Source organism: Misgurnus anguillicaudatus, chromosome 18 (genome assembly GCF_027580225.2).
Source record: "Misgurnus anguillicaudatus chromosome 18, ASM2758022v2, whole genome shotgun sequence".
NCBI lineage: Eukaryota > Metazoa > Chordata > Actinopteri > Cypriniformes > Cobitidae > Misgurnus > Misgurnus anguillicaudatus.
In genome coordinates, this window is record NC_073354.2 from 1,819,794 (window position 1) to 1,941,689 (window position 121,896).

Sequence of the window (121,896 nt, forward strand, 5' to 3'; positions counted from 1 at the left end):
AGTGTATCTAACATAGTGTATCTTAATTGTAAATTCAGGGGCACTTCTGAAATATTTTGGAGCTAGAGCACCCACTGGCCAAAATGAGGAGTCAGATACTTCAACAGCAGCAACAGACATGGTTGTGGAGTCTGATGAGGAGCCATTTACCTCTGCAGCCACACAGGGCTCTTCAGGAATGGTCCTGGAGCCATCTACCTCCTCAGCCACATGATCCTTGCAGGATTTCTCAGGTGTGTGTCTGTGCGCGCATGTGTGTGTGTGCGCATGTGTGTGTGAGCGTGTGTGTGCATGAGTGGATGTTATACTGTATTACATGTTTTTCTCTGTTCTTGTAACCTTTTTGTATTTAAGATTATATATAATAAAATAATACATGTTGGTGGCGGGGTTTGGGGGTAATTCTTTTTTTTCTGGGGGCGGCCAAGGGATGGTTCTCCCAGGGCGTAAATCTAGCCAGGACCGCCTCTGTGGCACGTTCATTTTTGTAACATAACCAAATGTAACATCACTATACTAAAGTCTTTAACCTGATCTCTTTATCACCATCCTCGTCATCATTGTGGACCTTCATACTTTCCTTATATTCCTATATTGCTGGATCCCTGTGTACCGTTACTTACCAACAATCATCCATCAAGTTTATAATGTATACACCCTGTTGCATTATTCACCTTTACCCAGCCATGTTTCAATAAATCCATCTATTGTGATAAACTCATGTGTTCTCCCTATCTCCTAACGTTACAGGTAGCTTGTGTAAAAAGATAATTTTTAGGAAACGTGTTGATTGGCTAAATAATGCATGAAAACAACATGAATTGTGTTAATGTAGTCACAACAGACGGATGTTGAGCTAATTGTGTTTAGAGTTTTGAAAATGTGACTGGTATATTAGCAATTGAAAAAAAATTGCAATTCATAGGACTAAGTAGGATACTTGCATATCTTATATTCCCGGATCGCGTAGCACTGGGTAGCCTCAAGGTATTGTTTTGGCACTGTTTTATTTTACTTTTTATAGACAGTTTCAGCAGTAACAACATAAACAAGCGGCTTTCGTGGTCAACATGTAATTTCCGGTAAACTCCGCTAAGAATAAATAACAACAAAGTCCTTTTAAAGTAGTTTGTAGTAAGTAAAGTTCTGACCAGCCACATAATCGCGTCACTGGACGTGCATCCGATGAAACGTCTATAGATCTGATTTTCAATGAAATTCAAAGAATTGGCATCTTCAAAAATTCTTTGATTCTGTAATTGTTGGCTGTATAAAAGATAATGAGTGTGAATATAGGGAACCCCTTAAAAGCTTTGTGGAGTGGTGAGAGAAATTATCTTAGGCTAAATCAGTGTTTCTTAAACTTTCTCTGCCATTCCCCGACAAAATGGTAATCAACTAGGATTTATGTACTTTCAATAGAGAAAGTAAGCATGCAAATGTATTATCACTTGAATTAAATAAGACTTTGTTCAAAAGTAAATAATAATAACACAATTGCGTTTGCATTTTCTCTGACAAAAGTCATCATACTTTTTTTGGCTGGCTTTTTGGTTGATAAGGTCCTCTGTCTGCCTTGGTTTTCTCTGCTGGTGCCGAATCTCCAGTTTTCTTTTCATTCTGCATCACAATCTTTTCTATTGTTAACTTTTATACCTGTTACCGCCTCTCCACATTAGTTTTTGTTTCGCTTGAATTAACATTCTGATGTTAATTCATTCTTGTAGGCTATGATTCTGTGTGACATTTTCTCCACAGTCTGATGTAGTTTTAAAGACACACTATGCAGTTATTTTACCTTAATTTATTACACGGCTCTCTGGAATGCTTGATTCTGATTGGTTTGTTGAGACATTTGCAGGTTCGTTCTTTTCAAATAATAACCGCTCCAAATTAATAACGCATAGCCGGACTACTTGCACGAGTAAAATCGCTCCGCGCCAATAAAGATCAATAAAGATTAGCCTACTGTCTGTTTGGCGCCATCTTGTGACAAACACTGGACAATCACGACAAGACACAGACAGCTTACCGAGACTGAACTTGACAAAATAGAGCACGACAGCTACGAAGCCATCACACACAAAAATACAGAATGGGGATTAAAACTGCTCAAAGACTGGCTAAAAGAGAAAAATGGAGACAGACAAGTATGAAGCAGCGGATCTTAATAAGGTATTACGATCATTTTATGCATCTGTGCAAAGTTTCGCGGAAGGATAAAAATGTTAATTTAAAACAAATATGCCAATAAAATGTTTAAAATTCATATTCATGTCCAGTTTTTTTTTTCCTATGTGGCAAGTAGCCGTGTAATAAGCGTGATAGTGTGGAGGCAGCCAGTAGTTATTGGGAAATAAGCCCCTTCAGTGTGATACAAGACCCTCCGCTTCGCGTCGGGTCCTGATCACACTGTCGGGGCTTATTTCCCAATAAGTACCGGCTGCCTCTACATTATCCCTTACATAACAGCTTCAAAGTTATTTCGGTGGTAAACAAAGTCATAGTAGGGCGAATCATCCTCCTGTTGAAGCTCGGGGAGGACGCCGCTAGCAAAACCAGCAATGCAAGCTTGAGAGAAGCGCCCCTGACCAATCTCGCGAGAATCACGACTTGCTTTACGGCAACGACATCACACACGTTAGGCTTGTTCGACTTCGTGTGGCGCTGCAAGAACCGACCGCCAGATGACGTCAAAGAACCGCGAGAATGATCCGAGACAGCACTTTGACGTCATCCGGCTGTCGGTTCTTGCAGCGCCGCATGAAGTCAATCAAGCCTAAAACAACAACTGCACGCGCGAATTTGAGACGTGAGGCTAAACGATTTAAAAGTTAAGAAAGCGCGTTCGGAAGAGAGTAGAAAAAGGAAAAGAGAATCTGACCGCGTTAGGAACCGGACAAGAGTCCCACCCGGTCAGGCTTTTACTCGTTGGCTTAGCACTGGATGGGATGCTGATCTGGCGATCTTGTTGATGGACTAGTAAGTGAATCTCTTATTTGTAAACTTGTTTGCGGTCTATGTTGTATGTTGTTGCGCTTGCTTGTAGTATGTCATGCGATTATCATGACAACAGTTGTCAATATCTCACATAATTACCAGGACATAAATAAGCCTAGAGGTTGTACATAGTGTAACGCAAACATGCACAGTTTGCAAACTATAATGATAAATAGCAATAATCATGTATAGTGACATTATAACGACCAATGTTATAAAATAATGCAACGTACACAATTAACTTTGTCATGGCATTTTGTAATGTTTACATTACAATAAAAGAACACAAATGAAATGATACAGTAGACATAGACTATAGACTGTTTACTTGTGATTTAGCTGCAATCATGTAAAAACGTTATAAGCCAGCAAACGCGGTACTTTATTATTATATGCACTCTCCACTTTTAATAAACTTCTTATTATCCTATTACCATCATCAGTAGTTTAGTAGACTATGCAGTAGCCTAATATTTGTATGAAATTGTGAAACATTACCTTCGGAGGTGTACAGAGTGGGAAATTACGACAGTTGCAAGAATTCTCCAGCAACTCTAGGGGTCGCTGTTTGACAAAAACGCCGAAAATGCATAGAGCGGCTTTAAGTTTGGTTTATATTTAAATGTGTCGTTTTGAGTGTATGGTGAATAAATAAAGAAATTTATAGAGATTACAAAAATGACCAAATTTCCTCCCATTTGTAACACCCCACTTGCAATGTTCCTATTCCCAAACAGTGGAGCCCACCTTGAAAAACGCTGGGCTAAATAATAGTAAGACCAAGGAAATGATGGTTGATTTTGGAAGACATCCTTATCATGTTATGCCAGTGAATTTATATGAGTCAGATATTGAGATTGTCAGATCATATAAGTACTTGGGTGTATATTTGAACAATAAGCTTGATTGGTCTGACAACACGACACAAATTCATAAAAAGGGTGCGTTGTATTCATTTATATGAATAGGAGATTCTTTGGTGTATGTCAAGAAGGGATGCTCCGATCAGGATTTTTGCAGCCGATACAGAGTACCAATTGTCTTTCTGATCAGCCGGCCCGTTACCAATACTCGATACCGATTCTTCAAGCAGATATGCAGGCTCTTTGATAACTGTAACTGTTAATATTCTTTTTCTAGATAAAGTAATACCACAGATGTTCCCTTTATTATTTGTAATAAGGTAGCTCATATTATTGTTTTAGAGAATCAAATAAATAAGCACAGCAAATTTTTATTTTTCAAAGAGAAATTTAATATGCCTTTAAAAAAGCTTATGTCTGTTAAAAGCAATGGAAAAAACACTTCAGTTTTTACTGTATGAATGAATAAACACACATTTGTATAAAGTACAACAGTTCTTCAGTCAAGAGCAGAGACTGATTTTATTTAGAGATGAATTGGGTTACTGTGGTTTTAAGATGTGAGAGAGATCGCTCTGTACACGTGCACTGATGACAGGCTGCTGTGTGTGCGCACATCGGGTGTACGCGGACAAGAGCAGCTATGCAGAAAATTAAAGTTTATACTGTCAAAACTTTAAAACGCATGCAAATAATGTACTTTCGGCATGAAGATGCAATGTCTGCAAAAGTGTACACTGTTTGATGGGTATGTGAAGACGCCTCACGCTGTTAGGACCAGAGCGCATCCTCATAAAAAATACACATATCTCTGTAAAGGCAAAGAGAGAAATTTGTAGATCGCACTGAAGCAAGGGGTTGTAAAATTGCTCTCACTGCGTAAAATGGTCTCTGATTGCAGCCACATTCAGGAGCCATATGATGACATAAATAAATAGGGATGTCCCGATCAGGTTTTTTGCCCTCGAGTCCGAGTCATTTGATTTTGAGTATATGCCGATACCGAGTCCCGATCCAATACTTCTATAATACATAAAAAAGAATAAAAAAGAGCGAAAAAAACAGAACCAGGATGTTCCTTATGTCATGCCGCACGCATTGCTGTTTCTGTGTGGAGTCAAAAGAGTCTAACTCTGTGCCAGCACATAACTATAGATGTGTTAAAAAATAATGAGAATATATATAGTATATATGTACAGGGGTTAAATTGGGATTTGTTTTGTGGGGAGGCTCTGTTGGGAGGGAGGGTTCGAGGGGTAAAATGTTTAATCCTGATGACAGCAAAGCCACTGGTGTGTTTCAATGACATTTTGGACCTCTGATAGGATTGTATAAGTTTCAGTTTTAAAGCTGTGCCACATGTTGACCCAAACTTTAAAACCTGAACTTTAAATTATGCAAATCTATGAGTCTGACACCTATATGCATTTGTTGCACATGTCATTATGCACAATTGATCAAACTTTGAAGGAAGTTATAAGAATCAACCTCCTTCTATTCTAGGCATAAGATAGGCTACCAAAAAAGACTCAATTAACAAGAAAAACAACATACTGATTCAGCAATATGTCTTATAAATTAGCGATAGAGATTCCCTAAGCTGGTCAGCAGTTAGTTATAAAATACCTATAGTTAGGTCGTAATTAATCTGTATAATCAAAATACATTATTTTATTAAACTATACAATCAGTTGTATCCAGTTATCTAGTTAACATATTGTAATAAGATGAGTGACATGGCTAGACATACTTTAATACTTTGTTTCTAGATTTCTATTAAGTTTTCTCGACGTGGGCACCATTCTTACCTCTCTCTCTATCTCTCATCTCTACAGTATCCTGCGCGAATGCGCGTTCTTGAGGTTCTGAGTGAGGCGCGGAGCTGCGTCTGAGCACATGGTGACAAAAACGATCAACGCGTCGTTTAAATGAGCGGTAAAAACTCGGTTTTGTCGTGGGTTCCTTGCACGCACGAGTGTGAAGCCTATGAATGAATTTGAAAGCACGTCAATAGGCTTGTTTGACTTCATGCGGCGCCGCAACAATCGACAGCCGGGTGACGTCAAACTACCGCGAGAGTGATCCGCGAAATCATACGGAGGAGTTTGCTTTTAAATCACTCTCGCGGAACTTAGACGTTATTCGGCTGCCGGTTGTTGCGGTGCTGCATTAAGTCGAACAAGCCTCTTCTCATCAGTTCACACGCACCAGCGCAGCGCGTACACTGGCGCGGAGCAGAGCGAGACCTTAATGGATTTTAAACCCTGCATAGGCTATGTATCCGAGTCCTGATCGGGAGGTAGGCCTAAAGTCTGAAACCACGTGATCGGGGCCGATTTCCGATCACGTGATCGGATCGGGACATCCCTATAAATAAATATAAAAATTGGTTCATGAGATCGGCAAATTTAGTGAGTACCGATCGAGTCATTTAGTGCCATTATCGGCCAATACCGATCTGCGGCCGATCGATCGGAGCATCCCTAATGTCAAGCATTGTTAACTTTCTGTGACTCTGTCATCTGTGGTTTTGTATGGTGTTACTTGCTGGGGAGGATGACTGTTGAAAAGGGAGAAAAACAAACTTAAAGGCGGGGTGCATGATCTCTCAAAAAGCCAATGTTGACATTTGAAATCACCTAAACAAACACGCCCCTACCCCAATAGAATCTGGACCTTCAATTTAGACACGCCCATTACTGCTGATTGGCTACAACTTAGTGTGTTTTGGTACTCGGCCCGACTCCCTTTTCCAAAGTGTTTTTCAAAAATCATGCACCCTGCCTTTAGTAAGCTAATAAAAAAGCAGTTCTGTTGTGGGGTGTGTTTCCCAGTATAGATGACATAGCCCAGGTTAGAATGACAGACAAACTGATCAACATGATAAATGTCATCCTCTTTATGAATTGGTATATGCTTGCGGGAGTTCTTTTAGCTCAAGATTCATACAACCGATATGTTATCAGAAACGTTAGAACATTTTTTTATTAACAGTCATTAGACTTTACAACCAACGTTGTACAAAAAGATTGTTGTAGTAATCTGATTGTGTACTGATAAAAGAATTGTGGAATATGTTCCTCATGCTTCATGCTCAAGACTAAACTAATGTGGTGCTGTGTGAAATGTAGTCCTCAAAATATCTTTCTTTGTGTTCAGCAGAACAAATTAATTTATACAGGTTTGTAACAACATGAGGGTGAGTTAGTAATGACAGAATTTTCTTTTTTTGGGTTTCTGAATAGAGTCTGATAAATGTTAAGAGAAGTTAAGCATGGTCAAATGTGCTGATGTGACTACTAATTTCTTATAATTAATGTTACCTTTAAGATATGATTTAAAAAAGATTTTGTATGTGTAATGTAAATGCAGTAATTTAATTGAGATCAAAAGATAAGGCTGTTATATGTTTATAAGAGGAGTCACACATTATTATCTGCTGTCCTGTACTGACCTCTGGTGGTCAGCATGCATGTTTTCTTTCTGGGTTGCACTTTATGTAAACTATATGATAAAGATGACACATGTTACATCACTTTATACCACGGGTCTGTTGAATGCTGCATTCTAATTTTTCAAATGTCTTAAAAATAGGCACCAGAGCAATGTTTGTGGTAACCGTGGTATAAGTGGAATGATTGACTCCGGTCCTTTGAGTTATTTGAAAATAATGCACACCTGCGGTGTAACGGCATTACCACCTTGGTGTGCATTATTTTCTTATAATTCAATGGCCCGTCGTCAATTATTCCTTACTTCACTTACATGACATCAATATTCTGTATTATGTTTCTGGGAAAATGGAACCTTTAACCCTCTGGGGTCTTGGCTGAATTGAAATCTTTGAGCAGTTTTGACCAGCACTGACATTTGTGCTTTTCCAGTTGCTTAAAAACATAATAATGGCAAAAGTCTCATAACAGTTTGTTCAGCACAAACTGGGCTACCATATTATGTGAGCAACATGTATCTAAATGTTTATATTTTTTGTATATTTTTTACCCAAATCTTTGGAGGGAACTCACACTTCCGTGTTTCTCAGCGACAGGCCAGAAACCTGACTGATCTAGAAAAGATCTGTGTGGAGGAGTGGGCCAAAATCAGTTTTTTTATTATTATGTCTCTCACGGATGACAATTTCAGACTCCTCCATGATTTCTAAGTGGGAGAACTTGCAAAATAGCAGGGGTTTCAAATACTTATTTTCCTGTATATATATTCTATTTAAATATACTACAGAACATTTTTGGCTACAAATATGATAAGTTTAGTAAGGGATATAGTGTATTAAGTTGTTATTGAACTCTGATAAAAATACTGTTTGGCATTGTAAAAATGATCACATGGTTAGTGTTTGATTGGCCAGAGAGTTTTTATTTGAGCAGTAAAAAGCACAAATGAAGAACTGCCCATCGTTGTTTGGACTCTTATTTGTGTTTTCTAATCATTATAGTACAAACACAACAAGGGATGAGTGTGGTCAACTTATCAATACTTAGTGTTTGTTTACAGACGCCATTACTACGTCATGTGTTGTTGGAAAGCAGCACAAAGGAATGGTAGGCCAGGCGTGTGATCGAATAAACTTGATGTGCAGAGATATGCGTGAGTAAAAAAGGATTTAGATGTCTCGTTTATAATCACATTATTTACAGTATAAGATACCACAAAGCACATCAAATGTGATGCCTCATGTGTTTGTGTATGTGTTTGGCCGTCGCATCACACTGTCTGATGGAAGCGTTCCAAGCTTTTTTTATACATTTATCTTTTCTTGTATGACAAGTGTTTGTTAAGTTACAGTTAAGTTTGTAAAACATGTCTGAAAGGACTTCACTGAGGGAGACATAACATGGTTATTTTCTTAATTTTGTGAAAGCACAATACTCTTTTAAGTTTTAATTGGGAGTGGACACAAAACAACAAGACACTTTGTATAAATCATATCTGTTATGTCCAAAATCAGCAGAGAAATCTCTTTGCACAGTGATTGAGTTGACCCCTGAGTCTTCTAGAAATGCAATTAGCATAAACATGCCAAAACAAAAAACATGACAGAATACACTAAGTGGATTATTGAAGCCATCAGATGTCATTACCCCTCCAAACAGGCCATACACGGTTCAAATGACCTTATCCGGCAAATTGACCAGGTAATTGCTGTGCCTTAAGGGAATTCAGAAAAAGGAAATGCTGGCCATATGCATGCTAACGAAGAAATTGTTGCCTTTACATGAATTTTATATGCAGTTCTGTCTGAGTATAAATGGAAACAAAATAGTTTCCTGACCTGTTCTGCTTGAAATTACACTAGGTAATTTGAATCGCCACAAAAAATCCTACTGAATCAGTGACAACATGGGCAGCTTCCCAGGACAGGTTTTTTATGTTCACTCTTCAAAAGCAGAGCTTAAATTCTCTTAACAAATTAAAAACATATACATTTGTATTTGTATAATAAAGCAATGAGCCCCAAGAAGCAGTGGGTTACCAGTGCATAGCAGACAGTGCCCCCTCTGATTTAGAAGAAAGAAATGATGATCTGATTAGAAAAATGTTTTGATAAAAAAATCTCCGCTTAGATTAAATTTTTTATTTATTTTGCAGAAAGGTTTATTTGGGCAACCCAAGCTCTACAATAAAAACACTCAAATAGTCGTTGAAATACAGCTTTTTAATTTCATTACTTTATTATTTACTTTATTTCTTAATGGTGTAATTGAAAAATATACATAAAATGTATAAATGTATGAGTCGTTGAACAGCTTTACACTAATCCTTTGGGGATCTCTGAGAAATGGGGTAATATTAAATTTATATTTTGAGAAAATGACAGTGTTTTTGACCTTGGATGCATTTAAACCTGTTGTCCGAGACTTATAAACAGTGATAGGATGCTTAAAATTTGCATCTTACTGGCTCTTTAAAAACAAAACAGAATTTTTACAAATCAAACAATACAGTACAGTACAGTACAGTATATATGTAAATATAGATCACATATAATTATTTATCAGTCTTTTTATTAAAATACAACCAGAAAATACCAGGAAATGTGTATGTAGTAATGATAACAGTATAAAAGTATAAAGGATCAAGTATTTAGGGTAAAGTGTCAAGTATTTAGGGTAATAAATATGGATGGAAAAGTTGAGAAAAGCTAAAATAACATAAAATGTGCCTCTGTTCCAATTTTTATGAAGCTCATTGTATATTACAAAACATTTTACTTAGTAAACATATTACATATCTCGTCTTTGTGTCTATGTGTATGTACGCACGCACGCACACAAGTAATATAATGAAATCTTTACAAGCAAATGTTTTGTAATACATTACTAAGAAAATATTCAACAGTATTGATTGATTGGGTGACATGTGATGAAATGTATGGAGTGTTTGAACAAACTGAGCTCAGGCCAGCGATGTTATTCTATGTGTTAATCCTTTGGAACTCTCACTGCATTTTCCAATTACAGTAACATGTGTGAGCACAGACGAGCTGTTCCTCCATCTAGGACACAGAAGACTCTTAAAAACTCGGCTAGCTCTCTTCCTAAAGTGGCTTCCTACAATAACATACAAGAAAGGGTTTATTGAGCTATTGCTATACCCCAAATAAGCAGCGAGTTGAATGCTGATTTCCATAGTGTACTTCCACAGGCACCCAGGTAGGAGCTGGAAGTAATCCAAAGTGTCCAGAAAACGGACCAGCTGAAATGGCATCCAGCAGAAGAGAAATACAGCAAGAACGGTAAGCACCAGCTGGGTGGCTTTCTTTTCATGAACCCTCGGCTGGATCCTTACACTATCTTTCAGTGCCATTACCGTGTGATAGGTGCAAAATGAAATGACGGGCAGTGGAAACAGGAAGCCAAGCACAATTGTTGTAAAGTTCCATTGAAGTATCCAGCCTTTGTGAGGGTAATTAAGGTAGCAGGCTTCCACCTTTAGTTCTGGAAAAAAACGGACTCTGCGGAATATGAGAGCTGGAAGGCTAAGCAAAAAGCCCACTGCCCAAATCACCAAGCAGATACGTTTGGCCCAGGCAGGGCGTCTTAGCTTGCAGGGCTTCATGGGTTTGACCAGAGCAAGGTAGCGGTCCACACTGACCAGCACCAGAAAGAGAATGCTGCACATGTAGTTCATAGAGATGGCAGTGTTGACCAGCTTGCAAAGCAGTTGACCAAAGTTCCATTGATAATCTTGGGCAATTGTAATCGTCCAGAAGGGCAAGCAGACCACCATGACAAGGTCTGCAGCTGCCAGATTGCCTAGATACATATCAGCTACACTGCAAGGCTTCCGCTGGAGGCAAAACACACAGAGGACCAGACTGTTGCCTACCACTCCCAGGATGCTAACAAGAGCCAGAAATGGAGGCTGGAGAGAAGACAACCACATCCAGGCAACTGTGTTGTTGCAGTTGAGGGAATTCGATGAATTTAGCTCCATTGGGACACTGTAATTTTAAATTACATGACATGTTTAAATATGCTTTAACATGTCTTGTGATGTGATATTTCTTAATATTTTATTCATTCATATTTTAAAGAAACATGTGCTTATAATTAAAAGAAAATTATGCATTTTATTCATAGCGTGTTGACATTTTAAATATGCTGTGAAAATAATATACCCTAATTCACTTAATGCCTTTCTTTATTATTGATCAGTGGTACTAGCCGAATACTACTATCAGTTGCCAGCAAATTCAATACATTTATATACATTTATTATTTATATAAATTAATAAATAAATTATTTAGTCTGCTTCATAGGTTTAATAAAATAAAACTTTAACATGAACAAAAACTATTTACAATTAAGCCTGTGAAAAGTTTTCATTGTATTTATTTATATAAAGTTTTCTATTCTTACTTTCATATTTTTTATTATTATTATTATTTTCATTTGATTTTGATAGCAAACAGATTTAAACATTGTGATCAGTTATTTTACATAAAGACGCATAGGTAGCACATAAGCAATCTTTCTAATTCATTTAGTTTTAGTTTTATGTGTTTGCGCAAAGGTAGTGGGCCGGGGCTGGATGAAGTCCAGAGACGATTTTTTTCCACTCCAGCCCTGGCCACATCTAAATAATAGCTATTTAAAGAATGTGAGGGAGTCAGTAACAGTTCTAGAAAATCCTCTGCTAAGAAACATGATAAATACAGTAACATGTTAAATACACACCTATAGAAAAGGAAGCAAGTAACTTAATCACTTAATATTTAAATTATTCAATAACATGTCAACAAAGTCATTTATATACAGTACTGTGCAAAAGTCTTAGGCTACCATCGCCAGCTTTGTTGTTTCAATTAGCAAAGTTTTAATTTTAATGTCCATCCATATTTATTTTTCACTCTTTTTTAAGATACAAACAGAAAATACAAGAAATATGTACACAAAATAAAAAAAATAACAAATTTCAGTACTAAATGTCTTCTTCAGGCATCAGTCAGTATTTAGTGTGACCTGTCTTGTCACGAAACACATCTTGAGATTTTTTGTGGAGACTGAAGTCTTGAAGTCATTCGATTAAAATTAGAAATCAGGATTTAATTTCATTAAGGTTTATTTTAAATTATATTATTATATTATATTATTTCCTGTATTTTCTGGTTCTACTCCAATAAAAAGACTGAGAAATAATTATATATAATCACTATACAATTGCTAATGGTAAAATCTAATGGTAGCATGGTGCGTGCGTGTGTGTGTGTGTGTGAGTATGGTATCTCAATGCCCAGTATTTGAATGCATTGCCTACCTTTCATGGTAAAGTGACAGCTCCAGAATTTAGAGCCAGAATCACAAGCTGGTGTGTTTTCTGGGTGAATCTCCTCCAACTGGATGGTGGTCGGATCAGACAGGCCCTCTTATAAACGAATAACGATGTTGACGTCACTGAGAGCCTGAATCTGTTCTCACTTTCCGTTTGTCATGATCTGGCTGTGTAAGTAAAGCACTTGCAAACATAGTTATGAAGCATCTTTTAAAGAATAGAGATCTGTTCATGACTCAAGTGTGATGCTGCTTCCTTGAAAATGAGTCAAAAATTTGTGGGTGGAAAAGTGATATATTAAGTTGGTATTCCAGAATAATTTTACCGTCTGTCTGTATCTTACTGAATAAAATAAACACAAATGTGAAAGGAATAGTTCACCCAAATCCTTCACTCACTCTCATGTTGTTCTAAACCTGTATGAGTTGTTCCTTAAAACTTTTTTAAACACAATGAAGATATTTTCCTAAATGATGTTAAACACAGTTAACTGTGTGGTTACAATCATCTATTAAAATATCTTTATTCATGTCTTTAACCGAATAAAGAAACTCATACAGGCATACAGGTTTAGAACAACATTTCATTTTTGAGTGAACTATCCCTTTAAATTGCCTGTGATGTTATCATGTAAAACCAGACACAAGGCCAAATAATAATGTACTTGTTGTAGACCCACATGCTGATAAGTTTTTAGAGATATTGAGAATACATCTGCTCCTGTCTGTACTCTCTTGATGTCCACTGTAAAATAAAAAGGTTTAATACAAACTTTCTGTTTGTCTGTTAGCAGTGTAATATCTGGTAAAATTTTAAAATTCAGGCCGTAAGGAGGTTATGGTGGTCAGGACTTTCATCTGACTGTCGAGATCAGGTACAGATCCCTCCTGGTGACAAGAGACTTCGGCTGTGTTCCAGTTCATTTTTTATGACCTTCACCCCCTAACTTCCCTCAGTCTTGTTCATTCGGATGTACGTCAACTTCATTGCTTACGTTGTACGAGTGCCCACTACTGGCGGAACACTTGAAGTGGGTTTAAATGGGACGCCCTAACTTAGGCTGTGTTCAAATACCAACACTTGGCCACTTGAGAGCACGTGCACGCGACAGGAAGTAAGTGCGCAAGTGCAGTGCCCTTAACGGCCACTGAACCCACACTTTCTCTAATACCGCTTAGAAGCAGTATTCAAGGCTAAGCGTATCCCGTCATGCATCATGTTCAAGATGTAAATCATGAGACTTTTGCCCAAATCTCATGAGATGTTGTGGTAAATTTTAATTGTAAGTTAATAAATGGATTTGACATATTTTGGTAGTAAAACGGAAAGTGTTCCACATTTCATCTGTGCAAACATTGTTATGTATTTTGTAAAATATCTGTAACTGCTTTTATAACATCAAAACAACATTAATGGTGTGGTTTATTCAGGGACTACTACAAAAACAATAAACTTTAATAAAGCTACATGCACAAAATTAAGAGTCAGGTGCAAAGAATTTTGCGTCTGAAAGTTTCAGATAAGTGTAGATAATATTCTTTAAATGTTCGTTTATTTATTCATTTGTTTATGTGTTCATTTTATTTAAAGGAAACCTTAAAAATATCTATTTTAAGTAGCCTAAAAAAAATTAATATGTTTTGGTGCAAATTGCTGCCACTACCTGGATTGACATTTTAACACTTGCTAAGTGTGTCCCATCGGGTGAAAAATTTTTAGGCAAGGCAAGGCAGGTTTATTTGTATAGCACATTTCATACACAGAGGTCATTCAAAGTGCTTTACATAGAAATGAGAAAACAATGTATTAAAGAGAAAAAAAGAAAATGTAAAATCACAATAAAAACAAAGATACATGAGAATTTAAAATAACAATTAAAGAAAATAAACGTGATTTTAATAAAAACATATTAAAATGTTAAAAAGAATAAAACAGATGTAAAAGTGACTTGAGTTAAAAGTGCAGTCAGTGTGAAGCAGCACAGTGCTCATTCAGTAAATGCAGAGTTAAACAGATGGGTTTTTAATCCAGATTTAAAGTGTTTACTGTTGAAGCACATCTGATCTCATCTGGAAGCTGATTCCAGCTAGAGGTGGCATAATAACTAAATGCTGACGCACCTTGTTTTGAGTTAACTCTTGGCATTTCTAACTGACCGGATCCTAATGATCTGAGCAGTGCCGGATTAAGCCTTTGTGAGGCCCTGGGCTAACGCTGGTTTGAGGCCCCCCCAATATACACTGAAAAAAATAAAGGCTGGATTTACTAAGTGCCCCATTGCTTAATTTTTTTTAGTGAAACTTACTTAAAAAAGGGGATGCAAAAACGATGCACTGTCTATATTTTTTAGTAAATCCAGTGTTTTTACAGTGCATGTGCAACATTAAATGGCTAAAATTATTTAAATAAATTAAACAATATTATCAAATAATTTTACAATCAGAAATAGCCCAGAAAATAACATTTATTTAATAAAACTTACAACAAAAAGTGCTTCTTTCTGCTCTTCTTTAAAGAGAATTCTTCAATTAAATCATTAAAATCAAGTTGACGCAAAAGTAGGCTGAAATTATTTAAATAAATTAAACAATATTATCAAGTAATAATTTTACAATCAGAAACAGCCCAGAAAATAACATTTATTAAATGCAACTCACAACTAAAAGTGCTTCTGTCTGTTCTTCTTTAAATATAATTCCTCAATTAAATTATTAAAATCAAGTGGACGCAAAAGTAGTAGAGCCCAGAATTCTCAGCCCGAGTCTGAACTTTTTAATTCTCCCCATTAGGAATCTGTTTCCGCAGATATAGTTACTGCATCGCGTATGTTTGTGAGTAAAAGTCTGTGCTTTCTGCAGTGAGGTTTTTATGAGAGCAGCACAAACGTTTTAATAGTCTATTTAATATGTAAAACTTGAATTTGAAATAAAACTTACTGCGGAGAAGTTAATGAGATCTCTGTCGTCTCTCTTGCTACGTGACTCGACAATTATTTATTATTTCAAATCCGTTTACAAGATAAATATATATACATTGTGTTGTTAAACTGATGAAATTATCTTGCTATATACGCTACATTCATTATGAGAAGCCTTTTCTTTTTACTGTTACACTAGACAGTAATATATGTATATTATATAAAACTCTATGGTCCTGAAAGCACATTATCCATTATCTGTTGGTTCGTGTTGGTCTAGTTTAATTCAGGGTAATCCTTTAATAAAATGTATACTATAGTTATAAAATATTTTATTTTTTTGTAATATTCACAGCGCACATTCTCTCGGATCGTTTTAAAACATTTTAAATCATTCTGCAAAATTCCGCATAGATTTTGCAAAAGAAATCCGCAGAAATAGCAAAAAATAACTGCTTACACAGCTTGTACAGCTGTACTCTTGCAGCAATTAAAGCAGTTCAGTTTTGTTTTAAATTGCAAAATAGTTATATTTCTTTTTTATTTACATTTTAGAGCAGTTTTTGTTTGTTAAAGTTTTTTATGATAACTAGTGGTTAGCAGCCGACAGCAACTTGACAACATAATGAATTGAGCCTCTCAAATCAACACTTCACTTGCCTATAAAAACAACTATTTAAAATAAATATTTTCAGCATATCACAATGTTAGTTTAAACGTTTATTATTATAAATACTATTTTTAAAAAGCGAAGGCAGGTTGCTCTGCTGCTCGCAGTTGCAACGGATGCAGAAATAAAAAAATAAAAAGGGCTATACAAAACGAAACGAAATAAACATGAAACAGAATAAACATGCATGTTGCCTTATCTTACAACTTCACTTTTGCATATACATTTTTTTAATGTAAGGACTTACCACAGAAGATGGCTATTCATGTATCCATCCAACAGTTAAACTAAGAAAAAAGTCGATCACAAACAAGAAATAAAGACGCAGCCTTCTTACACGAAATTAATACAGGAAGAAGTCTTTAAAAGATTATGTCTTGGATGCTGTCTGCATAGATTATGTACAGTATCCAAGGTTTTAATCTAGTACTCCATTTATATTTTTTCCTGGTGGCCTGATTAAGGTCCTGCTGTTAAATACGCAACAGCTGCATTGTAAATGTGTGGCTGTGCGTAGCGGACTCATGCGATAGGTTAAACGTCTTCCTATGTTTGTTTTGCAATCATCAATGTCTGTCAAAAGGTTCTTTAATTAAATTGAAAAATATAAAAAGATGGAGAAGCCTAAATAAGCCCGAGGTCCGGCCCGCGTATCTGCTGTGACGTTAAAATTGGCCCGACACCCGAAGGGCGTAAATAGGTCGAGCCCCGTCGGGCTCGGGCTGAAATGTAGGGCTCTAAAAAGTAGGCTAAAATTATTTAAACAAATTAAACAATATTATCAAGTAATAATTTTACAATCAGAACAGCACAGAAAATAACATTTATTAAGCAACTTAAAGTGCTTGTTTCTGCTCTTCTTTAAAGAGAATTCCTCGACTAAATCATCAAAATCAAGTTAAATCATATTTTGGCGGATTATTTTACTTTCATTGGTTCACGAGATTCCCTGCCTATTTAGTGATAATAATTAACAGTAAACGAACTTGGCTTGCTGTTTTTGAAGGCAGCTCGAACTTAGGTCGCGTTCGAGCCCCAAGTTTAAGTGAAGGAGGAGATAATGAGGAGAGATGCCAGAAGAATTGCGGCCGCTAGGAGCCACAGAGACTCCCGTTTACGATATGATTTTAATGATGATTGACACAGGACTGTTTAGGTTCCTAAACCTACGTTAAAAGTGTACCCGTTAAAATATTATTACTGCAGTTAAAGAGTTTATTTTGATCATGCTTTGATCTGGATAATTCTGAAATTACTTTTCAGTCATTTGCGATGTTACAAGGTTGAACGTCTTCTTCACGTATACATGATTTGCGAGGTACATTCATAAATAATACCTCTGTATTTTAGAAGTACTGTATACTCAAACTCTAAAGACAGCAATGTGATTGCCGATGCGCTGAGAGAGAGAGAGAGAGAGAGAGAGAGAGACCGCGGCGATGTGATCGATGTTATTTGAAGTCGGCTCTTAAAGGACAAAATATCCCATAAGCTATTACGTAGTATACAATTTTTTCAGAACATTCTTGCGACCCAGTGGTTGGGGGCCTCTGCTCTAGGTAGCACTTACGCATAATTACGTCAATCAAAATGTTTTTTAAAACTCAAAATAGAATTGTCTCGGAGGCCCCCTAGTGTTCGGGGCCCTGGGCTGCAGCCCATGTTGCCCATTAGGATAACGCGGCCTTGGATCTGAGTAATCTTTTAGGTTTATATTCAGTTAGCTTATCTGTAATGTATTTGGGTTCCAAGCCATGAAGTGATTTATAAACGAGTAACAATACTCTAAAATCTATTCTAAATGTAACATGAAGTCAGTGTAAGGACCTGAGGATTGGAGTAATGTGCTCAGATTTTTTGGTTCTGGTCAGAATTCTGGCAGCAGTGTTTTGTATAAGCTGCAGCTGTCTAATGGTCTTTTTGGGGATCCCAGTAAGAAGTCCATTGCAGTAATCCACCCTGCTGGTGATGAAAGCATGAACAAGTTTCTCTAAGTCCTGTCTTGAGACAAAACAGCTAATTCTGGCAATATTTCTGAGATGGTAGTAAGCTGATTTGTTATCGCTTTCACGTGACTACTGAAATTAAGGTCAGACTCTAAAATTACACCAAGATTTCTGACTTTATTTTGTGTCTTTAGACCCCTAGAGTCAAGGTATGTGTTAACCTTCATCTTTCATCTTTATTTCCAAATACAATGACTTCAGTTTTGTCTTTGTTTAACTGGAGGAAGTTTTGACGCATCCAACAGTTAATTTCATCAATGCATTTACATAGAGAGTCAATGGGGCTGTAGTCATTGGGTGACAGGGCTAAGTATATCTGGGTGTCATCTGCATAGCTGTGGTAAGCAATTTGGTTCTTTTTCATTATTTGACCAAGTGGGAGCATATACAAATTAAACAGAAGCGGTGCAAGAATTGAACCCTGCGGGACTCCACATGTCATGGGTGTCCACTCAGATTTATGGTTACCTATGTTCACATAGTAACCTCTTCCTTGTAGGTATGATTTAAACCATTTGAGGACCATCCCAGACAGCCCTACCCAGTTTTCCAGTCTATGTAAGAGTATGGTGTGATCTACTGTGTTAAAGGCAGCACTAAGATCTAGTAGCACCAGCACTGATATTTTACCTGAATCAGAGTTTAAGGGAATATCATTTATTATCTTTATGAGCACTGTCTCTGTGCTGTGATGCTGACGGAAACCAGATTGAAAATTGTCCAGATAGACATTTGAGTTTAAGAATTTGTTCAGCTGATTGAAAACAACCTTTTCAATGATCTTGCCTTTAAACGGAATATTTGAGATTGGTCTGTAGTTGCTAAGTATGGTTTTGTCTAGGTTACTCTTTTTTAGGAGAGGCTTAACAACTGCTGTTTTTAATGACTCTGGAAAAGTGCCTGTGATCAGAGAGGTATTTACTATTTTTAAGAGGTCAGTTTCTAAGCAGTTAAGTACCTTTTTGAGAAAAGATGTGGGGAGAGTGTCAAGGCTGCAAGTTGATACTTTAAGATGTTGTACTGTTTCTTCCAAGGTTTTTATATCAATTTATATCAAATGTCAAATTCTGAGAGAATGACTAATTTCTGATGTTGTTGCAATGATATATGATTGACCACGGTACAATATGAGGCCGTATTGATCGTCATTCTGATATTACTGATCTTCTCAAAGAAAAAGGTTGTAAACTCATTGCATTTGTTGTCAGAGAGCATTTCACTAGGAACTTGATTTGGGGGGTTTGTTAGTCTCTCTACAGTAGCAAAAAGAGTGCGAGTGTTGTTTATGTTGTTATTTCTAATGTTTGAAAAGGTCTGTCTAGCTGTGCCTAGTTCTACATTGAAAGCACGAAGACTGTCCTTATAGATGCTATAATGTACTTCAAGTTTTGTTTTCCGCCACATACGTTCAGCTTTTCTGCGTGTTCTTTTCATGTGCTGTACTGCTGTTGTGTTTCTCCAGGGTGCTTTACGTCTGCCAGTGATCTCCCTGACCTTTACTGGAGCTATACCATCAATGGCATCTTTAACTTTTATGTTAACATAGACAGGTCTAGCATCAGTGACAGGACAGATCAATAAATCAAAGTAAACACAGAAATGGTCAGATAGCGCTTCATCCTTGATTACAGTGAATGAAATGTTTAGACCCTTGCTAATGAGCAGATCAAGAGTGTGTCCCCTATTGTGTGTAGGACCTTGCACGTGCTGGGTCAGATCAAAAGTGTTTAAAACATTTAACAGTTCAATTGCAGTATTGTTTTCTGCAATGTCTATATGAATATTAAAATCTCCAGCAATAACAAAATAATCAAATTCAGAGGAAATTGTTGATAAAAGTTCTGTGAATTCATCAACAAATGCTGAGGTGTATTTGGGAGGTTTATAAATAATTGTAAACAGAATGCGTGGTGCACCTTTTAGAGCAATACACAAATATTCAAAAGACTGGTAATCACCAAGTAACACTTGCTTGCATTGAAAGGCATCTTTGAATAAAGCAGCTATTCCTTCACCCCTTCTAACAGCTCTACAGACACTTATAAAAGTAAAGTTGGGTGGGGCTGATTCATTGAGGACTGTAGCACTGCAGCTGTCATCTAACCAGGTTTCATTTAGAAACATAAAGTCCAGGGCTGCGTTTCCCAATAACGTTCTCTCTTAGCGCGCTACGAAGACTCTTAAGTTAAACCTTAACTACAGGTTTACCTTTTCTAGGCGTGTTTCCCGAACTGTACGTTAGCGGGTTTCTTAAGGTATACTTTCTTACGTACGACGTTACCAGGTGCTGTCCATGGCGATGGTGCTGAATGGGTTGATATCGATTGCTCGACAATCAATTGTTCACTTTATGTAATAGGTACTTTGCTGCGTTATGAGAGAGCGGTGTTATTTATTAAAGAAACATTTCATAAATAGTTGAACTTACATTTATTAGGAATATCTGGTAAAAATATTTCAAATTGCAAACAACTAAATATAAACCTTGTATATTTTATTTTATATCAAACCCATGCAAAACTCGCAACTTCATGTCCAAAAGTATAATGCATAAACTGCTCCAATGCATCCATTATTCATAACCTACTTTAAAGGATCATTTATATTAGGGGTTCCCAATAAATGCGTTGCACAGGGGAATAAGGTGGGTCGTGCAAGTTACCTGGTTTGGCATTACACTTAAAATATATAAAAACAAATTGTTGTTCATTAGTTCACGCGTTTATGTGCTTGGACACTGCGCAAGCAGCGCGTTTACAATGCGGATAACGCTTAATGGACGCATTTCTGGAGCCGCACCTGTCTGTTTACCTTAAATATAACATAAAAATATATATTATATGATATATAAATATATATTATGATTGTTTTAGGTTTTAGCTTTGATTAGTTTTAATGTGGAAAATTTGTTGACCTTATACAAGCAATAATCAAGTGGAGCATTTTCTTTTGAGTGTTTATAAAGAATATGGCATGCAGCTGCCTCAAAGTTAGAAAACATTAAAAAACTTCGATGCAAAGTCAACTTAACTGGTCTGCGATTTTACTTGATTTGTTTTATTGCAGCTAAAATAGCCGGTAAACTAAAGATTTAACGGATTTGAAATGCACAAATGAACTAGTAAGATTCGCTGTGTAGCTGCCTGCCATAGTTTCACCAACTCCTCCACCCAAACTCTTTTTTAATAGTTTCTTAAGCCTGTAATAATAGTTGGAAGCTGATGTTCCTTTGGACAAAAAAATATGAAAGATCTAACAACCATCAGTGTAATAATGTCTAGTTATGTGAATATTTTATTCTTTAAATTTAAAAAAAATTGCCTAATTTAACACTGAGGTTTTTTTACAGATATTTAGTTATATAGACTGCAATCTACACAAGCTTTTATCATAGTGATGGCCCCTAGCGGAGTCAAGTGGGATAAGGTATAGCAAAGAGTGCTCCAGACCAACCTTCCGAACGAACGACTTACAGAAGTGATATGTAACTAAGAACGTTTCGGGAAACACGTATTAACCATAAGGTACAGCTTAAGGTACAACTTTAGAACGACGTAGAGCTAAGAAGGTTTCGGGGAACGCAGCCCAGGTTGTTAGTGGTGATAAGATCATTAACTAAAAAGGATTTGTTCTTTAGTGAACGGATGTTCAGAAGTGCTAACTTAACAGTAACTGGTTTTGCCACTGTATCAATCTCAGAATGACGTATTACAGGCAGTAGATTAGATAAAATTGCTGTGCGGCTGGATAAGGCCTTCGTCTTTCTATCACATGTCAGGACAGAGATAGGGAAAGCTAAAGGGACATTGGGCGCCTGCTTGTTCTTAAAATATTTATGATTGTTACTGCTGACGTAGCGGGAACCCAACACACATCAGTTACCAGTGCTGTTTGCAGATGAGGGCTGGTGTGATCCCTGACGTGGAGGGCGGGCTGGGCCCGAAGGCTTTGGTGGTTGAGGAGCCCGCTGTTTCTTGGTTGATATTTGGGGACTCGCAGCAATAGAGTGGGAGAGCTTTGTTCCAGCAAATACCAGTTTTTCCATTTTCTCTGAAAAGCCCAGAAGTGGTGATGTTGGAGAGAGGTAGAGAGAGTGTGGTGACATCAGCTGTGATTCTGGTGTTCCTGAAGGCTGGGAGGGAGTGTTGTCATTCCTTCTCTGATCGTGGTTATTAACAGAAACGTCCTTGGGTGTTGATTCACAATCCAGCTGTAGCGAGGTCTGTGGGCAGGGCTCAGCCTGAGCTGTGTCTGTGAACAGTAGTTGTTGTGACTGCAGAGTTTTATCCTTGTCATTTGAATGTCCATCCAGGTGCTGGTGTAAAATCCTGTGGTCATTTCCGCTGTTCAGTAGTGGACTGGCACACTCAGCTGATGGATGATGATGCATGGAGAAAAAGATATTGTCTTTAAGCAACCTAGCACCTAGTTTGTTTGGGTGGATACCATCTGTGTTAAAAAGTTCCCTTTGGCTCCAGAAGATATTGAAATTGTCAATGTAATTAAGTCCTCTCATTGTGCAGGTTTTTTGCAGCCATGAATTTAAACTTAGTAGCCGAGAAAACATATTTGTTCCTCGGGCTGGGAGAGGTCCACTGATGAAAGATTGAACTTTCAGTCTTGCAAGTGCTTCAAAAATTCATTGAAATCCACCTTAAGGAGCTCAGACTGCTCTTTCCGAATATCATTCTTTCCCACATGTATGACAATCCGACTGACAGACTTATGTTTCATCAGAATGTTGCAAAGTTCCGTTGCCCGAGGAAAACAGTTTGTAGGGGTAGCGTTGCTTTCAATGTTTCTGATAATAGTGTCACCCACAATCTGCGTGGTTGGCTCGGGTGCTGTCTGTGCGGAGCGCCGCTGCCTATATGTTTTTGAGCGTGTGTTAGCTCTGTTAGATACTGGTTGATGTGATCTGTGTCTATTAACATTTGGGGATTCTTCACCCAAACTCATTAGTGCTTCAAATCTATTTTCAAGCCGTACAGGGCCTGATGGCCACACAGTCATTTAGGTTGTGTATCTGCCCTCGTCAAACTGTATCAACCACTGTAAACAAATCACCACAGTGAGACAGCGCTATCCTTCTCCAGTACTGCTCCATGAGAGGGGCCCCTCAAACTATTGGGATTCCCTCTATGCAACGACAAACACTATGAGTGTCCTAATCAATGTAATGTTGAAGTGACATCCACCGTCACACACACACCCCCCATCAGGTCCCCCACGAGCTATCAGTGGAGAGAAACTCTCGTTCCCACACTCAGCGCTACACGGGAGTTTACTTCAAATTTAAAAATATCATGATGAAGCACTCATACCCTTCAGGATTTTACAAAAGACAGAGAAAAAAAAAGAAGAGTAAAAACGCAAGACACAGTGGTACGTAAACCATTATTATGTTCAAATACAACTGTCTGTTTGGCCATTGTAAAAATGAACACAGGGTTAGTGTTTGGTTGGCCAGAGAGAGTTTTACTTTTGCGCAGTAAAAAGCACAAAAAAAGAACTGCCCATCATTGTCTCGACTCTTATTTGTGTTTTTGTAATCATTATAATACAAACAAAACAAGGGATGAGTGTCGTCAACTTATCAATACTTCGTGTTTGTGCGGCTTTTTTAACACGTGATGGAGTAATGGCGTCTGTAATCAAAGGAATGCTGGCCAGGCCTGTGATCGAATAAACTTGCTGTGCAGAGATAGATGCTTGTAAATAAGGATTTAGATGTCCTGTTTAAAAAGGCGTTATTTACATTATAAGATACCACAAAGCATGATGCCTTGTGCATTTGTGTGTGTGTTTGTCCGTCGCATCACAATGTCTATCGGAAGCACAAATAAATTAATTGCGTATAGAGAGAACTTATAGTGAGGAGAGACAGGCGTGAGTAAATAAGGATATAGATGTCATCTTTGGTGCACTCAGATTAAACAACTCAACACATCACTGAATGAGGAGATCAGGGATTTAGGGTCCATTGACTGCAGGAGGCGAGAGCAATGCATATGGATAGTCCATATGTTCTTTCACTTCAGTGACGCGGGATGTGGTGATCTCAGTTCATTACAGGTAATGAGGTAAAAGAAGAAAGACGGTACCTCTCCTCCTTCTCATACAGTTTACACCAAATGAGAATATTTGTTTTTGATTTTACTTACATTATTTAAAAGTACAGCAGTCATCCGTCAGAACACCCGTATTAAAGGAATTCAATCTTTGAATATGCTTTACAAAATTCTATATGCTGATGATGTATTAATATATCTGCAAGATCCAAACTTATCATTACAAGAAACAATCAAACTCATTGATTCATTTTCAAACATTTCAGAGTATTCAATCAACTGGTGCAAATCTTCAATCCTACCACCAGGGTTTAAATTGGGCCGGGGCCGTCCGGGGCTAAGCTCCGGCACATAGGCTGAAGGTCTTGCTCTGCTCGTGCCAGTGTACCCGCTGCGCTTGTGCGTGTGTACTCGCTGCGCTGGTGCGTGTGCACTGACGCGAAGGGAATAATGTGTTTCCATTCATTATGGGGCATATTCACCAACGCAAGTTCAACGATTTGCACGAGTAGATTACATACAAAGTTATGCAACTCGAGAGAAAAAACTCAGGCTCTTCAAGACCGCGCTTTCACACAGTATCATTTGTCATTGTAGAGACAAGAGAGAGAGAGAGAGAGAGAGAGAGAGAGAGAGAGAGAGAGAGAGAGAGAGAGAGAGAGAGAGAGGTAATAATGGTGCCCACGTCGAGGAAACTTAATAGAAGACTAGAAACGTGTTAAGGACTAAAGTATGTATGTCACTCATCTAATTACAGTATGTTAACTGGATAACACTGCATATAACTCGTTGTATAGTTTAATACATTTATGTATTTTACACAAATCAAACCTTACGATTGTTTTAGCTGCTGACCAGCATAGGGAATCTCCATTGCTAATTTATTAGACATGTTGATGATACAGTACTGTGTGTTGTACCTTTTCTTGTTAATTTAATCTTTTTGGGTAGCCTATCTTATGCATATAGAATTATTCAAGGATGTTGATTCCTTTTACTTCATTTAAAGTTTGATCAATTGTGCATAATGACATGTGCAACAAATGGATATAGGGTGTCAAACTCATAGATTTGCATCATTTAAAATTCAGACACTCTTAATAAAATATTTGTGGTCAATGTCTGGCACAGATTTAAAGTTGAAACTTATCAAATCCTATCAGAGGTCCAGAATGTCATTAAAACACACCAGTGGCTTTGCTGTCATCAGTATTAAACATGTTACCCCTTAAAGTACCCTCCCCGCAGAGCCCCCCCACATAACAAATCCCAATTTAACCCCTGCCTACCACTACACCCCAACAGCTTAGATGTGACATCCCGGACACTACCTATTCCTCTATGCACTGGCCACATCACATACAGTCTTGTTCAAAATAATAGCAGTACAATGTGACTAACCAGAATAATCAAGGTTTTTAGTGTATTTTTTGTTGCTGCGTGGCAAACAAGTTACCAGTAGGTTCAGTAGATTCTCAGAAAACAAACAAGACCCAGCATTCATGATATGCACGCTCTTAAGGCTGTGCAATTGGGCAATTAGTTGAAAGGGGTGTGTTCAAAAAAATAGCAGTGTCTACCTTTGACTGTACAAACTCAAAACTATTTTGTACAAAAAAAAATTTTCTGGGATTTAGCAATCCTGTGAATCACTAAACTAATATTTAGTTGTATGACCACAGTTTTTTAAAACTGCTTGACATCTGTGTGGCATGGAGTCAACCAACTTGTGGCACCTCTCAGCTGTTATTCCACTCCATGATTCTTTAACAACATTCCACAATTCATTCACATTTCTTGGTTTTACAGCATTTTTGATATCACCCCACAAGTTCTCAATTGGATTAAGGTCTGGAGATTGGGCTGGCCACTCCATAACATTCATTTTGTTGGTTTGGAACCAAGACTTTGCCCGTTTACTAGTGTGTTTTGGGCCATTGTCTTGTTGAAACAACCATTTCAAGGGCATGTCCTCTTCAGCATAGGGCAGCATGACCTCTTCAAGTATTTTACCATATGCAAACTGATCCATGATCCCTGGTATGTGATAAATAGACCCAACACCATAGTAGGAGAAACATGCCCATATCATGATGCTTGCACCTCCATGCTTCACTGTCTTCACTGTGTACTGTGGCTTGAATTCAGAGTTTGGGGGTGCGTCTCACAAACTGCCTGTGGCCCTTGGACCCAAAAAGAACAATTTTACTCTCATCAGTCCACAAAATGTTCCTCCATTTCTCTTTAGGCCAGTTGATGTGTTCTTTGGCAAATTGTAACCTCTTCTGCACATGCCTTTTTTTTAACAGAGGGACTTTGCGGGGGATTCTTGAAAATAGAATAGCTTCACACAGACGTCTTCTAACTGTCACAGTACTTACAGGTAACTCCAGACTGTCTTTGATCATCCTGGAGGTGATCATTGGCTGAGCCTTTGCCATTCTGGTTGTTCTTCTATCCATTTTGATGGTTGTCTTCCGTTTTCTTCCACGTCTCTCTGGTTTTGCTCTCCATTTTAAGGCATTGGAGATCATTTTAGCTGAACAGCCTATCATTTTTTGCACCTCTTTATAGGTTTTCCCCTCTCCAATCAACTTTTTAATCAAAGTACGCTGTTCTTCTGAACAATGTCTTGAACGACCCATTTTCCTCAGCTTTCAAATGCATGTTCAACAAGTGTTGGCTTCATCCTTAAATAGGGGCCACCTGATTCACACCTGTTTCTTCACAAAATTGATGACCTCAGTGATTGAATGCCACACTGCTATTTTTTTGAACACACCCCTTTTAACTAATTGCCCAATTGCACAGCCTTAAGAGCGTGCATATCATGAATGCTGGGTCTTGTTTGTTTTCTGAGAATCTACTGAACCTACTGGTAACTTGTTTGCCACGTAGCAATAAAAAATATACTAAAAACCTTGATTATTCTGGTTAGTCACATTGTACTGCTATTATTTTGAACAATACTGTATTTGGGTATTAAAGTTTCCCCCAGTTTGTCAGAGCTGTTTGGTCTTATTTTTACCCCATTACTCAAAACAATAAATGATGATCTTCAACGCTGGATGAATCTACCATTATCAATTATGGGCAGAATATCATTAATAAAATTACAATACTCCTTACATTAAATTATTTATTTTCAATGATTCCAGGACAACCCACCTCTGCCTGGTTTAAATCATTAGACTCACTAATCATCAAATTTTACTGGAAAAAGAAGACACCAAGAATCAAATTGACCACCCTACAGAAATCCAAAATACAAGGAGGATTAGAAGCTCCACATTTCTACCACTATTCTCTGGCCAGCCAGCTTCAAAATGTATATAAATCGATTCATCCTAACTCATCAGAAAACATATGGTAAGATATTAAACAAACAATCTGTACTGATATCCAAATCTCAAATTTACCGTTCTATAGTCAAGCAATCAAAAAACATCCATGCTTTAGAGCACCAACAATAGCAGCAGCTCTGACAGCCTGGTGGAAATTTCATCAAATCACAAATTCCTGTCTTGCACCATCTAAATACACTCCCATTTGGAATAACCCAGATTTCACTATTAACAAGAAGCCACTTACCTTCCACACATGGGCAGAAAAGGGCATCACACAACTACAGCATATCTTACTAAATAATAATTTTGCCTTGTTTTCCCACTTGGTCCAGAAATACGGCATCAGGAGTAATTATTTTTTAGAATACTTACAAATCAAGTCTTCTATCCCGTCAAAAATTAACATTCAAGACATTCCTACAGATCTCTCACCATTAATTGCAGAATTAATTAATATCCGTCCCTAAGAAATTACTCTCCAAAATATACAGAATAATATTAAAATCAGACAATACATTAAGCTTACCTAATACTAGATAGGAATCAGATTTATCCATTATTCCTCATCCTGATTTCTGGACTCAAATATGCAAAAATATTTACTGGATGACAACAAAAATGCCAACCTGCAACTCATACAGTACAAAGTACTCCATAGATCGCACATACATAACTGGATGGAAATTGTTCAAAATGGGCTTCACCTCGGAAATCTGCACATATTGCACACAAAATTGACACATATGTTCACGCACTTTGGTATTGCACTCCAATTAAACCGTCTTGGGAAAGTGTCACTAAATAATTTTCCGTCATTTTGGGATGTCACATCCCAATGGATCCATCCCTTTGTCTACTCTGAGAATTATTAGCAACAAACTTTAACAATGCAAATAGCTAACCATCGCAAAGAAAACAATCCTCATGAACTGGAAAACAAGAAACCAAATTCATAATGCATCATGGAAAAACCTGCTAGTAGACTACATCTCAATGCATTACCTGTCCAAATCTATTAATAATAACACACTAGAACCACATCCCTCTTGGACAACTCTTATTACCTTACAACATTCACAATTCAGCTTATCTTCTATGTCTGAGACCAGCCAAAATAATACTCCCCCACACACAGTTACAGGCAGAGACGGACTGGGGCTAAAAACAGCCCTGGACTTTCTCCCAAATAGGCCCATCATCCGGCCATTCGCCACTAGCAGTGCACAACACACACGAGGATGTCCTGATACTATGCCACAATACTGTCAGACAAGGTTATTTAATATTTTGTCAATGTCATATTACAATTTGATGTATAATAATGCTGTGATATAATGAAAATGGCTAGGCCCTATTCATTTTGTCTGTAAAGCTTTCACAAACAACCACCAGGTCTTTGCCAATTCCACAATACTAAACAAATATGAAAGACGAGGAAAAACTGCACTCTGATGGAAGACAGACAGAAAGTGCAAGCTAGGATTAAACTGCTTAAACTAATATTTGGTCAATTATTTAGCCCCCTTTCTTGTATATTAGCACGTTTAGAGTGGTAGCAATGCATATGTCACAGGCCGGAGCGGACCACAGACTGTGTGCATCACGCTCCTCCCAAAATTCCACCTCGAGGAGGTCCCAAATGCACCCCAATGACCAAACAACAAGAGATAAGTATAGTATAAAAACAGTAATTTTATTTAAATTAATTAAAGATCAGAGGGAATGGGGAAAGGAATTTAAAATGTCACTTCTGTCCCTCAGGGGGAACTACGGGGCAGGGGGATGTTGGAGGGGAGAAGTCTGATCCGTGGGGCCAAGGGATAGCAGGACAAGGGCCGGGCGGAGCTCCTTCGTCCTCGGCCCACCTCCTGCGTTGGAAGACTCCTCGCGGCACTCCTCGTTGCTCCTGAGGGCAGAGTAAATACAGGGTAAGTATTGCGTTGGACTAAAATCAAATAAATTTCTTCTTCCTAGGTTCCTGGGTCGTCCGGAGTGGATTGGGCGTGGACTCGGGACAAGGTGCATAACTCTTTCTCCACAGGTTTTTCCTAGATCTCTGAAGCGGGCCGAGTGAATTTAACTTTGGTTTGTAACACAGGTAAGTAATTCTTCCCCTACAGGTTTCCTAGGTTTCCGGATCGTACTGGGTAAGTTTAGCTTTAGCTCGAGACACGGTGCGTATCTTCCTCTCTACAGGCTTTCTGGGGTTACGAGTCGTTGCTGGGTAAGTTTAGCTTTAGCTCAAGACAAAGTGAGTATCTTCCTCTCTACAGGCTTTTTGGGGTTACGAGTCGTTGCTGGGTAAGTTTAGCTTTAGCTCGAGACAAAGTGAGTATCTTCCTCTCTACAGACTTTCTGGGGTTACGAGTCGTTGCTGGGTAAGTTTAGCTTTAGCTTGAAACAAGGTGAGTATCTTCTTCTTTACAGGCTTTCGGAGATTACAAAGTAAGTATGTCATCAACTAGGCACCGGAATTCAACAGAACTGAAACCATACGTCACCACCACTATCCGACGTAGCAGGGAGCGGGGGGGGGCCTTTTCTGGCACTCAGCTGTGGCCGACGCGGGAACGTCTCGTTGAGTGGTAGTTCAGAATGCAGGGGTGTGATTCTTCCGGATAAATCCCGAATTCCGGCTTTTCCGACCTGAAAATGAGGCTTTCGTGAATCATGCAAATCCATTTTTTGTGTGTGTGTGTGGGGGGGGGGGGGGTTGCAAGGCAACATTATAAATAACCGCATATCACTCCGCATAAGTCTATTTATTTGTCGCGATGGAACTTCATTCAAAGCAGAGCTCACCAAAGAGCTTGCAGTCGGGTGGGGTCTCCGGCATGTGGTGTTGGCTGCGAATTAAAAAAAATCATGCGTTCGCCTACAAATAGTATGAAATAAGCACATCTTTCACTCTCAACCAAACTAACAAACTAGCCAATCAGAAGTAGAATAGGTGGGGTCTTTGAGATGTCGCTGAGATATAGCTTCCGATGCCGCGCGGCCGCGGAGAAATCATAACAAGTTAACGTTGTCAGCAGGATGAAGAATAAGTTTATGAAGCCTATGTAAGACGACTTAATTGATAAAGGACTTAAATCAGTGGCGCTGGGCATGGATCGAAGGAATAGGCAGAGACAAACAGCATTTTAGTAGTAAGAAATTAAGAGAACCTGCCAGGTGTTTGCTGTTTGACAAAACTGTCCGTTTCAAATCAGACCTGCCAGTAATGTAAATATCAGATTTCTCGTCGAGGTGAAATGCGGTCTCGCGATATCAATATAAAGTTGCGTTTTTGTCAAAAACTTTGCTTGCATTATATTATACTGTAATCACATACGTTAACGCACGTATCCACGCAAATCAAACGTCATCTTGACGAACACACGCATTTGCTCCTCTTAATGGTTTGTGAATCTGGCAGTAACGCTTGCGATTACAGAATAATATAATGACAAACACACACATTCGTGGATCTGGTTTGTGAAACGCGTAGCTCTACTGTTACAGTAAGTTAGATGCTTTGCCAAAAGAACTATTCAAAAGACAAATGCACTTGACTGCCTTTCCAGAAAGTCACAACATTTGAATTAAGTAACAAATGTTGTAATCAATAATTAATCTGTATTAAATGCCCCCACTAATATTCTTTAAACATTAAACATGCTTTGACCAATAGCGAATCTCATTTATCAAGTTGTGTATGTGGCTTGTGTGCCTTAATATTATTACAATATGCAACCAAAGATTTTACTAAAAGGGCACAAATTTGTTTACAAAAACATAAAAATCCTCATAGATCTATTCACTTATTTTTACTCTTACATGGATGTATTTACCTTTAAATGCACAAAATGATTTTGTTCAGTCTGATGCAGTGGCAAGGCTACATAATGATCAGGGTGGCACCTGCCCACGCAGATTGACGATTGGCCACTCAGATCGATCAACTTTGAGCCCAAATTATATTTCAACTGTATTTTATTTTATGTGTGTGTGTGTGTGTGTGTGTGTGTGTGTGTGTGTGCGTGCGTGCGTGCGTGCGTATATATGTCGCCACGTCATGGTAGGTGTGCAGTATATTTTCCTGCTTTTTTGTCCTTTGCCAATCACACCTATGAGAATGACAGTGACCACACGTCCTCTTCCCTTTCTCCTAGGGCAGGCGAAGATCTAGACGAGAAGGCAGTATTTAACATGCACTTGTCACACACCGGTATATACAGGCGCCCGGACCCTCTATCACCCTTCACCACTCCTCTGCCTGCTAGGTGGTCGAACAAGACTACTGTATTCCTCACAGTACCTCCCTTAGTAGCTCCGTCTGACTCCTGCTGGACACAGTCACGTGGCGTAATTGATTTGGCTGGGCGTGCATCGTCGTGGCAGCTCCCAATAGTCTCCACAGAGGTCTGATCCTTCTTGAGGTGAGTACAAACGACAAGGACACGGCACAACACTACAAAAGCTTTGGTGTACTCACGTCAAATAGATCACTCACACGTTGCACAGCACCCACTCCAGTATATAGTTTAAGGTCCGTACCCCTCTCCGGGCGGGACCAGCTCTGGGTAAGGGAGAGAGATTTGAATCGCACGTCTTCTGGCTCCCCACTTATCACACACACCTGGTGGGGCCGCTCATAAACAGATTACACTCTCCTTTACCTATGTAAGTATCTCTCATACACAAATGATTGCTGTTACTCACGACTGGAATGTCTCTAATCGATCTCTCTTCTCACTTCCTCCTCCTCCTGGGCGTCCTCCAATGCAAACAGCTACTTTGATGCGACTCGCCCAGACTTTCATGCAGACACAACAGTAACAGGAATATCAATGCGTTCATACAAATCCGGTGCTCACCCTTATTTGACTTTGGACTGTTTTCTCTTTTCACAGATCCCAGAGCGTTCTATCGATGCTGTATTCCTGTACTCAAAGTCTCATCCCAGCAGATACTCACAGCGCCTGTCCAACGCAACCGAACACTAAACTGTCTCTTCTGGTTTCCCTTTTTATATCCCTCTCCCCAGCGTGACTCACCCAATCATCGTTCGCCACGTCGTCTACGCAGCTGTGCCTCATTCCAGGTGATTACGGGGATTCCCGGGAACCCGGAAGTGCCGGTGTTTGTACAAACCGGCCCGGGCGGAATCTCTCCCCTCTTACTTTGGTTCCGCCCCGTCGAGTCACTCTGTGACACATACCTGATATTTTCCCGTTTAATTCAATACCTAAGTCTTCATTGTAGCAGAAAATGTGAGCTCACTACAACCTCTCATAAATAATAAAGTCAGTGAAAGAAATGAAAACCAATGCAATACGATGAATGTCTACCCACAGACTGTTTTTAGGGTTGGGTAAATATTTTTTTCTTTGGTGTTTATGTGTGTGTGATTTTGGTTAGATGACAGTTAGGTTACAGTTTAACAAGAGTTTACAGTTTGAAAAAGCACAATGTTTTTTTTTTCATTGCGACTGTACACAAATATAAGCAAAGACTTTGCAATTTGAATTATGCCCCATATGAACAAAATGACGGAGTATGTATTGTTTTTACATTTCCACTGTTCAATCGCGCCTGCGCCTCTCTCTCTCTCTCCCTCTCACACACACACACATGCGCACACACACTCACATCACATCTCTCTCTGACAGTAGTTGCGCATAACATTAATTTTCACGCGAGTTTTATTTTTATATTGTGTATATTATATTATAATGTCATGTGTCCTGCTATTACTGGCACTTACAGGACCTCTTGCTGATGTGAAGTTAACTCTGTCTGTTCCTCATCATGACCAGGCATGTAGCAGCATATAAGTGATCGTATTAGTGCCCCTGCTGTTGGCTGTTCATATTGTGTTATTAGACTTTTTTGCCGATGGCCGGGCGACGGCCCTCCGTTGAATGGCCGTTCTGACTTTTCCAGAACGCATAGATCCGTCCCTGGTTACAGGATGAGAGATTGACATTGTTATCATTTTCTATTAATATCAATCGTTATTATGAATATTTTTAAACAGAAATATAATTAATTTTATCCTTGGTTTAAAAAACAGAAAACAAACGAGAAAACAATAAATAAAACGACACGAAATGATTCGCCATATAAGTGAATGGGAAGGACTGGCGTATCATATGCACGCAAAATCGGAATTTGGTGTATATATAGCACGTTTTTCACACTGCGTGTCATTTATACGCTTTTTGGTGAGAATGGACAAACGTCTCGGTTACGGATGTAACCCTCGTTCCCTGAAGGAGGGAACGGAGACGTCACGTCGTGACCGACGAATTGAAAACTCGCTTAGAGAGACCAATCTGCTTCGAGAACTACTAAAACGCCAATGAACTTGGCATTGAGATATTTGCATAATGCTGGCGCCGCCCCGCCAGGTGCGTATATAAGCAGCAGGTGCAAATATGGAAATTAGCTTCTTTTCGCTGAGAAAGCTGGGAGAATGTGACCGGCCGACAGCAGGGAGCAGCACCTGTGGCGACAGGACGTGACGTCTCCGTTCCCTCTTTCAGGGAACGAGGGTTACATCCTTAACCGAGACGTTCCCTTTCAGTCAGTCACTACGACGTCACGTCGTGACCGACGAATTGAGAATCCCTACCAAAACGCCACTAGGGGCTGACCTCTTCCAGTGTCTGCAAAAACCCGATTCCACTTAAGGATATGGAGAAATAGGATTAAGGCAGAAGGCCGGGCACTAGATGTTCCTTTAACCCACAGAAGTGCCAGCGACTGGGAAGTGCCCTACCTGAGCGCGATAGGAATGCTGCAGAAGCCACCGCCCCTCTTAAGGGCTAATGGTGGACGGAAAAAATCTTAGTAGATAAAGGACAGCCGTGGCTGTGTAAGCAAAGCAGTGCTCTGCTAAAGGAAACATGGGCTGGTAGGATTAACCCCACGGAAAAATACTCACAAAGGAACCCGGTGGGACACAATGTGGAGCCCGAGCCAGACACATAGATTCGTGAGGATACAGCTAGTGAAAGGCTGACAGCCAATGCTCCGCAACATAGGCTGCCAAGGCAGCGGAGGAAGAACAATTCAAACCATTACGCATTTTTGTTCGGAAGGCCTTCCATACTGACACTGCTATGGAGCATCAGTCGGAGGCTGCAAGCCGACTTGCGAGTCGGCTCTCCATGCCCTCCTGGAGAGGAAAGAACACGAGAGGATACAGGCTCGATACGAACACTGTAAAATCTAATGAACGTATTAGGTGTCGCCCAACCAGCAGCTTTGCAGATGTCTGTTAGCGAGGAACCACGAGCTAGAGCCCAAGATGAGGCAACACTCCGTGTGGAGTGCGCTCTCAAATTAAAGGGGCAAGGAATACCCTGCAGATTATAAGCCAGGGCGATAGTATCAACTATACAATGAGACATCCTCTGCTTAGTGACAGTTTTCCCACCTGATCTCTGAAGGGAGTCATGGGAACTTTGGGCATGTTGATATCGCCGCTATTTCTGCTCATCACTCACTTATCAACGGCAGATCCGTTGGCCAGCATGATTTCGTTATTACGATTCGTGCCTTCAGTTTGGTCCTGCTGTCTCGAGACAGCAGGACCAAACTGAAGGCACGAATTGTCAACAGAGAATGCATGTAAATCCCCTACTCTCTTCACAGAGGCCAATGCTTGCAGGGTCAGAGTTTTCAAAAAACTTCAGACTCACAGACTGCAAAGGCTCAAACGGGGGTCCCTGCAGGGCTTTCATCACCATGGACAGGTCCCAGGGAGGAATAGAAGTAGGGCGCGGGGGGTTTAGCCTACGAGCGCCTCTTAAAAACCTAATAACTAAATCGTGCTGGCCAGCAGATCTGCCGTTGATAAGTGAGTGATGAGCAGAAATAGCGGCGATATCAACTTTAATGGTGGAGGGTGACAGCCTACCATCTAACCGGTGTTGAAAATATAAAAGCACAATTTTAATGGGGCATTCTCGGGGGTCCTCGCATTGCGAAGAGCATCAGGTGATGTAAAGGTTCCATTTAAGCATGTTAGCCCGTCTTGTGGACGGTGCTCGTGCCGCGTCGATGGTGTTAAATCACCTAAACCTTGCGCGCGCTCAACGACCATGCATGGAGATCCCACAGGTTAGGGCGCGGTTGCCATAATGTGCCCCCTCCTTGAGAAAGAAGGTCCTTCCTCAGGGGAATCCGCCAGGGAGGGGCTGTCGCGAGGAGCATTAACTCTGGAAACCAATTCCTGGCCGTCCAGTAAGGCGCGACCAGTAAAAGGCTCTCCTCGTCCTGCCTGACTTTGCACAGTGTCTGTGCGATTAAGCTCACTGGCGGAAATGCATATTTGCACATCCCCCGCGGCCAGCTGTGTGCCAACACATCCACGCCGAGGCTGCCCTCGGTTAGTGAGTAAAATAGGCGACAGTGGGTATCGTCCGCCGACGCAAACAGATCTATCTGCGCACGACCGAACTTCTTCCAAGTTAGCTGAACCGTCTGGGGGTGGAGTAGCCATTCGCCGGCGCGCGCAGCTTGGGAAAGCGCGCCTGCCGCTGTATTGAGCGAACCCGGGATGTAAATGGCACAAAGGAACCTCAGATGCTTCTGACTCCAAAGGAGGAGATGACAAGCGAGATGCGACAGGTGACGAGAGCGCAAACCGCCTTGATGTTTGATATACGCAACGGTCGCAGGGTTGTCGGAGCGTACTAGTACATCCTTCCCTCGCAGCTCCGTAGCGAAGCGTACAAGTCCCAGATATACAGGCCACAGCAATTGATGTGCCAATGCAAGCCCGTTGTATGTGGCTCCCCAGCCTGTGTCGGACGCATCTGTGTGAACAACAGCATGCCGGGAGACCTGTCTCATGGACACACCGGCCCTGAGAAATGCGGGGTCTGACCATGGGGGGGAATGTTAGGCGACACGCAGGTGTAATGGTTACACGATGGATGCCGGCGCGCCACGCTCTCCTCGGGACTTGATCGTGAAGCCAACGCTGAAGCGGTCTCATATGGAGCAGCCCGAGCGATGTCACAGCCGCAGCTGCTGCCATATGCCCCAGGAGCTTTTGAAATTGTTTCAGCGGGACCGCATTCTTCCCTCGAAATGAACCAGGGCAAGTCAGAATTGACTGGACGCGCTCTTCTGTCAAATGCGCCGATAAATCGATCAAGTCCAGTTCCATCCCGAGAAAAGAGATCCTCTGCGTGGGGCAGAGTTTGCTCTTTTCCCAGTTTACCCGAAGACCCAAACGGGCAAGATGCCAAAGCGTTAAATCTCTGTGCTCGCAAAGCGTCCGCCGAGAATGCACTATTATAAGCCAATCGTCGAGGTAAGCCAATATGCGAACACCTCTCTCTCTGAGGGGCTTTAACGCCGCCTCCACAACTTTCGTGAACACACGGGGAGAGAGAGACAACCCGAACGGTAAAACTTTGTACTGATATGCCCGACCCTCGAATGCAAAACAGAGAAACGGTCTGTGACAAGGGAGAATGGACACATGAAAGTACGCGTTTTTCAGGTCTATTGCTGCAAACCAATCTTGGGGGCGAATTGAATTGAATATTTGCTTCGGTGTTATCATTCTGAAAGACCTCTTCTGAAGAGATTTGTTCAGAACGTGCAAATCCAAGATCGGTCGTAACCCACCGCCTTTCTTGGGTACTATGAAATACGGGCTGTAAAAGCCTGATCTCATCTCGGTTGGAGGGACCGGCTAGATCGCGTCCTTCGCCAGCAGGACTTTGACTTCTGCACGCAGTACATGTGCATCGGATGCTTTCACCGTGGTGAAACGAATGCCCGAGAATTTGGGTGTGTGCCGGTTGAATTGTATTTCGTAGCCGAGGCGGACCGTGCGTAAAACCCAACGAGACGGGCTGGAAAGCTGAAGCCAAGCCCCCAGGGACCGCACGAGGGGAATTAATGGCACTACCGGTGTACCCGCGGTGGGGCTGCGAGGCGAGACAGGTGGTACTGCCGGTGTGTCTGCTGTGACAGCATAAACATATACAGTATGTGTGTGTGTGACACTGACCTGAGCCCGCTGAGGGTGATGGTCGTCTGGTCTCCTCTGCGGAAAACGCAGACTCCGATGAGGGTGCTGGTGGTCAGGTCTCCTCAGCGGAGAGCTCGGACTCCTTAGGACACCCGCTGGCGAAAGAGGAGAGGGAGGATGAGCATGTGAATGCCCGCTCATGTCTCTCTCGATCCTCTGGAGAAGGAATAGGAATGCACTCTTTTTGTGGTTTTGTGGGTGCCGGCTGAGAAGCCGGTGGAACAGAAACAAAACGAAACCAAAGATTCTCCACCTGGCCCTCCTCCGGGGGAAGGAGCGGTGCGTTTACCGTCTCCCGTAAAGTGATCCTATCCAAATCCAGGTCGCCGGTCTCAGGGCAGCTTCGTCTTCCATTTGCCACGGGAAGCGGGTGGGGCGGGCGGGGCGGGTTGGCGATGGCTGTTCCCCCTCCGATGCCTGGATGACGTCCTAGCGGGGGGGGGCAGGGGCAGCCTCGGCGAGGAGCAGACGGGGCAGCCGGCGCTGAGGGACGAGATGCTGGTCGCTTGCGCCGGGGCATGACCTGAGCGATCGCCTCTGTCTGCTTCTGGGCGGCGGAGAACTGCTGGGCAAAAGACTCCACCGACTCACCGAAGAGGCCAGTCTGGGACACTGGAGCGTCCAAGAACTTGTTCTTCTCCGCATCCGACATGTCCGCCAGACATAACCATAAGTGGCGTTCCTGGACCACCAGCATGGACATGGCACGACCAATCGCCTGCGCTGTCACCTTCGTAGCGCAGAGAGCCAAGTCAGTGGCAGCCCGGAGCTCCGAGAGGACAGGCGAGTCGTGTCCTCCCTTGTGCAGATCCCTCAAGGCCTTTGTATGCCGTTTAATCAGACCCAAAAAGTCGTGAATTTTGAGTCTGATTAAACCCCATACCTTTGCTTGGTGAACCTGCATCAACGCCATTGCGTGCAGGGCTGAAACCGCCTCTCCACATGCCTGGTGGGCAGTGCCCGTTAAACCGGACGACTGTCTGCAAGCACGGGAGGGGAGGGTTGGGCATTCCTTCCAGGAGGGAGCGGTGGCCGGACACAGCTGCATCGTGACCCCCCGCTCCACGGGAGGGATCCCCTTATAACCCTTAGCGGCTCCGCTGGTGAGGGAGGTGAGGGCTGAAACAGCCACAATCTGGTCGAAACGGCGACTTCCAAGTTCTAGTCAGCTCCTCGTGCACCTCGGGGAAGAATGGCACTAGAGGAGAGGGCTGTGAAGCCCGGGCAGCTTTGAAGAACCAATCATCCAGACGGGACAGTTCGGGCTGAGGGGGGTTAACCCACTCTAACCCTACGGTCTCCGCCGCTCGACGAGCATGGCCACCATCTCTGGATCGAACTCCGGCGTCACAACCCGACCAGAGGGAGGAAGGGCGTCGGGATCCACGTCAGAGGGAGGGGGCCCACCATCGGATGTTGCGGTTTCTGTGGACCCAGAGGGAGGCACAACAGATTCTACTGACATCGTAGAACACGACGCTGCAGTCTCCATTGGAACCTCGACCGGCTGTGGACAAGGAGTCTGAGAGCCGGAGGACGAATCCCCCGACTGGTTAAGCACAGTGATGCGGAGGTCATCCTTTGAGAGCCTCACAGCGCACCGTGGCGACGCTCAGCACTCACAGGACGCGGGTTGCATTTTTCCCAGGGGAAAGACAACCGTCTCCGCAAATCCACAAGGGACATGTTCTCGCAGTGAGAACACTTACCCTCAGCAAACACTGCCTCCGCGTGCTCGATGCCCAAGCACGAAACAAAACGCTCATGACCCTCCTTCGGACCCATGTATTTGCCGCACCCAAGATCGCATGAATGAAAAGCCATCCTGAAAAGGACGCTGATCTCCGGATATACGAGAGAGTAGCTGCCTTTAACAAGGCACAAAGCTCTCCGTATCACTCTTTTAGGGAAATTCACTCAGATGCTCATTTGATGATGCGCACAGGGAAAGGCAACGCACACACTAAACTCAAAACAAAAAAGATGCAAAGCCGTGGAATACTGCGAAGCGTCTGCTGTGGTACTGCTAGTCCAACCAACTTCAGCAATCGATCCCAACAGAGTAGAGTAGCTTCTCAGTAGCAGATACTGCCGGCTTTCTAAGCGAAAAAGGTAATTTCCATATTTGCACCTGCTGCTTATATACGCACCTGGCGGGGCGGCGCCAGCACCATGCAACCATCTCAATGCCAAGCTCACCGGCATTTCAGCAGCACTCGAAGCAGATTGGTCTCTCTATGCGAGTTCCCAATTCGTCGGTCACGACGTGACATCGTAGTGACCGACTGAAAGGGAACTACATCCTTACCCTGTCAGGTCTCAAACATTAGAGGCAAAATCTCAGGAAAACTTCTTGTCAAGTCTATAGAATTGCATTGTTGCTGAGAAAATCAACAGATGTATGTGTTTTACTGTTCTGTATTTTCAGATATGAAATTAATATTTAATTTACTAATATTTAACTCTAGGACACTAACTTGCATAACAGTTAGCAGTATCTATGACTGAGATTATTTAGTATAGCAGTCATAAAATGACTGGTTTCTTAAAATATTATTGTACAAATATTCTTGTAAAAATTAATTATTAATCATTGCTATCATTGTATAATGTAGAAAATATTTCTCTGCTGTCATTATTTCCAAGCATGTTATGCCATAACATGTTAATAATGTAAGGTATGATGAAGATTACACTTGTATATATGTATCTTTCGCAGTAACTGTTGCAATCCCTTACGAAAAAGAAGTATACTTCAAGTTCATTATATTAAGTTTACTTAAGTAATGTTGGAGTATAGTTTTAAGTATACTTTATGTAGTAAGTGTACTAACATTTATGTTCTAGTAGTAAACCTGTAAGTGTACTGCTTGAATACCGCTTGGGACTAAATTGGCCCACTTTTAGTATATAAAAGTATACTTCTAAGTGTACTATAAGTGTAAGAGTAGTCAACTTTAAGTGTACAACTAGTGCACAATTAGTACTTCATTTGTACTGCAAGTGAACTCATGAGTATGCTAGTAGTTTTCTAGACTTATACTTCAAGTGTACATGCAAATGTTCTGTTAGATTACTATTAGTAAACTAGTAGGTTACTAATTTTGTGCTGCAGGTATACTTCCAAGTGTTCTTTTTATAAACTTTTTGTTAACTAGTAGTTTACTAGTCATATACTGAAAGTGTACATGCAAGTGTTTTGTTAGTGTACTCTTAGTAAACTAGTAGGTTACTTATTGTGTGCTGCAGGTATACTTCCAAGTGTTCTTTTTATATACTTTTAGTTAACTAGTAGTTTACTAGTCATATACTGAAAGTGTACATGCAAGTGTTTTGTTAGTGTACTCTTAGTAAACTAGTAGGTTACTTATTGTATACTGCTTGTGTAACAAAGCACTTTGACACTGAGGATCCATCTGCAGGTTTTTATTAAACACACTCATATTCCAACAGGCAAGGTCAAACAACAGCAAACACAGCAATGTAGGGCAGGCAAATCGCGTACTCATGAAACAGGCAAACGGGTCAGCAATGACAGCCGCCGGTACAAATCAAGACTTTGCACTGACTGAATGTTTCCAGAGAGTTTATATAGGCTGTCCAATGAGTTTCAGGTGGCAGACTAATCAGCCCAGGCATGCGGGATTATGGGAAATGGAGTCCAGAACAAAAGTTAATATTCAGGGGGTTCAGCCATATATATAGATATATATATATACAACCTCAAATCAGAAAAAGTTGGGACACTGTAGAAATTGTGAGTAAAAAAAGGAATGGAATAATTTACAAATCTCATAAACTTATATTTTATTCACAATAGAATATAAATAACATATCAAATGTTGAAAGTGAGACATTTTGAAATGTCATGCCAAATATTGGCTCAATTTGGGTTTTATGAGAGCTACACATTCCCAAAAAGTTGGGACATGTAGCAATAAGAGTATAAAAGTTAAATGTACATATAAGGAACAACTAAAGGACCAATTTGCAACTTAATTGGCAACATGATTGGGTATGAAAAGTGTGGCAGTGTCTCTCAGAAGTCAAGATGGGCAGAGATAGTCTATATTCTATTGTGAATAAAATATACGTTTATGAGATTTGTAAATTATTCCATTCCTTTTTTACAATTTCTTCAGTGTCCCACTGTAGTGTCCCATTATATATATATATATATATATATATATATATATATATATATATATATAATTTTTGTATTTATTATTTTTGTTTGATTAGCTCACTGATAGCATACGAAAGATTTAGCTTCAAGTACAAGTACAATTAAAAGGTACAAGTAAAAAAATTAATACACATTGTATTGTACTTTAAGTGCAATATATTAATATTTATAGTATGATGTTAAGTTCACTTAAAGTAAAGTTGAGTAGTAAACTACTAGTTAACTAAAAGTATAGTAAAAGAAAACTTGCAAGTATACCTGCAGCACACAATTAGTAACTTACTAGTTTACTAAGAGTACACTAACAGAACACTTGCATGTACACTTTCAGTAGGAGTACACTAGTTAACTAAAATTATAGTAAAAGAATACTTGCAAGTATACCTGCAGCACAAAATTAATAACTTACTAGTTTACTAACACTAATGATTCTCCATAAAGATAATATACATTTGTACACTACATATACTTTCAAAATTTAAATAAAATATACTGTTTCTAAAGGATGCTAAATAATGTATTTTATACATATGCTGTCAGTGCATTATTATAATGATAACTTTAACAGATAAAGTAAACCTAAAATAAACTTAAAATAAGTTCAAATTAGTATAATTTAAAAATTGCACAGAACTTTAACTCCAAGTATATTTTTTAAAGTATACTTTTAGAAAATATACTAAATTATAATTATTTTGAAATATGTTAAAAGTTTAATTGTAAGCAAATATGTTGTAAGCATAGTACTTTCAATATATTCAAATATGGTACATTTCTTTCTAAGTATATTTGTAATGTACTATTGCAAAGTTAAATATAGTTGAAATACAATAAAGTATATTTATTTTTCACCAGGGCTATTCATATGGCTTTTCTGCAGCTTTCTTGATGTAGCTTTCGTTGTTGCATTTTTACTTTATACTTTTAAGTATATGTCAGTAAACAAGTATAGGCCAAATATACTTAGACATTTTTGTCAGTATAGGTCAAGTATACTTTAGTACAATTTAAGTATATTTCTAAGAAGTACCTAAAGTACATTTTAGAGAAGTACATAAAAAGTAAACTGAAAGTATACTTTCTTATTTTAAGTTTAAAAGAAGAATACTTATAGCACACTTCAATAAACTTCTTTTTCGTAAGGGATGTAGAATAGTGGGTTAAGCAAAGGACCCTGTATAAAAGTGTTGCACACTACTTGCACACAGCAGGCTATCAAGAAAAAAGTCAGCAAAAAATGGGGGGCCTGTGCCCCAGTAGAGCTTTATGTCTAGCAACGCCCCTGCTGCCGACGACTACAACAAACAATAAAAAAAGAGAATAAATTTATAATTAATGAAAGTAATTATACCAGTCCAAACCACATGTAAACAGTACGGCAGTATATAAGATGTATGCTAGGGATGTCTCGATCAGGGTTTTTTGCCCTCGAGTCGAGTCATTTGATTTTGAGTATCTGCCGATACAGAGTCCCGACAGATCCAGGATGTTCCTTATGTCATGCCGCACACATTGCTGTTTCTGTGTGGAGTCAAAAGAGTCTAACTCTGTGCCAGCGCATAACTATAGATGTGTTAAAAAATAATGAGAATATATATATGTTCAGGGCTTAAATTAGGGTCTGTTTTTTGGGGATGCTCTGTTAGGAGGGAGGGTTCGAGGGGTAACATGTTTTATCCTGATGACAGCAAAGCCACTGATGTGTTTCATGGACATTTTGTACCTCTGATAAGATTTTATAAGTTTCAGCTTTAAAGCTGTGCCACAGGTTGACCTAAACTTTAAAACTTAAACTTTAAATTATGCAAATCTATGAGTCTGACACCCTATATGCATTTGTTACATGTCATTATGCACAATTGATCAAACTTTGAAGGAAGTTATAAGACTAAACCTCCTTGACTAATTCTAGGCATAAGATAGACTACCCAAAAAGACTCAATTAACAAGAAAAACAACATACTGATTAGCAATAGGCTATGTCTTATAAATTAGCCATAGAGATTCCCTAAGCTGGTCAGCAGTTAGTTAAACAATCACTATAGTTAGGTCGTAATGATTTGTATAATCAAAACACATTACTTTATTAAACTATACAATAAGTTGTATCCAGTTATCTAGTTAACATATTGTAATAAGGTGATTGACATGGCTATATATACTTTAACACTTTGTTTCTAGACTTCTATTAAGTTTTTTCGACGTGCGCACCATTCTTACCTCTCTCTCTATCTCTCATCTCTACAATGTGTAATGTGATCCTCCTGCGCAAATGCACGTTCTTGAGGTTCTGAATGAGACACGTGACGGAGCTGCGTACTGATGTAGATTAACTGAGCACATAGTGACAAAAACGATCGACGCGTCGTTTAAATGAGCGTGGGTGCACAGCATGCACGAGTGTGTGAAGCCTATGAATGAAAACGCGTCATTATTTGCGTCAGTTCACACGCACCAGCGCAGCGCGTACACTGGCGCGGAGCAGAGCGAGACCTTCAGTATGTGTGCCAGGGCTCAGCCCCGGACTGTCCTGGCCCAATTTAAACCCTGCATATGCTTTTCGAGTCCTGATCGGAAGGTAATGTCCGATTCCGATCGAGTCTAAAACCGGATTGGATCGGGACATCCCTAATGTATAGAGTTAACAATGAATCAGTCACAATTATGGGCAGAGCACAGTTCTCAGAAACCACACATAATATTAATACTAAGTCACAGCCTCACTTGAACGTTATAAATTGCTGTACACTTACCGAACAGTGGTCACCCCAGATGAATTAACATTTTACAGGCATATGTTAACCAACATAAGGTCAACCTATAGCCAACTAAGGGTAAACAGTCATGTAAACCACTATACCAGTACAACGAGGGCACCAGCATGTTGGACAAACGACACACTATAACGAATACAAACCTTCGTTTTAAATGACATACACAGATTAAAACTACTAACCATGGCATGTTAGCAAAACTCACTTGACGCATTCCGAGCAGGCAATCACCGCTTAAAAGGGGACTGCCACTCCCTGATAGGTGATATTGGGAACAAGGGTTACAAATGTGACATTCCCTTTCAGTCATTATTGGCAATACCTACCAAACCGCCACAGAAGCTGCTCCTTCCATTGCCTGTGTAAACCTTCCGTCTCTAGATTTGAAGAGGCGGAACCTGGGCTTACTGCAGAAGGCCGGTCAATACTTGTTCCTTAACCCACAGAAAGAAGGTCCTTCCTCAGGGAAATCAGCCTGAGGGTGCTGTACCAAGGAGCATGCGTCCTGGGAACCATGTCCTGGATGGGCCAGTAAGGAGCCACCAGTAAAATGTGCTCCTCGTCCTCCCTGACTTTGCACAGTGTTTGTGCAAGAAGGCTCACTTGGGGAAATGCATATTTGCGCAGGCCCTGAGGCCAGCTGTGTAAATTTAAACAAAACAGGTTTCCACTCCAGTTGCATTTATTGCAAAAATAATACTTCTGAGTCTGTCCAGCAACTGACATCCCTTGTTGTTGGCTGCCTTTGCAAATAAACCTTCCACTATTAGTACAACCCTTTAATTAAATATGGTTTCCCCTACCAAATATGGTACCTACAAAAAGATTTTTGCATCTGTGCTATGTGAGCAAGTAAAGCTGTGTAGCTTGTTCCCTCAATGTTTTATCCAGTAAACACGGAGCTAATGTTATGCTTCCCTCAATGTCTCACCTCTCTCTACTCTATATTATGGGAGCCCAAATGTTTAAAGCAGGCAAAGCAGAGAAAGGCGTGGTAACTTCGTTCCTTCTGACGACACAATGAGGCATATTCCTGAACAGCTCATTTGAGCTGACTTTTTTTCAAAGGCAGAGCAGAAACATAAACAGGCTGGGGGAACTCATATTAATGTTAAAAAAACTCAAAAAGTGACATTTTCATGTAATGTGCCCTTTAACAAAAATCTATTTTCACACCTAATTTTTGTGCTCCTGCACATTTCTACATACTGGACTTAACACCGTCACCCGATAGCAGTTGTCGGGGAGGCACCTTGAGTGAGTTTCGCTGCAATTGTTGAGTGGGTGCTGGTCTCCTGTCCATCGGCTTTCAACATTGAGGACATCACCAGCCCCACTCCTGACCCAGAACCCAGGCAGCCTCCCTGTTGTGCGGAGCTGCTAGAGCCCACCGCAGACTGAGGGCCAGAGCCTGCCGCAACAGAAAAGCCAGTGCCAAAGAGAGCGACTGAACCCAACATCGCCCCGGAGCCCGAGCCATCAACGTCTGACCAGGTGCATGAACTGTGGGAGTACTTGTGGAGTTTGAGGGCTACGAGTAGGGTTGCCAACTTTCTGAAACGGAAATAAGGAATGGTAGGGGGATTTGCCTGGGTCCGGTGACATGCCCCCACGGAAGAAAATTTTGAAAAAAAAACCCTGAAATGAAGACTTCTGGTGAAAATAGTGGAAACTAATTAATAAATTTAGATAAATATATTTCATACAACTTCTTAGGCCTAAATATTTAATGAATAGCAAAGTATGCCTAATAAGTATACAAGACTGAACCACATAGATATATATAAAGGCTATCATGATCATTTTGCCAACAATGAACCATGGTTTTGTTAAGTTTGTAATACGCCCTCTTCAAAGACCCCACCCATTTTTAAACCTTGAGCTATCTAAATCCATAATTATTTAATAAGAAACCCATCAGAAATGTTTGACACATTATGAGACGGGAGGGAGCGGAACACAGGAACAGAGGGAGAGCACTGGAGAGATATATATGTGGATTGTTACATTAAACCTGTACTCTCTCTTTTAATATAATCACTTTCTTATCAACTATATTTGAGTTTTAAAAATCCACATAATTACATACCATATGAGCCTCTGGAGACGACTGACGGACAATGAACCTTGACATTGCTCCATCCTGTGCTCGTAGCCTCTCGCTCCTCTTGTGATTATCTCCTCATGCGTGCTGCTTAATATCACACACTCCGCCGTGACAAACAGAAAAAACTCGACAGCATATGGTACAATTGGCCTTGTATTCATTGTCCCTCACGCATTCCAGCCACATGTCGTCATTTTCCCATTTAATTCTATATTTTTGTGCTCGTTTCTTTTTCACCAGCTGCTCGGAATCAGTCATTTCTACATTTCCCGCTGTTGTCACTTGTCGTCATCGTTGCTATGATAAGTGACATCACAATGACTGAAACAACCAATTAAAAGGGCATTCCCTGATGGGGCTGCAAGATGTTAAAAACGCTACGCTGATCATAGACAAACAGAGGGAGAAATTACTGCACCGTCAAGGTTTTCTTATACAAATGACGTGGTCTTCGTTAATGGCTGACATATTATAAGCTGTGTGTCTGTCATGTATTTGCACTGAATTAATTTTCATAAAATACGGAACAAACTGCGTTCCGTATCAGTTCAATACGGAGCAAGAATTTTATGTCAAATACGGGACAATTCCGTATTATACGGGACAATTCCGTATTATACGGAACGGTTGGCAACCCTAGCTACGAGTGAAGCCCCACCCACACCACCACTACTGAGGGCAAGCTAACGCTTACACTAACAGCTCACCCTCGTTTCCACCCATAATCTTCTTGTTGCTGTTTTGAGATTCATAGCATAATTGAAGACACGCCCCCTTGATTTCTATCTGTTACATCCCGACCACGATCCATTGTTTCCCATGTAAACAATATGTGTGAGATTGATGGATCTGACATGCTACAAGATTTGCGGTCCCAGATTTAATCAATGAGAATGTTTGCAAGTAAGTCACAAACACATTTTGGTGAAAGACATCAATGTTAATTTTCCTTTAAAAATAGGAATCAGTTCTTGTGTTGTAGATAGATTTGTGGTCACAACCAAACATAATGCTCAGCAAAACACTAACTGCATGCTTTACTTAAATTACCGTCATCATAATGAGGCTGCCATAGCAACAGTTTCCAGCAGTAATGACTTGCAACTGATCACATTTGCAGGCTATCCACATGTTCTTTACAAGACATACAGTTATCACAGACAAAGCTGTTTCTCTTGAAACAAATAATCATAATTCTGTTTAGTGCAAAATGTTCACATTCAAGATTGAATGCTGTGATAACTTGTTACCTTTGTCTGACCCCAAGAGTAGAAGAGATATCTCATCCTAAATCTCATAACATTGCAACAATAATCACAGTTTAACTGGATATGCAAGCCTTCAGCAACTTTACTGGAACATTAAGAAAACAACTATATGTATTACAGCAATCTAAGACAGAGAAAAGTGCTGGTTGTTGAAAAAGGCAACACAAGGGCTTTTCACGAGGCTCTTCATCTAAATGTATTTTATATATATCTAAATCCAATCATGAGTTTTGACACCACAAATATAAACACACGTTGCTTTGATGAAAAAGCATGTGACTCTCCAGATGTCTCATCCTTTACCAACATTTTTTACCAACATTACTTTCCTGTTTTTCTGTGATTGTATTTGGGACAGTTCATATAGGAAAATGTGAATTCAATATTAATTATTTACTCACCTTTTTATTTGAGTGAATGTATACTGTGGGTTTGGTGAAAAAACAAACCTTAAAGGGCCCCTAACCTATAGGTGTTTTCAACAATATTAAGATTAGATTTAGATTTTATTTTATTTAAGGGTCATGCACTCATAGGTGCCCAGCCCGCATGGGCTTATAAGACACTATCCAGTTATTAGGAAAGATGACCATCAAACAAGAAAAACAGACAATATAAAACACCACAACATCCTGACATACTCACAACAACTAAATCACTTTATCCCAGGATCTTTTGTCTCATTATCCATACCTTCTCAACAAAGGTTGCCACACAAAAAATGTCATTTTCAAATAACCAAGACATAATTTCACCTTCAGGCATCCAAAACAAATCCGGGTTTTTCTGTTGCATCATAGTATACAAATCAATTCTTAAATTATTATACATATACATATTAAAATTGTCTCTGGTATCCCCAGAATATGTCTGTAAAGTTTCAGCTCAAAATACACCACAGATGTTTTATTATACGATGTTAAACTACACTGTTTTCTACTGGCTTGCTATTGAAAAGAAAGTCTCGGACCGGACATCACATCAGTTACTTCCGCGTTTCAAGAAACAGGTGGATATTTCTGAAGTTAAATGGTAAATTTGAATGCATTATTTTAATGACTATACACACATAAAAAAGTCCTCGTGATGAAACCTGCTTGGCGCACCTGCTGTCTGATATGCAAGGATCTGGTAAAGCAATATCATAATGTATTACAACTTATGGTTTTGTAGTCCTTTAAAATAAGTAGCTGAGACACAAAAGAAAGCCTGCTGTCCATAACAACTCAGCGGGAACAAACGTGCAGATGCAGATCTTTCAGGCGACGGTCACATACCCTCAAAATTAAGTCCAAATGTCCATTGGCGTATATAAATGTGTATAAAAAGGTTATGTGTAAAGTGCAAATGTTAGGAAAAAGTGGTTTAGGACGTATGAATCCAATACTTTAAGCTTTTAAAGATGCAATTTGTATTATCTGTGCCGCTAGATGGTGCCAGATCAAATCAATAACAATGATGTTGTTTAATGACGCTCTGAAGCAGCGTGGAATTATGGGATTTGTAGTCTTTAACTCAACCGCTGATGGCCATCAATCAGACGCAAACGAGAAATCACGTTGACGGATAAGGTAATCAAGTCTTATAAATGTTGCGTTTGATGACATCGTTTATTTCATTATGTAAGTTTATATGTGATGTTCAAAACGAAATTGTTAGTCATAGATGTTACAGTAGTCCAAATTCGATGGTTAACACAGCACAGAATTAAGTTTTCAACTTACAAAATACAATGATTTTTCACATAATATATTGACAGTAAAATCTTATTTTGAAGTGTCTTAAAATGACCATTTATATTGCTGTACAATACCTCTTGATGTGCATATCGTCCGCGGGAAGACGCGCTGATTACAGTCTATACACTAATGTTGTGATCAATATAATAGCATACGTTTTTTGAAGGGTTACGAGGATCAGAATCTCGGTCTAGTTAAATGTTGTCGCAAAAGTCTCTCCATCCAGATAATGCAACACCAAATTGATCCTCATTCTTTCTCTGGTTTTGTTCCAAACTCTTCTTGGGTCGTTTGGTTGGCCCGTCCGTTTACGGGAGCTGTCTTTGCTGACACAACCAGTGGCAGACGGTAAAGAGTAACCTTAGTCCATAAACAAACACTTAGCCCGACAGGCGCTATCGCATAGTTCCGCATTTGTCCACGACACTGTCTGCGTCCGAAAACTCAAGGCAGTGACTTGTTGCCTCGCTGCCTCATGAGGAAATGACATCGGCAGCATGAAGGCAGTTCAGAGAAAGGCTTTCGGACGCACTTCAAAGGCAGCGTGTTTGAAATATAAACAGAGAGCGCTTTTGTGATAACTAATCACATATTTGAAAACTACAATACTAATTTCTTGCTAGAAATGCAATTAAAAAATGTGTAAAAAGTGAAAATATACATTTATTTTCACTAAATTTGTGCTCCAGCCGCCATTTTATTTTTTCGAACTCGACCACTGTTGTCATGTGGTTTTTACGCCAGTAAAGGCGGTGACAAAGGGTCACATGGATATTAATGTCATTGACAGGAGACTGCACTGCCCCGTGTCAATAGCTGTGTCCCAATTCAAGGGCTGCGACCTTATAAGCATGGGACCTTAAAGATGAGCACTCGGTCTTTCAAGGTGGCAGCCTCAGAAGTTCTCGAAGAGAACTGAAAGGAGACAGTCTAACCTTCGGACGACCCATAATTGGCGTCACCTGCTGCGCCTGTCAGCAGGACATAGCGGAAATATGAAATCAGAAAAATATTAATTTAGTTTAGAAAATATGACACGTTGATGTAGATTAAACTATTCAACAGTATATTCAATTAAATTAATCAACCTTAGAAATATATGCATAAAATATGTCCTTAGAAGGTCGCAGCCCCTGAATTGGGACACAGCTAATGTTTTGAATGGAAATGTTCTCACGATTTACAAGTAGTTGAAAACATTTCAGATATTGATAGTAATCAGCTGGACAAAATATATAACACTGGCCTAGTGGTTTTTGTACATTTTACTGCAAATATCTTACAAATTGCACCTTTAAAGTGAAAGCTGTATATGTTAATCATTCTGTTCTTATATCATCACTTACTGTATACTTGATTATTGAATTACTTGAGAACTTTTTACTATTCATTTAATATTTGGCCAGCATTTAAGTTATCCTTGGTCACTTCTGATTGAAGGCAATTCTTTATTCTTATTATTTTTCTTAGATTTTTTTTTTTGAATAAGATCGAAAATCATAGGCCAGGTATTGATAAAATTCAGAAAAATTCGGATTCTGAAAACACTCAGTCTATGCTACCTTCATGCTCCTCAGTCTGTCATGAATTTAATACTATTTCTATTTCATATTTACAAGATATTATTACCCACCTCAGGCCAACAACTTGTTCACTAGATATTATCCCACCTCGTAATTAAGTACAACTTTTTGACACATTAGGACCAAGCTTACTTACCATTATCAATAAATCACTTAGTTTAGGGATTTTCCCAGCTGATCTCAAAAATGCTTTGGTACTTCCATCAATCAAAAAAACAGACCTTGACCCTGCTGTTTTGAATAACTATAGGCCTATTTCAAATTTGCCTTTTATCTCAAAAATTTTAGAAAAAGTATCAAATCAATTACACTCTTATTTAAATTTACATTCTATATATGAGAAGTTTCAATCCGGCTTTCGGCCACTTCACAGTACCGAATCAGCACTACTGAAGGTTCTTAATGATATCTATCTGACAATAGATGCTGGAGATTCCATAATCTTAATGCTCTTGGATCTTAGTTCTGCCTTTGATATGGTGGACCATGAAATCCTTCTGTCCAGACTAGAATATGATGTGGGGCTGAAAGTAACTGTACTAAATTGGTTTCGCTCATATTTGACCGATCGAAAATTCTCTGTCCGTTTTGGCTCCTCTATGTCCTCCGTTGCTCCCCTTAGGTGGGCGGTCCCTCAGGGCTCAATTCTGGCTCCGATGCTCTTTTCCCTTTATATGCTCCCTTTGGGATCCATATTTAAAAAATTTGATGTGTCATTTCATTGCTATGCAGATGACATTCAGATTTATGTGCCAATAAAACGGACAGGAAAAAATTAACCTGAGCACTTGTTGATGTGCTTAGATGAAATAAAGAATTGGATGTCTGCTAACTTCCTAAAATTAAAAGAAAATAAAATGGAACTTATTCTTTTCGGTCCTACTAAAAGTAGTTTAAACCAGCTTCCCGATGCATATACACTTTCTTTGCCAGTAAATATTTGTGTGAAAAATCTTGGCGTTTCACTGGATAGTTCTCTGAATCTGGATAAGCAAGTAAATTCTGTTGTCAGATCTTGCTTTTTTCATTTACATATGCTGACAAAAGTGAAGCCTTTTTTATGCCCCCAAGCTTTTGAATGGGTGATACACGCATTCCTATCATCTAGACTGGACTATTGCGATTCCTTATATTATGGAATAAACTCAACAACTCTTACACGTCTTCAAATAGTCCAAAATGCAGCAGCGCGACTTTTAACAGGCACTCTCAAACGTGATCATATTACTCCGATTTTAGCACCCCTTCACTGGTTGCCGGTCCGTTTTAGAGTTGATTTTAAAGTTCTTTTATTTGTTTATAATTGTCTAAATAACTTAGCCCCCCTTTATCTATCTGAGCTTTTAGAGCAGTACAATCCTCCAAGAAATCTTAGGTCAGATACTATACCACGGTACAGACTAAAACATAGAGGTCACCGTGCCTTTGCCATTGCGGGCCCGACATTATGGAATAGTCTGCCTAACCACGTACGTTCTGCATCTTCCCTGTCAGTTTTTAAATCACGCTTGAAAACATATTTTTACTCAGTTGCTTTTAATAATTTGCAACCTGTTTCTTAATTTTCCTTGGTTAATTTATTGTGTGATATTTTATTGTTTTGTAAAGCACATTGGTCAGCTTGCCTGTATAAATGGTGCTATATAAATACATTTTGACTTGACTTGACTTTATTCTGCCGATCTAACTCCTTTGGAATAGAAAACAATTGTAGTTCGGGGTTCCTCTGACAACTGTTGTTACAGCCAACATTACAACATATCCCGGGTAAATTGTAATCTTGTTGTGAACCTCCTGGGAGTGTTTCATGGATCTTTATCTGGTAGTTGTGGCTACTGTGACCATAGACTAAAGTAGAGCGCGCAGCTGTGACGGCGACGACACACAGTGAGTCAACTTTAATGTACACAGTTTTCATTTAGGTTTTCTTTACCTCAGTATTCCATGCGTTTTTCACATGCCAAAATCACACTTGACTTTTTCGTCCCTTTAACTTCATAAGCAAGCGAATGTGTCAGACTGGGAACACAAGCTCGTGCAACAATATTTCTCAGGTCGCTACATACCAAAGTTCAAGTCTGACCTGCTAATTCGTATCAAGTGGAGCGTTGTGACCAGTACAAAACAGTTATGTCACCGCGTGACCTTTCTCCCTACTGAAAAGCACAAATGGACGAAGCCAATGATCATACTGATGAGCTGCTCTTAAATATTGGTATTCTCAAAGTCTAAAGTGACCGCGACTAAAGATTATATTGACTATATTATCTATTGCTGGGACGCTTTAAAAAAATTGGGACCAAAATTAAGAGTATACCCACTTCTCCAGGCCCCACTACATCCCCGGCTTTCATATATTGGAATGAAAATGTAGTCAGGGCTCTTTAGAAAACTGCTTTGTTACTTTCATCCTGCTGTGCTTACTGCTGACCCCGCTAGTGCTTACTGTTTTCTCAGTTTAGCCTACAGTAAGAGAAATAAGCACCCTCAGACCGGATGAGGAGTTTTTTATCATCACACATCTGTTGTTCATTGACTATTTGAATACAAAACAGAACATGTAGCAGTGCAAGATTCAGGTAAACACACTGTTGTCCCTTTGCTCTATATCACTAAATATCAGGCCTTTAAACATCAACATACAGCATTTTACTAAGAAAAACAACAAATACATTGTATCTTACTTTGCAGTGTACTTCTAAATGAAGGTTTAGACAAATTTTTTTTAATAAATGGTGGTTTGAGCTGGTAAAAAAACAACAACAACAGTAAGTCTAGGAGGACCAAGAGTATATTAACACAGTTAGTATAGTCTTCCCTGTTTTAAACAGAAAATGCTACCTGACTAGTTCTAGCACCTTTTGTACCTTTTCATAAAAACCCTTATCGACTGTTGATGATGTACTATGGTCGAAACAAATGTTGACTGATATACTGTATGTTCTCTTGGTAAACAGGAATTCAAATTAAAGCTCTAGAATTGATTCATTGATTTTTGATACACATTTCGTTCCTTGCTAAACTGTCCCCAACAAATTGCAAATCAACCTGAACCAGCATGCCTTTTATTTTGGTCAATTTGGTCTTCAGCAGGAATTGTTGGTCCATTTTATTTGTAGTTTAAGGCTTTGAAGCGCAATATATCATTAGTAGGATCTTCATAGAAAAAGTGTATGAAATAAATGTAATGTTTGGACAGTTGCTTTGTACCAGCAGGCAGTTAATATACAGTAGATACTGTATGTGCAGATGTTTGATTGTGAGATAAGGACCTGCAGGCTCTTTCTTCCAGAGAGGATGAAACAGTCACCATGGCAACCACCACATTGTCAGCTGAGCTCATTAAGAGCAAAACTTTGACCTCTACTAAACATAAGCTGCACTTGCCATCCTCAAGTATGTGGACAGAATGATTTACTAGTTTAATCACATACTGCTATGGATATTTTAATTAAAAGCTTGATAGGGTGTATTTCTTAAATGTCATAAACTGAAATTTGTGTTTTGTGAGTTGAGATAAGAGATTGTCTATAACTGAAGTATCCTGGGGCACTAAAATATCCACAAAACTCCCTTTATAAAGTGTACCGTTAGTGCTATTACAGGATTATATGACTTGGTTGCTCCACAAGTTTAAGTTTAAACACTTTATATATATAAAGCTTTCAGTTCATGTTCTGGACATAACAGTGTATATAAAGCTCTCCCTGTTTTCATATCATTTCATAAATAGTTACCCAAATCGGAATGTGTAGTTTATACATTCAATTTTCTAATCAAAGCTTTTAAAAGTAGATGGATAACTGTACGAAAATAGCGTTTGCCCTCTAAACATTTACAGCGTATATTATTATTAGGCTACTTACTAAAAGCAAATACATTTACAAATTATTTGGCAGTAGTCTGGCAGTATTAGTCAATCAGCAAAATTAAATCACTTCACACTGTTTGTTATTAAACAATCTAGTTAAAACGTTCATTGTGAAAACTATAAAGATTAAAAAATAATTTCTGGTGGTTGTCAATACAATTCAGCATAAAAAACAAACAAACAACTAACATGTGTAAATTTTCCGTGTTTGATGTGGGCCCAGGTCCCTTTATTTCAGGGATAAAATGTTTCCAAAGTACAGTTGGTCCAATTCTGAAGGTCAGAACGTGAAGGCATATACCACACCCACAACAACAATATTCCCGATGGTGGCGGTAATGGCGATCCACAGCCAGATGGCATCTCGGGACATAGGCTGTTCCTCTTCCTGGTTATGAGCAGCCAAAACGGCAGTGTGGACACTGGCTGAAGAGTTGAACAGAGATTGATCTGTGCTGTAGTCATCATGAGGCGATGAGTCCATAAAAGCTCCTGTCATTACAGGAATCTGAGGATGAGAAAGAAAAGGTCAGTCCAAAGTTAAAATCGAAAAAGAAAAGAAATAGTTCTCTCAGAATTTACTTGCCCTCATGCCCAGATTTATAAGACTTCCTTTCTTCAGCTGAACACTTTTATAAAAAATATCTTGCCATGTTATGTCATTTTACAGCATTTAACATGTTGACACTCCAGAAAGCACATCAAACTATAATTAAAGTAATCCAAGCAAAATTGAAATTAACAAACACATATTACAATGTTCTGATGCATAGATATAGGAGTTGCTAAACGATTGCTAGGGTACTCTGTTTGGTTGCTAGTAAGTGAATTAGCATTCACCAATGATTATACTCCAAGACACGTATTGGTCTATTCAAAAACTTTTAATAACTTTTTTCTGGTGTTCTCTAGATCAGTTGTTCTCAACGTTATATGCTCTGCATATTTTGTATGTCTCCCTTACTAAACACACCTGATTCAAATCATCAGCTCATTAGTAGAGATCTCTATGAACTGAATTGATTGTGTCAGATGAGAGGAACATACAAAATGTGTTTTTCAAAATGATAGTGAGGTAGACTGGAGCTGAAACAGCGGGCTTTCATGACGCTTTAGGCATTTTCCAAAACAAGTGCATTGCAGTGTGAAATGTTTTTTAAGTAAAACGTTTGTGTTTAGAGTTTTGCAAAAAGAGTGCATGAATTTGCAAACAGTGTCTAACTACCAAAACCTGTTTAAGGTTTTTCCAAAAGTTAATTATTTGACAAATGGGTTTAGGCTACTGGAAATTTGGTTCAGAGAACGAGCTTTAGTGTTTTAGCAATTAGTGTTTCATTTAGGCATAGTTGTTACTATCCCAGGGCCGGATTAGATAGGATTGGGCTCTGGGGCACCAGGCAATAGGGAGGCAGCAAGGGTTTCCGACTGCGACCAAATTTTTTTTTTACAAGTACTAACGCATCTGCGGGCACTCGTGACAAAAATACAGAATGTGCGATCAGGTTTTAACCTCCTATTTGCATGACGGGTCAATTGCTAAATGTCACCATGCGCTCAGTTTAGGGCTGAAACGAACGGCACCACAGTGCAATCATATATGAGCAACTTGTAATCTGACATATTTTGTTCAATAATAATAATCTTTGTCTTATTGGAGTTTAGCATAAGGAAGTTATTCTCTCTCACGCGAGTCAGACCGAGTGCGCAATGCATCACATATGCTTAAACTTTTATGTAGCCACGCAACAATAATTTCAGCATGCATTCACTGTATACAGCGGGACGTGATGTTGTGATTTTTCGAACGGATTCTTGACCTAAAATGCACCGCAATGCAAGTGATGCAAACCAAATGCAGCGTTCTATTGAAAATGAATATATGTATTTCTGCCGTACCAATATGCAATGAAGCAACTGAACGTCTGACTGGGGTGTCACTCTTCCTCACGCGCAGAACGCGTGCACACACACATACAAACACAGGTGCACGTGCGCGCATACACACAGGTTGTTACCATAGCAAATAGGCTCACCCCAAAAATGATTTATTATATGTTAGTAGCCTAATGGTAAATGCTGCAGGTGTAGAAATGTACATAAACCAGATATTTACTTTGATGTCAGGGCTAGATTACAGCATGAAACCTGTTGTGCATATTAATAAATTAAAGTGTTTAATTGTCGGCACTGGCACTTATAAACACTAAATGGGTAAAAATTGAAATAAATAGGCTTATTTTTTGGAGCCAAATACCTCTGTTTTTTTAGAAATAAAAGCAAAACGCTTGAACATTTTACAGCCACATCATTTTCGTTATGCATTATTTGGTTTTGGTTGTTTAAAAACACATACAAAATTTTTATGCGATTACTCGATTAATTGTTCGATTTAGTGCTAGATTAATCGATTACAAAAAGAATCCATAGCTGCAGCCCTAGCTCAGTTGAATCTACCGATGGATCTACGCAGCCGGGTAAAGTCAACACATCTCAGAACCGCGAGAAGACGCACACACGCAGGTTTAAAATTAGACATTGCTGAGATGAGAGACAAAGAGAGTGGGGGAACTTTTAGCCTACATTAACACCAAAAACATTATAGATGAGAATAAAGGTTTTAGACATTAGTGTCCAGTGAAGGAAAACTGGATAGAAGATGAGAAACATTTCCTAATCTGAAAGTTTCATCAATTGTGCATAATGACATGTGCTGCAACTGCATAAAGTCTATTTAGTATTTTTCAGTAATGCAGTTATTTTGGGAAAATGTGAATAATTGCATTGCAGGCTGATTCAAGGTGTGCCCTAAATTCTCTGCAGGTGCTCCTAAAATTTTCAGTCAGGGGGTACAATATTCCTAACAACAAAAAAGTTAGTCTGGAGCCCTGAATGAGTTTTAAATGGGTTATATATTTATAACCCTTTTTTTTGGGGGGGGGGGTGGGGCTTCAAATGTGGTCACCCTGTGGCACTACACTGTATTAATATATACTATCCAAGTGCTATGTCTGATTGGCTTGTGTGTAGAGTTTTGACATAATGAGCCAAATTCTGCAAAAAGTGTGTACGCAATAGGCAAAAACTGTAAAAGGAATGTTATTGGAAAGATAATGTTACTGCGGTATTGGTGTAGTCTAAGTTAAATACTAAAAAAAGGAAACTCAAATCGTAAACGGTCCAAATGTTCTCAAAAAATCCTGTTTCAATTGTTTGCCAAATTGCTCAGCCCTACATAAATCATATTGAATCATATGACCGATATATAGACCCCTTCAAGGTTTGGATTGTTTTGTCAGATACGGAGCGAGTGAAACCAAAACTAAAACTAAATGTGCACTCACACATACTATGGAGTTTTAACCTTTTAAGCGTCACCCCACCCTATTGAGTTAAATCTACACTCTTGGAGCTTTCAAACAATATACAGTTTGTCATGATAAGATAAGAATTCATATGCAAACATTAAAGTAAATGTAGTCGTCCTGCTGGTGGGACAGTGACATTTAGCAGAAAATAATTTTTTTGATGCACACTCTCTTCATAAATGAATCAGTTACTTTCCCTACATAGTCTATTTTATAAAACACTGTTGAAATGTCTATTCTGGAGGCTTAGACCTTTCCAACGATCTATAGTTTGTAGTGATAGATTAAAATTTACATCAACAATATTAATCCAAACTTAGGTGTCCCGTATTCGGGACGGCGACGCTTAATTAACACGGGTTTACAGCCCAGGGTGCATATTTTACTGGAAACAACAATTGCAGATCGTTCTCTTCCATGAAGCTGATGTAAACATCTAAGAATATATTAACATTTCTCAGATTTATTACTTTTGTGGACTACAAATGCAAGTTGATGTCATACTCGGATTGCTTGGCAAAGATAATTTACAAACATGAGACTGGATGGATTATGACTCACACACAATTTTTAAACAAAGGTATGTTGTCCCGTTTAGATTTTTCATGTTCATTCTATACGCAGTGTCGGCAGTGATAAAGTTTAATGATTCATTGCACCGCCCACCATGGTCCTGCGACGTAAGATCAGAAATGTCTTGTCTGCAAGTGTTCATTTTTTTACAAAATAGAGTAACGCGAGTAAGGAACTAATTTAAATTTCAATAATTGTAACTGCGTTACTTGATTAAAAAAAATACTTTGTTACATGCTCGTTACTCTTGTTATTGTTTACTTTGGGGTTTGTACCTTTTGCATATCGTTAGCATGTACTAATACACACTTACACACCAAAGGAAATGTAAAATCGTGAATCAGACGATAGTTGCTCTTTAAAACACTAAAAATATGTTGCTTGTAAAAAGTGTATTTTCAGGATAGCACCACCTCCACCTCATTTTGAGTCAGGAAAAACCCTGCAAGCTCCACTATTGTTATCATGCATACTTATTATGTTTACTTGACATCAAAGTATGTTCATAATTATTATTAAATAATTATTATTATACACAGTTCACACACACTTATTCTTGCAAATGATTAATCGCGATTAATTATTATGCAGCCTACTACCTGGAACTTTCTACTCCTGGGGTGCGCTTAATATGGTTTCTCGTTTCCCCGCTCCTAGATCCTATGACCCGGAAGCATCTGTCAATGTCAGATAACAGCTCATGAAATATTAGCGGGGCAGTTGGGAGAAAACCTCCTCATGTTAACATTTATGTGTATGTGTGAGGAGGATTCCTCTGGCTACAACAAATGAATCAGAGCATTAAATGAAGCAATGTGCAGTGAACTCTAAAAAGTAGTATTCCTTCTGAAGTACCTTGTCGGTACACAGTGCTGAACAGGCTTGTGGCCCCACCATGGGTGCATATTTATCCTTTCAACCATCAATGTCTTCAACTTGGCGGTTGAGGACACTCAAGTCTTTGAGGAGGCATGACATTGGTGACTAGTGGTCAGCTGATAATTACCAGCATCAGCTAACAAGTAATTCCATTGAACTTTGTTTCTTAAGATAAGCCACTCAGATGGAAAGCCAGCATCTGCCAGACAGTCCATTTTAAACATGACATAAAGCTGTGTTACCTAAAACACTTAGGTGTGCAGCACAGTCTTCCTTAATGATACATGGTTTTATTCTAGTTAAAACCAAAGAAAACTCATTTTCTGTATGTCTTTCACATAGCTGTTTCATCAGACAAACACGGTAACGCATCTGGCCCAAAGTTAACCTCCAGTCTTTGCTTGTTTATCTGTCTGACTAGTGACTAAACTAACCTCTGGATCAAATGCCGTTTGGAAAATAAAAAAGTTTAGCATGGATCACCATCGTGCGGATTTGGCAGCCAAGCAAGAATTTAAGTATCTGTACACTGTAAAAAATTTGCTATAATTATGCAGCTGGTTGCCAGTAACTTACTGTAGAAGATCAAGACTGAAATGTTTCATGTTCATTTAAATTTGAACAAACTGTTGCTAGTAAATAACATAAATGTCAAATCTACAGTAAGTTACTGGCAGCTGGTTGCCAGTAATACCCATTAAAGCAACACTAAAGAGTTTTTTTACCTTAAAAAAACGTTTCCAATAAAGTTTAAGTCGTTCTTCCACTCGAAACAGGGTGAACGGCAGTTTTACATTCGCTTTGCAGCCCTCTATTGACCAAAACCGTAAGTTTCCAACCGTCGGGTCGCGGTCCTGTAGTTTGAGTGAAAACTACAAAAACTTGCTTTACGGCAGACATACAATCCAATCAGAGCCAGCTTTGCTGCAGAAGGCTAAATTATTTACGACAGTGGTAATGGACAATTCCGCTTCCAACCTGTAGGTGGGGCAAAGAGCAAAAACTCTTTAGTGTTGCTTTAATACTGTAATTTTTACAAAAAAAATGTTGTATACAATAATTTTACACAGTAATGTTAGCTCAGTAGTGATGTTACATTTGAAACAAAGCTTTGGAGCTTGTGTCAAGCAAAAATGGGTGTGCCCAGATGAAGCCTCGATTTGAAGCTTGCGTTGGTAACGTAGAAATCACATGACCAATGACAGACGAAGCTATTCTTTCTGCTCAGTCACATGTGCGCTTCGCTTTGCATGTCAGAACGTTCAAACGTTAACTTCTGTAACTCTGCTGCTTTTCCACGAGATGGGAACAACTGGAGGAGGCAAAGGGTCTGAAAGTGTTGCAGTGTTTCTTTTGGAAAATTAGGTATGCAGTATGATTCTATTTAGATGGACTCAAGATATAATTATTTTGATGAAACATTGTCTTGCTTATGTAGTTTGTGTACCTTTACAAATTGGCGTAAGTAAGCAATAAGGTACGAGATGCTGTGCTGTACGCGAAGCAAAGTGTCTGCAACCCCTTCAGCTGTTACTTATTCACGATACAGCACTTGCCTTGAGTACCTTAATTGCTTTTAGAATACGGTTACCACACAATATTAAAGTAAAAAAAATGTATTAGTGCAACTTTCATGAAGTTAAATCAATAAACGCATTCCTTCCACTAGAAAGAAATAGTCCCTGACTGTGAACAACAACATTCCAATGTGTAATATGCATGAAAGCTCAAATAAAAACAAACCGATATGTGGTTGCTAAAGGTTTTGCTAAGGGCACAGTGATAAATAGAACCGTTGGGTGAAGCGGTCAAAGCAGTGTTTTATCTATTTTATTTATAAAGCACAACTATTGACTAATCAGAATCAAGGATTGGAACTAACCGTTTTATAACAATATTTATGTTTTTTTTTTTTTGTGATCAACTTTTTATTAATTTTTTTTTTTTTTTTTTTACACACAGAATGTACACATCCTTTTGTGCCTGCCAGGTAGCACATATGGGTAGTCAAGGACATAGAGCAGGCATCATATTGAAAATTTAAATAAAACACAAAAACAAAAAAACAACAAAAAAAAAAACAACTATATACATTTGCCAAAGCCTTGAAACTAAATAAATTAGTAAATAGGTAAATAAGATAAATATAAATGAAATAAGGATCTTTAAGACCCAACTTAATTATGTGCTAAATTCAGGGAAAAACAGGTGGTTTCAGAAGCGCAACAATAACCTTGTCCCAAACATCGAGAGTTGTACATCGTGCTTTGTGGATGACAGCCAGTGATCTCTCTATAATAACAATGTCTCTAAAATAGTTATACCATTCTTTTATGGAGGGTGGTCCAGGAGAAAACCAGGAATGAATGATAGTTTTTTTTGCAGCAGTTAAACCAGCAAATATTACTTTCTTAGAAGCTAAATTCGTGCAGATATTAAAAGAAGAATCATCATTAAATAAAAATAAAGTTAAACATTTAGGGACTGGGAAGCCCAAAATATCCTCAAGAAATATTGCAACCTTAGACCAAAGATTAGAGACATCTGGGCAGTCCCAGAAAATGTGTAAGTAAGTACCAATCGTATTCAGATTACATTTTGTACAATTTGGGGTATCCGTAAGCTTCATTTTAAAACGTCTGTATGGGGAAAAGTAGAACTTCTGAATAAACTTGAAGTGAATCAACTGGTGTGCAGGATTCTTTGATGAAAAACTCACATTATTCCATACATTCCCCCAGTCCAGTTCTATATCTCTCTCCTTAAGATCACGATTCCATGATTCAATCACTCCCAGAGGTTTATCACATTTTGAGATTAGTTGTGTATATATTCTAGACACCAGTCCAGTGCATGATGTTCCAGAATTAATCCATGGACTCAAAGGGTGCACAGACAATGGCGAATCCCAGGGAACTCCATGAGCTTTTATGGCTGATCTCAGTTGCAGGTACAGAAACCAGGAAGATCCAGGAAGAGAATAATCTACTTTGAGGTCCTGAAATGATTTTAAGCCATTTTGTCCATACAAATTCTTCAGAATGTAAACTCCCTTAGACGCCCAGCTTGCATTAAAATATGGGCCAGAGTTTTGCAATAGATTGTAGTTATACCATATGGGGGAGCGATCACAAAGTTTAGTAGTGCAACCCATATGATTCTGAACCGTTGACCAAACCTGCAGGCAGTTGCCTATAATTGGGCCAAAAACCTTGTGTGCTGATTTAGGTTTAAGTCCAGCAAATAGCAGATCCTCAATTCTATGAGGTTTTACAATTTCTTGTTCTATATTTCGCCAGGGAAGTACAGAGTCTGTGTCACACCAAGTTGTGAATGATTTCACTTGAAAGGACCAATAATACAATTTGAGGTTAGGCAGTGCTAGACCACCAGATAGTTTCATTCGTTGAAGAGTACTTAGACGAATACGGGGTTTTTTACCATCCCAAATAAAATCAGAAATCCGAGATTGCAGTTCCTCAAAATAATTTACAGGTGGAGGTAGAGGTATCATTGAAAAAAGAAAGTTCAACCTGCCAAGAATATTCATTTTTACTATTGAAATTCTACCTTGCAGTGACATTTTGAGATTAGACCATCTCTGTATATCTGCAAAGATTTCAAGTTTAAGTTTGTCATAGTTTATACGTGATATATTAGAAAAATCTGTTATTTTTAAACCTAAATAAGTAAACGCTGTGACATGCCATTGAATATGCGGAATATTTGGTAATGTGAGACACTTAGCTGCGACATTCAAGGGTACAAGAAGGGATTTGTCCCAGTTTATTTTATAACCTGAAAATTGTCTAAATTTGGTAAATGTTTTTATTATTTGGGTTATGGAGATATGTATATTAGTAAAATATAATAATATATCGTCAGCATAGAGAGAAATTTTATGTTGTGTTCCTTTTATGACTATAGGGGCTATTAGAGAATCCAATCGAATTGACTGTGCTAACGGTTCAACCGACAGTGCAAAAAGTAAGGGGGAAAGAGGGCAGCCCTGGCGAGTACCACGATGCAGAGGAAATGACTTTGATAGAATGTTACCCGTTAATACAACTGCATAAGGATTAGTATAAAGTGTTTTGACCATAGATATGAAGGCTTTCCCGAAGCCCAATTCTTCCAAAACTATCCAGAGATATTCCCAGCTCACCCGATCAAAGGCCTTTTGCGCATCTAAAGTGAAAACGGCTGCTGGTAAAGTATCCTTTTCAACTGCATGGATGATATGCAAAAGACGTCTAACATTATCAGATGCAAGTCTTCCCCTTAAGAATCCAGACTGATCAAAATGTATTAGTTTGCTTACAGATGCTTCAAGCCTTTTAACTAAAAGTTTAGCAAAAATCTTTAACTCTGTTGTAATCAAAGATATTGGCCTATAGCTACCACAATTCAGAGGAGACTTGCCTTTCTTAAGCAACACAGAAATAAGTGATGTGTTTTGATCACGATGAAATGAACCAGTGTTAAAAGCATAGTTGATTGAATTTAAAAGTAGTGGTCCAATGCTATCCCATAGTTCCAGGAACAACTCTGGGGGAAACCCATCTAGTCCCGGAGATTTACCTCTTTTCATTGAGGACAGAGCATCTTTTAATTCTGTAATAGTAGGTGGAGCATCAAGGAGTTCGGCTTCATCTCTGGATAAGGAGGGTAAATTGAGCTTTGAAAGATATGACTTAAGGGCATTTGGATCAAAAGATGTCTCGGCTTCATAAAGATTAGAATAGAAATGTCTGAATGTAGCATTAATTTCCTCTGCATCGTAGGTAACCGATCCTAATGGAGTTTCGATTGCATTAATAATAGAAAATGATTCATTTTGCTTTATTTTGGCAGCTAGAAGTCTGCTTGAGCTTTCGCTTTGACTATAATACGTCGCTCTTGTGCGGTGGATTGCGAATTCTGCCTTGGATTTTAATAGATTATTCAATTCAAATTTTAAAGCTAAAAGAGACGTCTGTTTTTGGTCAGAAAACTGACGCTTTTGATCCTGTTCTAATAGTCGAATTTTATTCTCTAACTGTGTAATTCTATAATTTCTGGATGCCTTCATATGAGAGGCAAATGAGATAGCTTCCCCTCTAATAAAGCATTTGGTTGTTTCCCAAAGTATTTGTGGTGATGATGCTGACTCTAAATTAATTTCTAGGAACATTTTGAGATTGGCTTTCAATTGCTTTAGGAACTCTGAGTTCTGCAAAAGCTTTGTATTAAAACGCCATCTATGTGTATGTTTGCCCGGATTCCTTACAAGTTCAAAAGTATATATCACAGGAGAATGATCTGAAATGATGATGGGAAGAATGTCTGCAACTGTTACTGAATAATTTAACTGAGGTGAAATAAAAATGTAGTCAATTCTGGAAAATGTCTTATGTCTACAAGAAAAAAATGTGTAATTTCTCACTTGGGGATGTCGTAGACGCCAGGCGTCAATAATGTTTAGTTCAGCAATAAATGTATTGATCCCATAAGGTGCATCCAAATTAGAACAGATATTTGCTGATCTATCTAAAGTTTTATTACATACTTGATTGAAGTCACCGCCAACTACCATTAAGTATTCAGGCATGTCTAAGAGCGTGGCTGAGGTTGCACTTAAAAATTCGGGATCAGGTATATTTGGGCAATATATTGATGCAAAACAAATTTTAACATTATGAACTGTTACAGCAACATATGCTAACCGCCCAGCATTATCTTTTCCACAATTATCTACAGTTACTCCTAATTTCCTATCGAACAGAATAGCAACACCTTTAGACTTATTTGTAGCAGAAGAATGAACTACACATTTATAGAATCTATTCTGAAATCTGTGAATATCGTTAGTTTTTAAGTGTGTTTCTTGTATCAAAGCGATCGAGACATTTTTACGTTTAAGAAATTCTAAGCACTTTGTACGTTTAATCGGCGAATTTAGGCCGCGGACATTCCACGACATTACATTAACAGGTATATTCATAGAGAGTGTTTTAACCTTATGTTTAGAATATAAGTGGGTCTCAACAAGGTTTTAGATATGATGACAAAAATACTGAAAAGATATACTTTACCCATAAAGTTACAGAACATAGCGATGCTTTGGCAACAGAACATATAAACATAACAAGATAGAACATTAACATCCATCCGCAAGAGATAAGGCGTAAAATTCTCTCTCTTTGGGTGGAAAAAAATAAACAAAAATCAAAGTTTTACTGCCTGTGGCTATCGAAAGCAACACGTCTGCCGTCCGAGTCCCAATAAATATCAGAAATGATACTGTGCAACCCATCATATCAGTTTAAACTGGGCCCAATTGTCGATTAACTGGATTCTGAAGTTGCAGCTGACGGGTTTTTCTGGTCATCAAATGCACTTGGAAACGAAGTACTCGGTGTACCAGACCTTGAAAACGAGGGATTTTCCATTACCACCAGAAACTTTGCAGCATCCTCTGCATTCTTGAAGTGATGTAGCGTACCGTTGAACTTCACTTTCAGAATTGCTGGATATATAAGGAATGGACGCAATCCTTTGTCTGCGAACTGCCTTCTCACACTGTCAAAAGACCTTCTCTTTAGAGCCGTTTCGTTGCTAAAGTCTGGATAAAACAGAAGTTTGGAGGCTCCATGGATTATTTCCGGCTGGGGTGCTCTGGCTCCGTTGAGAATTCGCTCCCTGTCCTGATATCTAAGGAGTCGAAAGATGAGCGTTCGGGGGCGATTTGTCTTTTCACGGTTGGCATAAATACGATGAGCCCGCTGGATTTCTACCTTTCCACCGCCTTGAAGGGAGGGGATCCACTTCGGTAAATGCTCCTGGAGAAATTGAACGGCATTCTCGCCTTCCGCTGCCTCAGGTAGACCCACGAGTCGGACATTACCTCTTCTGGATCGGTCTTCCATTTCGACCAGTTTATCGCGGAGATTCATTATTTCCTGCTGGTGCGTATTGACCTCCTGTTTAACTGCACGCATGTTTGCATTTACAGAATCCATCCGCCCTTCTAGCGATTTCGAGAGTTCGGCTTGACGAGTGATATCATGTCGTAGTTCATTAACTGTTGAATTAGAGGATTCAATCATGTTCTTCAAGGTTTGGATTTCTCCAGAAAGTACCTCCTCCATTACCTCCCTTACTGCTAATTTAACCTTTTTTGCAAACCTCTCCTCTTGCTCTTGCAAAGCCATTAAAATGGCTGAATTCGGCGAGTCTTCATTAGGCCCGTCTTTGCATTTCTTTTTCGTTGTTGTTTCATCTTGCGGGGGTTTGTTCTTCGCGGATTTTGAACCAGACATTTCCAGGGATACTTAAGTACAAAATAATCTATATTGAATTCTGAAAGCACGGATATTATCTCGAAATTTCGGACATTTGAGACGGAGCTCTGTTCTAGGCGTGCATCGCTCGTGCCCAGCCACCGGAAGTCACAATATTTATGTTTTTATATGCAAACTACTACATTTACACAACAGAAAATGTGCTGTAACTCATGCCGATTTAAAACAGTTGTTTATGTTCATTATTTTGGTAATGTTATTTTCTTTGTACTGCAAAGTTTGAATGACACATGAGTGGGCTTCTGGTCTGTGCATGTTCATGCGTTTTGAAGGAGGCGTGGTTTTGGAAGCCGATTTGAAGGGAGGAGGATAGTTAAAGTACTTGTTAGGGGCCAAGCACCGAAGGTGCTGAGGCACCTATTGGAATTGTCAGTATTATTATTCTTCCTCTTCTTCTTCCCCAATGGGAGTCTATGGCATCCCTATGAACCGTAAGTAGGAAAATGATGAAATTTGGCACAGTTGTAGTGGTGGTCTTAAAAAGTAATGTGACCAAAAAGTGGGGTCTCTAGCGTTAACTTTATAACTCTAAAAATTCTACTTAGTACATGTTATTGCTCTCCTCATGCTTATTGTTTTTAATGCCATACAGTAAGACTCCACCCATTACAGTAGCGGCCATTTTGAAATGGACAATATTTAGTTTATTCGCTACTCCTCCTTCAAATTTGGTTCAATCCTTATGAATTTTGGCACAGGTGATCTTTGGAGTGAGGCGCACAGAAATAACTGAACAGAATTTAGATTTTTATATTTGTTCAAAAGTAATTAATGCACAAACTTAATGAGGTTGATGCAAAAATGGTTCTGAAGCTGTATCTCGGTCATTCTATTCAATCAATTTAAATGGAATTTGGTACATGTCATGTTGACCATAAACTGGGGATCCATGCCAAACCCCTAACCCATAACTACTGAAATGTTTGTCAGAAAATTATGATCTTGGTGTCTACGGATTCCTTGTCTCATGCCGAATCTGTCGATATGTAGCATTGTTTGACCACACCACCTGCCCGCCATTTTGAAATTTGTCATAAATTGTTATATCTTTTGAACTATTGGACATATCCACACAAAAATAGGGTAGGGAGCTTCGACATGACGTCCTAAAGGTACCTGGGAAGTCAGAGTACAGCGCCACCTAGGGTTTATAAACTATAACAGTTCTTACAGAACTGCTTATAACTTCTGAATACTTTGTCTGATATACATTTTCTTTGTGAAATTGGATTCACTGGTTTATGTCGATCGCAACGATACCTCGTTTGTCATTTTTCAACACTCTGTTTATGTGTTATTGTAACGCATATGGTAAATTATTTTTACAATTTTACAATTTGTGTTTATTTTATGCCAGGTTCTGCTCGTATAATGTTTTGAGTAATCCGCACAGAAATGACTGAATAGATTTTTGATATTCTGTTCTCTTTCTTAGAAATACCACTCCAAAGTTGCCTGTGCCTGTGATGTTGTCTATTTGTCATAGTATATTAATGTGACTGTATATTACATTGTATAGCATTACTATACAGAATGATCTTCTTGTCTTCAATCTCACTGTCTCGCAGATGTGTACGCTCTTTTCTGCTGCCCCCTTCAACTGTGTCAACTGAGTGGCGCATCTAGTAAATCACATGCATTGAGATTCTGAGTTCTTAGGTTTGAATCCCACCTGAGGCATGTATTAGGTTCTACTATTAAGGTTTTGTTCTTCCTCATCAATTCTTCTCATCCTGTCTATAGTTCACATATGTTCTATTTTTGCCATGTTTGCTGTTGTTGCTCTGCACTGCGGTGGTTCGGCTCTGTGATTGCTGTGCCTTGTGTGCTTGATGCACCTGGGGTATGTTGCGTGCTGTGCTTTAGGTGCTCTTTTCGCTGAAGGTGCTTGGGCCCGCAATTGCTGCTTGCAGCTATATTTTATCTTTTTTACTGTTATACAACTGTTCATGTTAGATAATAGTAGGATACACCTTTCAATTTTTATTAGAAAACGTATTAGAAAATGTTGAAATAAACATTACTATAATAACTGCTTTAGAAGTATTACATTGTTAACCATTTTAACAAATGGACCTTAATTGAAAAGTATTACCATTAACTTTTAGCTTACAAGATTAGTTAGATAGTTAAGTTTATTTTAAAGGCCTGGAAAAACAAAAAATATTTCCTAAAGTGTGATAGGCCTATTTATGTTATAGCAGACAAAAGCTGAGGAGAATAAAGGTGCATTCCAAATCGCTTGTGCACTATTCTACGCCATATTCTAGTATAAATCGCATGAGTACATTTAGTACATTTACACAGAAGAAGTGCACTTTAAGTACCCTGATGATGCACTCATTCAACCAATAATTTTAAGTGTACAAAGCAAGACAGGTTGGGCTATCACATGCAGTGTAAGAAAAACTCACCTGCAGAGATAATTACACTTCTGTCTTACAGTGCCTAAGGTTATGTTGGATTAAACAGTTAACAGTGACATTAAAAGAACAGAGTACAAATTGATTTATGTCTTCCTTTGTACAGGTACTTTACATTTGAGGTCATTTGCCCTCATCTGGGAAACAGCTTATACTTCCGGTTATAAAAAAAAAAAACGTTAAGTGGTCAATTTGGAATGATAATTCTCTTTAAAAAAATACACACTGGTGTTTCTCAACCCTGTTCCTGGAGGCACACCAACAGTGCACGTTTTGGATGTGACCCCTGTGCCCATCTTGGAGACTCTACTAATGAGCTGATTAGTGGATTCAGGTGTTTTTGAATAGAAAAGTTTGCAAATCTATAGCGTTGACGTGCATTCAGGAACAGGGTTGGGAAACTAGGCAGTTGAGTACATAGTTTAAGTGAATAGTGCATAGTATGCAGTGATGGGAGTAACGCATTACTGTAATTCCACTACTTTTAGCAGTAACAAGCATGTAATGAAGTATTTTTTTAAATCAAGTAACGCAATTAGCCTTTCGCCGAGCCCCACCCCTCTTAGTTACTGTTGCTACTTCCGACAAACAAATGACCAGCGCGACAGATTGCCATGACGGAAAGCGATATACCCGTGCTTGTCAGTGACCTTTTTTGGAGCAATACCTCCGCGATATCCTCCAGATCGAGGCAAAAGGGGTTACAGTATGCAGTGGAGGGATATATTCAAAATATAAAAATACCCAATGAAGGAGACACGACTACTATCGAGGCTAATGCTTACCGGTCTCACGCAAAAAAATGAGAAACCACATGACCTGTAACTTAAATGCAACCAGCACAGCCTTGTGAACCAGTCATGCTCTAGCACTGCCGGGTAAGTTCTCTTTCATATGGTATGGTCTATTAATGTTTATTGCGATTAACTATTTTGTTAAAATACAAGGGTATGTTAGCTAGCTCAACCTACATGTGTTTCAAAGCCAATCAAAGCTAACTAACATTTCTCTGTTGTTTTGAGGATAGCCGTTTTGAGAATCATAATGTTTTATTTCCTTTGGTGATAACCAGAATTCACAAATAGGAAATTGCTTTGGCTTAAAAGTTGCAGAACAGATAATATAATAAATAAAATATATAATATAATAAATTTGCACAGCATTTCCGAGATTGGGAAACTCAGGGGTAGGTTTTCTGTTCATAAAATGCTACATAATAGATAAAAACAAATTATTTAAAGTTGATTGTTAGGGCGCTATGTTCGACTTTGTCGTAAACTGACGAAAAATAAAGTTGGGGAGCTGAAAGTCCCAACACAACAGCAGCTAATGTAGCTAGCGTTATCTAACATGTTAACGTTGTGTTTTCGGCTTTGGGAATGGAAAGAACACAACTCCTCCATACAATCTCTCGGAGTAACTTATCTAGTGTCCGATTTACAAACGCCGCGGGCATTAATGTTTGTCGGAGGTGCTCGCATAGTAACGGTTGCTGTGATGAGTGATTGGACAATGGCTGTTTTGGGGGAGGGGCCGGCGAAAGGTCAATTACAATTACTGAAATTAAAATGAGTTTGTTACTCGCGTTACTCTATTTTGTAAAAAAATAACATTTGCAGACATTGCTGATCTAACGTCGCAGGACCGTGGTAGGCGGTGCAATGAATCATTAAACTTCATCATGGCCAACAGTGCATATAGACCCTTTCAAGGTTTGTAAACATTGAATGACTATCGGGTGCGCACGCAGCAGGGGTCAAACTGTTCATACCATCCAGGCTTTATAATTTAATCTAACAGGGATGAAGTCATAATCCATGCGGTTTGTAAATTATCTTTGCCAAGCAATCCTAGTATGACATCAACTTGCATTTGTAGTCCAGAAAAGCAATAAATCTGGGAAATGTTAATATTCTTATATGTTTACATCGGCCTTCATGGAAGAGAACGATCTGCAATTGTTGTCTCCAGTAAAATACTCACACTGTGCTGTACAACTGTTAAAACTACATAGTTTCCATTTAGTTTCAGTTTTGGTTTCACTCGCTCCGTATACGACAAAGCAATCCACATACTCCGTTTTCTGATTAAATATCTTCCTTTAATCTTGTGCATCATTTAAATCAAACATAAAAAATTATACAAACAATATATGACCAAAGAGCGCACTACCCGCCGCAAGCTTCAAGGGCTGCGACCTGCTAAGCATGCGACCTTAAAAGGTCAGCACTCAGTCTTTCAAGGTGGAAGCCTCAGAAGTCAGCGAAAAGAACTGAAATGAGATGGTCTAAGCTTTGGAGGACATATAATATGCTTCAGCTGCTGCACGCGCACCGCACCTGTCAGCAGGACACAGCAGAAACGTTTCTGACTTATTAAAATAAATATGGAATCAGAAAAATGATAATTTATTTGAGAAAATATGACACGTTGACACAATTGTCTCCAAATTCTTAAATAGACAGTACACAACTTGAACACATTGGGGCGGTTTCCCGGACCAGGATTAGCTTAACTCTTTCACCACCATTGACGAGATATCTCGCCAATTAAGAGAAAACTCTTCCCCGCCAATGACGAGTATTTCAGTCTATCCGCAATACCGCTATTATCCACCAAGTGGCGCCCTTCCGCAACTTTTATACCTGGAAGTATTGCCCTATGGCAAGCGGCTGCATGTCCGTGTTTGTTTTAAAGATCGCTCTGAATGGGATCTCTATGAAAAGTCGCTGTTTGAATTGAATTCTCTCTGCTTTTTGCTCAAAATGTGGTGTTTTTGCAGAAACCTACCCATATTCAAAAGCTGATTACGAAAGAACCACTGAAGGTAGGATGAAACGTTTTTTTTCTGTTTGAAAGCAGAGGGTCTGTTTTTTCATTTGGTATATTGTATGTTTATATATTTAAAGAAGAACATTTTCTGGAAGGCATTTAACTTTGGTGAAAATCATGAAAAACGCTGGCGCTGGCTGGCAACTTTTTTTAAAAACGCTGGCGGTGAAAGAGTTAATCCAGGACTAGGCCTTAGTTTAATTAGGAAATATAACTAGTTAACAAACCTGCCTTACTAAAAACATTGCCTGTGTGCATTTTGAGGTAAAACAAAGGGCACTGATGTATTTTAAGTTGTTTTCAGTTTGGAGAGCTCTTAAAAGTGTTTAAGTCTAGGACAAGTCTAATCCCTGTCCGGGAAACCGCCCCATTATATATTTTCAATGTAAACCCACAGAACATTTGTCTAAATGGTCTAAATGATATACTGCATTTTGCGGACTATAAGTTGCTCGGGAGTATAGGTCGCATCAGTCAAAAAATGCGTCATGAAGAGGAAAAAAAAACATATATAAGTCGCACTAGACTATAAGTCGCATTTATTTAGAAAATTATTATTCTTTTTGGGGGTATTTTGTTTGTTAAGTCTTTCTCCGTTGTCTTTTAAGTTAATGTTTTAGTTAACAGTTTTTTTCAGGGGTAGGCTACAGGAGCAACATATAGTGCCCTCTCATGGCTGTAGACGGTAATGTTTTATTTTGGTTCATGTTAGTCAGTATGAATTATTTTGACATATAAGTCGCACCTGACTATAAGTCGCATGACCAGCCAAACTACGGAAAAAAAGTGTGACTTATAGTCAGGAAAATACGGTACATAAATAAACTAAGCTTACATATTAAGATCATTTCTAACAAAAATATTCAAAGGCTGAATCTAAAGCAAAATAGGCTCCTACAGTAGGTAAAATAGCCCATCCATATCATTTTATTGTTTGACTGTTCAGTACTGTTCATATTTACATTTAAAAAGCAGAAATAAAAGTAACTTAAAAGTTACTTTCCCTAGTAACTAATTACTTTTGATGTACAGTAACTGGTAGAGTAATTCAATTACTTTTAAAAGAAGTAACTAGTAACTGTAACTAATTACCAATTAGTTTAACACTGATGTTTTGTGTTGCTTTCAAGTGGCTAGTGATCACACTCTACCTGAACTTATCTCCCATATACATATTGGTGTAACTTTCCACATCCATATACAAATACAAGTAGTTCCTACTTAATTTATGCATTCTGATGTTGGCAATCTGTGAGAGCTCTTGTTCCATGTCCTATTGGTCTCTGGTCTTGTAGCAAAACGGCACCCATGCCTTCAGAGCTTGCATCTACTGACAATGTTAACGGTTTGATAACATCATAAAATATCAATGTTGGCACATTTGTTGCTAAATATTTGAGTTTCTGGAAGCTTTTCTCTTGCTCATTTTCCCAGAACATTCAACGTCATTTTCCAACAGCTGTCTGAGTGGAGCACTTACAAGTGTGGAATAAACTTGGCAAGATACTGCAGCATACCTAAAAATCTTTGAAAGGCTTGTTTGTCTTGTGGTGGAGCTAACTAAAGTCAAGTCAAGTCAAAGTTTATTTATATAGCACAGATTTAACACAACTGTAGTTGGTCCAAAGTGCTTTACAATAAAACAATTAATATTAAAAGAAATAGAAAGGAAGAGAAAACAAGAATGAGGATAAAATCAAATATCAAAACAATTAAACAAAGTTGTATATACATAGTTGGAAGTGCCAATTATAAAGAGATAGTCTACACATGTATATAAAGAGATTTGTACATGCACACAATTAGGTACCCATACACATATACACACCTAAACGTCATTCGAATGCTAATGTGTAAAAGTAAGTCTTTAAACTAGTTTTAAAAACACCCAGTGTTGGAGAAGTCCTAATACCCAAAGGTAAACTGTTCCAGAGCTTTGGGGCGGCTACAGAAAAAGCCCTGTCACCTAAAGATTTGCAGCGATATAGAGGGACAGATAAAAGTGACTGATCACAAGATCTTAATGATCTGACAGCTGTGTAGGGTTTAATAAGATCAAAAATATAATCCAGGGCCATAATGTGCAATGCTTTGAATAGAAGAACCTTACAATCAACTTTGAATTTTATGGGTTTTGCCACAATCTAAGTTGGAAAAAGACACTCTTTACAACTATATTTATGTGCTTGTCAAATTGGAGATGAGGGTCAAAATAAAGACCAATATTTTTTGTGTGATTATGCAGGTTTTACTTTACCTAAAGAACCTAACTGTGTTTTAAAGCAGTTGTCGGTAGCAGCAAGACGCAGAAGAAGCACTTCGGTTTTATTTTCATTTAGTTGCAGTGAGTTGTTTGTCATCCAGGAATTGACTTCATTTAAACATGAAAACAGACGGTGTAATGAAGAGTCATAGCGTAGTTTAATTGGAAGATATAGTTGAAATATAGTTGAAGGTCATCGGCGTAACGGTGATAAGGCATATGCAATTCTTTCTGGCTTTACAATCATAATTATGCTACTCACCTAATCAGTTGGCTTTGTTGGTCTTGCAATGACTTTCATATCTTCCATCCTTTCTTTCAGTGCAATAGGAACTTTTCGTGGAACCTGTACAACAAGGTTTTACTGATTGATCAACTTGAATGTAATGATGTCCTGGCATGCATCTCAGATGAGTGAAAAAATCTTCATACTCTTTCAGCATGTTATTATTAGCAGAATCTTCATGTATCCTTTTTATCATGCCTAATGCTTGACATGTAAATCTTTCTAATATTGCAGGAGCATCTCTTTCAACTATCTGAAACTGTATTTTGTGTCTTTGACCTTTGTATTCAGAAGTTTTGTTTCTGCCCCAATGGCGACATCTGGTGTCCAAAGTATGTCAATGACTTGCAGGTGGCTTTATTCAGCTTCGGCGTTATGCCCAGCGGAAGTTGAAAGTCTTTAACGAGACAACATTACATTCTGCACCCATGTCCAATTTGAATTTCACTTGCTTGCCTTTTATCTTGAGCACTTTAGAACTTTAGATCTTCCTTTGTCTGTTCAAATGTGTGCATCTTTCTTGGGTGTTTCCTCTCGTTTCTGCACATTTTTGGGAAGTGGTTCCTTTTATTACACAGTCTGCACATTTGTTCATGTTTGATCATGTTGATTTTGTTTGCTTATTTTTTACAGCTTTGATCTTGTGCATGTCTATTTCTTCAAGTGCTTTTACTTGGCTAGACATGATTTTATAAGCCCGACAAATGTCCACAGCACTTGCTAGCATGAGATCTGCTTCTCTTAGCAATCTGGCTCTTACTGCGCCAACTCTTATGTCACAAACAATTCTGTCTCTTATAAGTGACTTATTTAAGCAATTCTCAGTCTTTTGCCTTGTTCTTTAGATCTGTGACATAGGCATCAATATTCTCTGATGGTCCTTAAGCCCTCGTGAAAAACATGTGACAGATGTAAGTCCTTTAATTGCATCCTCACCAGCAATGTGTAGAAATGTTGCGCACTGCACTTTTTCAGACTTCTCTGCGATGCCGCTGGCTGTCAGAAACAAGTCCATATTTTCCCTTTTTTTTAGCCGGATTTCCTTGGAGGCATAGGTTTGATGGTGGCTGTAACTGTGCCATTCTTATCCCTCTTCTGACACCATGTATTGTTCTTTTCATTTTTTGATGAGACAACACACAAGTGGTTACTGAACTTATTTACTGTATACCTCTTAAGCCTCTTAAGAGGCCAGAAAATTTAAATGTACATATAAGGAACAGTTGAAAGACCAATTTGCAACTTATTAGGTCAATTGGCAACATGATTGGGTATAAAAAGAGCCTCTCAGAGTGGCAGTGTCTCTCAGAGGTCAAGATGGGCAGAGAATCACCAATTCCCCCAATGCTGCAGCGAAAAATAGTTTTCTGAGTTTCTCAGAGAAAAATTGCAAAGAGATTGAACTTATCATCATACAGTGCATAATAAAGATTCAGAGAATCTGGAACAATCTCTGTGCGTAAGGGTCAAGACCGGAAAACCATACCGGATGCACGTGATCTTCGGGTCCTAAGACAGCACTGCATCACATACAAGAATGCTACTGTAATGGAAATCACAACATGAACATGGACTCTGGAATACTTCCAGAAAACATTGTCAGTGAACACAATCTGAGTACAGAAATGGCCAGCCTGCAGTCCAGATCTTTCACCCAAAGAAAAGATTTGGTGCATTATAAAGAGGAAGATGCGACAAAGAAGACCTAAGACAGTTGAGCAACTAGAAGTCTGTATTAGACAAGAATAGGACAACATTCCTATTCCTAAACATTGGTCCTCCTCCAGCTGTTCCTTATATGTACAGTTTACTTTTCTGGTCTCTTATTGCTACCTGACCCAACTTTTTTTGGAATGTGTAGCTCTCATGAAATCCAAAATGAGCCAATATTTCGCATGACATTTCAAAATATCTTACTTTCAACATTTGATATGTTATCTATATTCTACTGTGAATAAATTATACGTTTATGAGATTTGTAAATTATTCCATTCCTTTTTTACTCACAATTTCTACTGTGTCCCAAATTTTTCTGTTTTGGGGTTGTATAATAATGCTAAAGTCTTCTCTAATAATAAAGTCTTTGCTTGGATTCTAACAAGTGTTTTGTCTGTTTTCACCAGTTTGGGACCAACATGGATGGTTGCATTCTTGGGAGAGGCTGAGGTGACAAAACCATTCCCTTTTTTCCTTGGCTTGGAAGAAAAAACAAAAAATCCTGATGCTGCAAATCATTTTGACAGGTCCAGTTTAATATTACACAAATATTTTATATAAATGTCTATTAATAACATATCCGACATTTAATTTACAAATGATTAAACCAATGTGTTAAAATGTGTCCTAAAGGGGCTTATTTCTGTGATAACAACCTGCTGCCAGTACATTATCCCTTGTACAAGTTGTTTTTACTTGATGGAATTGTAATGTTTACTGGGCATCTGTCATTTTAGATTATGAGATATGAAATTGAAATTGAATTGTTTATTGTAGGGCTATGTACTCTTTTATTGTTTGTGGGTAATAAATAAGTTGCACTAACCGTGTTGATGGCTGACAGGGGAGGACGCTGGCGCTGTCTGTTCGCCGCTTCCCCGGTCAGCTTAAAAAGTAACTTAACGTTAAGTTAAAAGTATAACTTTAAGTTAAAAGTATAACTTTTTACTGTTCGTGCCACCGACGTGTGGACCTTTTAAACTACGTTTTACGTTTTACTTTTTAAACTTCACTTAAAACTACATTTACTTTCCGCGCCACCAAACAGTGGACTTTCCTGGATAGTATCTGGTAGTTTTTGAGTCTAGCGGTGGCCTACCTGTTGCCGCTACTTCAGCTCGAAAAGTGGACACTGGATAATCCTGAACATACCTGGGAAGTCTGAAATCAGCCATCGCCATCGCCAGGGCTGGACTGGGACAAAAATTCGGCCCTGGCATTTTGGCCCAAACCGGCCCACACTACATATATTTACAAATACCACCCATCTTTGCACGCCTTTAAGCAATAGCAACTCCAATTCCATAAAAGCACTAAGCCCAATTAATAGCAGGTAGAAAAGAGTGAGAGTTGACACAACAAACACTTCTAGAACGTGTTATTTATTAATGCAGTAAAACTGTATAATCCTTAAACAAGCTTCATCCTTCAAACATTTGTAAACATTTTTGTTAGGTCCTAAAAACACTATTCACTACACACCGTAGCTTATAATAAATAATGAACACAACAAAAATATTCCTATCTGATTAACTGTCATATTATATGTTGATTACAGTTTTTCTGAATTGCTAAAACACTAAACCCCAATCTCTGAACCAAATTCATAGCGGCCTAAACACATTCGTCATGCACTCTTTTGGCTAAACTCTAAACAAACTTCTGAGTAAAACACACATTTTACACTGCAATGAACTTGTTTTATAAATGCTAAACACAGGCAGGCTGCTAAAGATGAACACAACTACAACTCAGTTGTCATCAAGCAAACACAACAACTCAAAATTGTACACGCTTTTTTCTAATGGTATTCTTTACCAATTGTGTGGATTGTAAACAGTCTGAGAGGCAGATGAAGAGTACCCTATGATGAAGAACAGGACACCAGAGATGGTGCAATTGGCAAAATTTGCCATTGAATTGCTGACTTTTAACAGAATACAAGTGCTGCTTACAGTAATATTAAAAACTGATTATTACTTGCAGTACTTACAGGAAAGTATTCACTACTACATTCACTGAACTAAACTTGTGTGATTACAGTAATAGAGCTTTTTAACATTATCTGTCAATTGTGTTGTTATATACAATAAACATATATTTTGTCTGTAAGCAGATGTCCTGGATTGTTTGATTTTGCTTGAAGAGAAATGACACGTTTTGAAACAGACAATCAACGAAAAATCTACGAATCAGATACACTCTCGTAGTCACTAACACAGTCTCACCCCATGTCGTCAATATTTGATGACACTTGACCATTCGTCAATATGTGACGCGGAGGGTATACCTTTCGCGTCATTTTTTTGACGAACTGGGGACTTCAATACTATTACGTCCGTTGCATTCTCTTCTCCTATTTTCTTACCATTTTCGCGTCGGTTTAGGGTTAGATTACGCAAAATTAAACAGTGTACGCGAAATTAAACAGTGTACGCGAAATTAAACAGTTGTCACCTGGCGTTGGGGTTAGAAACAGTTGTCACCTGGCGTTGGGGTTAGAGTTAGGTTTGGGTAGGAATGTCATTATGTAAATCTAACCCTAAACCGACGCGAAAATGGTAAGAAAATAGGAGAAGAGAATGCAACGGACGTAATAGTATTGAAGTCCCCAGTTCGTCAAAAAATGACGCGAAAGGTATACCCTCTGCGTCACATGTTGACGAATGGTCAAGTGTCGTGAAATATTGACTGGGTTGTAGTCACAGAGCAAAGAGTGCAATTATTTTGTTGCAGCTTTATCACCATAATTGTGTGTTTTTGACTTGGTTTTATCTAGGGGTATCTATCTAAACTTGTGTTTTGAAAGCAGTTCTGCTTACCGCAACTCACTTCTCCCTCGTCTCTCTCTCCCTCTCCTCACTGACATTTTGCGTGCTGGTGCTGCCAGTGCCACGCGCCACCATCATCATCATCATCATCACCAGCGACGCGAGTTGAAGAAAACAGTTGTGTTATTTTCCAGCGTCTGCCTGAAGAGTCTGTTTCTTTTTGTCGCGCAGTTTTTCTGCACCTCCCTTGAGTTTTTTCTCCATCTCTCTCTCTCTATTTTGACACGTGAACTGACCGACGTTGCACGCTCGCTTGCACAGAGACCAAAGCGGTGATTGGGCCAGCTTTATGTCATTAAAAAAAATAACCAATTGGCTGCTGCTTAAATGTGAGTGGGCCGGTCTATTTAGGGTAAAAAAAGGACGATGACTGGGCTGGTCCGTCATTGGGCCAGCTTAATGTCGTTTAAAAAAAATAACCAATGGGCTGCTGCTTAAATGTCAGTGGGCCGGTCTGTCTAGGAAAAAAAAGACGCTAACTGGGCTGCTCAGACAAAAATAGTATGAGATGGATCGGCCCAAAAAGTACGTCGGCCCACCGGGAAACTGCCCGGTCTGCCAGATGGCCAGTCCGCCCCTGGCCATCGCTGCCCTCACCGCAGACCTGGAAGTTTTTGGAGCTAGCATCCCGGCTATGCGGCTAAAAACAATCACTATGCTGAGTTACACCGTCAACCAACTGATGAATCTCAACAGTTTTTTCACTCCACCATGCACTGCAGTGATTAAACAACTTGGACTTCTCCGCCGTCTGCGTTACATCCATAGAAGCTCCCGCAGAAAGTTTGTATGCTCAAAGACACGTACCATCCCGGCTCTCTGGTCAGTAACGAGAAATGTCGCTCTACGCATACGTCATCAGAGCGCTGCCTCATACGAAATAAGTAGTGTCGACGTCTCCATGGCAACACCTTCCAGTGAGCTAAATAGAAAACGTGGGGTGGATTTTAGTTTGCTACGGCCAGTGCAAAGGCTTGTAGCATCGTCAAGCAGCAAAATTGAACTCTTAAATGCACAGTCAATTACAAATAAAGCCTCATTCATTCACGACCACATCCTTGATAAAAGTCTGGATTATATGTGCATTACAGAGACCTGGCACCCACCAAATACTTTTCTCTCTTTAAATGAGAGCTGTCCCGTGGGATATAGTTACCTCCAGAAAGCTCGCAGCACAGGGCGCGGTGGTGGCTTGGCAGTTATTTATCGTAGTGATCTGGACTTATCTATGCAACCATTACCTGAACTATCTTCATTTGAATGCCTTGCATTTAAATGTAAATCCCTTTCCCCTGTGCTGTTCCTCCTCATTTATCGACCACCAAAACCAAACCCATTATTTATTACTGAAATGTCATCTCTTTTTACAACTATCTGCACATCCGCTGCCAATGTTATAATTTTAGGTGATATGAACATCCATGTTGGCACCCCCTCCTCCCCTTTTGCAGTTGAATTTCTTCAACTGTTGGACTGTTTTAATTTAAAACAAATTGTTGATGTCCCCACACATGTGAGGGGCCACACATTGGACCTGGTCATTACAAACTCTGCCCCTCTTACCAACCTGCAGGTGTATGATTTAGGTGTGTCTGATCACAAGGCCATTGCTGTGGATCTGCAATCTCCATCCAGCCTACCCAAGCCGAAGCGGAATATCCGGTTTAGAAATCTAAAAAATATAAATCCGGAACTTTTGGCATTGGACTTTCAACAACTTTCCACACACTTTTCATCACCTGACAAAGCAGTGGACTACTATAACAGCCATCTGAGCAGCCTCTTGGACCACCATGCTCCTGTTAAAAACAAAACAGTCAGCTTCACTCGCTCTGCTCCCTGGTATACAGATGGGCTTCGTAAGATGAAGACAGAAGGGCGGGTCCTTGAGCGGCGCTTTAAAGCCTCTGATCTCACTGTACACAAACAAATGTACCAGATGCACCAACAAAAATATGCACAGGCCCTCAAAGCTGCAAGGTCACAGTTTTATTCTGATGTCATCAGGAACAGCCCAGGAAATTCCAAGCAGCTTTTCTCCACTGTCAATCACCTTCTAAAACCACTACCCCCTCCACTTACTGCCACTACAGAAGACCAGTGCAATAAATTCATGGATTTTTTCACATCAAAATTGCACATATTCGCTCTGCCCTTTCTGGTCCCCCCACCATAACTGGTCCTCCAACGTTTACAGCCTCCCAACCACTAAGCTGCTTTCCCGAGGTCTCACCAGAAGAGGTGCATAACATCGTTAGGAAGATGAAAAACTCCACCTGTCCCCTCGACCCCCTCCCAACCTCTCTGGTGAAAACCCATATCACTGTCCTAACCCCTCTGATCACCACTGTTATAAATCATTCCCTCCAAACTGGACATGTCCCACCTGCCTTAAAAAATGCCATAATTAGACCATTGCTCAAAAAACCGACTCTTGATCCTGAAATTCTATCTAACTACAGGCCCATCTCAAATCTACCTTTCTTATCGAAAGTACTGGAGAAAGTAGTTGCCACCCACCTTCAGGATCATCTCAAACATAATAACATCTTTGAAAAATTCCAGTCTGGTTTCCGCTCCACCCACAGTACAGAGACTGCCCTCGTCAGAGTCACAAACGACCTTCTTATATCATCTGATGGCGGGTCTCCCTCCCTCCTCATCCTCCTGGACCTTTCTGCTGCATTTGATACTGTCGATCATGATATTCTTTTAAACCGGCTCCACTGCACCATTGGACTCACTGAGACTGCTCTCAACTGGTTCAAATCATACCTCATAAACCGGACTGAATACATCTCTTTGGGTCACTCAAAATCAAAACCTCATGCAGTCACCTGTGGTGTTCCCCAGGGGTCAGTCCTTGGCCCCATCCTCTTCATTCTCTACCTCACCCCCCTTGGCCAAATCATTAGTCGTCACAACATTTCATTTCACTGCTATGCTGATGACACACAGCTCTATGTAAAGGCCACAGCTGCAACCCCATCCTCACAGTCATCACCCTCTAAACTTACCATCTGTCTAGAGGAGATAAACGTATGGATGGAGCATAATTTCCTCCAACTAAACAGCTCCAAAACCGAAGCCATCCTGATCGGCACTCCTCACCAGACAAAATCCTCACCCATAACCAGCATCACATTTTCTGGCTCAAACATCCCCCTATCATCAACAGTCACAAATCTTGGTCTAAAAATGGACTCCCAACTTTCATTTGAAGCCCATATAAATCACCTCTGCAAGACCTCCTTCTTCCACCTCCGCAACATTTCCAAACTCCGCCCCATTCTCTCCCTCCCTGACGCCGAAAAGCTGATTCATGCTTTTATCTCCACCAGATTGGACTACTGTAACGCACTTTTCATTGGGATCCCTTCCAAGAATCTGCAGAGACTTCAGTACATCCAAAACTCTGCAGCTAGGATCCTGATGAGAGTGCGGAAACATGAACATATTACTCCTATTCTCCACTCACTCCACTGGCTTCCCGTCTCCTCCAGGATTGAGTACAAGGTTTCTCTCCTCACACACCAATGCATCCATGGACATGCCCCACCCTACCTCAAAGAACTTATCAACCCACAACACGAAACACGTTCCCTTCGCTCCCCTCATTCGAACCTCCTTCACATACCCAGAACTAGACTCCGGACTATGGGTGATAGGGCTTTCTGTGCTGCTGCCCCACGTCTATGGAATGCCCTCCCTGACACTCTGAGGGCGCCGCAATCCACTGACTGTTTTAAAAAAGGTCTTAAGACATTTCTTTTTAACAAAGCTTTTAGTTCTCTTTAGAGGTATTTTTTCTTTTTTTTTTTTTTTTAACTGTTTCTTCTCATTTTTATTGTTTTTTATCCTGTAGCACTTTGAGATCTGTGATGTAAAGTGCATTATAAATAAAATGTATTATTATTATTATTATTATTATATGCTTTCTCAAATAAATGTATGCTTATTTATAGACACCACAATGAAATCAAAATGAAAAATTTCACAGAAATAAGAAAATAAACAAACAAATGTAGTGATTCATAAGTTATCCAGAGATATTGGGATATTCTTTTGTGTGTGTTGCTTGCAACTCACTCCGCCTGCAGTATGCCTCCAGGAGCTCAGCTTTATTCGGAAAGTATTGGTAAAGCTGATTTGTCTTTTATAAATCTGATAAAACTTTAAACAAGTAAACGCTCATTTACTTTAAATGAATAATAGAAAACCTTGATTTCTAAAGAAGGAAATATTCAATTCATTTTACATTATTAAAAGGAGATTACTATTTGTGATTTTATGTCATGACAGTGATGAAAGTTAAAGTTTATTATTTAGTTAAATAATATTATAAAAAGTTTAATAATGTAAGACTTTTTGTTACATTGTATTGGTCATTTGAGTATTAATGCTGTATAGTCAATAGTGATTGGCCGTCGGTATGGCAACGGATGCACGTGACCTAGAGAGGGGACGTGAGTGAGAGTGCGGGAAGTTGATTTCACTCTCTCGCTGGACAGGTGTGAAAGAGAGGATGCTTGAGCGCTTTATAAAGATATAACGTGAAAAAAAGAGTGAGTAAACCTGATGAAACTGAGCAGGGGTTTGTTGAGCGAAATATGAGTGAGAAAAGAAACCGGAGACCCATCTGACGGAGCAGGAGGAGCGGACGCGTGATCGGAGGTAGCTGAGAGAGCTTGACACGTGAGCTTATGCTGGCGGTTCTGTCTGTGAATCGCCCTGCACGTGAGCATCGTCCGGACCGAAGAATTTCCACGCTCTCAATGTTTTGCCAGTTTGTTCAGCGCACTCAATGTTTTTGCAAGACTAATACAGGCCTGCAACGTGTTTTTTCTTCGTTCCAAGCAGTACTGTGAGTAACTGAAACTTGGGTGTGTGTATGTGTGAGTGGGCCCACTGCCATTGCACGTGCTAAGAGTTGTTTCATTAAGTTACACGTGGCGTCGTTGTATTGTTTATTGTAAAGTTCTCTGTGTATTTTCAATTGTTGAGAAAGAGATAAGGGAGGAGAACGTCTCGGTTACGGATGTAACCCTCGTTCCCTGAAGGAGGGAACGGAGACGTCACGTCGTGACCGACGAATTGGGAACTCGCTTAGAGAGACCAATCTGCTTCGAATACTACTAAAACGCCAATGAACTTGGCATTGAGATATTTGCATAATGCTGGAGCCGCCCCGCCAGGTGCGTATATAAGGAGCACGTGCAAATAGGGAAATCAGCTTCTGTTCGCTGAGAAAGCCGGAAAGGTGACCGGCCGTAACAGCAGGTGGTAGCACCTGTGGCGACGGGACGTGACGTCTCTGTTCCCTCCTTCAGGGAACGAGGGTTACATTCGTAACCGAGACGTTCCCTTTCAGTCGGTCACTACGACGTCACGTCGTGACCGACGAATTGGGAATCCCTACCAAAACGCCACTAGGGGCTGACCTCTTCCAGTGTCTGCAAAAAGCCCTCCAAATCCCCTTAAGGGAATGGAGAAATAGGATAAGGCAGAAAGGCCGGGCACTAGATGTTCCTTTAACCCCACAGTAGTGCCAGCGTCTGGGAAGCGCCCTACCAGAGCGGGATAGGAACGCTGCGGAAGCCACCGCCCCTCTTAAGGGCTGATGGTGGACTAAATAAACAGAATAAGGACAGCCGTGGCTGTGTAAGCAAAGCAGTGCTCTGCTAAGGGAAACGTGGGCTGGTAGGATTAACCCCACGGAATAATACTCACAAAGGAACCCATTGGGACACAATGTGGAGCCCAAGCCAAACACGTAGGTTCGTAAGAATACAGCTAGTGAAAGGCTGACAGCCAATGCTCCGCAACAAAGGCTGCCAAGGCAGCGGAGGAAGAGCAATTCAAACCATTACGCATTTTTGCTCTGATGGCCTTCCATACTGAAACTCAATTTGGAGCCTCAGTCAGAGGCTGCAAGCCGACTTGCGAGTCTGCTCTCCGTGCCCTCCCTGGTGAGGAAAGAACACGAGAGGATACAGGCTCAATACGAACATTGTAAAATCTAATGAACGTATTAGGTGTCGCCCAACCAGCAGCTCTGCAGATGTCTGTTAGCGAGGAACCACGAGCGATAGCCCAAAATGAGGCAACACGTTCTCAAATAAAGGGGTAAGAATACCCTGAAGATTATAAGCCAGGGCGATAGTATCAACTATCCAATGAGACACCCTCTGCTTAGTGACAGCTTTCCCTTTCTGCTGGCCACCATAACAAACAAAGAGCTGGTCTGAGGTCCTGAGGCTTTGCGTGCGATCCACGTAGGTCACATAGCGCGTACGGGGCACAACAAAGCCACGGTTGGGTCTGCGTCTCCCGGGGGCAGCGCTTGCAAGCTCACCACCTTATCTCTGAAGGGAGTGGTGGGAACTTTGGGCACGTAGCCTGATCTGGGTCTCAATGTTACACTCGAGACAGCAGGGCCAAACTAAAAGCACGAATCGTCAACAGAGAATGCATGTAAAACCCCTACTCTCTTCATGGAGGCCAATGCTAGCAGGGTCAGAGTTTTCATTGATAAAAAACTTCAGACTCGCAGACTGCAAAGGCTAAAATAGGAGACCTGAAGGCTTCAGCACCATGGACAGGTCTCAGGAGGAAAGAGGGAGGGCGCAAGGGGTTTAGCCTGCGAGCGCCTCTTAAAATGAGTCTAATTCCATACTGAGAAAAAGGATCCTCTGCACGGGGCAAAGTTGCTCTTTCCCAGTCGACCTGATGACTTAAACGAGCGAGATGCCGAAGCATTAACTCTCTGTGTTCGCGCACGTCTGCCAAGAACGGGCTATTATAAGTCAACGTAAATAAAAGCAGAATGCGAACAAATATTTTAATGCCGTGACTAGCACTTTCATGGAGACACGGAGAGAGAGAGACAGCTCGAATGGTGTACTTAATATTAATATGCCCACCCCACGACGCAGAGCGAAAAAACGGTCTAAGGGGAGGGGAGATGGACACAAAAAGTACACGTCTTACAGGTCTAAGGCTGCAAACCGATCTGAATATTGAAATACGAGCCTCGGCATTATCATCCAAAAAAAGACCACCTTTGTAGAGCCGGTGCGTAAATCAAATCTATCGTAACCCACCGCGTATTTTGGGTACTATGAGATAAAGGCTGGAAAAACCCTATCATCATCATCATCTCGGTAAGAGGGACCGGCTCGATACATCCTTCGCCAGCAGGACATCGATTTATGCACGCAGTACATGTGCATCGGACACTTTCACTATAGTAAAAACGAAAGCCCGAGAATTTTGGGGTTGTGCCGGTAATTGTATTTCGTAACCGAGGCGGATCGTGCGTAAAACCCAACGAAAGGGCTGGGAACTGAAGCCAAGCACCCAGGCACCGTACGAGGAGAATTAACGACACTACCGAAGTACCCGCGGTGGGGCAGCGAAGCGAGACAGGTGAGACTGCCGGTGCGTCTGCTTTGACAGCATAAGCATCTACAGTATGTGTGTGAGACACTGACCTGAGCCCGCTGAAGGTGACGGTCGTCTGGTCTCCTCTGCGGAGAGCGCAGACTCCGATGAGGGTGCTGGTGGTCCGGTCTCCTCAGTGGAGGGCTCGGACTCCTCAGAACACCCGCTGGCGATAGATGAGAGGTAGGGTGAGCTGGTGTGTGCCCGCTCACGGCTCTCTCGATCCTCTGGAGACCTGGAGAGGGAAGAGGAATGCACTCTATGTGTGGTTAAGTGGGTACCGGCTAAACAGCCGGTGGAACACATGCAAACCAAGAATTTTCCACCCGACCCTCTATCGGGGGAAGGAGCGAATCACCGTCTCCTGAAGAGTGATCCTCTGCCAATCCGGGTCGCCCGTTTACTGGCCACTTAAACTCCCGATTTCACGGGAAGCGGCTAAGCGGGCGGGCGAGCTGCTGACGACCGGTTCCCCCGCGCTGCCGAGATGGGGTCCGGGGAGGGGAACGGAGGTGGTCGCCACAGGACGCCGACGGCGAGAGGCAGACTGAGGAGCCGGCGTGGTGGTTTTTACCAAGGGCAGCTCTCCTTCGCCGGGGCATGACCTAAGAGATCGCCTCAGTCTGCGCAGCGGAGCTGTACGACTCCACGGCCTCGCCGAAGAGGCCGGTCTGTGAGACAGGAGCATTCAAGAAGTTGTTCTCGCCTGCGTCCGTCAGCCAGACACAGCCAAAGGTGGCGATCTTGAACCACTGTGGTGAACATCGCACGACTGAAGGTCGCGGCCACCCTCGTAAATCCTTGGTGAACCTGTAGCAACGTTATTGCTGGACACCCCTCTGATGCTGCAGAAGTGAACGGGACCAGAAGGAGGTCCAATGGATTCGGCAGAAATCGTAGAACACGACTCTGCAGTCTCCACCGGAGCCTCAACCGGCTGAGGATGAAAGGCTGGTAGGTGGAGGACGCATCCTCCGTCCTGCTCAGCGTAGTGATGCGAAGAGCGTCCTGCGAGCGCTTGACAGCCGCACCACGGCGGCGTCAGCACTGCAAAGGCGCGGACAGCATTCCCGTCTAAACGTCAGTCGTCTCCGCAATCCAAGAGGGTTATGCTCTCACAGAGAGAACAAAAACTCTCCACGAACGCAGCCTCAGAGTGCTTGATGCCCAAGCATGAAGAAAGCGCTCGTGACCGTAACTGGAACCCTTATACCTCTCGCATCCAAGATCGCACGGACGAAAAGCAATCCTGAAAAGGACGCTGATCTCCGAATATACAAGAGAGTGGCTGTCTTTAAAAAGACACAGAGCTCTCACGTATCACTCTATTAGGGAAATCACTCTTTAGGTGCTCAGCTGATGATGCGCACAGGGAAAGGCAACGCACACACTAAACTCAAAACAAAAAATATGCAGAGCAGTGGAATACTGCGAGCGTCCGCTGTGTTAGTACTGCTTGTCAATCAACTTCAGCAACCGTTCCCAGAAGAGCAGAAAGTAGCTTCTCAGTAGCAGATAATGCCGGCTTTCGAAGTGATAAAAAGCTGATTTCCCTATTTGCACGTGCTCCTTATATATGCACCTGGCGGGGCGGCGCCAGCATTATGCAAATATCTCAATGCCAAGTTCATTGGCGTTTTAGTAGTATTTGAAGCAGATTGGTCTCTCTAAGCGAGTTCCCAATTCGTCGGTCATGACGTGACGTCGTAGTGACCGACTGAAAGGGAACTTTTATAACATTCATTTGAGTCTACAACGTGTGATTGAAACTATTGAGGTTTCTAGCTAATTTGAACAAGGCTATTGTTTAAGTATTTGGGGAATTTTTTGGTTATTTATTTTGTATATTTGTCGATATTTTGTTTTGGGGAAAAGTTTTATTTTCTATTTGCTTAATTTTGTGGTTTAAATAAACCAGGGTTAACCCTATTTTTTTGTTAAACTAAAACTATCTCTGGGTCTCATTATTCTTACATATTTTATGGTCAAAAGGTTTCACAATTTGTAAAAAACTTATTAGGTGCACCTTCTTGGTATCCACCTGAGCTATAACGAACCCAAGCACCCACCATTTTCATGCAAGTAATTAGCAGAGTGGCAGTAAAGGTGCTACATAAATAAAATGGAGGCACCGCTGGGATTTATTTAGTTCAAAAGTAGCTTTATATCAGATCTTACTTTAGTTTGACCCAGAGATTTAAATAGTTTGTTTAAAAAAAAATAGTTTACAACCAAAAGTGAACTCTCTACTCCCGCTGCCATGTCAAGGCACCTTTCGACGAGCACACTGCTTCCAGTCAATCCGGTGGCAGAGAACGCAGAAGACAAGAATGTGCAGGCTTTAAAGAAAGAGGTTGTTAAGCTGCAAAAACAAGTCTCTGTCATGTCAGTCAAGCCAAAGTGTAGTCCTGCTACTGAGCCCTGCCTACAAGAGACCCAGTCAAGACCCTGGCAGCAAAGACCTTTGACAGCCTGAGACCCAAGTGATTTTTTCTGCTATCGCTGCGGAGAAGACGGGCATTACGCCAACAAGTGTGCCTCTCCCGAAAACTATCCCAAAGTTATTCAGAAACTGCTGCAAGCTCAAAGAAAGTCCAAGCAGAACCACAAATCTGATAACGAAACAAGAACCCAGACCATAAATGCAAGTGTCAAGAGAAGCGCGGTAAATGTACAGATCAACAGTTTGCCCGAGGGACTCGTGGGACCACCCTCCACTGCTCAGGTCAGGATCAATGGCAACCCCTGCACCGCACTGATGGACAGTGGATCTCAAGTTACCATCATCTTCGACAGTTGGTATGCCAAACATCTGTCACACATCCAGTTAAACTCTGTGACCGGTCTAGCCATATGGGGTCTAAGTGAGTAAGAGAGCAGTTACCCATACAAAGGTTACATCCAGGTTGAGTTGGAGCTGCCACAAAAATCTAAGTCCAACAAAGTCAAGTCTGTTCCTATCCTGGCCCTGGTGTGCCGTGATCCACGGTGCTCCAAGACTATACCTGTCCTGATTGGCACAAACGTCAAAGGGGTTCAGCCTTTCAAGTCCAGAGCAGAGAAAAAAGACCTGGAGAACGTCCACTCAGACAAAATCCAAGTTCAAGAGAAAAAACATTCACCCGTTCAGGGATGACCATTAAATGCAACAAAGACTTGCCTGTGGCTGAAGTTAAGTGGTCTGGGCCTGGCCCTCTCAGCATTCCTCCTGGCACCGAATATGTTGCTAGCTGCAAAGTTAAAGAAAAACAAGATATTGGAGACAGTATACTCATTATTGAACGAGCCCACTCACCTGCTCTTCCTCCAAGTGTACTTGTCCAGCCAACTGTGTTGTTCTCCAAGATGCTAGATACAAACAACTTCCTGGTGCTACTGCGTAATGAGTCCCTTAAGCAAACTGCCAATCCAATGGGCACCATGATCACCCACCTTCATGTCGTTGACATGGTGACAGATGCACCAAACCCTAAAGTCCAATCTGTCCCGACCATGGATTCTTCTTTGTTTGACTTCAGTGAGTCACCCATCGACAAAGAGTGGAAAGAGAGGCTTAGTCAGAAGCTGGCTAAACACTCTCAGGTGTTCTCTATTGAAGAATGGGATGTCGGTTTGCCTAAAGGGGTAGAACATCACATCCGCCTGAATGACAACACTCCCTTCAGAGAGAGATCTCAACGTATTGCCCCTGCTGATTTGGATGACCTACGCCGTCATCTGCAAGGTCTGTTGGCGGCTGGGATTATAAAAGAATCAAGAAGTCCATACGCTTCCTCGATTGTCCTTGCACGTAAAAAGAATGGTCAACTTCGTATGTGCGTCGACTACCGCACCCTGAACCGGAGAACTACCCCAGATCAGTACATTGTACCACGTATCGATGAAGCTCTCGATTGCTTGTCCGGCAGTAAGTGGTTTTTAGTGTTGGATTTGCGCAGTGGATATTACCAAATCCCAATGGCAGAGGAGGACAAAGAAAAGACCGCTTTCATCTGTCCATTGGGATTTTTCCAATTTGAGCGGATGCCTCAGGGGATCACAGGGGCCCTTGCGACCTTTCAACGGCTCATGGAAAAGGCAGTCGGCAACATGCACATGCTTGAAGTCATTATCTACCTAGATGACCTCATTGTTTTTGGTAAGACTTTGGAAGAGCATGAGCAAAGACTCCTCAAAGTCATCACTCGCCTTGAAGAAGCTGGACTCAAGTTGTCCTCGACAAGTGCCAGTTCTGTCGCTCACAAGTCACCTATGTCGGGCACATAGTCTCTGAGAACGGCATCGCCACAGACCCAGACAAAGTTGAAGCAGTGACGCGGTGGAAGCAGCCAACCGACCTTCCGTCTCTGCAGTCATTCCTGAGGTTTTGCGGCTACTACCGCAGATTTATAAAGAACTACTCCATCATTGTCCGACCCCTTACAGAGCTGTGCAAAGAATATCCTCCCACCCAAAAGAATTGAAAGTCTGCCTCTTCTTCAGACAAAACCTACTACAAAGTCAATGAGCCTTTCGGTGACCGGTGGGATCAGTCATGTTCTGAGGCATTCCAAAAGATCATTCACTGTCTCACAAACACACCAGTGCTGGCATTTTCCGACCCCACCAAGCCTTACATACTTCACATTGATGCCAGTTTTCATGGGCTCGGCGCTGTCCTCAACCAAGAGTACCCCGAGGGCTTAAGACCTGTGGCTTTCGCCAGCCGCAAGCTCAGTGCATCTGAAAAGAACTACCCGGTGCACCAGCTCGAGTTTTTGGCACTTAAGTGGGCAGTGGTAGACAAGTTCCACGACTACTTATATGGAGCACAGTTTACAGTGAGAACTGACAACAACCCCCTAACGTATATTCTCACGACTGCAAAACTCAATGTAACTGGTCACCCGCTGGCTTTCAGCACTTGCCACATATCATTTCACTCTGCAGTACCAGCCTGGTAGCAGCAATATCGATGCCGATGCCTTGTCCCGCAACCCTCTTCCAACCACAGAGGATGGCTGGCAAAGCGTACCGACTGAAAGTGTCCAAGCTCTGTGTAAACAGATCAAGTGCTGTGAAACGCTAACAGAGTCTACAACTATTGATGAGTCACTCGGAGTGTCACCTAATGGTATACCAGAGTGTTTCGCCTTCCCAGTTAGGTTGGATCTCGGTTCTTTGAGTCAGCTCAGCCACAAAGACCTGGTCAATGCTCAAGATGTTGACTCTACTATTGCTCCAGTCAAACAGTCACTTCGGGGTGGTCCCTCATTCACCAGCTCCGACAATTCAAATTCTGCCCTGTTGAACAAAGAAGCAAGCAAGCTGTTCATTCAAAACAATCTGCTCTATCGAAGGGTGGAGAAACATGGAAATGTGGTAAAGCAGCTGGTACTGCCCAGAGAGTATGTTTCGATGGTCCTGAGATCTCTGCATGATGAGTCTGGTCACTTGGGCATGGACAAGACTATTGAACTTATCAGACAACGGTTCTATTGGCCGAAAATGGGAGTTGAGGTTGAGCAGTACATCAAAAACTGTGGCAGATGCATCACTCGTAAAGCCCTTCCTCAGAGAGCTGCTCCCTTAAAACAAATCACCAGCCAAGGCCCTCTAGACCTAGTTTGTATCAATTTTCTGTCACTTGAGCCAGACTCCCAAGGTTTCACCAAACATTCTTGTAGTGAAAGACCACTTTACTCGATACGCCCAAGCTTTTCCAGCCAAAGACCAGAAGGCGGTCACTGGGGCCAAGATACGGGGTGAGGGCTACTTTGTACACTACGGACTCCCTGCCTGCATACATTCAGATCAAGGCCGTGATTTTGAAAGCAAACTAATCCAAGACCTTCTGATGATGCTTGGTATAAGTAAGTCAAGAACATCGCCTTACCACCCCCATGGAGATCCGCAGCCCCAAAGATTTAATCGGACACTATTGTCAATGCTTGGCACACTTGATCTGAAGCAAAAACAAAAATGGAGTCAAAAGATCAGCCAGTTAGTCCACGCCTATAACTGTTCACAAAACGATGCAACTGGTTATTCGCCCTACCTGCTAATGTTTGGCAGAGAAGCTCGCTTACCGGTAGACATCTGTTTTGGTGTGACCGAGGACAACCAAAAGACAAAGTCCTACCCACAGTATGTTGCTAAGCTCAAGCAAGATCTCCAAAGAGTATACAGTCTTGCAACAGAATCGTCAGACAAGAACCACCAAAAAAAACAAAGCAGCACACGACAAGCATGTCAAAGAACAAGTCCTTGACAAAGGCGACAGGGTGCTACTCAGAAACTTTGGGGTCAAAGGCAAGCACAAATTGAAATGCAAGTGGCGATCTTCACCATATATTGTTATGGAGAAACTACCCAACTTACCTGTCTACAAGATAAAGCCAGAGAGAGGCATGGGAGCAGAAAAAACTATTCATTGTAATCATCTGTTACCCATTGGTTATCTGGTGAGACGCCCCGTTGACGAAAGGGAAGTGGGGCCACTACAAAGACCTAGGACCAGAGCATTTCAGCAAAATACAACAGAACCAGTGCAGACAAACAATCACGATGAAGACGTGTACTCCGAGTCAGAGTACAGCGATGTATATTTGCCAAGACCCGTTGAGTTGGAATGGGAGAAGTTACCGACCGGTATAGAATTGTCCACTAAGCAGCCTGAGCCCTTCGTCACAGAACCTGAAAGACAAGTTCAATGCACTACGGAGATAGAGCCTGTGGCAAATGATCTTCCAAACTTACCTCTTCATGCTGATCCAGAAGTGGACGTTATAGAAGAGGAGGCAGATGTCAATGCCGATATGGACATTCAAGCGGAGAGTGAAAAAGTTGAGCGTTCAAAAAGAGTCATCCATCCAGTGGTCAAGCTGAGCTACGATGAACTTGGCAAGCCCTGTGATTACCCTGTGACCGTACTAAGCCATGGAGTATTGGTGGGAAGTGGACTCTACGGAGACTCCAGAAGCAGTCTATGTCAAACTTTCTGGTGCCACCCCATCGCGTTGTGCTTCACTTGTTCCAATTTGGTCTCTACCCTTGACATTAAAACTATTAGAGTCCTCTAAGGTTTATTTGAAGAGGACATCAAAACTGTCTAGAAGGGGGAGGATGTAGCCCAGTGTTAAACTTGGGTATTCTAATGTAATGAAAAAATAGAGGTTATGATTAATCTTTTATTCAAACATGAGTCATATGGTTATTAAACAAGTAAACGCTCATTTACTTTAAATGAATAATAGAAAACCTTGATTTCTAAAGAAGGAAATATTCAATTCATTTTACATTATTAAAAGGAGATTACTATTTGTGATTTTATGTCATGACAGTGATGAAAGTTAAAGTTTATTATTTAGTTAAATAATATTATCAAAAGTTTAATAATGTAAGACTTTTTGTTACATTTTATTGGTCATTTGAGTATTAATGCTGTATAGTCAATAGTGATTGGCTGTCGGTATGGCAATGGATGCACGTGACCTAAAGAGGGGACGTGAGTGAGAGTGCGGGAAGTTGATTTCGCTCTCTCGCTGGACAGGTGTGTAAGAGAGGACGCTTGAGCGCTTTATAAAGATATAACGTGAAAAAAAGAGTGAGTAAACCCGATGAAACTGAGCAGGGGTTTGTTGAGCGAAATATGAGTGAGAAAAGAAGCCGGAGACCCATCTGACGGAGCGGGAGGAGCGGACGCGTGATCGGAGGTAGCTGAGAGAGCTAGACACGTGAGCTTATGCTGGCGGTTCTGTCTGTGAATCGCGCTGCACGTGAGCATCGTCCGGACCGAAGTATTTCCACGCTCTCAATGTTTTGCCAGTTTGTTCAGCGCACTCAATGTTTTTGCAAGACTAATACAGGCCTGCAACGTGTTTTTTCTTCGTTCCAAGCAGTACTGTAAGTAACTAAAACTTGAGTGTGTGTATGTGTGAGTGGGCCCACCACCATTGCACGTGCTAAGAGTTGTTTCAGTAAGTTACACGTGGCGACGTTGTATTGTTTATTGTAAAGTTCTCTATGTATTTTCAAATGTTGAAAAAGAGATAAGGGAGGAGAACTTTTATAACATTATAACAAGTAATTAGCAGAGTGTCAGTACAGGTGCTACCCACATGAATGAATACAAATGTGCTAATGCATACATTGATTGTGTCTTTCTTTTGTGGTCATATGAAAAGGTTTTTGAGGGGGAGAACCACACGCAACACCAGTTTTGGATATATTGTTTGTGTATGTGTTTTTGAAAGCTTGTGTGTGATGTCTAGGGATGGGACGGTTAGCAAATTTCATATCATGATTATAGTGACCAAAGTTATCACGGTTATCAGTATTATCATGGTTTTCTTAAATTGAGATGGAAATGTTCAAAAAGAACTGATACACACACTGAAAACATTTTAACAAGTTTTATTTTTGAAAATCAGCAAAAAACAAATACAATTAGCAGCTATATGCACTTTTTTAATCATAAACATTAAATCAGGGGTGTCCAGCCTTTTTTGTGTGGCAATCTACTTTTATAATGATAAAGCCGACAAGAACTACCTGCTAAAAAACATTTTTTAACAAAACACTGTTACATTTTTTAATAACACTTTAAATGTGTGTTAGGAGGACTATTTCTATTTCTAAAAAAAATCATTGAGTACATGCCGAGTACTCCTTATAGTGGAGATGCGGTTTTGATGAAATAAACTAGAAAATGACAACATTATCAGATGCATCTCTCTCTCGTTCGGTCGGTCGGTCGGTCGCGCACACATACAAGAATGTGCATCCACATTTCGGAAGTTAGACGACTCAGCTGCAGCGGGCAGGCATAAGATTGATAAAAACACACTTGAGAAGAAATGCGCAGCAACTCAAAAAGACTTGTTTCTAAGACCATAATGCCAATTTTGCTTTTGTATTCCGAAAGTTGTGGAGGCGTGGAGCAGCATACACAGTTATTAACTTATGTGCAATCTACCGGCATTGCATTTGCGATCGACTGGTCGTATTGGACACCCCTGCATTAAATGAACATTAACATGGAGCCCTGAGATGTATGAACCTGTTTTAATGAACAGTACCTTAAATAAGAACATCAAATGCACACATAAGCAAAGCATTAAAACACAGTGCACCTGTTACTGCCTTCCGCCACGCCTTCTCGTGCAAAAACCACCGTCGTGCGTGCGTCAAGCTGATTCTGACTGGAAAGGATTTACCGCAAGTTTTCAAAATCACGGTAAACAAACACGGTTGTAATGATAATTACATTTTAAACGATAATACTAATCGTCAGGACATTTTATCATGGTTAATCGTGAAACCGTAATCGTCCCATCCCTAAAGGGTAGTAAATTTGCCCACGGTATATTGTTACGTTTTTGAAAAATTTCAAAGCATTTTCTTAAAATATGTGTAAATATAAGATTTGTCACCAAAAATCATTTGCAGAAACACAGAGAAAGTTGTGGCCAAATTAAAGGTGCCCTTCCTCTGGCGTTTTTATTGTTTTAGACTGTTGTCTGAGGTCTACTCATGATGTTTGCATGATTTTTACATCCAAAAACATCAAAAGCAATAAGTAATAGGCTATTTTGTACCCTGGTTTTGAGGCTGGTTAGAGAAGTGATCCGTTTTAATGGGCGCGCTGCATTGACGACTTGGAAGTAAACGGCCACTGCTATTATTGGATAACAGTTTTTCGTTCAAACTAACTTTCAATTTAATCTCATGTGTAATCAGTGTAATGTTAAGTGAGTGTCTTAAGACACAGTGTCTTTCTTACACACGCATATTTGATCATAAACCCCTTGGACACACACTCGTGTGTCTTTTATCGTAAACCCACGGACAAAAACACACACAACACGTGTCTTTTATCGTAAACCCTTTCGATACTCGTGTAGCAGCGGATGCACGCGCACGCACACACACACACACACACACACACACACACACACACGTCTTTTACACAAACCCTTTCGACACACGTGTAACGAACGCACAAACACACACGTCTTTTATCACATTCGATGCGTGTGCATCATGAATTCGCGTGAATCGCGTCCCTCTAAAGAGAACTCATAGTGACACAAAGTACTAAAGTGTTTTACTCGCACACACGCGTACGTGTCTTTTATCATAAACCCTTTCAAAGTGTGTGCAGCATGAATTCGCGTCCCTCGGAAGAGAAAACACCGGCCACTACAGTGACACATAGTACTAAAGTGCTTTACTCACATAAGCTGGGCCATTCTGTCCGGATCCGCTTTTTAATCGCAGTCTCTCTTCAAATCCAGCGTTATTCTGAACATCCAAATATGTAGCAACTGTTATGATTCCCTCGTTTAATAGGAATGATGTCTCTCGACGAAAAACAATGGCCCGATTATGGTACGGTTGACGTTTAGCCATCCTTGCTGTAACTTGTTATGAAAACTAACTCAACTACACGTAATATGTGGGCGCGGGCTCAAGTTGAAGAGCTCATGAATATTAATGACCTCGATCAGTTCCACGTCACACTGATAAGAGTTTCAAACTGACCTGATTTCTCCGCTTATTTCTTTTCAGTGGCTAGAGCTGACAGAGGAGGCGGAAGTTAATTTTCACAACACAAACACACATGGACCTAACACATATCAAAAAATACAAGTAAAAACGGTTTTATGTGGAAGGGCCTCTTTAAGACAAAAAAATTGCAAAAATGGCAAAAAATGGCCCCAACAACACATAAGGGTTAATAATATTCCTTGGAAGGAAGTGTGGTCTCTATCCAACAAATATTTAATCACTAATAAGGTTAAAGAGGTATCATTCAAGTTGTTACATCGATTTTACCCAGTCAATCTTTTTATTAAAAAAATGTTTCCTGAATTGGATCCTCTATGCTCCTTCTGTGGAGTGGAAGACGAGTCTGTACCTCACCTTTTTTGGGACTGTGTTCATGTAGCTACTTTTTGGAAGAAATTTTGTTTATTTGTCCGTACTTCTTTGTTAGTCAATTTCTCTTTGGAGGTTAAAGATGTCTTATAACTCTGATAAAAGTTTAAAAGACAAGTATTTTCTTGTAAATTTATTTATGTTTCTAGCCAAGTTTTTGTACACAAGTGTAAATTTTTATCTGTCAGACCTCTTTTTATTATTTTCTGCAATGACCTGAAATCTTATCTGGGTACTATCTTCCAACAATGCCAAAGCTTTAAAGTCAGTTACATTGTGCTCAAAGTATAATATTTATTCTTTTCTATAATGAAAGCCCAAGGATCTCAATTCACTTTTATATTTTGATCTTATTTTAAATTTTATTTTTCCCATGGCTTAATTTTATGTTATATATATATATATTTTTATTATTACTATCCTTTTACTTATTTTTTTTGTTGTGTCTATTTTAATTGTTTTTTTTTACTGTATTGTTTATAATTGTTTTTGTTGTTGAATTTGTATTTGCTGTAGGTGTGTTCGACATCGACTGTGGCTGGATGTAACCAATCGGCGAGATTAGCCGCGTGCAGGCGGGGAGGAGCTGAAAACGGAGACGTGAAGTCGGACGCGCTGTGCTTCCCGTAGTTTGCAGCATTTACGTCAGGCATGCCTGATCACGTGCCGTTTGCTTGCTTTATCGCAATAAACATGATTTGTAAGATGTAAACTACATAAAAAGTGAATTATACTGTTTTGGATGTCCGTGTATGAGCATGAGTGTAACTGAAGAGGCTTACAGCATCTGTTTTTACAGGAATAAAGTTTAACATAAGCATATATTATTTAAATACCATTGTAGTGGGGTCTACGTTTTTTCATTTCTATTTCCATTTTATTTTGATGAAGATGACACAATATAACATCGCGACTACATGAAAAGAGCTTTAACTGTTATAAAAATACAGATTTGTGAGCATTTGTGGAACTGAGGGCGTGAAAATAAACACGAAACACACGTGATTGTTGTCATGTGGTGAATCCGACCAATGGTGAAACAGCTGTGTCGTCATTACAGCCCGTGCAGCTCCTCTTCGCGAACTCCGCTGGCTAACTCAGGCGCTGATCTCGAATCGCTCTCACGGTACTTAAAAAACATATGACACAGTCACGTGCCTGCAGCGTGAGCTGAAGTCGGACAAAAGTACTAACCAAAATGCACTGCTTCAAGTCAGCCACCGATCGTTTGGAACTCCATACCGATCGGTCTGTTTCTTCAATTAAAAAAAAGATGTTGGTCACATGACAACTAGTGACTACTCACATGATTAATTGAATGTTAACTGCTTTCACCTGTTGCTGAATTTGTTAGTCACTCTCCCTGAGGAAGGCATGGGCCTAAACGCGTTGGAATGTTTAACGTTTTATACATTTTGTTTGTAGCCATATAAAATAAAGGCTTTTTAATTTAAAAGCGTGCCATGGTCATTCTATGTTTTGTTTGATAAACTAAGATTAACCCTAAACCATAGAGCACCTTGGCTTATACTCTTCCCCGATGCACTCTCTTACATTGGACTTTGTATGAATATCTGACGTCACAGTTTGCACCTTCAGGGGACCAAAATTGGACGTGCAAAAAAAACATGCAAAAGACGTTGTTTCGACGTCACATTGCTCAGTGGGTAAGGTTAGCTGTAACGTAAGATTCTGCTTTGTAATATTAAAATAAAGTTAGCAAAGCCTGGTTTAGCTCTAGTTTATTGAGTTGCACTTTAAGTTTGTAGTACGACATTGTTCTGCTGAAAAACAAAAACAAGACTGATGTATTTTTAAAAATAGATAGTGCCTGTCGTTCTAAATAATAAAATATCTTACCTGCGCCACCATAAATGACAGATCCATGACGATTTGTTTATCAGAATAACAACAGCTAAAGATCCAGAAATATCTGATGGCTAATTTCAATGTCGAATGGGTCCAGACGGGTAACCTATTTACATCCAACTGACATCGTGTTTAGCTTCAGCATCCAGGTACACTGTTATCCAGATCATCACAGAGACGAATAACATCGAGACGAGACAACGGGAATATGAGGAACCCCAGATCAGATGAAGAGAAACGGGAATAGAGTGGGCGGGGAAGAGAGAGAGCGAGAGATAGAGCGAGCGAGAGAAAGAGCGATTCCACTAGTTTTCGTCGCTGGGTACGCTTGCCTAAATGCTCGTACATTTAATATAATATAACACAATTCTTAAAATGAGAAATATCTTAAAATAAATAATTAGCAAAATACGTTTTACCAGCAGGGCAGAAGTGGGACTCATTTTTAGCCCTGGAGTTTCATGTCAGAGTCAGACCCCACTTTAGTTCACAAAATAGCTGCCAACTCTCACGCATTCACCGTGAGACTCGCGCAATTGACCCCATTCTCACGCTCTCACGCCACACATCCATTTTCTCACGCAGGCTCGTGCCCACCATTGAGATTCCCATTGAGTTTAATAAAAGACAATAAATAATAATATACCTAACTGTAAATACTGTAAAACGCCTATCTCTATCTGGCGTGCCTCAAACAGCGCTCGTCAAAGTCAAAATGATGGGAAGGCCAATCAAATCAAAGAAGGTGAAGTTTACAGATGCTGAAGCGCCAGCTACAAACCACAGAGAGCGAGTGCGCGGCTGCGCGATGGTGAAAGAGCAAAGCACGGTGTAAGTAGCTAAACCAGTGCTCGCAGTACTGACACTTTTATATTTTAGCGTACCTTCACTGTCTTAGGTGCCACCACTTCTCATGTTGCTGGTACTTTGCTGCAAAGAGTCAAAGAGCATTTCACTTTATGTGGCGCTGTGCAGGAAGTTCGGCAGCGAGGACATCAGAGTACCGCGAGAGCAATGCGAAATGTTACAAAAGGGTCCGCCTTTACCTTTGCTCTCGCGTTACTCTGATGTCATACGCCGATCAGTCAGCTCCGCACCAGTCGAACACACAAAGCGTCAAGGTCTGGATGAAAAACAGAGAATTGCCCGGATTCCACGCACGCAGATACCCTCAGAAAACAGCAATTTTAATCAACCATCACTCGCGTGTGCATGTTTGCAAGCATTACAAGCCTGCGTGATGTTTGCTGTGACAGGTTTTAATAAAAGAGAAAAAAGTCAATTGATATTTGACATCTATAAACAATAATATATATGAAATATAATTATATGGTCTTGACATACACATTATCTGTTGCTTAAGTTTAATATAAACTACTCATTTGGTTTATTTGATTGTGACAGTCTCTCTATCACCAATCACAAATCATCACTTTACGCTTCTCTTTCTCAGTGGATAAACTGAATCAAAGCTGCTGTTATCTGCAGTTATACATTTTACAGAGACCAGTATTCATTAGATTTTAAGAACTTTTTTGGAAGGAACTTTTATCAGAAGGAAAGCATAATAGAATTGTATAAAATAATGGTAAAGACTCTAATCTCAGGCATTTAAACTCAGTAAAAGCTTTTATTTCACTTTAATTTCTAAAATATGATTCGATTTGTATTGTGAACCATTTTAACGCAGTCTTTTCCAACTATTTAACACAGAAATAGCTACAATCCACACTATTATCTTTTGACAAATGGTTAGGACTTATATAAAAAATTATCCCCCCCCAAAAAAAAAAAAAATCTCACTCCAAGCTGAACTCAGAAGTTGGCAGCCTTGGTTCATGACTGACAAAAATAATATAATACAATTTTACAGAGACTACCAGTTTTCCTTCGATTTTAAGAACTTTTTTGGCACTTTTATCAGGGAAAAAGTAGACAAAATAATAACAGAGCTCAGGACTAGGCTATATAATATTTTCAGTTAATTTCTAAAATCTAATTGGATTTGTATTGTAAACCATTTCCCGCAGGCTTTTCAACCAATTCAACACAGACATAGCAAATAAATCCACACTGTTATCAAAGTTTGGAAAAATTGTTACTTTAGTAAATAACTTAATTTTAGTCCTTAATAATCATTTAGTAAATCATAATAATTTTAATAACCACCCCAAGATGCCAACCTGCTGCACCCTCTCCCCTTGGTAAATCTCACTCCAAGCTGGCAGCCCTGCCATGACTTAGATCTACATCCCAAACATTTACTAAGTAACCTTTGTTGATGTCTGTTACACTTAAATTATCTTTTATATGTTTGAAAAATCTAAGAGTATTAGATTGCAAACCTTTATGCTTTAGTATTACAAATTCAATGAAAATAATTAGGCTAGACAATATTTACAAAAAATAGGCGATCATCTAACATTCAGATAATTTTAGCATCATCCAATCATATTTTCACTTGCCATATTTCACCATAAGAAATGTGCTTTACAATGCAAACTTCCACAGTATGTTACTATTTTAATGGAAAGCAGCACGTAATGGTAGAATTTTTTTGCAGGGATTTTTAACAGTGTGTCAGTTATAAACTCATCTAACACACTTTTCATGTATCTACACAACTCTCTCTCACATACAGGTACCTTAAAAATCCAAAAGACTTGCCTACAGAGGGAGGGATTTGACCCACGACACACAACTGACCAGATCTACATCTTCAACAGTCGTGCAGGGTGTTATGGTTCTGAGAGAGGAACTATATAATGATATCATCCAGGGAAAAATATCATTATGAGATCAAGACTGGTAGATGGTTTTTATACATTTAACATCTTTAACATCATAGAGCTCATTTCTGGGTCAGTAACGGAGCATTTCCAAATAATAGTTATCAATTAAAAATTGTTATTTGTGGTGGACTGCTCCAGCTATTACACACCTAACTGTGATACAATTTGTGATTAAAAACCTGACACGCAGTAAATGACCATATGTGATAATACAAAAAAAAAAAAACACAATGTGCTCATATGTGAAACAAACATGACTTTTTAATGTACAAGTGGTTCACAACAGCTTTACTTTTCAGTGTATTTTATGGCATACAGTAGGGCTGCACGATTTGGGTAATTTTTCCCATTGCGGTTATTGGTGCTAATATTGCGATGTGCTGTATCGATTATAATAAATGGTATCATGAGTCAACTTGATGGGTTTTAAGGAAAATCCACACACAGTTTAGTGATAATGCTAAAATGTGTATTTGTAAAACTAGAAATGTTTTCGTATTGCCACGTGATGTAGCAACCGCTCAGTGTCAGTAATCCTAAATCCAAAATGCTGCCATACAACAGACGTAGAGTTTTTTTTCAGCTACCAGATCACTGTCAATCTCCTCTGCATCCATCTTCGCTTTGGTATTTCCGCGCTGCGCACACACAAGTGACGACGCACGCCACACACGTGCACAGCCTTTTTTGTTTGTACAGCAAGGAAAACCATCAAACTGTTATCAGAAAGTTTGTGTTAACAAGTCCACACATTTATTTATTTAATATAATTGCAACATTTTGCTGTCATATAATCGCACAGGCTGACATCGCGATTGTGATTGCGATGCGATAAATTGTGCAGCACTAGCATACAGTGTATTTGTTTTATTGTTTTGTGCTGCATTTGTCCACTGTAAAACCTAAACATTAACTCAACTCAAACCATTTAAGGAAACCGGTTGCCTTAAACCATTTAAGTTTTAAAACACATACATTTGAGTATTGAGAACTTAAATATAAGTGCATAACTGCGTATGACTCAATTTGTTTAAGTTCACAGTACTCAAATGTATGTGTTTAAAAACTTAAATGGTTTAAGGCAAGTTTCCTTAACTGCTTTGAGTTGAGCTAACTTTTAGGTTTTAAGTCCGGGATACACTGCACGATAATTGGCTGTCCCAGACGAAAGATTGCCATCGTGAGACAATCGTCGTGATTTCTGTAATCGTGGCTCTTCATCGGTGGTCCTATGTCGTACAATGAGAAAGATTCAAAGACGCCTGTTTTCCCAGTCTTGCGTCGAAAGATAGCCTACGATAGTTTTCTGACAGTGTCAGAAATTCAGCATGATTACCGCACAGTGTGTTTGCTGCTTTGACCTGTGCACTGGTATTTGTTTACCACGAGCGCATGCTGGTGACGTTGCGCTAACGTGTGACACAGCCGCCAAAGCTTCCGTGACATCATCGTACAGTCTACATGCCTGTCGTACCCGAGTTTAAACGATACATGTCGCACAGTGTGATAATGATCTTAAAGGAGGGCAAAAATACTGCAGTGTATTCCAGGCTTTACATGATAAAATACAGTATATGACAGTAAACAATGATCGCAGCTGTTGAGAAATAAAAGTCTACGAATGGGCAAAATTGACTTTATGGTAGTTTATTGAAATGTCAATATTTTTCAATATTAATGGAGGTTGCAAAAGTAATATTGATTCAACGGGATTAACATTGACAAATCAATTTTTAACATTGTGTCAATGGTTGCTTGCTCCCTGGGTAGCGACTTACATTGGATATAAGCCAGCAGTGAGGATAAGCTAATTTGTTATTGGTTACACCCTATTCTTCAGCAATGCGAAAAGCAGAGTAAGTTCTTTAGATTGACTGAAGAAGAATTGAAACTGTATTATTATCACATTCATCTGTATTTCAGGATGTTGATCACTTTGAATGTCTGCTTAAACTTAAACTCATCTCTTTAACCAAGCATTCACCCAATTCAGCTCCTAAACACACACAGAGGTGTAAAGTACTTGACTAATTTTCCTTGATTAGTGTACTTGAGTATTATTTTGGGGATTTTTACTTTACTTGAGTACAATTAAAAATCAATCATTTTACTTAATTACATTTTTAAAGAAGAAGTATTTTTTACTCCTTACAATTTTATTTACAGTTAAAAAGTACTTATCACCTCATTCTGTTTTCCCTTGCTCTTACCAAACAAATTGAATTGCGCTGATGGTCAGTTTCATTTAAATGTTATTTATTCTGGAGCCTTTGGACCACAGTAAGGAATTGGCCATCAGTTCATCTGATGATAAAGATTTTTTTGCTTCTTTGAAACCGACAACACATGAAGTGTGTTCTCAAGTGACACGTTCCCTGCTATTTGTAGCTCTCTATCAAGACTAAGACCTTGTTCACAGTGTCAGTCCAAATCAGATTTTGGTGCATTTCCAATCTGACAGACTCAAATGTCCATATTGTGTATCACAACTGTTCAGATCTGATGTGCGTCCTGTAGCGTTCTGCCGTTTTCCGCATTATCTGCACTGTTTCTATGGCAATGATGTTGCACTGGCACGACAATCTGCCTCGACGTCTGACACGACAGCATGACGTAACCGAAAAGCTACACAAATGCGATCAGGGCGATCAGACTGAAATGGATTTCCGGAAATGCTTCTTAAGTTAAATTTAAGGTTTTACAACTTTGAGTAGCATGTTACATACTGAAATTAGTCTTATAGTTTGATAAATAAATACAATTAAATACAAATAGTTGTAAAGCAGGATAAAACTTTGTATGTGGTTCATTCACTTTGTTTTTGGAGATTAAAAGCTTAAACAAGAATAGTTTTCATTCTTCCTTTTACTTTTTAAATACTTTTTTAAAATTTACACTGAATACTTTCATATTTAAAATTCTTTCACTTGAGTAATATTTTTGAGTACTTTTTACACCTCTGTGAACACATTGATGTCGCAATAATTAGCTTGATCAGAATCGAGCACACATCTATTATACTGTATGGCTTTAATACTGCATGTGAACGGCCTCTGCGTTAATAGCATCGTTTCTGTTTCCGTCTCGCCCTCGGATCTACAAGGACATCTAAGACAGACAGGTTCAATTCCAGTTTGGTGTGATGCCCATCCTCATGCTGCAATACTGCCCAGCGACAACTGACCGCTTGCTTTGTGCACTTGCAGCTCTTTTAATCTCTTTAATAATAATAATAATTTTCTGTATTTCAATTTAATGTACAGCTGCTTTGGAAATATGAACAATTGGGAAAAGCACTAAATAAAATTGACTTGATTTGTTTCAATGGTGTGTTTACATGTGCCTGGCAAAACAGTTTTGTGGGCTATAGCGCCAACGTGTGCCAACGACTTACAGCAGCGGTTCTGGGAACTGGACGTAATGCTCGGATCTGTTTATTTATCATTTGAAAGAGGGACAATCTGACACAGTGGTTGAAAAAAAACTTTTTGCAGCCCAATAATAGAGGTCAATGTAAAGTCATTCATGGAAATCAACAGTTTTTTGTTTTAGCACAATTGAAAGACTATAAGACACTATGGTGATTTTATTAAAGTTTGATGTTTCTTCTGAAGACTTCCAGGAAAAGTAAATCTCTCTCTGCAGTAAGAACAGCAGTAAGGTTTCTCTCCAGTGTGAAGTCTCTCATGGGCTTTTAAGGAAGCTGAATGAGCAAATGTCTTGAAAGGTTTTTCACCTGTATGAAGTCTCTGGTGTGACACTAAATGGTGAAGTAGATTAAAACTTCATATTACAGTTTCAAAGAACTTGAAGTAGGCTACAGAAGCTCTTTCCACAGTGAGAGCAGAGGTAAGGTTTCTCTCCAGTGTAATATATCTTGTGGACTATGAGCTGATATTTATGAATGAACCGTTTATCACAGTGTGATATTGATAGGGGAGACTCTGTGGAGGTTTGATCCTCCTGTAAGCTCTGTTTACTGTCACACACTGTAGTGTCATGTGGGCTTTGACTCAGTAAAACAAACAGAGTAAAGTCAGACTGAACTCGGAGTCCTGTGTGGAAGATTCACAACAAACCAAATCCACACGTACAGACACACCGAGTTAATATTATAACGTAAAAGTAGAAGAGGTTTAAGCTGTACAAACGAAAGACTCTTCAGCCATTCATCTCCTCCCTTAAGCATACAAAGACAAGATTCTGTTTACACTCAATTTAAGAAACAAAACACTGAGGATACAGAAACACATCACACCATAGACTTGTAGCATCACACACACGAGTTGCTTTCTTTGGCTGTTTCTCAATATGCGTTCTTCAGCGATCTTGCGTCCTTGTGTCCTCGCTCTACGTCATCATTAACTGTCGAAGTTCAATTCCAAATCTCAAGAACGTAAGTACAGAGGACGCATGAAAATACCCGCATGAGTTCTTGATATCGAGGATGCATCGAGTGCAGACTTGCGCGTTGAAATCTGGGGAGGAGGTCACGTGACCAGCAGGAAGATCGCACACATCTCAATTCTCACAAGTGCGTTCGGTGTTCTCGCGACCTTCTGAGTTCGTTCTTCCAAGGTCACCTGGCAAGACTAGTCTCCACAAGAACGCAAGTCCGTTCTTTGCGTTCTTAGAATTGAGAAACAGCCTTTCTTTCTTTCTTTTTTTTTCTTTTTTTTATTTAGGAACAAATGTACACTTATACATGGCACTCAAATTTGTTATACAGTACAAAAATAAAATAAAATAAAAAGGCAAGGCGCACAAATTTCAGAAAATAAATTACATAAATAAAAATAATACAAAAACAAAAGGGGGTCAATCATTTTCTAGAATGTCAAAGTCTTTTATCAGTCCAGTAAATTTACAAGCCTGTTTGGTTTTCATATAATATAAAGAAGGAAGGTAGCTTTCAAGAAATTCTTTTTTAAACACAGAGAAGTAGGGTTTGATTTTGGTACATTTACATTTGTGAATAAAGAATTTACCTAAAATTAACATTGTGTTAACAAAAAACTCAGCTCTACTGTCAGTTAACAACATTCCAAATATTATATGGTCTCTAGAAAAAGCTGTATTTTGGTTTCCAGCCAGAAGGACATGTTTTCCCAAAAAATATTTGAATGAAGACAGTAAAAGAAAAGATGGTCAGTTGTCTCTATATCACACTGGCAAAAAGTACAAATATTATGGTCAAAATTAAATCTCAGTCTTAAGAATTCACCTGAAGGGTATACACCGTTACATATTTTAAAGTGAATTTCCTTTGCTTTAGGAACTACTGGGAAACGTATATATTGAACTCGTAATTTCTGTACAATAAACTTATCATAAACATGTAATACATTATTACAGTAAAAATTCCCAGAATATAATCTTGAGTTAAAAGAAGATCGGATGAGTTTATTGGAAATCATTGCCATGAAATCATGACCATCAAAAAAAAAGAGATGGGAGTTCACATGTGTTATCTAGCTCTACACCGAAAGAGTTTCGTATCAAAAAAACAAAATTCCTTGGAATAGATTTAATGATACATTCAAATTGTTTACGTTCACAAAATAAATGATATTTTGTACAAAAATTTTCAAAAGTAAGTATTGTGCCTTCTTCATTCATTAGATGAGCCACAGACCAAATTCCTTTCTCAAGCCAAGTAAGATTGCATATAGATTTATGTCTAGATAAAACAAACCTATTATTCCAAATTGGAATTCTGTGAGGTGAAAAGTTATGGTTGTATAATAATTTCCAATACAATAAAACTTGTTGGTGAAAGGAAGATAATTTGATCGGCAATTTTTAAACCAAAAAGTCACATTTCAGTAGGAAATTAACTCCACCCAATCTCTCAAATATCCCTCTAGTGAGACAAAACCAAAAAGAATGTTGATTGACTATAAAACTTTTGAGCCACTTAATTTTAAGCATACCATTCATACATAAAAAACCAAATGCTTGTAATCCACCATTCTCATAATCGTGTGTGAGTTGTGCCCTTTTAACATAAGTTACTCTATTTCTCCATATAAAATTAAAATTAACTTGATTAATGGTCTTAATAGCTGTATTAGGAACGAAGAGACAAGATGCTGGATATATGCACCTATACTTTCCATTTTTGTTACTAGAATTCTACCAAATATAGACAGGTCACTTTGCAACCATAAACCAAGTCTTTGCTTACAACTATTCCATCTATTCCAAATATTTAGTTTTTCTCTCATGCCCTCATCCTTGGCAATGTGTATGCCTAGATATTTAACACAAGTTTTAATTGGAATATTATATGCAACTTTAAGAGGGTTTTCATGTAAAGTCATAATTTCACATTTGCTAATATTGAGTTTCAGACCTGAAAATTTGGAAAAATGATTAACTCTTTCAATTGCTTTAGGAACCTGATCAATGGATTTTAAAAATGTTGTGTCGTCTGCCAATTGACTAATAACAACTTGCTGTCCAAACACATTTAGGTTTTCAGTGTTCGAAATAAGGATAGCCAACATCTCTGTGGCCAAAATAAACAAAGAGGGTGAAATAGGACAGCCTTGTTTAACCCCTCTCTTAATATAAAATCTAGGTGAAGTACCTGATGGCAAGGCGACTGAACTATTAAGTTAGTATCTTTGTAGAACATCTGAACCACATTACAAAATTTTTCCCCAAATCCAAATGTATGTAGACATTTAAAAATAAAAGAATGATCTAGCATATCAAAAGCTTTATAAAAATCTAGAAACAAAATAACCCCATCATCTTTAATCTCTTTATTGTATTCTAGCAGGTCTAAGACCAGTCGAATATTCTTATATATAGATCTACCTTTAATAAATCCAGTTTGTGTCTCCCCGATAATTTTGGACAATCCTAATTTAAGGCGATTATTATAAAAATGAGTTAATAATTTGTAATCTGTATTTAATAAAGAAATAGGTCGTAAATTATCCAAAAGCCTAGGGTCTTTTCCAGGTTTGGGAATGAGTATGATTAGACCTTGTTTCATTGAGTTGGTTAAATCATAATTATTTATAATTTCCTGGAAATTAGCAAAAAGAAATTCCCTCAGTAAATTCGCCTTTCATCTTTAGTGGGTTTATCTGGAGACTAAAGACTGAGCTGCAGCGCCTCCTACTGTACTGGAGAGAAAGGACGCTCAACAGCATTCGATTCAACCAAACAGCTGCAGGGACAACGATGATTGGTCAAAAAAGAAACTCTAGCCCAGCATACTCGCACTTTAATTGGTTGAAGAACTGTCCGTTAAATCCGACATTGCATTTTTATTGGTTTACTTCAGTGACGCGCAATTTCAGTGGATCCAGAGAGAGCACGAGTGAGCGAAAGTGTTTGGGAACGAATAGACGTGCATGCGAAACGAGCCGCTGATACAAAATGTAATATGGGGGTTTCTCCTTTTAGAATGAACGTTTGTACTCGCAAAACTACATGATTAATAGCATGTTTTTAGACATATGCTTTACAGATTGGTTCATCAATACAGCATGGACACAAGTCAAATTAATTTAACCGTTTACAATTTTTTTTCAACGAGACAGTCTGTTAAGGTTTTATATTATAACTCCTTAAGATAAATGGTTTGCTATTTTATGGATATTTTGGTCACCGGAAATGAATGGTGGGTTGTCGGGGATTCAAACATCTGGACGATGGATGCATCTAATCTCAGCATATGAAGATGTAAATAATGCATCATTCATTTCATCTAAGCTACGGACTGAAATCAAGGTAAACGTATTATAAATCAACTTATTTAACAGTGTTTATAAAGTAATTATCTTTAAATGAAGATGTGTGATGATTGTCTCTGCTTATTCCTCCATCTTTAGCGAACACACACTTTAAACATTTATCGAAGGTAAAGCTCTCGTTGATGATGTAACAATTGTGTTTATGAGGTTATTTAAGTATTACGATATATTTGCAAGGCCACGTTTTTGTTCTAGAATAAATAATCCGTTATCATTTAAAAGTATTGGGACAAGAAAGAAGGAATCGTCATTTAGCACGATGATCTTTGATATTTTTAACATGAGCATTTTGGTTTACTGTCTTTTATTATGGATGCTTTTGCTGGTTTTACACAATCAAACACGTTGACGATTACACCCGAGGGGGAACCATATAATCTGACCTAGTCAGTGGACTAAAACAGAGTGAAAAAGGTCAGATTACTACATTTTGAATGTTGTGGGGCAAAAACTTTGGTAACAAATTAACGTTACACATTAGGCAACAAAATCAAATAAAAAAACATGCCATGACCCATTTATTTTTTAGCAATCGTAAAACTGATAGGTTCCAAGCATCCAAGCAAAATCTTGAAACTTCTTGCACTGTTGAGGCCACTTGAGTTCAGAATGAATTTAGGACACTTTCTAACCTTAAATGATGAGACTACGAGGAGGAGACTGATAATTTTATTCCCTGTTGCTAGGATCCACAGCTATTAAGCATACATGTCTGTCCTTGACCTCCGCTGTCACTATGGTTTCAGATAAGATTGATGATCTGTGTTCTACAAGATGCTTTTAAATGCAGTTTGGTGTCTTTGTAGGAAGCTGGTCTGATTTCCTGTTATGTGACTTAAGTTAAAATCTTTACATTATAACATTACATATTCTACATTGGGGGTATTATTACCATTACTAATGTAATTTAAAGGGGACACAGTCTGACTTTTTTATGTTTAAGTGCTATATCAACTTAGAAAATGTTAAAAGGATTAACCCACTAACTTAGTTTTAGTAAACCATTTTCCGCAAGCATGTGAAAGAGTAGGTCATTGAGGTTTGGCTCCACTTGTGATGTCAAAAAGAGATCTTAAAGACACACTATGCAGTTATTTTACCTTAATATAACAGCTTCAAAGTTATTTCAGTGGTAAACAAAGTCATTGTAGGGCAAATCATCCTCCTGTTGAAGCTCGGGGAGGACGCCGCTAGCAAAACCACCAATGCAAGCTCGAGAGAACCGCCCCTGACAAATCTCACGAGAATCACGACTTGCTTTACGGCAACAAAGTCACACACATTAAGCTTGTTCGACTTCGTGAGCGCTGCAAGAACTGACCGCCAGATGACGTCAAAGTACTGCGAGAATGATCCGAGACGGCACTTTGACATCATCCGGCTGTCGGTTCTTGCAGCGCTGCATGAAGTCGATCAAGCCTATAACAACAACTGCACGTGCGAATTTGAGACGTGAGGCTAAACGATTTAAAGTTAAAGGGGGGGTTTAATGGTATTTCAAGCATTCTGACTTATTAACACAGTTATAGAGTTGTTTCCTCATGCTAAACGTAGGCAAAGTGTCAAAACAGCAGTTGGACGTGTTACAGAGTATTTCTGTGCCGAACGCACTTCGCCAGGGTTCGTACAAGTTTCGGCAAGTTTTTTTCGATTACAGTTCTAACTGACGTTTCAGGGGTTTTCGATACATATCACTTCTTTATATGGGCTTCCCCCTGAAAACCCCTCCCACCCGTCAATCAGCAGGAGACGCTAGAGCTTGCTAACAGCTTATCACGCCACTCAGCTTTGTTTAATTTCAAAAGTCAACAATGGCACGAAAGAAGAAGTGTGCTTTTGGATGTAAGGAGAAGACATCCAGCCTTATGGAAACAATGGATATAGTTTATTATCTGTGGTAGCAGCGGAGTTTTGCGTGTGTGTTTGCGGTGGATTTTCCCAACCGGGTCATGACGAGTTGCACGCGGTAAGACTTGTCTTATGTTGGAAATAGTCGCGTGCATGTTATATAAATGACACGAACATGTAGTGAATCATAAGTTAAAACAGTGTTGTATAGTGTTGCATGACTCGTACTCGCTCCTCCTGCGGTATAACTCCTCCTTCTTCATTTTTTCGTACGTTATCGGAAAGATTTGGTAAAGCTAATCTTTCTTTTATAAATCTGATTAAACTAAAGACTCTTCGGAGATATAAAGGATGTCATACTATTCTATAGGTACTCCAGATTAACATCAGAAATGCAGAAACAGCGTGTGTTACGTGAGCTTTAAGAAAGCGCGTTCGGAAGAGAGTAGGAAAAGGAAAAGAGAATCTGACCGCGTTAGGAACCGGACAAGAGTCCCACTCGGTCAGGTTTTTACTCGTTGGCGTGAGCTAAAAGACAGCACTGGATGGGATGCTGATCTGGCGATCTTGTTGATGGACTAGTAAGTAAATCTCTCATTTGTAAACTTGTTTGCGATTATCATGACAACAATTGTCAATATCTCATATAATTAGCAGGACATAAATAAGCCTAGAGGTTGTAAATAGTGTAAACATGCACAATTTGCAAACTATTATGATAAATAGCAATAATCATGTATAGTGACATTATAACGAACAACGTTATGAAATAATGCAACGTACACAATTAACTTTGTCATGGCATTTTGTAATGTTTACTTGTGATTTAGCTGCAATCATGTAAAAACATTATAAGCTAGCAAACGTGATACTTTATTATTATATGCACTCTACACTTGGAATAAACTTCTTATTATCCTATTATCATCATCTGTAGTTTGGTAGACTATGCAGTAGCCTAATATTTGTATGAAATTGTGAAACATTACCTGCTCATTATCTTTGGAGTATTAGAGTGGGAAATTACGACAGTTGCAAGTATTCTCCAGGGACTCTAGGGGTCGCTGTTTGACAAAAACGCCGAAAATGCATAGAGCGGCTTTAAGGTGCTTTCACATCTGTAGTTCGGTTCATTTGGTCCGGATCAAATACAAAAATGATGCATTGTAGCTTTTTTAGAGGCTGTTTACACTTGACATTAACATGCGTTTTCATTGTGTGCGTGTTTTCCTTGTGAAAGTAAAATATTTTTGTTAAAAAAAACTCAAATAAAACTTAAAGTGAATAAAAAGGAACTATGAACACATGGATGCTAGATTATTAATGAATTAAATGTTTTAACAGAAACCTCTAACAGGAAAAGCTGCGTGATGAAGTGAAACTAAAGGGTTAATAAACACAAACTGAAGCACTTTCTATATTACGCACTCTACATAATATTAGTGCTGATGCGAATAGTCGACGTAATCGACCATGACAATTGGTCGACGGCAATTTTTTTAGTCGAGGAGTCGCATATTTATTTTTCTTCTGTCTTAAACGGCCCACTGTAATTCACATCCACACCAGTCTGGTTAATCTGCTGCTATCATCTTTCTTCCCTCTCCTCCTGCATTCACTGCTTTGATTTTGAAAAATGGCGGTGGCAGGTGAGTCTATGAAATTAGTCTGAAAGTATGAATGTATTTTAAGCCAAGTTGTGATAAAAGAGTGGTCTGTATCACTGTGCCAAACGTCACTGGCTTATCACGGGAGCTCAACCACAATGCACGAGCATCTCAAACGAAAACACTCGGGAGTTATTGACGTTTGACCCACAGAGAATAGGACAATGTAAGCACATGATTATTAAAGGCAGAGTGTACAATGTTTAAAAGCCAGTGTTGACATTTAAAATCATACACGTTGACGATTACACCAGAAGGGGAACCATATAATCTGACCTAGTCATTGGACTAAAATTGGGTGGAAAAGGTCAGATTACTACATTTTGAATGTTGTGAGGCAAAATTAACGTTACACATTAGGCAACAAAATCATGACCCATTTATTGAAACTTGAAACTTCTTGCACTGTTGAGGCTACTTGACACTTTATAACCTTAAATGACATTTGAAATCACCTAAACAAACACGCCCCCACCCCAATAGAATCTGGACCTTCTTTTGATAGACCCGCCCCACACATACGCATCCCCGGGAAAGATGTCGGTTAGAAGACATGCTGATTGGCTACAAGTGTGTTTTGGTAGTGGTCCGACTCCCTTTTCCAAAGCGTTTTTCAAACATTGTGCACTCCGCCTTTAATGAAACGCCAAGCTAGTCTGTACTGTTTATTAACTCTTTTTAGAAGTGCAATGACATCAGTGTTTCCCATAATTGAATCAACACTGGCTGCCACAAATAGATTTTTTTATGATTCTCATTTACATTTTTATTTTACTATTTTATGTTGCGTGCAGCGCCTCGACAGCGCGTGCCTCTCTCTCACGTGACAGTGAAAAGGTGGCAGTGTTTTTAATATACTTTCTCTTTTGCGTAAACGTCAACATTCACAGATGTTACTGTCAAAGACGACTGATCGAGTTAACATGACTTGAAGAAAGATTAGCAGTAGTGTGAGTCTGTGTGTGAGCTTTCTCCCTCCCTATGATGCCGTATGCCCGTCCACGTGTTGTGTAGTCTGTGTAACAACAACAACAACAGTGTATTCTCTCATATTTCTGAATTTGCACCAAATTGTCTGCGCTATATTACTCGCATTTAAAATAAAAAATTGCTCAAAACACAGCAACAGTTATGAGAAGAGCAGCAGCAGTAAAGCTTCTATGTAAATGTATGGTGATTTTGTCAGACGATGTTGCATATCTAAATCAAGATTTTAGCAGCAGTTAAGGGAACAGCTGGTTGGATTAAACACGAGGTGTAATGGGTCGTGTTTAGTCATTATTTTATAGTCTACTTGTTTTATGTCTGACAACCTATTGCTCACACCTACAAAGTGGCAATTTTAACATTTTATAATAAATTATCTATGTGGTAGGGGTGGAACGGTACACAGAAGTCCCGGATCGGTTCGTACCTCGGTTCAGGCGCCACGGTTCGATCCAATTTCGGTACAATGGGGGGAAAAGCAAAACAAAAATGCAGAAGGCAAATTTTTTTGTACTTAAGATAATCTTAAAAACATAGGTGTCATTATCAGTGTTATTTTGAGATGTCATGAATATGAACTGAAATGCATTTAACATACTATCTCGTATTACAAAAATGTATACCACTTTAAGTAATCTTGTACTCATCTTTAATACAAATGGGTTCAAATGTACTACAAGTGTTACCTAAATACATTTTAAAATTACATTTTGGCCTTATTTTATATTAATGTACTAAAGAACAAAAAAATTGGCTTGTAGGACGAATTAATAGGTGTGTACGACTTCATGAGGCGCTGCAAGAAACGACAGTGGATGACATCAGAGTAACGCAAGAGCGATTTGAAATCATTTTAAATCGATTTGAAATACCACCCCTATTATGTAGTATTTTGAGCTAAAACTTCACATATGTACTCTGAGGACACCAAATAATTATTTTACATAAAAAAGTCTTGTGAAATGTCTCCTTTAAACACCATGTGGCGTCAGGTTTTTTGAGGGAGGCGTTATATTGCCATAGTGTTTATATGTGTGTTTGTTTGCATAAAATAAATGTTATTCACATTTTAGCAAATCACGATTGCCTCTGTCATTTCTGTCTTCTTTCTCGGTTAAAGTGGCACGCATAGCTCAGGGTTCACACAGACAGACAAGAGAGAGAGGGCAGACAGCGACAGGCGAAGAGAGCATTACTCAAGCTGAAATTTTGGAATTTTCTGGTGAATACATACAACTTTGAAATAATAAATCTGACTGGAATTGGTTTCAAAGTTGCTACCCGCAATCTACGTCATGAATGAGACGTGAGGAGAGGAAGTAAACTTAAACGAGCCTGAATGTTTGCTTTGTTAAAAAACAGAGGCAATGAAAAGAGCTTTACAAATAGAACAACATGAAACATAATCGTAACATGTTTTACACTAGCTATTATAAACATAAACGGACTGCGCGTAATGGTGAATACTCATCCTCTCATTGTTTTTCTTAGCCGTGATTTTCCTCTTATCATGTTATCATGTTTTTAGATTTCAAATGAAGAGCTGCATGTTGTGCATGACAAATAATGCATTTTCTATTTATCTCAAATAGAGCATAATACATTGCACAGTCTCTGTATGGATTGCCATTACAGACAGCAGCAGATTTTGATGCACTGATCCAATATACTGATGCACATGATCACCGACTCTTTAATTAAACAATATATCCAACTGTGATTATGTGAACTTCATGTGCTTTTAACATAACATTGTATGTATTTGACAGTTTAAAGGTGACATAGAATGGTTGAACGGAGTATTTATACTTGTTCTGTGATGTGACATGTAGACAAAAAAAAATTTCTTTGGGTCGGTAATGCCTTAGAAGCTTCCTAAAAACCTCTCTCAGATAGCTCTATTAGGGTGGGGGATTTTAAACAAGTGATTTTGCACCTATTTGGATCCCCCTACTGGCCTAACTTGCAATCTCATTACTGATTGGCTGACTTTGCTGCCACTCAAAAAATGTAGCCAATTATTTTAAAGTGGATGGGCAGTTAGATGCCTGTGTTGTCATAAGCATCAGTTTTTCAGATTGGGCTGTTTTCTGGCTGACATTTCTAAAAGAGGAATTTCTATGAGACTGAGATGTTTAGCATGTTTAGCACTTTTTGTATGTTTTGTATGTACATACATGCATACATAGCCATCTTTGATCTTTTGCACGTTTCTCCTAATCTTTGCTTGTGTCGTCAATGTAAGCTGTGACTTCACTAACGAACCCCTCCGCAGCTGAGTAACAGCTAAGTAAGCCCGGGTTACAGCTCTTCTCTGTCCCGACCAGCTGATCGCATTGTGACAATGATATGATTGACGTGAGGTGCAGATGAAAAATCTGATTACGCATTCCTTATTCTCGCTGTCACAGAAAGCGCGTCTCATGATTGCGTAGCAACCTCTCATGCACTTTTGAAAGAACAAAACAGCGTGTTGACACGCGTTTAACATGCGCTTTTAGACACGACACGTAAACGTTTACATCAATAATCAAACGGATATACAACTAAGTAAATAAAAATCTTTCTGCGGGCCGAATTATGTTATATGTTTGACAGAAGACTTGCGCTGAACGAGGAGACTTCCGCAACTTAATATGTTCGTGTGGAAACGCACGTATTATGTTCCACACAGGTGCACACAAAAGATTGCATTCGGCCTTTCGGTGCACATGTGCACTGAACCGAAACGGTCCGGTACGAATACACGTACCGTTACACCCCTACTGCTTTCCACTGCTTCTATTAATGTAAAGCTGCTTTGAAACAATCACCAATTGTGAAATGCGCTACATAAATAAAATTGAATTGAATGTATTAATTTGTCTAAGCTGAGGAAAGAACATTGTAAAATATTGATTATAAAACGGCTCGTTCTGGTTCTTCATTCTGATTGGTTGAAACGCGTTCTAAGCCGTGATAAAATACCCCGGTAAACCCACGGTTCAGACCGCATCACAAGTATCACTGCGCCACTGTTGCTGCGTACTGATTTATGAAAATAAACACCTCAGTCTTTAATAATTTTTTTATTTTTCTACATTTGCACAATTATGGCGATATCCAGATAAATGTCAATAAATAAAACATTTCGTCAATAAAGAGAAAACATTCTCTCAGGGTTTTTTTGTCTTATTGATATTTCCGCTATTATCCACAAGATGGCAATCTTACCCAACTTAAACACTGAGGCATTCACTCGACACAACAGCGTTGTGGTGGATTTAGCGTGACGTGTGTTTTGATCAGGCTCTGAATCTGATCTCTTACAAAGTTCTTCACAAAAATGGAATTATCTCCGCATTCAGCTGAAAATTTGAGAGGTGATAACTGATAAGAGAACAAATTATGGTAGGATGAAACGTTTTTTGATGTTGTTGGAAAGCGGATGGACTGTTCCTACATTTGATATTTTATGTTTATTTAAAGAAGATAATTTTTCTGTAAGGCATTCAACTAAAACTGGGTGGCAACAAAAAAAACGCTGACGGGGAAAGAGTTAATCATGCTTCCAAGCATATTTGACCATCACTTCAACAGTTGCACGATATAAATGTTAATGTATATTTTAGATGAATGTTGATATATAAAAATAAACACCACAGTCTTTAATCATATTTTCATTGCGCCTTTGCTGCGTCTGTGTTGTTTGTGAACTGCGCTCTGTTGCAGCCACACTTGATTCTGAGGAACTACTTTGTTTGGCGGAAGAGCAATATTTGTACTAAAATAATTACAACTTATTTGGGTTTTATTTGATAAAATCCCGCTAACGTTATGCATATGAAGTAACCGTTTTATAAACGCAATAAACCACTCGAAGCGTTGGGTTACCAGTGCATTTTATAACAGCTAAGGGGGTTTTAGGCACTCCGCTCCGCGTCGTAACAACGCCCCTTAGCTGTTATAAAATGCACTGGTAACCCACTGCTTCTTGGGGCTTATTGCTTTAAAAACGGTGGTGTTTTCCTTTAACATTATTTATAGTTGTTATAATAATAGTAATGATAAGATTCAAATGACATTTTAAAGTGGTCATTTTTACAATGATTTCCTCGCGAAAACAATCTTTAAGTCTGGACAAACAAGAGACATTTTTATTCAAAGTAAATGAGATCAAAGCAAAATCTAAATGTTTTCACATACCCCCTTGGAAACTTTGTTTTAATAAAATGAAAATGATTAGGAAATTAGGGTATTTTGGTTAAGACAGCAAAATAGTCTTTATCATATGAATTGTTTTTATGATAGTTTTGCCAGATATTTGTTGCATTGTGAATTCTCAGATCTTTTCCCTCTCTTTTGTTTCTACAGGATCTGCCTCCATACTAAGATGTGTGCTAGTGACCTGTCATATTTCCTGAGCTTGCCCTCTTTACAATGTAACTGCAAAAAGAAGGCTTTATTTTCCCATCTGTGCCCCTAAGAAACTGAAAGAAACCTCGTCAGCAGATATAAGAGGAGAATGGAGAATTCCTCAGCAAAAGAAAACAACTCTGTAGAGTTCAGGACTCCATCAGAATTCGTAACACCTACATCTGTGTATCAGGATCCGGTTCAGGGCCTTAACCTGCCCCTTCAGGTTTTCTTCTGTTTGGCTATCATCTGTGTACTCCTCCTTGCCTTCCTTGGAAACATGGTCGTCTGTTTGATGGTTTACCAGAAAGCCGCTATGCGTTCTGCTATTAACATCTTGCTGGCCAGCCTTGCTTTTGCTGATATGATGTTAGCAATCCTCAACATGCCTTTTGCTCTAGTCACCATGGTGACTACACGGTGGGTCTTCGGAGAGGTGTTGTGCCATATTTTAGCTATGTTTTTCTGGATGTTTCTGTTGGAGGGTGTTGCTATTTTGCTTATCATCAGCGTGGACCGCTTCCTAATTATTGTGCAAAAGCAGGACAAATTAAGTCCACGCCGAGCCAAAGTGTTAATTGCAGTCTCATGGTCTACATCTTTCTGCCTCTCCTTCCCTCTTGCCATTGGACGACCTGCCTTATACACCCCACCCAGAGCACCGCAATGCGTTTTTGGATACACAGTTGAGCGTGGTTACCATGCATATGTGATGCTAATTATGCTGGTGTTCTTCTTTGTACCATTTCTGGTAATGCTGTACACGTTCATGGGGATCCTGAATACGCTCCGACACAATGCCCTGCGCATCCACTCCCATCCTGACTCCGTTTGCTTGAGCCAGGCCAGCAAGCTGGGTCTGATGAGTCTACAGAGGCCCTTTCAGATGAATGTTGACATGAGTTTTAAAACGCGTGCCTTTACCACAATCCTTATTCTTTTCTCAGTCTTCACTGCATGCTGGGCTCCATTTGCCACCTATAGCCTGCTGTCCACCTTCAGTCGTACGTTTTACTACAGGCAGAACTTCTTTGAGATCAGTACGTGGTTACTGTGGATCTGCTACCTCAAATCAGCTCTGAATCCTTTGATCTACTACTGGCGAATCAAGAAATTTCGTGATGCATGCCTTGATCTAGTGCCCAAGTACTTGAAGTTCCTACCCGAGCTGCCTGGTCACACTAAGAGACGCATCCGCCCCAGTGCCGTTTATGTGTGTGGTGAGCATCACTCTGTGATATAGCTGGGGACGTTTTTCTGTTGTGCTTTTTTATTAAGCTGTGATATGTTTGCCCTTAAAACTGCAGGTGAAAAATTGTACTGATGTTAGTTTACAGAGCCTCTTTAATTGCACAATGTTTTTATATTTTAGAACTTTGTTCTGTATTTACCAGCCAGGTGCTGCTATATTTGGTGAAAATGTTTTTTCCTTCTCTTTAATACCATGAATGTACTACACAAAATGAAGATGCTTCAACTTAAACTATGGTGTGATGCTCTAGAAGAACCATTTTGGTTCAACAAAGAACATTTAAGTCAAAGGTTCTTTTAAAGAACAACTTCTTTCATACCTTTTATAATGTAAAGAACCTTTTTTTACTACAAAGAACCTTTTGTGAAACGGAAAGGTTCTTCAGATGTTAAGGGTTCTTTATGGTTCTTTATGGTCATTTAAAAATGGTTCTTCTATTGCATCATGAAGCACCTTTATTTTTAAGAGTTTAATATCGTTTTTTTTCTGGATTTGTGATGTGCTTGTTTTATACACGTGCATTACTTTTTAATTAAGTTATTTAAATGTCAATAGTAAACAACACTATTTTCAATGACTGTATGTTTAGTGTTATAAAGAAAAGGCATTTGACAATTAAAGCTGACAATATTCCAATCTGATCGACTGTATGGAAAGTTTTTGATAATCTTGCACAGTAAATTCAGGGTTGCTGTCATGGATAACCTGGAAATGTCATGGAATTTTAAATTGTAATTTCCAACTCAGGAAATGTAAATTGATAGTCAGAACTGAACAGACATTTTCTATTTGGTTTTATCTAGTTATGATCAGTTCTGATAAATTGTATTGCTTCGAGGCAGAGAGAGGGAATGATTTGAAAGACCTTGTAAACTTCAGTGCAGTCCTATGTTTTCAGTTTTCCAAGTGTGCATTTTGATTTCCAATATGGAAATGTCCCTGTCTGTGAAATCCAGGCTAGTCTCAAAATTGAATTATTAGCATCAAAGTTTGATTTTAATCATTGGGCCCTATTTTAACGATCTAAGTGCATTGCGCAAGTGCAATAAGGGTGTGTCCAAATTAGCGATGTTAACAATGAATCAATCTTCAATTAATTGTCGATTAAAATTAAATAGATGATAGTCGAATAAGCAATGTCATTTGATTTGTGGCACCTGCGCAAAACACATACAGCAGGAGAAAAAATTGAAGCGATTGCC

The 121,896-nt window shown here is 39.6% G+C and overlaps 3 protein-coding genes across 3 annotated transcripts; 1 reads left to right on the forward strand and 2 right to left on the reverse strand.

Annotated features, from left to right (window-relative positions):
• Window positions 1–8,500: 8,500 nt before the first annotated feature.
• On the reverse strand, window positions 8,501–12,906 carry LOC141350410 (B2 bradykinin receptor). Its single transcript, XM_073855496.1, has 2 exons — window positions 12,643–12,906; window positions 8,501–11,325 (listed from the first exon to the last, which is right to left on the reverse strand). Exon 2 carries the CDS (start codon window positions 11,316–11,318, stop codon window positions 10,278–10,280), a length of 1,041 nt encoding a protein of 346 aa, XP_073711597.1. The 5' UTR covers window positions 11,319–11,325; window positions 12,643–12,906; the 3' UTR covers window positions 8,501–10,277.
• A 40,953-nt stretch (window positions 12,907–53,859) lies between these two features.
• On the reverse strand, window positions 53,860–100,668 carry LOC141350411 (uncharacterized protein C14orf132). The gene is made up of 2 exons (XM_073855497.1): window positions 99,973–100,668; window positions 53,860–55,746 (listed from the first exon to the last, which is right to left on the reverse strand). Exons 1-2 carry the CDS (start codon window positions 99,997–99,999, stop codon window positions 55,519–55,521), a joined length of 255 nt encoding a protein of 84 aa, XP_073711598.1. The 5' UTR covers window positions 100,000–100,668; the 3' UTR covers window positions 53,860–55,518.
• Window positions 100,669–110,074: 9,406 nt separating this feature from the next.
• On the forward strand, window positions 110,075–121,093 carry gpr63 (G protein-coupled receptor 63). The gene is made up of 2 exons (XM_073855498.1): window positions 110,075–110,522; window positions 119,401–121,093. The coding sequence occupies exon 2, from the start codon at window positions 119,552–119,554 to the stop codon at window positions 120,683–120,685; it is 1,134 nt and encodes a 377-aa protein (XP_073711599.1). The 5' UTR covers window positions 110,075–110,522; window positions 119,401–119,551; the 3' UTR covers window positions 120,686–121,093.
• The last annotated feature ends 803 nt before the right edge of the window (window positions 121,094–121,896 follow it).

Bases quoted from the DNA above. Each gene is read 5' to 3' on its own strand.
- LOC141350410 (XM_073855496.1), bottom strand. From the start codon at position 11,318: ATGGAGCTAAATTCATCGAATTCCCTCAACTGCAACAACACAGTTGCC.
- LOC141350411 (XM_073855497.1), bottom strand. From the start codon at position 99,999: ATGGATCTGTCATTTATGGTGGCGCAG. The intron at 55,747-99,972 runs GTAAGATATTTT...TCTCATCCTCAG, and splicing joins TGTCATTTATGGTGGCGCAG to ATTCCTGTAATGACAGGAGC.
- gpr63 (XM_073855498.1), top strand. From the start codon at position 119,552: ATGGAGAATTCCTCAGCAAAAGAAAACAACTCTGTAGAGTTCAGGACT.